The sequence below is a fragment of the Lygodium microphyllum genome, chromosome 1, assembly GCF_053477565.2.
Source record: "Lygodium microphyllum isolate KBCC chromosome 1, Lygodium_microphyllum_v1.1.10, whole genome shotgun sequence".
Classification (NCBI taxonomy): Eukaryota; Viridiplantae; Streptophyta; class Polypodiopsida; order Schizaeales; family Lygodiaceae; genus Lygodium; species Lygodium microphyllum.
The window spans coordinates 142,807,302-142,951,480 of record NC_141135.1 but is presented as its reverse complement, the minus strand read 5'-3'; the positions used below and the strand labels follow the sequence as shown (position 1 = coordinate 142,951,480).

Genomic DNA, 144,179 nt, shown 5'->3' with positions numbered 1-144,179 from the left:
AGGGTGACCTCATCGAACCTCAAGGGAAAGGCAAGGAAGGTGATGACATAACAGTCACGCCTACAAACGAGGGCAAGGACTTGTTGGAAGAGTTGATACAAGCACAGGTCGAACAACGAGAACCAGTGATGAGTGAGGCCATGCCGGAAACAAGAAGGTCAAGAGACAAGGCCAAGGACAGGGTTTGGACTCACAAATATCGTAGAAGACCATGAAAGAAGCCCAAGCCTTATAGACGGAGGCGTCGATGGAGGGCCAGCACAACGCCACGATGGATATCCAAGGCGTTGCTTCGGGCTCAAGGGTATTATGCAAGCAACCGATGGATTTGGGTACCAAAACCTCCTGTTAAACCTCCTTTGTCGACTGAAGGCCAGGACGTCTCAAGAGCAAAGAAGCGTAGGAGGAGATCTAAACGAAAAACCAAGCCCCAAGTCAAAAACAGTGAAGTGACCGAGCCCCTCATGGTCAAAATCAAGAAACCCAACGGGACCAATTGGAGGGTAGATCCTCAGCCTAGTGTGCTTGACAAGCGGACATCAGATGCAGCCACTGAGGGTGCACAAAAATCATTAGTGTCCAAGGAGCCTTTGATTCCCCAAGAGGATAGCAGGCATCATAGGCACAACATTGCTCATGGCAAAGTTAAATGCTCAACAAAGCAAATAGTAAAATCATCTAACAACCATGAGAAAATCTCCAAGCCAGTGTCAAAGCCACTTAGGAGTCCCAAGTCTCCTACACCCTCTTCCCCTAAACGGACACAAGAAGCACAGCACTCGTCAAGTGTGGCTACTCAATCCCAATCTCAACCTACATCAATGCTTCCAAATGTCCAAGAGGCAGGACACAACACCACCCTTAGCCCTCAACCTAAGGATGTGTCTGTGCAATCCACCGTGGCTAGATCAATGGATACTCGATCTACGCAAGTGAATGCTCTAAGGGCAACAAAAAACATGGCCACTTCCGATCGCCCTAGGGACTTGACACCGCAATCCACCAAGGGTGGCCAGCCCACTAAACTAGCTGCCACTACTTCTAATCAGGGATCACAGCAGTCACAGCCCTTGGCTGTGACAATGCCCCTTGTGGAACGTGTCCTTAGTAGTTTACTTGTGGAGGAGGTGTCGCAACCAAATCCCTCGACAACTCCAGCACTTTCAAAGTGCCTAAAGCCTAGGCTGGAGGAGTTAAACAAAAGGGAGTTGGCTGAAGGGCTAGACTCTCTGAAAAGGGAGGCAGTTGTGCTCTCACAACCTAGCGAGGCTATTCCGCAGACCACAACTAGGTCCCATGAGGACACACTAGAGAAGGGAAATGCTAAGGCTCAACCAAGCACATCAGCGGTCAACCTAGCCCAAGGTCCTGAGCCATTAGATGCACCTGCACTGACCAAGAAAAAGAGGAGAAAACAGCGAAGACAACAACAGTTGCAGGAGGTTGTGAACCCCAAGAACATTGAGACGAAGAGCGCCGAAGAGCTGATGAATAAAGCATCAAGTCCATCCACCAATGAACCCATTGATGCCTCTCCTAATAGCGATGAACCCTCAGACACATCCGTGTGCTCTGAAAAAACAAAGCAACCGTTGCCATCAACAGTTGCTTGCAACACTCTATCCACTGACAATAGAACTCACATTGATCAATCAAGAGTGGATACAACGCTGTCACAACAGGGTGACAAATCTATACCAGTCATATCCGAGGAGAACCATGACAAAATAGCAGCAAAACCTCAGGAGAACCGTGAGAACCCCAAGAGCATAAGAAATCCTAGTATTGACCAATCTTGCTCATCTAGGCCTGAGCCCCCAGCCATGCTAAAGCCTAAGGAAACTCTTAGAACTTTGCATGAGATAGCAACCGAGCAAGCCCTCGTTGAACATAGAAGTGTCGCAGAATGCTTAACTGAGTTGGAGGCTAAGCTCAAAGTGGTCGCACGTGTCTACGTCCTTGCGGACGTGGGCACGATCCCCAAGGAGCAGCTTGGAGAGTACTTGACCTTTCCTCTATCATGGGAAGAACAAGAACATCTTAACGGGCACTACGATAGGCTCCTGCATAAACAAATGCGACTCATCCCTGACGAGGAGGCTGACGAACTACGCTTAACCGTCACGTTCAATAAAGTGCTCTGTCGACCGAATCTCGTAGACATAGAGCTACTAAAGCGACTGTCAGCAGGCCAGAGTCAATTTGAGCGGTGTTGGTGCGAAAGCCGCGTCGTAATGGCCGAACTAGGGGCCCAGATCATGACGGTCTCAGAAGAGCGATTGGCCAAATGGCGATCCCAAAGGAACCCAACCTATGTGGCACCAACTTCCCTTCGAGTACTCACTGACATTCGGGGTACGGACTTAGCTAGGACTAGGCTACAGGGCCCTTTGATTGATAAGGTTCTCACCGAAGAGGAGTTACATATTGCCAGTAGACTCGGTCAAGGCTCCATGCTACTCGATGTGGCAAAATATCTATCAGTATTAACTCAGCTGCCACGAATACTAGATGCGTGTGCCATGCTCCGGTACAACCCCGAGTTCTACACTTGGTTCTTATCCTCGTGAAGTGACATGGATTCATAGATATGTATATAAATAAATACTAATTTTTGTGTCACCATGTATAAACAATATCAACACAAACAAGTAATGATAGTCAAGCGCAGGGAGAAGAGTTCGTTCTAACAGGCTAACCTCCTCAAGTCCTCTTCTCATCACACATTTAAAAGCCATGTGACCATTCCCACCTCCAAGCGAAGGGCATGCAACCCACGTTACCACCATAAGAAGCCTTGACCAACAACACTGATGGTGTAGACAGGGTGCAGCCCCTTTCTATACACCTTTTTCCCTTTTTGGTCTATCCTTCCGAGGAAGTGCCCCATCCCACTCCATGACAACCAGTCCACACAACTTACCAAAAGCCAATATTGGCTAATGGCTGGAGGCAAAACGAACATCATCATGGGGGCCATCCCGTTACGACAAAACACTGCATGCCTCACCCCTCCCCTTCTTGTCACATGCGCTTGATAAACCACACTAAAATCCCTTTTATACAAACAGTTGTATCTTATATCAAGGTCTGACCCTTGGAGTGCGTCTGGCAGGTTTCCTTTTTTGGCGGAACGCATGGAGAATCATGAAGAGTTGGCTTGCAAAGACGCTCTTCGCAGAAGGCGAGAGCATGTGGCATGCGTCCCTCCGCCGGAGCGCTATGTGCCCACCATCAAGAGGTATGCCAAGAAGCGAGGCCCTAAGCGACATTGCCCAGGGCAAAGGCCGAAGAATCCTCGAGTCAAGAAAGTCGAGACTCGAAGCGCGCAACAGGTGGCAGCACTAATGGTGCGCACTCCCAGCTCCTGCTCGGGCCCCAGACGCTCAAAGGCAGAAAGGGCAGCTCGGGAAAAAGAAGAATTTAATGAATTATTTAAAGAAATTCTGGAGACGGTAGCGAGCCGGGATTACACCATTCATATCCCGGCCGACATGTTCCCTGCTCGCCCCCACGGGAGCCCCACACCAGCAGATCCCCAATCACTCGGCCATCTAGACTCACCCCGCCTCGTACAAATCGAGTAGCCCATAATGCATAAAGGGCTTATCAAATGATAACTGGCCAGGACTTTTGGTTTTTAATGGTTAAGTGTTCCCGACTTGTTAAGTGTTGACATGTTCTTGACTTGGATGAACTTATTATATCTGCGTTTAATATATGCTACGTCTTTAGCAAAAGAAAAAGCTAATCAAGCGCAGGTGATAAATGTCTAGTCAACACCACAAAATTCAAATAAGTGATGTCTCCCTGCATTGCACTGGTTTATTATAGTTGCGGCATGCACAATGCATATACTCTCATGAAGTGACAAGTGGATGCAGGATAATACAGGTCCTTGTGCGAAAGTGTTCAATGCCCAAATCACCGCAACACCCACAACACCACAACGAGCCGCGGCAAAGCCACGCTGCCGAAGCACCCTTGCCAACCACCCCCATCGCATGGTCCAAAGCACATTCATGGGACACACCCCCTTTCTGGGTCAGGCTCTATAGTTGACTCACGGCAGTCGTTACCTCAATTGTATCAACATCGCATGCGCCGCAAGGAGGGTTGCAATATCTCAAGTGTATCTCCCCCTTTCGCCAACTGCTTCTCTAACAACGAGGCTAGGCCACCATCATCATGGTACTATTCATTTTCGAAGCCTTCGAAGCTTGACATTTTCCAACCCATGGAAAGGCTGATAGCCTCAACATATTGCAATGGTTGTACTCAGGCCAAAAAAAAAAAAAAAAAAAAAGAGAAAGAAAGAAAGAAAGAAAGAAAAAGAAACGAAAAGACACAAAAAGAAAAGAAAAAGAAATGAATGAAAAAATAAGAAGCACCCACGATCACAACACAGCACCTAGGGGTCCTCAAATTAGGTACATCTGGTGACCTTGGTCGACCGGCTTCGTCCCTAGTCCCCTAGCCCCCTACAATCACCCACAATTGTTCAGGGCACATCAAGGGCATGACATACATGGGGAGCTTGTCTCGCCTAGGGTTAGACTTGTCACCCTGACCCACTTGCACAATTTTCTTTTGCACTCTGCCTTAGTACCATTGCAATCAGTGATGATAAGCACCACACGATTGGCCATGAAAAGTACACCGTACTCATCAAGCAAGTCCAATAGTTTCCAGCTACTGAAAGTGCGATGTCCTGTATTCAATTATGCTCCATCGTGCAGTCACAATGCAAAGGATGTCTCATATACCTTCACGTGTACTTCTTCTCAACACGGACAACTTTGCTTCATCCACACATTGTTATGAGAAACTAGCCCACGATCTTCTAACTACGTAATATCTAACTATGCACAAGCACTTACATAATATCTGCACCAAAGTATATGCACAGTTTGGGTCCTCAAGTGCAGGGCAATACTCTCAGCTTGCTTAGAGTTCGACCTGTCTCCCAAACTAATCAAATATGTCTTGTACACGATGAGAAGATTAGCACTACCCCTTAAGGAGAGACCACATGTGAGGTTTTCCAATTGCAGGTATAAGGTGTTGTTCGCTCTTCATTAACAGTCAACTTTGAATGCTTGTCCCTTACCATCTGACAAGCCCGCAAAGAATCGTCATGTGCAGAATCCCTAACAAACCAACACTTGTGTTGGCCATCAATGCAATCCCCAACACAGCATAGCCCTACCACCAACTCCAACAACCTTCCACCAGCCACCTGAGCCACCAACAGGCCCCAGGACCTTCTACCACACCACCACCAACACCCTCCATGAAAACCACAGGCGTCCTTGTTACCCACGTCTTCGGTGCATGCTACAACCTGCTACCTACGACGGTGAGTGCCATGGGACTGGCACTCGTCTGGGAGGGAGGTAATGTTAACCCCAACACGAAGAAAGCAAAAAGAAATAGAAAAGACGCAGGGCAAAGGCGGAAAAAAGGTAGCCCGACTGAAGAAAGAAAAGGAGAAAAGGCCAAAAGCGCAAGGGCAACCTTAAAAGTCCAAGGCAAAGGCAAAAGGGGAAAGGCACATTTTAAAATAAAAAGGGGCACCCTGAAACCTTGTAAAAGAGCGCCGGGCTCTCACCCGTGCAATTTGTAAATGTAGACAGGCGGTGGAAAGGAAGATAGGAAGATAGAAGGACAATGGGAAAAAGGGCCAAGGCTACGGCCGGTCATGTAAAAAGGGGAAAAGGGGATGACCGCCCAAAAGGGATTTAGGGTTTTGTATATAAAGTTGAAAAGTGAATGAGAAGCTCATTCTTGTGTGTGGCCAAAAGTAGCTCTCCTCTTCTTCTTCTTCTTCTTCTTCTTCTTGCTTGCTTGAGCTTGTGCTTGAGAGAGGGAGTGTGAGAGTGTGAGGGAGTGAGTGTGTGAGGGTGAGGGACCGAGGAGGAGAAGCTCTCTATCGTCTCCTCTCTTCTTCTCTTCTCTTCTCTTCTCTTGCTCGCGGCAATGGAGCTTGGAGCTTGGAGCGAGAGGATTGAGCTTGCTTGAAGCTTGCACTTGGATCGTGGAGCTACCGGAGTGTGCGGGAGAGGAGGTAACTCCAACGGCATCAAGGTAAGCTCACTACACCCTTAGATATGGATGGCGCGTCGGCTATGTGAGAGGTAGCCATTAGTGCTCGGCTTGGAACGCTTGAAACAATAAGCGGTCCGTGGGTCTTGGCGGTTGAGTGAAACCTCCCACACCACCTGTCTACGCCATGCCGCCTGGCTGCTGCCACTGCCCCCATTGCCATCATCATTGTCATCATCATCATCATCTCCATCGTCATCCTCATCATCATCACTCCCATCATCTCCCCATCACGTCTCCATGTCATCTCCCTGTTTATCCAGAAGCTTGAGAAGCTTCTCTAGGCCAAGTTCACCCGTGCCTCCCAGTTTTTTATTAGACCGTGTCTTGCAAGGCCAATTTCCTGTGTAGGGAAGGAAATCTCAGGCGCAGTAGTGACTTCAAAACGCGTAAGAGAGCCAAGGGAGAGTTCGCTGAGTTGAAGTTTACTTCGTCAATGGCTCCTAAGCAAAAGTCGAGAGGAGCGCACGCGGGAGCTTCCACCCAAAGTGCGAGAGTGGACAACGCCCCGATTTTGAATGCCCAGATTCCGAAAAATATTCCTGCATGGAAAGGATGCACAAAGCATGTTTTAATTCACATAGGAAACTTAAATGCATTGGAAAATTTATATACTCTCTCGATTTACAAAGTGTGGTTGCACGACGAGTACTTGCATTTTCTTACACTTCCATGGTCAAGGGTAGTCGCATTTTTGAATGTAGGATGCATAAGTTAAAGGATGAAATTGTGCTAAGACCATGTCCTTGTTGCATCATGCAAAGGATAGGGCATATAACACATAACGCACTTATGTAATAAATTCCTGGTTGTGTCTCGTGTATAAGATAATCGTAAGGTCATTAAATGATGTCTAAATAGTTGCAATGAAAGGAAAAGATTTACGAACTTTGGCAATAAAGCATATAATGATAGTTACATTTTTGGATGAGATAAGCAATAAAAGAAGGGTTAAATCAATGATGTATTCATTGGCATCCGGTCAGGAAAGAATGATGCATCCATGCCTAGAGTTCTTTTATCAAAGTTCAAAATTGGGAAAGGATGTATCTTCATTAAAATACTAAAGCTTTGAATTCGATGCATCAACATAGGGTTTATAAGAATTAGCTCTAAATGTCAATCATTATAGTATAGGGAAAGGAAAAGAAGGATCATTGTAGATCCTATAGTTGCATAAAGGTAAAAGGTCTATGGTTTTGAAATTGCATATTCGCATGGAATGATACGTCTCATGCATCTTGCAGTTACTTCCATCTTTTAAGAAAAGTCTTGCGAACTTTAGAAGAAAGTATTTGCATCTTTAAAGGGAAGATCATCTTTAATCATGGGTTGGTTAGATCAACTAAGTAATTCACATGTAATTGAGTCGCTTACATGAAACTCATAAAGGTATGATCAGCTAGCATATGATGGTCACCTCAATGTGCTAGGTAGGGTTAAGCTACGATAAAATTCTGCTTAGTATCGCACTTGGAATGCTGATTTAATATTTTTTATCTTAAAATTTCTACCCACATTCACGAAATGTTAGGGTTATCAAATCGCCCATGTAAGATTGATCTAGGGTTCTCACCCTAAGGATTAGACGACCAAATGATGGACTTTCGCAAGGAATTTAGGGACCCTAGGCCCAAAACGTTTATCAGCCTAGTAGGGCTTGGTTTTGGATTGGGTCAATAGAACTCCCAAACCATATATCTTGTTCAAAGGTATTCTTGATCAAGAAATACCGTATGATGGGAGATATAATCCCACAAGTTGGGTATTGACACCTATCTCGTGCAACAAGCTGCAACATCATATGCTCTTGTGTCTAAATCATAAAACGGTACTGCTACACCTTAGACCAAGTTTGGCGAATTCTAATTGCAAGTCTAATTTTCTCTTAGTTGAGTAGTCATCATGCTACAACACTCTTCCTTGGGACCGATTTGCCAAGCTAGGGTAGTTATGAATTGCCAAGAAAGCAATTGACCAACCAAGTTAGGGCGACGAGGTTGTCCAGGATTTATTGACCATAATACAAGAAAACCTAAAGTAGTGACAATTTGGGTCAATAGGGTATAAACCCTAATCCAAGGAAAAAGGGTAAACAAGCAACTCAGCTTACGAAACCCTTGGGATCTTGCCAAGTTGCGATTGATCTAGGATCGAATGCTGGAAGTATTCGGGAAGAAGGAATCACACCTTAGCAATTGATCGTACGAACGACCATTGGAATGCTCATGATTGTACACTTAGGTGCATTGTTTGTACTTCTTTGCTCAAGGAACTAATTCAGGAAAAACAACTAATGCTTCAGGTTAAAATCCTAGAGGGAGAGGCAGTATCAGTTATCAGTTACCTCCGACTGTCTGCTTGACTCTATCCAAGGGGGTTGTTAGCCGCGCTGGATACGTGGACTGAACCCGCCTCGAGAGGTCTCTCCATGGGTGCTACTTGGAGCAGGAGGACGCTTGCCAGGGGAGGCTCTAATCATAAATTCCTTGCCTCCGAATCTTGCACAAGAGGTTGACGTGACTCGAGATGGAATCTCGAGGCCATATACTAGTCAACAGGCGGAACTTGGAATAAGTGATCCCTGAGGATTGCTAGGATAGCCTTCGGGTAGGTTATTTGATATATTCCAAAGACTATGATAAATAAAGATCAAATGTTGAAAAAGAAACTTGCTTGACATTGTTTTTCTGTGTCAGTGCCTAAGTTACGTGAAGGAACCAGTGATTAATTGGTTAATTAAGAAAGCTGTTTTTGCTTGTCAAACTAAATGTGGTAGGTAATCAGATAACTAAGCGACCCGAGGAAAGTGCGGTGGATGTGACTCTAGGTCCGTCCTACGGAAGGGTGGTCTCGGTTGGCCGGGAACTTTTCTCAAAGGATTTGATAGCGAGGTAACAATGACATAGAATTAAAAGAGCTAGAATCCTAATTTATGTTGTTTTAGGGGAACGGAATGGGACTATGCCTTACGGGCAGAGAGGTCGAGCTTCGCATCCCCCTCGTTTCCCATTCTCCTTGAACCAAGTGCAGTATAAATCCGCTTCGACCCTGATGTTCTACGCAAAGTGGTTCGTTTGGGGCTCGACGCTAGCTACCTCCTAGGAACTTAACTATTAGGAATTACCCTAATTCATGTCGATTCTAAGTGGGAATGGCCAGATGCTTCCACTTCGTGGGTGGCAGACTCGGGAAGACCTTGATCGCAAACCCCATGACATTCCTTGTGAGTGTTGGGTGGCGCTTTCTAGACTCTCTTCCCGATGGGCTGCTAAGATGTGTCCTACAAGGGACAAGGGGACACGTTACATCCTTACTTATATCTAGATCTATTGACCATATTTTGACTGTGACCAACATACCATATGTATATTTATGGCATCATCACCTTGGACACATGTCCTTGAAAGGAATGAAAATGCTTTCTCATTTGCAGGATCTTCCATCCCTTGACTACAAATGTTTCGATTCGTGTGATCATTGTCTTTGACAGATAGACACACAACATTTTTAGACTACGGCACTTATTACTACCGTATACTTGATAAACAGATCGCCATGTACTGCTATTGGTTGTTAGGTTATAGAGGAGGTATGGTCTCAGAAACCTCCATCATATGCTCATTTGCATGTCTTTAGATGTAAGGCTTTTTGCCCTATTCCCAAGGACAAATGCAATGACCTAGATCCTAAATTAGTGAAATTTATATTTCTTTGTTATGGGATTGTAGGTGAGATGGGCTATCACCTATGGGATCTCCGTAGGCTAGGAAGGTCATCCATAGCCATGATGTTATTTTCCATTAGGAGAAGACATATAAACAGCCTAAGCAGGTAATTGAGGTATACAGAGTGATATTTTAGGTGGAGCTTCTTGTTACCATATAGCCAACTAGACATCCTATAGCTAATATTCTATGGCCCATGATTATGATGTTGGACAAGATGTACATGCCTCGAGCCTATTTTATGATGGTCTGATCAGTTTTCATCCTCCATGGACTATGTTATGGTGATAGATGCTTATAAGCCTCTTACTTATGATGAGGCCATGCACAAAGATAATAGTCACTCTTAGGAGAGAGCTATATAGTCAGCGCATGACTCATTGCATAAAAATCAAACATGGGATTTGGTTCCCTTGCCTAGTGGAAAGCATGCTTTGCCATTCAAGTGGGTGTACAAGTTAAAGAGTACCCCTGAATACTCCAACTTAGTATATAAGTCTAGATTGGTTGCAAAGGGTTTAAGTAGGAGCACAATGTTGACTTTGATGGGGTCTTGTCTCCTACCATCAAGATGACTACCATGTGGTTGGTACCAGCTTTGGTTGTTCAATTAGATTTAAACATTTATTAGATGGATATAAAGATTGTTTTCCTACATGGGGACCTGCATGATGAGATTTATATACAGCAATCCAAGCGCTTTAAGGAAAAAGGCAAGGAACACCTCGTGTGCAAATTGAGAAAGAGTCTTTGTGGCCTTAAGTAGGTACCTAGGGAATGGTATCATAAGTTTGATGCTTTTATGTATTCACAAGGATATACATGTAGCGACATGGATTCCTATCTCTATACAAAGAAGGCTCGTGATGGTAACCTTATTATGTTTGTACTTTATACAAATGATATCTTGATTGCTAGGAGAGCTCATGATGAGATGGATACCTTGAAAGTTAGCTCGCATAGAGCTTTGAGATGAAGGACATGGGACAAGCCTCACATATTCTTGGCATGCACATCACACATTATTGCTATAAGGGGCTCCTTAGAGCAATCTCGACATTGGGACAACATGAAGGTTATCATGAGCCACTTGAAAGTCACTGTAGATATAGTATGAGCATTTTCTATGGTGGTTAGGATACTATAGTCGTGGGTTATATAGTAGGAAGTCCACCTCTCGATATGTCTTTACTTTTACTAGAGGTGTCATTTCTTGGATGTCTACTATGCAAAAATGCAGAGCCTTATCTACTACTACAGAAGAGTATGTTGTAGCCACCCACTGAGGCTTCCAAGGAGGCCCTATTGTTAGGCTATCCTAGTGACAGACCTTGATATTACTGCTAGGCTATCTTGGTGATATACCTTGGTATTACTATATCTCCTACATTTGCAAGGAGGCCCTATTGTTAGGCTATCTTGGTGATGACATACCTTGGTATTACTATTACTCCTACACTACATTCAAATTCTATGAGTGCTATTCAGTTGCTGGTATTCCATGATGTGGAGACAAAGCACATTGAGGTGCATTATCATTTCATCAAGAATATGGTAGAGAACAAGTCTGTTGAGCTTGTGAAGATCTCAACTAATGAGAATCCTATATATCTGTCACTAAAATTCTCTCAACGGGATGTTTTGCCTTACTTAGGAAGATGATAGGCATAGGATGAGGTGATATCTATTCCTCATCCTGTTGTACTTTCTGTACCTTTGTACTTTGTCACTTTTTCTTATCCTCTCCTCACTAGAGGCACATTTTCCTTTAAGTGGGAGAGTGTTGGGAATAAAGGCACATGTGCCTACACCATCTTGTATTTACTTTACACACTGTAATCGCACATCTATACACTACTGCAGGTAGTGGATGTCCATCAATGTCTCTTTATTCTTCGTTCTTTTAGTGACTATGGAATAAGGGAAGGCCGGTCACACAATGTGAATGTTGGAGTTCCCACATACAATATCTCTTCTCTCTTGCTCCATCCACTGCCATAGCTCTTGCTTTGCTCTTGCTTCTACTTGTTTGCTTCCACTCGAGCTCTACCTTCCAATGGATAAACTAGCTAATTTCTTATCTACAATAAAGGATAAGAATACTCAACTAAAGGCCATTGGATTTGTGTTATCTAATTTTGTCATATATTATGGAAAGTTCCTATTATGTTGCTCTAGAAATTCTGCACAAATCTTACAATATGTGACAATGCATCAACCACAACATTCTTTTTACCATCAATATGTACAATCTGAAAATGAAACATAGAGAGAAAATTTGCCCATCTCATATGCTTCTCTAACAACTTTGTCTGCGTCAAAAAGTATCTCAAAGTTTGATGGTCTGTCTGCACTGTAAAATCAGCCCCAAATAATATTTCCACGTAGACAGTGCATGAATTACAGCCAACAGCTCTTTCTCATAGACCTGCAAATTCATTTGGAGTATAGGAGTTATAACATGCATCTTGCTTTATGGAAGTCAACCATTTTGGGACCATATGGAATTAGGATTTTTTTAAATCTATTCTAAAGTTGTAACTTATCTTTGATGAGGCCCCATTTCCTTCAATCTCACAGAAGGCCAAGGACTTCATGAAGCAACTATTGGCCAAAGATTCTCATAGAAGGATGATTGCCACATACACTTTGACACATCCTTGGATTCATGAATATCAAAAGATCCCTTGACATTTTGATTGATTATAGTTCTTGATGCACTTTATTTCAAAAAAAATGGACTTCCAAGACTTTTGTGTTGGAGCTACAAGTACCCTTCCAAAAGGATTGTTGTTGTGCCCTTGCATGGTCAATCTCAATACCAACTATCGTTGCAAGGTTCAATTCCTCCTATATGAGATGTTGCACATGCAATAGCTCATATCCAGACAATCTTTCATGTGATGGAATCATGCCTAAAAACAAGCACCAATAACTTTTTTGTTTGTTCCATTCCTTGGCTTAAATGCTCCAAACTACAATGTTTGATCTATTGTTTATGATGCCAAGAGTTTGTTTAATGGTTGAGATGTCCATATGGTTAGTTTAATGACTAGAAATGAAGGAGAAGAAACACTAAACAACCCTTAGATTGGTGCAATTTGTGGTAGCAACCTACCTTACTTCACATAGCAATATAGCTCCTTTCCCGTCCATAATGGTTGTAAGAATGAAGCTTACCATACTTGGAGTACTTTTCAAAGGTCCTCTAATGCATGAAAAGAGTGGAGAAGAAGATAGAAGCTGAAATGTTTCATGGAAGCTTGCAAGGGTTTGAAATAAAGAGGAAAGGAAAGCTTGTCTTTCAAAGCTAGCTATGACTTGGGCCCTTTTTAGCTTCAGTAAGGCTCCTTTTCACCAACTACCAATCAAAATGGTTGGAAATTGATGCACAACCTACTAATTTAACCTTGAAACTATCATATCTAACCATACCTCTTGTGAATAGCTTCAAATATGGCCACTACTACTTGTAGAAAACATGCTAGTTATTGCCATATGGCCACTGCTACTTGTAGAAAACATGCTAGTTATTGCCATATGGCCACTGCTACTTGTAGAAAACATGCAAGTCATTGCCATTCACCATCAACTTTTACTTGTTATACCTATGCTAAAATAGGTTGTCTAAGAGAAAAATATGAAAAATAGATATGGAAATTTGCTAAACTTCAAGCTCTACTTCTCTATCTTTGGTATGACTATACCTGACACTATGTCCAGCTGTACACATGTTGGCATTGAATAAGTCGATGTTTAGCTTAGCTATCTTTGGTGTGAATGGTCCTATTGTGACCTTAGGTTGTAGTACTCTCTTTAGTTATGACTTATGGATAATGAAGATAAGTGGGTGAGCTCTCTGCTATGCATCTGTTGGCTTCAACTCTTCTCACACTTCCATCATGGTATCAGAGCGTGGTTTTGGCTGAGAACAAGCATAACCAGGAGCTGAATATGGACTGCAATCAATGGCAATCTCAAGTAAGTGGTATGTAACTAAGATATCTTATCATCAGGGCTTGTAAAGCCTTCAAGGGAGCCCACAGTTTTAAGTGTTGAGTAGTTAAGCACCAACCAGATCAAACACATGTACTTCTGGTTTTTTTGACCAACGTGGAACAGCGTGGACAACAACGTGGATCAGCATGAACAGTAGTGTGGATAGTAGAGATTGCGCCTGTTGTCCTAGTTGATAACATGGACTCAGAGTTTGCATTTTTTTCTCCTGGTTGATAGCGTGGACAAGATCTAAATATTGTGCTTATTTCTCATGGTTGACAGCATGGACAACATCTGAGCATTGTGATACTTGATTGAATCACTACAAGGTGTTACTCTTGTGTTGAGGATTTTTTATGAAGAGGAGCTAATGGCTAAAGATAAAGCACTTGTGTATGCTATTGAAGTCAAGGTCAAGCAAGGGAAAATCTGTAGTTTTTGGGTTGATTTGACACCTAGTTCGGAAGTAATCTAGATTTGTGATGCATGAGCTATTTGATTCTTAGTGAGTGGTGAAAGTACAATGCTTGTCAAGCAAGAATGCTTGAGTGGTATGTCACTTGCATTGACCAAGATTATGGAGTGAAATGTATATGTTTTCAAAGCTGAATCTAACTAGAGTATGAATGGTACTATGCCTTGGGAGCATAAGGCACTAGTTCATGGAGTTCTTGGGCATGAAATTGAGAGTCCATTTTTTTTACTGGAACGCTAAGTCAGTGATCAAGCCGTGAGTTGTAACAACATGCTTGCTTGAACTTTATTAATCATCCTAAGGGCTGAATACCTTCTGAGAATACACTGTTTGCATCATGGAGGTAGTACTTGTGTTGTCTCCAATGTATGGGCAGCACTACTATTGATAAATCAAGCTTCTCTTTGTCTACAATGGGTATATGTGTCAATAGTTGGTTGGCATCATTGCAAGCCTGTTAGAGCTTAATGGCTACAATTCAGGAGAGTGACATGATCAAAATCTGAAATGTCCATCCATATTCAGTGATTAATGCAAAAAGGAATAGAACTTGGAAGCTAAGCACAAATGTTGGCATTGAACTTGTCATGCAACTTATGTGGTTGAATATTTGAGCAAACAAATTGAAGGAATAGTGCATGTCATATGCTATAAGGAAGTCTGGCTCATCATCCACCGACACCACTATTACAGTGAGGGGGAGATATGGTGTATATGGTGTGGTGGACATCAAAGGAAAAGAAAAAGTCATTGAGGATGCACCCGGTTGGATGACACCTGACAGGATGACTGCAAGCTATGACTCAGCTGACAATCTAGACAGTGAGCTTGGTATTCCGATAATGTATATGACTGGCATTAGGCAAAACATATACATTTCGCCTCATGAGAGAGGGGAATCGAGCAATGCACCACAGCTTAGACGCTTGCAGAGAGTCACGTACCCTGTTGATAGGTGACTTACAGTGGTTACTCTGCGAAGCACTATGCTTATATGAAAAAGGTGATGGAGATTAAAGAACCATGTACATATGCTGAAGTAGTGAAAGATGGTGCATAGCTATGGATGAGGAAATTGATGCATTGGCTGAAAATGCAACATGGGATCTTGTGCCACTGCCTGCAGAAAAAAAGACCATTGGCTGCAAATGGGTCTACAAGATCAAATGCAAGTCGGATAGCAATGTTGAAAGGTAGAAAGCCATGCTAGTTGCTAAGGGGTATGCTCAACAGTATGGACTTGATTATGAGGAAACATTCAGTCATGTTGCCAAGATGGCAACCGTATGCATAATGATTGCATTGGCTACTGCTAAAGACTAGGAATTGCGGCAAATGGACATTAAGAATGCCTTTCTTAACGGTGACTTGGCAAAGGATGTCTACATGGATTAGCCCGAAGGGTATGCTCACCCTGATTTTCAGCATTATGTGTGCAAGCTTAAAAAAGCATTGTATGGGCTGAAGCAGGCTTCGAGAGCCTGGCATGCAAGGATCAGTAACTGCTTGCAAAGCTTGGGATTTACTGTTGGCAGGGCTGATCACAACCTATTTACGAAAAAGATCGGCAGTGGCTTGGTAGTGCTGGTCATATATGTTGATGATTTGATAATTACTAAGGATGATGACTTGGGCATACAACATGTTATGGAAATGCTGTCATCAAAATTTGACATAAAAGACTTAGGTGATTTGAAGTATTTCTTGGGCATTGAGGTGGTCAAAGCTGAAAATTGTTTATGGCTAATGCAGAAGTACTATGCCATGGAAATGCTAAAGAAGTATGGCATGGCTAAATGCAATCCATTGGATACACCTCTTGAGCAAAATGTCAAGCTAGACATGAGTACTAGAGCTGAAATTGAGGATGTGACTATGTATAGGCAGATGGTCGGAAGTCTAATCTACTTGACCATCACTAGGCCTAACTTGAGCTATGTTGTAGGGCTCATAAGCCAGTTCATGCAGAAGCCCAAGAAGCCACATTTGGATATTGTTAGGTGTATCATGAGATAAGTTAAGTCCACTATAGATTATGGGTTGTTCTATGTGAGAGATAAGCCCTTGAAACTAGTTGAATACAGGAATGCAGATTGGGCAGGATGCTCATATGACCGTAGATCTACAAGTGGCTATGCTTTTGGTCTGGTAAGCAGAATGATCAGTTGGAGTAGCAAGAGGCAACCTACAGTTTCTTTGTTGATTTACTAAGCCTAAGTACAGGGGTGCTGCATTGGAAGCATGTGAGATTGCATGGCTGCTCAAGCTTATGGCTGATTTGGACATACAGGATGTTGGGGATAAAGGCTCCTCCGCCTAGCCGCCCGTGTATTACTACACTGATAGCACCCACCAATGCATACTGCACGTGGCGAGCACCCATCATAGTCACTTATTCTTTATTTTTTTAGTGAAAATTTGAATAAAGGAAGGCCCGGCCACACATTGTGGTTGTTGGAGTTCCCCCTTTTGAGTCTCTCTCTCTCTCTTGGCTCTTGCTCTACATCCATCATAGCTCTCACCGCCAAGCTTCTTCCTCTTGGGTTCCACTTCCCTTTCAACTGGTATCAGAGCAAAGACATTGGAGCTTGCCCGACATTCTCTTCATACCGGATTTGAAGGGCCTCAACCCGAGCTTCAATGGCAGCCATGGCACCTTCATTTACAGGTATGTTTTGATCTCCTGCCTCCTCCCTAAGCTTTTGGACCTTCATCAGCTTCTTCCCGGGCTGCATTGGAGCCCCCTTGACATTGCCAAGTGCCCCCAAGGGCTATTGAAGACCCCCCAGCCCCCAGGAACAGCTAGCGTAATTTTTTGTGCATTTTTAGGGGGCTAGGCCGATCTGTTCCCCGGCATTTCCCTGCTCCTCCTCGGCTTCCCAGCACTCTTGGCAACCTTCTCGAGCATTGCTTGACTCCCTGACATTAGTGCTTGACTCTTGGTGATTGATTCGAGTGCTTCCCCCTTCAGTCCTTTGCTGTATACACAGTCCTAGGACTGTCAAAACAGGGCAGTACTTGACATTTACTGTTTGATGCTTCTTGGCATTGCCCGTTTGATGCCTATTGATGCCCAGTGATGCCCGGATGTTATAGGATGCTATGTCTATGCTTTGGGACTCATTTGGAGCATATTTGAGCACCATTTGAGCTTCATTTAACAATAAATTGCTTGATGTAATACTATGGGCTGAAGCTCATTTACTTGGTGTATTCATTGATTCATGGATATGAGGTGCTTACTAGAGGTTTAAATTATCATACCGATGTATTTGGAGGTTGTCAAATGCTTCTTCTTGGTTCCGGAGTGCATTTGAGCTTGGATTAGGCTTTGACTTGGTCGTCCTTCACTGGTATTTTGCTTCGGTTGGCATGCTTTGGACCGGTCTATGCCTATTGTCACTACTTGACATTTAGGCCTCTTGCATTTATGCTTTGGTCAGATATGGATGCCACTTGGTTTGCCCATGCTTGACAATTACTTGGAGCTTCATCTTCAGATATATTTGCACATTTTGGATCTACTAGGCATTACATTTGGTTGTCAGTTATATGCTCTTTAAATGCTTTCGGGCTTATGCTTTACGGGTCTAAGATAGCTTGGGATTTATGCTCCGGATGTACCCTGCTAGGATTTGGCATGTCTAATGCTATGTATTTGATGTATTAGAGTGTTACTTGCTCTCTTTGCATCTGACTTCACTTCTTGAGGGAGCCTCTTGGTATATTCAGATGTACTCAGAGTCTTATTTATAGATGAGCTTGAGCTTGTGCGGCAATTACATGCATTTGCTCTCTTGAGAGCTTTATGTGTGCAGTTTGTATGTAGTGGGCTGATTTGATATGCCTATTGGGGTAGGCAACTATCTCTATCCAGGTTTGTCAGTTTTGTATGCATCTTGGATGGTTATGTATTGAGCTTCTTGCTCTATTAGTTGTGCTTGTGCGTAGTCTCTTCTCTTACTCGAAGACCCATTACATGCATGACTTCTAGACCTATGAGATGTCTCTTGCCTGATAGGTGATTGGTTTAACAATTTTCGGTGCCTTCTTGCCCCTCGAAGCTCACTCTTGGATGTATCTTGCTACCTGGCAGTTGCAGTGGTATATGTATCAGTGATTGCTTTATTTTGGGACAGTTTTACATATTACTGTCATTTATTATAGCAAGCTAAAATCTGCAGATTTTGAGCACTTCTATGAGGTAATGCTTACTATTTGATGTTATCTTGGTCATATTTGGTGGGCATGTGCTTCTCTTGGTGAAATCCACCCTTTCAGTCAATTTTAACAATGGTTTTAATGCATTTTTTGCTAATTACAGCAACCTGCAATTTTGCTTTTTTGCTTTGATTTGGGACAATATGGCTGGTCATCTGAAAGATACAGCTCTCTTTAACATTGCCAAGTTGGATGGTACGAACTATGGGTATTGGAAGTCCCAAATATGGCGGGTTTTGGTGAAGAAGTTGCAGATTAAACCCTTGCATTTCAAGGGTGTTAAACCTGAAGATATGGATGATGATGTTTTGATGGAAGTTGATGAGCTATGCAAGTCACATTATTTTTTCACTCTCAGAAGAGGTCCATCATAATGTTGTTGAAGATGAGAATCAGAGTGCATGGGATTTATGGGAGAAGATTTAGGAGCTCTATGCGCAACAGAGTCTTGCGTCATAGATGTATTGGCTAAAGCAGTTAATGGACCTTCACATGAAGGAGGGGACCTCCCTTTCATCTCATTTTAGTCAGTTTCATGCTATCATGAAGAGTTTGTTGTCACAGGGTATTGAGTTCAAAGACAACTTGCACCCATTGATTCCGCTTGGCACCTTGCCTGAATCATGGGATGCCTTCTATACTGCCATATGCATGAACAAGCTTGATGGGCTGAAAATTTAAGATGTTGAGAGTGCTTTAATTGACTGAGGAAATCAACAGGAGAAACAATGATGCTTCCTGCTCTTCACATGCATTGACCGTTAGCGGTGGCAGACATGGCAGGCATGATAATGATCATAAGGGAAGGGACTCTCAGAAGTCCAGGTCCAAGTCACGTGGTTGCAGTAATTCCCTTGGACAGAAGTCTGATCTTACCTATCATTATTGTGGGAGAGCATGACATATTAGGCCGCAATGCCATAAAATGTGCGATGATAAGCGCAAGGAAAAGGGAAAAGAAAAAGTTCAGGAAAAGTCTTCTGAGTACAGTATTGCACATGCAAAGTTCAGTGTGAAGATAGAAGAGGTTAATGTCATGTAGGCCATTGATTCAGATGATGATTACATACTTGCAGCTTCTTCATGCAATGCCTTACAGACTTCTGAGATACATTCTATGTATGCACAATGCTAGCTCTTGGATTCGGGTGCGTTCTTTTATGTGACACCCTGTAGAGATTGGTTTCATACCTATCGTACCATGTCTGGTTCTATGCATCTTGGAGATGACAGGTCTTTTAACTTTGTGGGCATTGGAGATGTTAGGCTACAGTTTCCTTATGGCAATTCTTTTGTTTTGCATGATGTACGTCATGTACCTGTGTTGACTCGCAGCCTTATGTCAGCTGAACAGCTTGATGATGTAGGGTATTTTGTGTCTTTTGGAAACTCTGCATGGAAGATTACTCGTGGTATACTTGTACTTACAAGAGGTGCCAAGTCTGGCAGTCTCTATCCCTTACTTGTATCTAGAGCTACATTGGATCATGTTTTGTCTATGGATTCTATTTCCCATGTATCCCTTTGGCATGCTCGTTTGGGGCATATGTCTCTTAAAGGAATGAAAATGCTACGTGATTTGCAGTATCTTCCGCCTTTTGACTCTTTGCATTTTGATTCTTGCGATCATTATTTGTATGGCAGACAGACTAGAAATATGCATTAAAAGTTTGGTAAGAAATGAATGGGTGAGCCCTTGGCTCTTGTACACTCAGATGTATGTGGGCCCATGCCCTATCAGTTACTTGGTGGGGCAAAGTACTTTGTTACTTTCATAGATGACTACTCACGTAAGGTTTGGGCTTATCCCATAAAGAGAAAATCTGATATCTTAGACACATTTCAGCATTGACTTGCATTGGCAGAGAACATGTCTGGGAAAAGGCTAAAATGCTTAAGGTCAGATAATGGGGGTGAGTATGTATCACGTGCTTTTGAGAAGTTTGTGATGAGTAGAGTATTAAGCATTAGTTGACCACCCCTTACACCCCTCCCTAGAATGGTATGGCTAAATGCATGAATAGGGCCATTCAGGAAAGGTTCTGTAGCATGCTTAGCCAGGCTAGCTTACCGCAGTACTTTTGGGCTGAGGCAGTTACTACTGCAGTGCATCTCATTAACAGGTCACCTAGCAGTGGCATTGACTTTCAGGTTGTAGAGGAGGTATGGGCAGGCAAGCCCCCCTCTTATGATCATTTGTGTGTCTTTGGATATGAGGTGTTTTGCAATGTGCCCAAGGACAAACACAATAAGTTGGATCCTAAAAGTGTCAAATGCATTTTCATTAGCTATGGAGATGCAGGAGAGATGGGCTACCATCTATGGGATCCGCAGGCGCAAAAAGTGATCCGCAGCCATGATGTCATCTTTCATGAGGAAAAAATGCATATGCAGCCTGAGAAAGTGGTTGAGGTACGTAGAGTTATCTTTCAGGAGGAGCCACTTGCTCCAGTTCAACCCGCCGCTCCACGGCCAGCCTGATAGCGTGCAGCATCACCTGATGCTCATGGCCCAGGTGCTAGATATGCTGATGTTAGACCAGATGTTGGTCAGGTAGTAGAGCCTGGATTAAGACGTTCTACTAGAGTTAGACGACTTCCTGACTGTTTTGCGCTCTCTATGGATTATGTACTGGTTTTACAGATGCAGGAGATCCTCTCACTTATGATGAGGCTATGCGCAGGGGTGATTGTCACTCTTGAGAGAGGGCTATGCAGTCTGAGCTTGACTCAATGCATAAGAATTAGACTTGGGATTTGGTTTTCTTGCCTCAGGGTAAGAAGGATTTGCCATGCAAGTGGGTGTACAAGCTAAAAAGTACCCCTGGACACCCAAGGCTTGATTGGTTGCTAAGGGTTTTAAGCAGGAGCATGGTGTTGACTTTGATGAAGTCTTTTCTCCTATTGTCAAGATGACCACCCTATGCTTAGTATTAGCCTTGGTTGCATAGCTTGACCTGGACTTGTACCAGATGGATGTCAAGATGGCTTTTTTACATGGGGACTTGCATGATGAGATTTGCATGGAGCAGCCTAAGGGCTTTGCGGACCCTGGCAGGGAACACCTAGTGTGCAAGCTAAAGAAGAGTCTATATGGCTTGAAGCAAGCACCTAGGGAATGGTACCATAAGTCTGATGCATTCATGCAGTCACAAGATTACAACCACAGTGCTATGGATCCGTGCTTGTACACGAAGAAAGCCCGTGACGGTTCTTTACTGATTTTGGTACTCTATGTGGATGACATGCTTTTAGCAGGGATAGCTCATGAGGAGCTAGATACTCTTAAGGCTCGGTTCAAGAAGAGCTTTGAGATGAAATATGTGGAGCAGCCCTCTCATATACTTGGTATGCGCATTACACGCGATAGATCTCAGGGACTACTCTATGTGTCACAGAGGGAGTACATTCATAAAGTCCTTGTGCGCTTCCGCATGCAAGATGTTAAGCCTATTGGTTGTCCATTACCTTCTCATGTGAAGGTTTCACATGCCGATTGTCCGCAGACAGATGAGCAGAGGGCAGAGATGGTCAAGATCCCCTATGCATCAGTTGTGGGCAGTCTTATGTATGCCATGATAGCCACCTGTCCAAATATAGCTTTTGCAATTGGGGTTGTGGCATGTTATATGGCTACACCTGGTAAGAAACATTGGGATGCTGTAAAGGGTATCATGAGGTACCTAAAGGGCACAATATATATGTGCCTTTGCTATGGCAGCCATGATACAGGAGTCATGGGGTACACTGACTCTAATTATGTAGGACATGCAGATAGTAGGAAGTCCACTTCTGGCTATGTGTTCACTTATGCTGGAGGGGCTATCTCTTGGATGTCCAGGGCGCTGAAGTGTACAACTCTTTCTACTACAGAGACCGAGTATATTGCAGCCACAGAGGCTTGCAAGGAGGCTATCTTGTTAGGCCGTTTGATTGCAGACCTTGGTATGACAAATGCTATGCCTACTCTGTATTCGGATTCTATGAGTGCCATTCAATTGGCCAAGAATCCGCTCTTCCATGTGAAGACGAAACATATTGAGGTGAGGTATCACTTCATTCGTGAGGTCGTTGAGGACAGGCCTGGTGACCTTGTCAAGATTCAAAGTGAGCAAAATCCTGCAAACTTGCTCACGAAAAGCGTCACTACCGAGCACTTTGCCTTCCTCAAGAGATTGATGGGCATTGGATGAGATGACGTCTTTTTCCTCATCCTGTTGTACATGTGTACATGTTGTACTGTCTTTTCTTTTTCTCTCTCACTGGGGCAGATTCGCCTTTAACTAGGAGGTTGTTGGGAGTAAAGGCTCCTCCGCCTAGCCGCCTGTGTATTACTACACTGACAATACCCGCCACTGTACACTGCAGGTGGCAGGTGCCCATCACATTCACTTATTCTTTATTCTTTTAGTGATAGTTTGAATAAAGGAAGGCCCGACCACACATTGTGGTTGTTGGAGTTTCCACTTTTGAGTCTCTCTCTCTCTTGGCTCTTGCTCTCCATCTGCCATAGCTCTCACCGCCAAGCTTCTTCCTCTTGGGTTCTACTTCCCTTTCACAGGAGGATGCTTTAGTGACTTTGCTATGTGACAATCTTAGCAATGTACTCCTGGCTACAAATCCAGTATACCATGCTAGGACTAAACACATTGAGGTACACTACCACTTTATCAGAGAGATGGTTCTTGCATGGAGAGTTTATCTCATGCATGTGAAGATTGATGAACAGGTTGTGGATATCTTTACCAAGTCTTTGGCTAAAGATAAGTTAATTGTTTTCAGACAGCTGCTTGGTGTACAGATGTTGTCTTGAGCTTGAAGGGGAGTGTTAGACTTCAAGCTCTACTTCTTTGTCTTTGGTATGATTGTACCTGACACTTAGCATGTCCAGCTGTACACATGCTGACATTGAATAAGTCGGTGTTTAGCTTAGTTGTCTTTGGTGCGAATGGTCCTATTGTGACCTTAGGTTGTAGTACTCTCTTTAGTTATGACTTTTGGATAATGAAGATAAGTGGGTGAGCTCTCTGCTTTGCATCTGTTGGCTTCAACTCTTCTCACACTTCCATCAAAATTGACTAAAGGTGGATCAAAAGCTTGAAGGTTTGATACCACTTATAAGAGAGAGGCCTAGATGTGAGAGAGATAATAGAAAGAATAGAGATAAAGAGAGTGCATAGGGGAGAAAAAGACTAGAATAGGAAAGAAAAAGAGAGAAAGAAGAGGGAGAGAAGTTTGGAACCCAGAAAAACCTCAATAAAATAAAGGAAACTACTTGTATTATTGAATGATCAAAATGCTATATGTACAAATGAGTCCCTTACACATTATGTACTTGTGCCAATGTAGCACTAAGCATTATGTTCGATGTACAAATAAGTCCCCTAAACTATATATACTTGTGCCAATGTAGCACCAAGCATTATGCCCCATTTTTACTTTATTAAATTCCTTGTCCACCCAGATGTTTTTATCCTCAAAAACAAATGATTGAACTTATTACAAGGGATTACAAAGAGTGGAGTGGGCTAGGTACTCTATTTAGAGAGGATAAAAGATTCCTTAGTCTTCAAGAATGTACAAGGAAACTGAAGAATTAAAAGTTGAGGGCCAAGAACCATGTATAAACATCCATAGTGAACCATAAAGATGAGATCTTGGACAAAAAAAATTAGTTAGCAGCTCCTTTGATTAGCAATGACTATGTTTTCCACTATAGACCTTACTATAACAAATCTACCATAACTTTTCATCGGATGAACCAATCATGATGTATTATGGCCCTAAAGAAATATCATTCATGTACTTTCAATCTATGTGGATAGATCTGCATCAAAAAATAAAGCACCCACCCAACTTCGCACCCTTCAAGTTTACTTGCCGTTGACTAAGCACATTTTACTATTTGTAATCTTTATTAAAAAGGCTTACATATGTTTTAATAGTCAATTATATTTGTATTGGATTATGTTAAGAGCGAAATTGCAATAGGTATTGTGCTTACATATATGATCAAAGAGTATTGAATGCGTATTCTTCTCCTCCATTGGAAACATACCAATCAATGCAATACTTTACACACTCCTTTTCACACACAAATGTGTGGCAAAAAAAAATATTATCATTTTCTCTATACAATATGTATATGTGTGTTCTCTCTCTCTCTCTCTCTCTCTCTCTCTCTTTTTCCACATACATAAGCCTTGCAATCTCTCTCAAATATACTACAATCTCTTAAAATATATTTGAAATTCCATTCTCAATTATATCCCGCTTAGCATGGCCTTGTAATTAAGTTTATTTGGTCTAAAATGAACTATTTGCTGTTTGACAAGTTTGAGAAGGGTAGTAGTGACACTTAAAGGCCAATATACCTTTAAGGGGGGATACAAAATAATGAGAAAATGCATGAGATATAATACACGTGAGTTACCCTCACCCAATGCCCACCAATTCCCTGCAATGTGCAAACTTTTCAGAGGGTAGAGTCTTGGTGAGAAAGTTTGCAGTTATCATCAATATAAACTTTGATAAGCCTGACTCTCTTATTCTTATGCACCTGACAAATAAAGTGATACCTCACTTCTGTATGATTGATTTTCGCATTAAGAGCAAAATAGCAGTAGGTATTGTGCTTACATATGATCAAAGGGTATTGAACATACTCCTTTTCACACACAAGCGTGTGTGGCAAATAAATATAATATCATTTTCTCTATACAATATGTATATATGTGTTCTCTTTCTCTCTCTGCATACATAAGCCTTGCAATCTCTATCTCATGTATACTATAACTACTCTCTTAAATCGTGTTTGTAATCCCATTCTCAATTATATCCCGCATAACATAGCCTTGTGATTAATTTTGTTTGGTCTAAAAGAAATAATCTAGTGTTTAACAGGTCTCAAAAGGGTGAACCTGACTGTTGGATAGCTCGCTGTGTCAATAGGTTTTAGTAGTAGTTGGTGTGATGAAATCTTATCACTAGATCTTCAAACTTTTTGGCAAGAAGTTGAGTCTCAAGGCCTAAGCCTTACTACATCTTTCAAATGCTATGACCTTTTTACTTTTGATACAAATACTATGTTACAAAAAATAAAGAAGCTTACGTATCTTCTAAGAGTTGATTATATTGGTATTGGATTATGTTAAGAGCAAAATTGCAATATATATTGTGCTTACATACAATCAAAGAGTATTTTATGTGTGTTCTTCTCTTGCATTGGAAAGATACCTATCAATCCAATACTTTACACACTCCTTTTCACACACAAGAGTGTGTGCCAATAAGAAAAAAGCATTTTCTCTATACAATATGTGTATGTGTGTCCTCTCTCTCTCTCTCTCTCTCTCTCTCTATGTCTCTATGCATATATAAGCCTTGCAATCTCTCTCTCAACTATACTACAACTACTCTCTTAAATCATGTTTGCAATTCCATTCTCAATTATAGCCTGTATAACATAGCCTTGTAATCGAGTTTATTCAGCTTAAAATAAACAATTTGGTGTTTAACATGTCTGAGAAGGGTAAACCTGACTACTACGTAGCTCAACTACATCTACTGCGTAACAAGAGTAAAAATGCTTATGTATGTTGTAAGAGTTGATTATATTGTTATTGAATTATGTCAAGAGAGAAATTGCAATGTGTATTGTGCTTACATACAATCAAAGAGTATTGAATGTGTTTTCTTCTCCAGCATTGGAAAGATGCCAATCCATGCAATACTTTACACACTCCTTTTCACACACAAGCATGTGTGCCAAAAAAAGTATCATTTTCTCTATACAATGTGTATGTGTGTCCTCTCTCTCTCTCTCTCTCTCTATATATATATATATATATATATATATATATATATATATATATATATAAGCCTTGTAATTTCTCTCAAGTATACTACAACTACTCTCTTAAATCATGTGTGCAATTCCACTCTCAATTATAGGCCACATAACATAGCCTTGTAATTAAGTTCTATGCTTGTACTAAGACGTATTGTATGATACATGCTTGAGATGTAATACAATTAGTTAGTGCATCAAAAACTAATAGGTGTTTTACATTACTTTCGAGTTGAACCTATGCCCTAGAGCACAGAGAGCTGTTCGTTCAAGGTAATTTGCACCACACATGCTTTATAAGCTTTAATACATTTTTTAAAAAATTGTAAAAGTTGTAGATTGTATAGCTTAAAAGAGTAAGAAATATTACAATTTTGTAGATTGTGTGACAAACCATCACTGATTTTAGTGCAAATCAAATGAATAATTGCTTGCCATGTGCAACAAGAGTCCAATGGAGAGCTACTAGCACACCGTCTTTAAATAGGCACACGTATATCACAAAACAACGGGCCTTTTTTGCATCACTAATTTTCTTGTGCAGCACTACAAATGTCTCGCCATAGCTTCATCTTTGCATATATGTATATTTTGGGAAGCTCAATCCCTTGCAAAGAGGGGTGAAATATCATTTGGCCCAATTCTGCCATCCTGAGATTTTCCGATAGAGAGGCAGCTACCTGCCACTAAACTGGCCCTCTTACCCTAGAAAGCTTCAATACATTTTGCCGACGATTGAAGCTATTATTATCATGATCATCTTTATTATTATTTTGTTATGTATCAACGACTAATACTATCAACGCGAGTGAAGGGATGCTACCTAGCAAAAACGAAAACAAAAATTCAGCTTTGCAAAATACAGAGAGAGAGAGAGAGAGAGAGAGATCAAAACGTAGCCTTTTTATGGGGACTTCAGAAACGGGAAGGAGAGATGGCGGAAACTCACAGGTCAGTGCACTCTTTTGAGAGAGAGAGAGAGAGAGAGAGAGAGAGAGAGAGAGCGAGCGAGCGAGCGTGCGAGAGCGGTTAACCTTTTTGAATTGCAGCCTCTGTCATTGGAGGAGCTTTTAAAGAAGCAAAAGGAAGAAGCTCTGCAACAGGCTAAGGTAATAACTTCTAGTTGTACTTGCATCCTTTGTTGTTCCCAAATTTCATATCTACTGCTACATGGTTGAACGATGATAATTCTGGTGATTGATTTGGATTGCGATTTCCGTTCAATCTTCCTTGTTTAATTAGTAGCTACTCAGTTGATCAATGGTGATTGATTTGGATTGTACTTCCTTTCAATCTTCCATGTTTCGTTAGTTGATACGTTGTTTAACATCACGTGCAAAGATCATAATTCTTGCGCAGGATCTTATGTTATAAGAGGACTGGTTCAGATCAGTGCTGAACTTGGAAAAGACCAATGATGCACCAGTACTGCTGCTGCTTTGTGTCCTTTGTATGGCTTCTGAAAGAGGCAGAGCTTGCTCAGCCTCTAATTCACGCCGTCTCCTGAGCTTTCTCTTGGTGGTACTCGGATGAGCTGTAGTACAACCAGCTGCTCTATTCAAGCCTTTGTGTCAGTTGGAGGTCGTACGGTAAAGCACAGATTGATAAAAAAAACTCAGTAGGGATAGGATAACTCAAAGAGAATGCATATTGAAGATGAAAGAATAATAATGAATAAATACAATGCTCAATGCAGCAAACACACTATGCAAGGTGAATATTGAACCTTAAACTCTAGTGTCTCTAGGACCAAGCAGAGAGTGTGAGCTAAAGAGTGTGTTGTACCTTGCACGAACCTTGAAATGTAGCAGGTAGACTCTGAAAGTGTACGACAACAGCAAACACAGATTTGGAGAGTTTGGATTAGTGCTGAACAGATCTGGGATAGCTCGAATAGTAGACAGCATACTGCTTATTACCCACTATCAGTAAGATGCAAACAACTGTTCTAAACAACCAAAATATAGTCGTAATGATGACGTAGTAGGCTAGCAATAGCTGCTGGATTGAAAACCCAAGCAGCAAATGATGTACCAACTTCACATTGGCCATGAGCAGGGTGGTTTTGTACGTTTGGTACGATACATTTTGTATGTGAATATGTACAGTATGGAATGTATACAAACATTTTAAGAATAAATTACATTGTTTCGCATGCTCATTAAAAAAATACATATAAAATTATATATAAAATCAGCCTACATACACATAAACTGTGCAGCTTAAAGAGAGAGAGAGGGAGACAGAGAGTGATAGGGAGAGAAGAGGAAATTGGAAGAGAAGGTAGGGAAAGGGAGAGGAAGAGGGAGAGGGAGAGTAGGCTTATAAAGCTTGAATGGAGGATAGAGCTCAAGAGAGAGAGATTGAAGGTGAAGGCTGATTAGTGTGATGAGATGAGATGAGAGGAGAGGCTACTACCTGGCACTTCCAGAAGTCTCATCCGGCATCTTGAGAAATTATGAAAATTTCCCAACCGTTGCTCAGTGGGTCTTTAAAGCACTTTTGGTACTCATTGACTGCTTGCTGCTTAAAATCGACTCGATTGCCTATGCCGCCTTCGACAAAGTTTATTTTTCCCTTGAAATTCGAATTTTTTGGCTAATTTTAAGCACTTCAAGGATTCAAAAATCACCACTGATTGGCGACCAGGGAATATGGCGAATCAGCCTGTCAAATCCCACGAACAGATTTGCACATCAACACAACCACAAAGAGCATGCTAAGGTGAGAGAGAAGAGTCAAGACAAGAACTTAGAACGTTTGAACTTTGAAGTGAGAAAGAGTAGAGGAGATTTGAAAGAAGAGACAACTAACAAGTTTGAAGTTACAACAATAAAAAGAGGGGCATTTTTTTGGGGAAGAAAGTGACAACTGTTACTTCAAAACAATGTTTTTAAAAAAAGTTCGGATACATAGAACTTGTACAATATTGTATGTTTGGTATTGTACATTCGATATGGTATTGTATAAAACATATTGTATGTGAATGGAATGTAACCTTGACCACAAGAAAAAAAACTTGAAGAAAAAGAGGGAGAATGAAAACTTATAGAAGGATTCATTGATTTTTTCTTACATACATCTTTTCTTGTGTTTAGATACAAAAATTGGTTGTCTCTAGGACTTATTCCATAGTGAACAATGTTTCTCATAACCTATATGAGAATCTTACAGGGATGTAAAAGCAAAATAAGAAGGGTCAGAAGTAGAAACTTGTGTATCTTGCGTCGGAGTGGATGTATTAGGTTGAATGAATGAAGTATACTATGGATATTTTTCTCCAATAGTGGGGGTCCATTGATCCTGTAACATCTTTATGCCATATTAAAAGGGAAAATGTCATGTTTGAAGTGTTTGAAGTCATCTTTCCTCTAATAGTTATTGTTTTTGATGATAAGATTTTTGATTTAGGGCCTAGGTTTCTTTAGAGAGTACCTAGCTTTGATACCATGTAAATAAATACTTGTTTATAGATAACAAACACAATTGCATGACAAAGTACTAATTGATAAAGGAACTTAGTAGGGTTAGGATAACTCAGAGATAATGATTACTAAAGATGAAAGAATGATAATGAATAAATACAATGCTCAATGCAGCAAACACACTATGTAAGGTAAATACTGAACCTTGAATTTACATGTCTCTAGGACAAGGGCAGTGAGTGTGAGTTGGAGAGTGGGTCATACCTTGCATGGATTACAAAATGGAGCAAATAGCCTTTGAAAGTGTACGGTAGCAGCAAATGTAGATCTAGAGAGTCTAGATTAGTACCAAACAGGTTTGGGATAGCTCGGATAGTAGGCAGCATATTAGAAACTGTCAATAGGATGCACAGAACTGTTGTAAACAACAAAACACGTCAGAAGTGGATACAACAATGGAAGCATAAACAAGTGCTAAAATAAATTGTTGAACATAAGACAGAAGTAAAAGTAAGAGAGAACACAGTAAAGAAGAGAACTCAAAAGAGTGCTCAAGAAATGGAATCCATATGCTAAATATGAGGTAGTTGTATATGAAGCTCATAGGTGTAGATGATGTTTGCACCCTCAAAGCATTTGGTACTCCATCAAACTTCGGGGGGAGCTTGTAGAGTTTTGTCCCTACAAGATGTGCTTTTGGAAGGGTAGACTGAATGGTGTCCTTAGGCTCAAACTTCATCCGTTGAAGCTGTCTATAAAGGGTCACTACAGGTATGGTCGAAGGGGCCTCGTACAACATTTGAAGCTTTGACCATTTGTTTGGAGATGTCTTGTAGGAGGTAACCGCTGATAGAAATTCTTTAGAAATACATCAAAGAAGAGCAGAATAGGCATGGGCATCATTTGTATCCCACGTAAACACAACTTTCTTATGGTTGTCCTCATCAAAATCTTTAGGAACTGGAAAAGGACGCTGAGGACATGAACTAGCTCCAAAAACAATGTGCCATAATCGTTGTTGCACAAACCAAGCTTTCATGACAACACTCCATGCTAGATAGTCAGGTCCATGTAACTTATCATTAGTAGAGGTGCATGGAGGAGCCATGTGGAGAGGATAAGAAGAGAAGATAGAGGAGTGAAGGTATGGAGAGAGAGAGTACAGCCAACCAAACAGCAAAGACTGCACAAGAATAGAGTTCACATGTACTAATCACAAACTAATTACATAGAATCAATTGCAGGAAAGGAAAAACAGCCAACAAATAGTGTTAGAAAGCAACAATGCTTGCAAAGGCATTAAATGTAGTAAACACAGCAGTTGGACATCAAAATACAGGTTAATCAGCAATAAAATAATGCAGAAAATCAAAAGGCAGCCTATAGAAGGCTGGAAATAGGGTGATGGATAGCAGATAATAGTCGCCAGGCTGCAGACAATGTCCAAAAGGAGGAAAAGGCAATGATCAGTAGGGGCAGACCTGTAATTAGAAAAACAGTAGTAGGAGTAGAGATCCAAAGCTCTGATACCATGTTAGAAGTGGATGCAGCAATGGAAGCATAAACAAGGGCTGAAATAAACTGTTGAACACAAGATAGAAGATAAAGAAAGAAACACGAGACAGTCATGTACAACAGTGAGTCATTGGTTGCATGGGCACTGGCACTAGCTCCTCTCTCCACCAAGATATGCGCTGGATTTGCAAGTGATGAATGACTGAATGTGGAGGAGCCCAAATAAATAGGCCAAAAAGAATGCAAATAATGCATTAGGTTGGCTAGCAATAACTGCCCAAATATGCATCATATAGGCCACAATAAAATGCCTAAAATAGCTAGTAATACTAGGCATGGCCCAGACTCACTCATGAGCTGACAATACTGCTAACAAAACATAGTAGTAATGATGATGTGCCAAGATGCTGATAGTTGCTGGACTGAAAAGTTGAAAACTTAGGCTCCAGATGGCTGGTGAGTAGTAAACACAACAGCTTGGTGACTTTGAGGTAGTGCTTGATGGCTGGAAACTGCGGCCTGATGGCTACATGGCAACAAACAATTGCTAGCTAATAGAGGAGGGTTGGATGTAGGTGCTAGTTGATGGATAGCCACCTTGAACTAAGATATCTATCGGGAAGAGGTGTGGACAACAAAGGATAGGCACCAACAATTTGCAAAACAAGGATAAGCTAAGTGGTGGGCGGCTTGTCTATTCATAGATGAGTGGTTCCTCCTAAATTAGTGTTTGGCTTACAAGACATAGATACTCTCTAGACTATGCATTGTTTGATGAAACTTTGGTTAAATTTGTAATAAAGAGCTAATTAGTTTATAATGCAATTTTTAGCTCAACACCATCTACGACCCTCCCTTATATTTTGAGTGGCTTTTTAGAATTATTGCTCTCTTGTTCATTGTCCCCTAAGAGCCATGTTATGTATAGAAGCTGGAAGGAGAGTCTAGATCACCAATGAAGTTACCTAATTTAAGCTTCCAAAGCCATGCAAAGCTGGAAAGGGGCTAGAGAAGGCAGTTCTAAGGGAAGAGACAGCAACTAAAGGTCAATTTGCAGTAGGCAACCTGATATCTACACCCATTTGAAACAATTGATGGAAGCAAAACCCTACTTTGCAGTAGGTGACCTGATATGGAGACCAATTAGTAGGCAATAGCATTTGGAGACCAATGAGAGGTAGGCAACAACATATAGCCCTATAAGGGTAGACTTCAGCTGATGTATACTTTTTGGGTAAGAAAGTTAGAGATTTCTCAACTACTGCTTCTTGTTGCATACTTGATGCATGTTTAATTTATTGAAGAAAATTGATGTTTGGAGCCTCATTTTTTGTAATTTGAGTTTTTTATCTCCCATTGGTGAGATTGTGGAGAAATTGCACAGAATATTTGGTGTTCTTTGTGTATTAGAAGTTGATTTGGGCACATATGTATGCAGTATACATGTTAGGTAGCTCCTATTGAGTTGATGTATTGCTAAATATTCATGGTGCAGCAGTCTTAGAGATCATTTGCAGATTTGGGATTGTTGTAGATGTATTTTTGGTGATATTGCTGAAGTGGGAGTCACCTGGCAGTGATGATGCATGTAATATATGTTGAAATTTTCGTTATATCACTAAAAGTCGTCCTTTCTACTACTGTACATGTACCTGGGCAATGTCAATAATACAGTGACACTAAATCTTGCTCTTATTTCTTGAAAATTTGGGCTGAAATTAGCTGAATATTCAGCTTGTTGTTTGCTATCATAAATTAGCATTGGTTTTTGGTGCATTGTTGACAAATGGCCACTAATGCTTCTAGCAGCAGTGACACTAAATCCCTCCTTGAAATCAAGAGGTTTGATGGCATTGGCTTTGATTTGTGGAAGGACAAGATGGACTGTGATGATACTCTCTTGGAAACTAAGCCTATAGCTATGGTAGATGAGAATTGGGCTAGACTCAACAAGAAGGCCATTGCATACATTAAAATGGGTGTATTTAATGATGTACTCACAAACATTAAGCGTCTTGATACAACTTATGCTGTATGGAAAAAGTTAACGGATACTTATAAAAATACAACTCCAGTGAATTAAGTACATTTGATGTGCAAGCTTGTGAACATGGAGTTGGATGAGTCTAAGCCAATATCTGAGCATTTGAGTGCTTTCACAGGGATTTTGAGTCAGTTGTAAGACTCTTGTTTGTAGCCCTTCAGTGATAAATTGAAGACTATTTTCTTGTTGATGACTTCGCTTGATAGCTAGGAGGTTTTGGTTGTTTCACTTAGCAACACTACTTTAACCTTTGATGGTGTTAGGGGCTCTATCCTCAACAAGTAGATTAGAAGAAAGTCCAGTGGAGAAAACAGTGGTTCAGTCCATCATTTGAGAGGTAGGTCAAAGAAGAGAGGTAATGCAGTAAATAAAGGCAAAAGTAGGAGTAAAAGCAAGGGCAAACAATAGGATGTTAGTTGCTGTCAATGTGGGCATAAAGGTCATAAAAAGCTTGATTGCCAGTACTATAAGAAATAGCAAGAAAGAAAGAAACAATAGGGAAAGAAAAAGAAGGATGACAAGAAAAATGATGACTGCTCTTCCTCAAAAGAAGTTGCAAAGGCAAACGTTGCATCTAGTGTGGTCATTGAAAAACTTTCTGGCACTGGAGAGATACTCGTTGCAGCCTCATGCAATGATGTAGATGTTATGGTAATATCAGATGATATGCACATCACCAAAAAGGAGGTGATTGATGCCTTACTTTTAGCCCATGATGGGCTGTCCCAATCATGGATAGTGGACAATGGTTCCTCTTTTATTGTTACTTCCTCTTTGCAGTTGTGTTCTACATAGATTGTAGGTTGCCTGGGCAAGGTTTACTTGGGAAACAACTATGCAGATGAGATAGAGGGTGTAGGTACCATTCACTTGGTCCTTGAAAACGGCCAAGTGCTGATTTTACAGGATGTTAGATATGTACCTAGCATAAAGAAAAGTCTACTGTTAGTTGGGCAGTTTGATGCAAGAGGGTATTTTATACCTTTGGTGGTGGATCTTGGAAGGTTAACAAGGGCTCTATGCTGATTGTTAAAGGCAACGAAAAGGGGACTTTGTATTATTTGCATTGTAAAGCATTACCTGACAAGTTCTTGGCTGTGGTTGAAGTTCATTTACAGGTGGAACTTTGGTATAAAAGACTTGGCCATATGAGCCAAAAAGGCCTTCAGGTTCTCTCCTCTTTAGGGAGATTTGATGTAAAAGGCTTTGGTATTGAATTTTGTAATGATTGCATATATGGACAAGTTAAAACATGTGAAGTCTCCTTATTACTCTGGTGTCGTTAAGAAGTGCTCTTGATTTAGTACACTTTGATGTGTTTACTATGCTTGTTAATTCATATGGGGTTGCATGGTACTTTGTCACTTTTATTGATGATTTCAGTAGAAAGTCTTGGGTGTATGTGTTAAAGAGCAAAAAGGAAGTGTTGGATGTTTTTAAAAGGTTTCATGCTTTTGTTACCATATAAAAATGGCTTAAGTTAAAAGCTGTAAGAATGGATAATGTGGGAGAGTATGTTTCTAATGAATTCAAAAAGTTTTGTGAGATGCATGGCATTAAGAGGAAGTTGACAACCCCTTATAATCTTGCATCAAATGGCATGGCTGAAAGATATAATCATACAGTTTGTGAGAGAGTCAGATGCATATTGTCCACAACTAATCTCCCGCAACAGTTCTAGGAAGAGACTCTTAAAACTGCAGTTCATGTGTGCAATCGCTCTTCAAATCGTGCATTGGAAAATGGCATTACGTGTAGATTAGAGGACCAAACTAGACATGAAATCCATCAAGGGCATTTTCATGGGATATGGAGATGAGGGAGAGATGGGTTATAGAGTTTGGCTTCCTCAGGGTAGGAAGATAGTACATAGCCGAGACGTAGTATTTAATGAGGAAAAATTGTTGAAACATGCTACACAGGGTGACCTTGACAAAAGAAGGTCAAATTTCAGCATGAACAGCCAGCAATTTAGTAGGCATTAGGTGAAGATTTTGTTCCTTTTGATGCTGAAAATGAGTAGCAACCCATTGTGCTACAACCGGAAGATAATGGATAACAAATAGATGCATAGGATGGAATAGGACAGCAAGAAGAACATATTGAAAACAGGGTATAGCAGCAAGGAAATGCTGAAAATTAGCCACCTGCTGATGGTGTGCACATACTTGAGGACGTAGGCCCATTGCTTGACAATATAGATCATTGGGTAAGAAGATCTATACGTGCCAGAAGGCAGCCACAGAGGTTTCAAGCATCTTTGGATTGCATTTTATTGACTGATGAGGATGAGCCTTTGACATTTAGAGAGGCACAGTCATGTGAAAACAAGAGAAAGTGGGAGCCTGTTGTGTAGAAAGAGATGAAGTCTCTATATGCAAATAACACATGGGAGCTTGTACTTTTGCCCAAGGATAGGAAAGCTATTCCTAATAAATGCATTTACAAGGTGAAATGTATTGATGGGAAGCCCAAGTACAAGGCGCAGTTGATTGCTAAGGGCTATACATAGAAGGAAGGCATAGATTTCCAGGAGGTCTTTTCACCGGTGGTAAAGATGACTACCCTCCATGTTTTGTTTACTCTCACTGCATCCTTGGATTTGATGGATGTGAAGATTGCTTTTCTTCATGGTGACTTGGATAAAGAGTTGTATATGAAACAACCAGAAAGTTTTGCTATTCTAGGGAAATAGCATTTGGTTTGTAAGTTGAAATGCAGCTTATATGGGCTGAAGCAAGCTCCTAGACAGTGGTACAAAAAGTTTGATACCTTCATGCTGAACCATGGATTTAGATGCAGTCATGCAGATCACTGCTTATACACTTAAAAGGTTGACGATGGAAGTCTTATTGTGTTGGTCTTATATGTGGATGACATGCTGATATAGAAAAGCATGAGTACTTTGAATGATCTTAAAAGGTAGTTGAGTTAAGCTTTCTCATTGAAAGATTTGGGGGAAGCTGAACACATTTTGGGCATGTGCATTAAAAGAGATAAGAGAGCAGTACTTGTAGTTTCTCTCACAGGACAATAATATTAGCAAAGTAGTTGACAGGTTTAATATGACTGATGCTAAGCCTCTTGGTGTGCCTTTACTGCCACATACAAAGCTTAGCAAAGTTGATTGCCCAAAGGATGATGTAGTTGCTAGTGCTATGAAGGGCATATCTTATGCATCAACTTGTGGATCTTTGATGTATGCTATGGTTGCAACTCGCCCTGACATTACTCATGGAGTGGGATTTGTTAGTAGATTCATGTCTAACCTTGGAAAGCCACATTAGGAAGTAGTGAAATGTATCTTCAGATACTTAGAAGATACAAAAGAGAAGTGTGTATGCTATGGAAAGGGTACACTAGAGTTGCAGGGATTCCCGTGATTCGGACATGGCATGGGATCTTGACATTAGGAAATCTACTAGTGGGTATGCCTTTACTTCGGCTGGTAGGGCTATCTCTTGGTGTTCAAGGTTGTAGAAAATTGTGGTATCGAGTACTACTACTATTGAGGTTGAAATTTGAATATATTTTAACCACAAAAGCTTTTAAGGAAGCTATTTGGCTTGGTTGTTTGGTCAAGGGTTTTGGTCTTTCTTCACGTATTCCAATGCTTAGTTGTGATAGCTAGAGTGCAATATGTCTGGCTAAAAATGCTATGTTCCATGCACGTATCAAACACAGATATTTGGTATCACTTCATTCGATAGGTCTTGGATGATAGTCTTGTCACATTAACTAAGATCAAAACCCAAGATAACCTTGCAGATGTTTTTACTAAGAGCCTTGCAAAGGTTGAGTATGAGCATTGCATCCGATTAGTGGAACTTGGTTAGCTTAAAGGTACCACTTCGAGCCTTTAAGTGGGAGGTTGTTGGCTATAAAGTCTCTTCGTCCCAGGCGGGGGGCATGCAACCCTCATTACCACCATAGGAAGCCCTGACCAACGTCTCTGATGGTGTAGACAGGGTACCGTCCCTTTCTATACACCTTTCCCCCTTTCCGGTCTATCCTTTTGAGGATGAGCCTTGTCTCACTCCATGACCACCAGTCCGCGTAACTTAGCATGAGCCAAGATTTGCTAATGGCTGGATGAACATCATTATGGGGACCATCCCTCTACAACAAACACTGCATGCCTCACCCCTCCCCTTCTCGTCATATGCGCTTGATAACCCACACTATAATCCCTTCCATGCGAATTGTGTATCATCACAATCTGATACACCTATCTCTACGTTCGCTCTCTCATTCTCAACACTTCTACTTGCACTTCTGTCTCACACTTCCATTGCGCACTCCCCCCTTCAGCCACCACATCTCAAATTAACTTTCCAAAAAAAAAAAAAAAAAAGTTCAATGTGGTTCCATCTACCTTTGTAGGGCTTGGTAGCCCATTGGGCAGTTAATGAGCACCCTTTGTTCGATGCCCTATCTTGTCTGGGGTGACTAATTGGACTCCCTTAGTAAGATAACCATTGCCTCTGTAGTCTTGGTAGGCTGTTGGGCAGCCACCATGCACCCTTTGTCTGATGCCTTGGTTGCTTTTGGGGTGGGATGCCTTGGGTAAACACTCCGTTGCTTTGCCCTAGGGCATTTTATACACTCTTACATTCATTTACAACATTCATTCACTTCAAAGTTTCTTTCTCTATGTTTGTCTTTGTGTTTGTGTTTTGCATTTTGCGTTTTGCATTTAGGGTTTGGGTTTTACTTGTCACTGTTTGAGTCTTTGTGTTTCAGTCTTGGTCGTACATGCTGTGTTTTCTTAGTGCAAAACCTAGCATATCTTCATAGCCGGTTCCCCTCACATTGTGGAGTTGTCTCTCTTTCTCTGTCTCACACTTTTGCTATATTTCTCTCTTGTGTTCTCTATCTTTTAATTTCATGGTGATAATTGATCTAGTTGGCTAGTTCAGGATATTGTCGTTCTCACATCCTTCCCAATTGGCTGTGCTTTCATCTTGTGGTGGGTGTTCCTATTCTAGTGTTAATGCCACCTCCTATAGTTTTGGAACACTGCGTCATCACACCTGTGGTTGGACAATATAGCTTGGAGTTGTTGCTTAGTAAAAATATGCAAACATGTATGGGGGAGTTGGTTGATACTTTGGAGTGTGCACATGATAGAGGCATAGTAAACGGAGATATTCGGATGGCAAATATACCGATTGTTGGAGATCAATTTATCATTGTGGACTGGGGATATGCTATGCCTTTACATGAATCTGTCAGCTATGCAGGCACTACACATTTTGCATCTGCAAGGGTTCTCAAGATGCTAAAGGAAGGGCATCATGTTTTTTTTGTTGAAGTTTTTGATGATTTGGCTTCATTGGTACAGAGTTTGTATGCACTTTCACGGCTTGATTACATGCGTGTGCAAAAGGCCTTGATAGAACTTGACAATGTTTTAGGCAGGGGAAGCATTTTTGGGCTATCTGCACAATTTCCAGCTTGTCCAAAGTTGCATTTCAGTCTATAGCCCATATACACCTTGTATTTTTGTTGGAAAATGACAGCCAACTATGGAGGACAGAAAAGAGAGACAATGAGAGTGCGTTGAAGCAAAAGAGTAGGGTGTATTTGCTGAACTGAAGAATGAGAATGAAAGGTACAAGATCGGTCTAAGATAGACCTAGCTCTAACTCAACTAGAGCTAATTGACTCAAACATAACTCTAAAAGTGGTGACACAACTAATAACTTTAGTTGTATTCACACTAAGAACCGAAAAAGAACTAAAGACTTAAACATTGGGCATTGTCCATAGAATTGGAAAATTCTAACACCCCCTTGTAGTGTCAATTTGGTAAAGTATAGGAATGATCGATCAATCACCAAAGGGTAGCAAGTTTAAGGACTTGCGAAAAGTCTTAAACTTCTCACGAGGTAGTGCCTTGGTGAAAATGTATTGAACATTTTCTTGTGTAGGAACACATATCAAGCTAATCTTTCTTGCATAGCATCTCTCTTTGACATAATAGTAATGCACCTCAATATGTTTCGTGCGAGCATGAAACACAAGATTTCGTGCCATTGCAATAACATCTTGGTTGTTAGAAAGAATGGGTGTAGGACCCTCCAATGGTAAATGTATATTAGCCAACAATTTGCGCAACCATGCCCATTCCATTGTTGCCGTTAAGGCTGCCCTGTACTAAGCCTCACAGGATGAGGTAGCCGTTGTAGGTTGTTTCTTGCTTAGCCATGAAATGCACGAACAACCCAAAAAAAAACAATGTCCACTAGTAGACTGCCTAGTGTTTGCATCACGAGCCCAATCTGAATCATTGTAAGCCTATAATTGCAAGTCTTCCCCCTGGGAAATAATAATGCATGTGATCGAGTATCTTGCAAGTATCTGAAGTTCTACTTAATAGCTTGCCAATGTATAGTTCGTGGGCTATGCATATACCTGCTCACCTAAGATACTATATACTGAATATCAGGGCGCGTGTTGCAAAGATAAATAAGACAGTCAATAGGCTATAAATTGCAACATCAGACATCTCTTCATCATCATGCATAGACAGCTTTAAGCCTGGCTCCATAGGAGTGCACATAGGTTTGCAATCTTACATATTAAACCTATGTAACAACTTATCCACATACTGTGACAGTGACATCATGATATCAGGTTGATTTTGGGTGAACTGAATCCCCAAATAATTGTGCAGACAGCATGTATCTGAGATAGCAAATGTTTTAATTCAGCCTTGAAATGTGCAATTTTTGCTTATGAAGGTTCAGTGAGCAGCATGTCATCTACATAAAGAATGATAATCAGCAAGTCCCCCCCCATCATTCTTAATGTATAGAGTGGGAGTAGTTGGACTACTTTTGAACCCTTTGCTGGCCAAATATGTATCAATTTTAGAGTACCATGCACGAGGAACTTGTTTGAGACCATAAAGAGCTTTGTTTAACTTGCATACCATGTGCTCTTTCCCCTTAACCACAAACCTTGGATGTTGTGACACATAAACATCCTCATGCAAATCCCCATTCAAGAATGCTGTCTTAATGTCTAAGTGATGTGCCTTCCAACCATATTTTGTAGCCATAGCAATTACACATCTCACCGTACTCATATAGGATGTAGGAGCAAAAGTCTCTTCATAATCTATGCCCTTCTTATGTGCATGATCTTTTGATACCAACCGTGCTTTGTACTTGTCAATGGTACAATTAGCCTTGCGTTTGAGTTTAAAAACCTGGGTTGTGCCAATTGCCTTCTTGTCAAGTGGTAAATCCACAAGATCTCATGTAAAGTTAGTGGCAATAGAGTCTAGCTTATCTTACATGGCTTGTATCCGATGTACATCTTGTTGAGCTTCGTCCAAGGAAGTAGGCTCATCATCATCCAATAGTAATCTCATAAATACATGCTCATCACAATCATCTACTTTCGTAAAATCAGCCAAATGGGCTCCCCTTGTATCATGTGCTACATGTCTAGCAGCCCTTCTAGTGTGTTGAGCTAAAGGAGCATCCATTTTACTCTCTTGGAGAGTTTGTAACAGCCATGTCGGGACTGTTTTTGCTGCATTTACAGCAGCCCTTTCATGCTGTATTGCATCTTCCACTGCATGTGGCAAACCATCATTAATATCTTGCTGTTCAGGCGCGTATGGTGCAGCAACAGCTTGCTGTATTATGTCTGTCCGGCCATTTACACTAGGCACAGACTCCAAAGAAAGTGACAAGACATCCTCAAAGACATCACCAATGTCATGGGTGATTGACATTTGAAATTGATCATGTGAAAATGCAGCATTTGCAGCGAATATGACATCCCTATTGACAAAAACTTTCTTTGTGCGTGGGTTATACAAGCTATAGCCTTTGCTTTCTGAATTGTAGCTTGTAAATATGCATTTTACAGCCTTGCTATCATGCTTTCCATGAAGCTCTTGTGGAACATGTGCATAGGCTATGTAACCAAACACCTAAAACTAGTCAACCTTGGGTTTCTTGCCATGCCAAGCTTTGAACGGGGTGATCGTCTTTAGTGCCTTAGTGGGTGCACAATTCAACCCATGATTTGTACATTGAAGGCCTTCTAACCACAATTTATGAGGCATTCCCTTGCTTTTCAGCATACAACGAGTCATCTCCATAAGAGTGCAATTCTTCCTTTTAGCAACACCATTCTGCTGAGTCGTCATTCTAACAGTGGCTTGATGCGTAATGCCATGATCAAGCAAATATGTCTCAAAAGCACAAGACATGTATCCCCCCCACCCTCCAAAAAAAAAAATAAAAATAAAAAAATCCGTGCGAAGTGTGTGCACTTTTAAGTCAATTTCAGCCTCAAGCTTCGAACAAGATGTTTAAAATGCATAAACACATCAGATTTTGCTTTCAGGCCTTACACCCATGTATACCGAGAGTAGTCATCAATAAATGTAACAAAGTAAATATGACCTCCAAGTGCACGTGTCCTCATGGAACCACAAACATTAGAGTGAATAAGCTACAATTTTCGGACAGCATGCATTGCACTATCCTTTTTGAAGGAAAATATGTGCATCTTGCCCCAAATACATCCCTCGCATGCATGAGGAGGTGGAGTCTCCACTGGAGGCAATGCATTGACCGTTTGACATCTTTGAAGGGTCATCAAACTCCCAAAACTCATATGTCCATAGCGGGCATGCTATAGCTCTGCATTCTGCATAGCGGGCGATAGAGTAGTGACTGCTCGTGCATCATGAGATTGTGCATCATAGGTATCCAACAAAAACATACCCTTATACAAGGTTTGAGACAACTTGAGTACATAATCCATCTCCTTGTCTCTGACAATGCATTTTTCATCCTCAAAGATGATGTGAAAGCCAATCTTGTTAAAAGTAGAGATAGACAACAAGTTCTTCGAATGCCAGTCACAAACAAGATATCTAGAAGCATAAAGTCAGAACCATCTGTAGCAATAATAGCGATTGTTCCAATGCCACAAATATCATAAATGTTGTTGTTTCACATGTAACGCGCTTCCCAGTAAGGGTTGAATGCAAAGAGGAAAACAAACATTTCTTAGAAGTGATGTGCTCTGAAGCTCGATTGTCAAAATACCATGTTTGCTGTGTTTCAATAGCATTAAATACTGAATCAACCATTGAAGAACTATAAATGCAAGTAAAAAATGCACAATTCTTATTCACAAAGTTGGTTGAAGCATCACCATTGGTAGATTTATTGGCTGATGTCTCTTGGACAGTCAAATCGGAGTCATTTTCTTCTCTTTGGCTCTTACGACATTCATCAATATAGTGACCTGGCCTCTTGCAAGAATGACATTTCCCCTTCTTTTTAGACTTTCTATGTCTTTGACAGCCTTATTTGATGGCTGTCCAGCATCACCCTTTTGCTAATTTTTTGCATTTTGCTTGACTTTCCCTTTTCCTTTGAACTTGGAAAGCATAGTCATATCTCTTGAATGCAATGCAACATTTTTCCGAGTTTATTCCTCTTGCAACAAGGGCCTTCTAACTCTACAAATGTAAGGAGCTGTTGCTCCCCCCTCAAAGACAACATCAAAGAGGTATGGAAACCAAGATATGACTTTGGAAGAGAGTTCAGTGTGATGTTTACCAATTCAACACCTTGAATGATTTCATCCACATTGAGTAGCTACTCGCGTAGATCTTGTATGTGTGTAAGGTGATTTGTCATGCTATCACCCTCATCTATGTTTACATTGGCCAACTCTCTACGGGGATAAGAAATTCTAGCCTTGTTACATGTTGCAAACATATGCTCAAGTACATCCCATGCTGATTTTGAGGTCTTACAAGACGAGATGCATGGAATGATCGATCTTTTCATTGACAAGGCAATCAAAGAAAGTGCCTATGTATCTTTTGAAACCCATCTTCTTTGATCCTCGATAGGAGTGGGAGGAGGGGCAGCAGTACTAACAGCCTGTCCTCTAGTGTTATGCTAAGGTGCAAGACCTCCTAGTGGTTGCAAATCACTTGTAACATAGTCCTGCAAGTCCTTCGTTACAAGAAGGTTGCGGACCATAAAACTCCACAACGGGTGGTTTGATCCATCAAGTTTGTCTCCAAGTTAGGACACCAAGGATGTTGCTTTGATCATTAGTCCAGCCAAATACTTCTCTGTTGAAGTATAGATTGTACTCCTTAGAGTATCAAAAATCCCCTCAGGATTATGCAAGAAGTACCAAATTGTCACACAAATACCAAAGTGTGGCCAATTTGACCCAAGAAATAACAGCAATGCACTGCTGTACCACACTTACCTCATAATGCTTGTCCTCAAAAGTACAAATTACAGCAACTTAATACCGATTCTTACCAAAATTTATTGAAATTTTCAAAATTTTTTTGCTCAATCTGACTATAATAGCAATTAAATGTTGCTGTACTGCTTGTTTGCTGCCTTGGAATGTATATTAGGCAAAAGCTCCAAATTTATTCCTAAAGTTTCAAAGAAATTGGAGAAATTTGTACCTTACAGCTTGAATTTCTATAGTAATGTCACCTTGGGGTGGGTGCCAACAGCGAACAGCAGCTAGAATTTGCCTCATGATATGTGTTGGAGCCTCTAGGACAAAAAGCCCCAAATTTCTTGCACAAATATCGATGAAATAATGTAGTGTTGGTGTTTTCAATGAAAATTTGCATGTGGCATTGCAAATTAGGCCAAAGCCCCAAAATTTTTGGCGGGAATGTCAAAGAAATTGTGAAATTCCTTCGAATTGGTTGTCAATTTAAAGTCTGGGAGCGAAAATTGACAAAAGTCCCAAATATTGGGTAGTAGGAGCTGAGATTTAGAAAGAGATGGCCAAAATGGATAGGAAATTGTAGAAATTTTGAAAATACCCCAAATCAGAAAATTAGGGTTTCCACACTTTTTACGGTTTGCAGAAAATCACAGGCAAGATTGAGAATATGGCGGGCAGAGGTGATAAAATAAGGGGTAAGGCTAAAAACAGCAGCAGCTCCTCTAAAATGGTAGTTCCTCGGGTTGTGTATGGGACTGCGCATAGGGCTACACGCAGGCTGAAAACAGCAGTAGCTCGTCCTTCTCTTTCTCGGGCAGATAGTTGGCTGACAAGAATAGGACCTTAGGCGGGGCGGCACCGGTTGATGATGGCTGAATTGAATCCGCATGTAGAACTTTGCTCTGATACCAAATGTTGGAAGATGACAGCCAGCCATGGAGGAGAGAAAATGTTGGAAGATGACAACGAGCCATGGAGGAGAGAAAAGAGAGACAATGAGAGTGTGCTAAAGCAAAAGAGCAGAGTGTACTTGTTGAACTAAAAGAATGAGAATGAAAGGTACCAGATAGGTCTAAGACAGTCCTAGCTCTAACTCGTCTAGAGTTAATTGACTCTAACTCTAAGAGTGGTGACACAACTTATAACTTTAGTTGCGTTCACACTAAGAACTGAAAAAGGACCAAAGACTAAAACATTGGGCTTTTCCCATAGAATAGGCAAATTCTAACAATTTTGCAGTGCAGCCTCTATTTCCAGTAGTGTTTGGCCTTCTTGCCTCCCATTCTCTCCGCTCTTTATAGCTGACATCATCAACTCTATTGTACAATAGTTAGACGGGGCTGAAGACCTCATATTCGGATCACTTTCTCCATCTTATAGGTTTTTCAAAGGACATCTATGTAGACCATGATGATTGGTGGGATTGTGGGGATTGGGATCACGATGACCATTGAAGTTATGACCAAGACCGTGAAGATTGGTGTTCACCAAGCCGTGACCATGATGATCATTGTTTAGACTACCAAGATAGACACAGTGATAGTGTTACGGATTGTAGAATGGATTGTGACTAGGTTCCTTCGACCACCTTCATATCTTTCTCTCACTTCTCAATCTTTTGAGATCACCAGTCAAAGATTGGCCATTATGGCATCCCCTTTGCATGTGCTTGTTCTAGTTTCACTTCTCGCATCAGAAAAGATTAATGACATGAACTATCTTTGATGCTCGTGCAAAGTAGAGTGCATCCTTGACACGCCTGACCTTTGGGATTTCATGAGAGTCCTTGTTTTCCGACCTATTGTGGACTCTTACGTTGCAGACCGTAGACTTGATAGATTTATGGGATCAGCTAAATGCCAAAGCTTGCTTTTTTCTTTTTTTGAATTGTGTAGATTCTATGCTCCTGCACGTAAGATGCACCCGCATTGTCGCAGAGATCGAGAAGAGATTGGCATCTCTTTACCAGTTCAGTACATTTAGGCATCACATAACCCTTGAATTGAATCTTCAATAGCCCTATGTCACAGATTCCCCTACAATGAAGGACCGCATGCCTATGATGGAGGAGATTTAGGATGAGCTTGCATCCTTTAGTAAGATCGTGTCTTGGAGGACCTTGCTGTGATACTTCTTAGATCTTGCATCATTGAAGTATTATGTGTTCTACACTAGTCTTCTCACCTCTTGTATAAGAAATACTATCACTTGGAGGAGCTAGTCCCAATAGAGTAAAGAAATAACACAAAAACATAAATAAAAGTGTATGGCAAAGCATAAACTCAAGAGAATCAACTTGGGTTAGGGTAACTCAGAGACAATGAACACAGTGAAGATATGAATGAATGAATGAATGAATATTGAATATACAATGCTCATGCAGCAAACAAACCTTGTAGGGAATGAAAACTCTACTCGAAACTCTCATGTCTTAAGGACTGAGGTAGAGCTAATGAGCGGGAGATTGTGTTGTACTCTTGATGGATCCCGAGACGTAGCAAGTTAGACTCAAAGATGTCGGACATCAGCAAATGCAGTAAATGATGTGTTGGATCAGTGTTGGATGCACAGAGGATAGAGAATAACAGACAACGCAACAGTGGCTGACGATGTGGCAGCCTGCTATGTAAACAGAGATGGATATGGTGATGTGGCAGCTTGTATGGCAGCTTGCTGAGGCAAACACAAATTTTTTGCAGTCGTCGGGGGTAGGGCAACAACTAGTAGGTATAAATGCAACAGTAGAATGCCACAACTTACCCTCATCACTTCCCTCTTCTACATTGCATCATTGACATAGTTGCCTTGCTAGTGTTCTTTTATGGGGGATCAACTTTTAGTATCTCGGCTGTTCATATGTTGCCTTGAAAAGAAAAGAAAAGAAAATATAAGTCCCATTTGATTGGACTGCTCAAAAGAAGGTATTGATTGTCTTTGGAATCATGGTAGGCCCTTGGGCAGCCCATCAAGGCACCCTTGGTTTGATGCCTTGGTTTCTTTAGGGTGGAACCTTTTGGGTACAAAATAGTGTGGAGAAGTGGTTCTCTCTATCTTGGGGAGATTTTTGGGTCTAAGAAGTTGTTGAGCGATTGAATCAAGGCACACACTAATTTGAAATTACTGTGTGTTAATGCCAATATTACTTTCCTTATAGCAGCCTCAAACCAATTAAGCTGTTTACTAGAAAGAAATGGCTTTATTTTAAACAATGACAAATGCCCAAATCCTCTATAAATACAGCATATTGTGAGGATCCACATCAACCCTTGATCATTCACCATGCCTTCAGCCTACAACCACTTATCCTCTGCACTATTGGTCATGCCCCGTTGGAACTATTGCTGCCCTGTTTCCCATTGTCACCATCCTCACCCGGCTGCTGCCCTGCTGAAGGATATTGCCATCAACTGGAGGACTTCATCTGTCAGCCACCCAACTTGTTGTCATCACCCAGGAGCTGTTGTCATCACTGAGGAGCTGCTGCCAATCTGCTGGTCATCATCTCGACCTACTGCTGTTGCTGTGTTTTCAGTTGAATCTGCTGTGTTGCCTGGTTTGATAGGCCACCCTGCTGATGTCATCTGTGAGCTGCTGCATTCCCTGATCATCTGCATGCTCGTCTTCATCCTGGACATTAGACTGCTTGTGGAGGATTGTGTTTCGCTCCCTCTGTTGCTGCCCACATCATTATCATTAGCTTCAGTGGACTGCTGTTGTTGTGTTTTGGGATCCACCATGAGTACCACACATTCTCAAAGGTGTTCTTGGTGTCTCTGATGCCACATCAGCTCACTTCATCCTCCGGTCCTTGAGACATGGATGTTTGAGGCTCTTGTTGTATCGTATTCATTCATTCTTCATCAAAACATTTTACAGATTGTGTTTCATTCTTGTTGTACTTTTTGCATTTCGGTTTTCTCTTTGTGGGAAATAGCATCTTTTTACAAGTAGCAACAACAATAATCAATTTGCCTCTTCGATTGGAGATTGGGCACAAATTGATCCTTGGGCTCTTGCATGCGGCTGAAATTGAATGGGAATGGGATCATCCCTAAGACCAGCTGTAAATTCTCAATTCGCAGTTGCTACTTTGAGTGTGGGGTCTTCAATTATTTGGCATGGACTTGGTGGTGGCTGAGAAACCCTTATTGCTGTTGTGAATTAGGGTTTCAGTTGCTCTTCACCAATGGCTGGAATCTGCTGAGAATTGCTGAGGGAATGCCAGAGAATGAGAGAAAAAATCAACTAGAGAGAGTCTCTTTCAAATGGTATGGCAATTGTGATAGCTTGAACAACTTCAAAAGGAGGGTAAAAATTTAGTGTGACTGTGAGCCCTCCTCTTCTATTGTCACCTCTTATTGAGGTGAAGGAAACTTGCTGCCCTTATCCTGTTGCACTGCACAATCAACCGTTGCCTAATCAGCCAGGCTGTGCCAGCCTAGAGATGCTGTAGCATGCTGTTTTTGGCTCTTCTCTCCCAGCTTGTACAGCCCCCAATCTGCTCATGGCTGGCTTGAAACCTCTCACAGCAGTTCTCCACCTCTTCAACCTCCAGAATGGCTGTTTCTGCACTTAGCCAGCCCCAAACAGCCTTCTCTTAGCTTGCATGGGCAAGTTTGCGAAGTGGCAGCCTTTGAAAATCAATTTTCAGCATTTAATTTTTGAAAATTAATTAATTATCCATTTGATCCTGCCCAATAATTGGCTGATGTCCATCAACATCTAATGTGATATCACCACAGGACATTTTAAATGACAATTAATGCCGTAGGCCCAAATTGATACCAACCACCCACAAGTACCTATCTAGCATAACTCAATACAAGTTTTGCCAGTGTCAACCATTGATCACTTAGGGTACTTAGGTTGTCACCATGACTCAACTGACTTGCACTTCACATGTGCACCTCGCATGTGCATAACTTAATAATGCCAAATTTAAGCATAAAATATACATGTCCCCGTGACATGAAGCAGTAGGTAGAGTTTAAGTAGCATAAGGTATGATTGGCAACAACAAAATGAGTGTTGCCAGTCAGAGAATTGAGGCTGATTAAAACCCAATAGCTCAATGCCAAATTTGAAATTTGAGATAACATACTCAACAATGACAAAAATTGAATAGTTAAATGCAGACTAACCAGCCAGCACATTAATATATGATGACACATAGCGAAGGTGGAACAGATGTGCATTAATCACTTGAATATGTTCATTGGTCACTCTTAGCAATCCCATAGTCATCCAGTCATATTCCAGCCAGACAAAGGATGGTTTATTTATAAGCCATGCAGTTAGCTCCTCTTGTTTGGAGCGATAGGAGCATACATATTCTCACATTGCTTCTAAGAAGAAGAACTGACTTGGTGTGGAAAGGGCAAATGATTTGGTATTTGCCAGCTCAAGTAAATGGATCCTATGCAATGGTATGACTGTGAAAGCTGATCTTTGATGCTCAGAGTGATGTATCACTTGTTGGTAGTCATGACCATTACGCTGGTACTTCAGGAGCTGCTGAGGCACTTTCTAACCATGATGATTTTGAGCGATTAAGATTTGTTATCATGTTGTGACAGTTGGGCGGCTGGACCATGCTGCCATCAATGCTTGTAGTTGCCTTTTGGGCTTTTATGCTTGTAACCTCTGTAGCCTTCGTGGCATGCTACTTGCAACTTAGTTTACTGTTTGTGTTTGACTAGCTGGTAATTCTGCACATATTAGTCGAGTACTGACTCTTTAAGTCTGGAGTCTTTGGCCTATAGTTGTTAGTGCCTTTCTAACTCATTCTACTTTAGGCTTTTGTATTGGACCTCGTTGAATGTTAATTGTCTTTTTATGGCCACTTCAAAGTCAAAATGTTCTATCCTTGCATATTACATCTTCATTCTAATAACATATACGGATTGTGAGGAAAATAATTAAAAAGTTGCATTTTTACATGTCTTTTTAACAATGCCTCCATTCTCCTGTCTGTGTTCCCTAGGTTTGGCTTCCGCATCACTGCTCCGGTCCTTGTTCCCCATTCCTGTTTCTTGTCTCATGTTTTTATGCTTTTCATGGATTTACTTTATGTTCCTTATTTCAAGTTCCTTGCCACTTGCTAAATAGTGTATTTCAAAAACAAAATTGTGATTGTATTATGGCTACTTTGAATTGCCCCAGTGTTGATCACTTGAAACTGCACTTCTGACAAGTGTGCTCACAGTTATAGCCTATTTATACTATCAATTTCAATTTACGGTTAAAATACAGTGTTTGTGTTTTAAGACAGAGAGTCATTGTTTGATATGGTTTGATAGAACTTTTCTTATTTAAGATGCAGTATACTGCAATTGTTGGAACATTGCACTTATGAAAGTGCTGATGCATATGCAGCCAGTGTTCTTGACAAAAGCTCAAAGGCAGCAGCTAGCTCTTCAACGTCGTGAAGAAGAAGTTGCTGAACAAAAGAAAAGGTACCTTCTGTCACAAAAGAAGAAAAATATATCCTGTCAAATGTGTGGTTATCTTTGCTTGTCCTCCCCGTCCTCTTTTTGTCCTCTTCACATACACATATATGTTGCATACATTCATGCACACAGCCATGCATAATATGTACATACCAGCATTTAAGCATGCACACAACCATGCATAATATGTCCACACCAGCATGCCAGCATAGTGTGCATATATACCATGCATGTGTTTACATGCACACATATGTGCATGCATGCACATGGGACAGACATGCATGCACACACGACCATACTTCTATTTTGGGGGGGGGGGGGGGAAACCACTATTCATTAGTTCATTAGCACATTGCTGTACAAGAAGGAAATAGTTCTTGAAGCAAGTACCATTTTAAAAAAATATCAGTAACAATGGCAAAGCACCTTTATCCAGAAATATGCATTTCATGAAGACAGCAGCTAGTATATAATGATTACTGCAGGAATGAGTAAATAAACTATGGAGAGCAATTGCTGGGGCTCCAGGGGAAGCATTTCTTTCTTCATATTTGGATTGCCATGTCTGATCCACTTGCTCATCACCATCATCACTACATCAATATATTTGAGACTTAGTTTAGATAAATTGTAGGCATTTCTGGCTTTGGAACTACCAACAGATCTTATAAAATTGCACCTCAGAGGCTGCATTTGCTCTATGAAACCATTGAACATGGGACAAAGGCTTTCCCTGGTTGCGAATCAGCTTCCCACTAGCTAGTGCTCCTAACTTGAAATATTTCCAACTTAATTGATCAAGGTTGGTGTCAGGGGTCAAGAAAAAAGCTGACAGATTCGAATCACATAAACGAGGCACTTCTTTAGACACAACTTATTGTGCCCGAAACCATGATACTAAGTATTCATATGCTAAGGCTAGAGGAGTCTCTAGACACATCCTCTTTTGGTTACACGACTGAGCTAGGGAGAAAGATATAGACGAGTTCTAGGCTACATTACAAGACCAGCAGCTCCTCATTGGTATAGATAAAGGCTTAAAGCATTTGGCAGCTGTTTGCTACGGATTTTTGGAGGAGGTTAGATAACTTCCACTTGTAGAAGATTTCCATATTCTGTGGATGGTGGGAATTGGAGTTTGGCAATGTGATAGCAACTTGGGGTGCAGTTGCATGTGTCACTGATAGAGGACCAGCTTAGGCAATGAGGATGGAAAATGGGAGCTCGTTTCCAACACGTAAGCAAAGGGTGCATAGAAGTGATGAATGATACAAAAGGGCCTTGAATCTTTCTCTCTCAAGGACTGGAGTAGATGTGAGATGAGAGTGGTATCAGAGACATCAAGAACAGCTTTGAGAGTGTGCCGTACGTGTGATGGATCCCAAAACACAGCAGCAGCAGTCCACCTTGAGTGATGATGATGTAGGCAGCAATAGAGGCCGCGAAACATTGTCCTCTGGGCAGTAGAATGTCAGTGTAGACTCTAGGCAGTAAAAATGCAAGCAGAGCAGGCCGAAAACATAGGGCTGGCTGATGATGATGATGATGCTGCAGGGCAGTGTGGCAGTGAAATACAGCTTACTCCTTTTTGCTATGAAGATGATGTAGGCGATAGCCACAACAGAAAAATGCCACTATCCTCAAGTAGGGCAGCAGGCTTTGGTTGAGGGCATCAGCTCCCAAGTAGTAGTAGGATAACAGCCTCCTAATGATGTGTCAGCTCTTGGACTCGGCGTAGCAGCAAGGAAGAATGTTGGTGGCTAAAGTCAAGGAGTGGGAAGATCATAATGGTGAGGGATGCCCACAACATATCCTCTCATAGGAGGTTTTTGTGCATTTGTCTTGTTATCTAATTAAAATATTTCATAAATAATTCTTTTTGGGGCTGTTTTTGTGAAATTCAATTTGGCAAAATGGATGGTAATTGTCCATTAATTGAGACCTTTTAATTTTACTAACACCTCCTCTCAGGCCCAAAGGGTATCCAAAGGGAGGGAGAGGATAACCCTACCCTTATATACCTGAAAGGTCCCCTCCTAAAGAGATTAAGGCATCGGACCATTTTGTCATGATGAACTGCCCAAGGGCCTACCAAGATGATAGAGGCCATGGATATCTTCTTTTATGTAGCCCTAGTGGATGAGTCTTTTGATTAACTGATAGGGTCTCCCATAAAGAATATTCATGTGGCAAGAGACCAATGATGAATATCAAATGAGGAATAGAAGAGGGTAAGCTGCCAATGTTGGGAATGTGATTGCTACGCATGGAAATCCCATTTGGCTACTCGTTGAGGAGCTAAAAAGGGAGAAATGCTTACACATATTTCAAGGATTTTCATTTGGAGAGAAGCCTACTCTCGTAGGGTTTTATCCATTTGAAATGTCTATTTTATAGAAACACAATTAAATGTGGGGGGTAATGCAAGGTGTAATGCAAAATGAGAAGTATGAATGTAGTAGGGGTCACTTGAGCAATGCCTTGGTAGGGACATTGTTTATATATTCAAGCATCCTTGCACAATGATGATCATTCTAATACAAACTATTTCCTTGGACATCGAGAATGGGTGTTTGCAGCATCTGTCACAATGTTGGGTCATGAGTCACTCGGTGTGATTGCCCTAAGAAACTTTAGGATTAGAGTAGTAGAGTCCTAATAAAGGACTCAAGGCCCATGTGTGCATATTCATTGTGTGATAATGCATGATGGCCATATAATGGCATATGAGTGTCATGTTCTACATGGTGCATAGAGGAATTTGCAGGTTTATGAAGAAGAAATGCTTGCTATAATACATGTACTTTTGACATGGAAGGTTTGATTTTGCAATGTAGACAGATCATCAGACATTGTGCTACTTTTTGACACAGACCAAGTGGTCTAAGAAGCACATTAGATGGGCAAATTTCTTATCTATGTTTCACTTTCAAATTGTGTACATAGATGGAAAAAAGAATGTAGTGGCTAGTGCACTTTCTTGTAAGCCTTAAGTTTCAAGTGTCAGTACGGTATATCACGCTGAGTTGGATGCTATGAAAGATCAATATGGTGCTGTTTGGGATTTTTGCAAAATGTATATGATCGGATTTACAATGGGAGAGATATGAGCACTTTGTGCTTAGAGATGGTTTTTTGATGATGCATGGACGATTGTGTCACAAAGCAATCGAGGTCTAAGGTGATGACTAAGAGTCATGCTCCTTGTGTAGGGCATAGAGGCATAGATGCCACAATTAGGATAGTGGAGCACTTCTTTTATTGGCCTACTTCGAGACATGATGTAGAGCAGTTTGTTAGGACATGTATCGTGTGTTAGAAGGTGAAGTATGATGGGCAAAGGATACTTGGTTTATTGTAGCCCTTGCCTATTCGTGATAGGCCCTGACAAAGCATTGCTATGGACTTTATCTTTGAGCTTCCTAAGACACCTACGAGGAATGATGGAATATGGACTATTATTTGCAGGTTTAGTAAGTAGGTCCATTTCATTCCAGTGAGGATGAAGATAAAGGTTGATCATATGATACACTTATTTTTGGAGCATGTGTTTATATGTCATGGCATGCTAGAGTCCATCATCAATGATCAAGACCCTTGAATAACCGGTTTGTTTTGGAAGGGGCTGTTTGAAAACATGGGTACCACAGTGAAATTTTCTTTGTCCTTCCATCCATAGATTGATGGTCAGTCCAAAGAGGCGAATTCCATGGTGCTAGATCTCTTGAGATGTTACCTATCTCAGCATAAGACACAGTGAGAGTAGTAGTTTCCCTTGGTAGAGTTTACACACGACAATACAATGTATAGTTCCACTAGCAAGGCTCTATTTGAGGTTGTGGAGAGTAGCAAGAAAATGCCACCTATCTTATAGACAAATGATAAGATCTTTGAGGTTGATCGATATATAGAGAACATGGATGCGGCTTGTGAAAAAGGTTAAGTATGCGCTTTAGAGGTCTCAAGAGAAGCAAAATAGGGCAATTGATTGTCATAGACGTGCTTGTAGTTTGCAGAGGACGATTATATATTACTGCATTTTGAAAGGCAAGGTTGAAAAAGATGGAAGGTAGAAAGAGATTGTATCGAAAGTTGAGGATTAGATATTATAGGCTCTTCCAAGTGTTAGAGAGGATCGATGATGTTGCTTATAGGCTGAAATTGCCTCCATAGTGGTAAATATATAACATCTTTCATACGAGCTTGTTGAGGCATTTTCATGGTGATGTGCCAGAGGATGTATCTATTGAAATTCAGCCAGTGGCCAAGGACCTAGATGAGATATTGGTACCAGAGTAGACTTTGACACATAAAGAGAGAAAAATTAGAGATAAAGTTTCGAGAAGATAATTGATGAAGTTTTAGAATTACTCACCAATGGGTGCTAAATGGATGGAAGAGAGTGACTTGGTAGACTACTCTTAGTTGTTGCAATTTTATCTCGAGGCTTTTCAATTAAAGCCCACTTTGGCTTTCTTTCCCTCCATTTACTCCAGTGCCAAGTACGTATTCTTTTACTTATGTTTCAATAGCTTTTGTTTCTACTTTCATACACGATATTGGTAATGGTCAAGTAGAAGGAAATCTTCAAAATGTTCATTCAATTCTAAGTTTTGAAGAGGAAATATTTTTGTATGCAAATGGAAGAAGAGGTGCATATAAGGGAGGGGGAAAAAAAGGTAATCCCCATTCTTTCGATTTTTCTTCAATTTTAGTTTCTCAAAGTTAGTCTGAAGTTGATGCATCCTCATTTCTATCATCATTATCATTTCAATCTAAATAGACCCATTCATCCCCATTCACATTTATCTCCTCTACACCTCAATTTTCAATCCCACCCATTCCATCTTTCTCTTTTGTTGCACCCACATCTACATTTATACAATATTCTTATACCACCCTTCACTGTTTCACCTGTCCCAACCACATACCACACCAGGGGGATCTTCAAACATATGCACATGCTTTCCCTTTAGGTCCTCTGCTTTTGCTCAACCAAGTGGTGGAGATGCATCACTGGTGGGGGTTTATCCCTCAACCCAACTATCCATGGGAACCTATATGCAAGGGTATTTCACCCATACATCTCAAGCCCCACCCTACTCTCCCATCTCCCAGATGACCACATAGTTTGCCAACATGTCAATGCCAAGTACTTTTACCTTGCATTTGAGCATTGGATATATCTAGTGGATTGCTACATGGCTCGTGATCGTACGTGATGTATCAACCTTAACCATGAGTTTCAAAAGTTCAAAATCATTGAGAGGGATGATTTGACTATCAAGTTGGCTGAGTATCGACAATTGCTGGCTAAATTCACCACAATTGGCTTACCCAAGTCAGTTGATGATCAAATCACTTTGTTCATGAACAAATTGTCACAAAAATATTTCAATTTCATCCAACAAGTTATCTCATAGCCTGAGTTCCGAGTTATCCACCTTCTATGGGTTTGAATGTCAACTCTTGCGTTTGCAAGGTGGTTTGATCAATTTCATGAGAAACCCCAATTTTCCTATTCAAAGAGCACCTTTACCTTCTAGAAGGTGAAGCGAGGTGATGGAAAGAACACCACCAAGGCTGAATCAGGTAGTGAGGTGCAAAGTAACTCCCCTTCATGATTGAAAGTGGGTTGGGAAGAAGTTCCCAAGAAGAATAGGTTTTGTCAACATTGTCAAAAGGCTAGGCATTCTGATGAGGAGTATTGTTTGAAGACCAAGGGTAGTCTCCCCAAGACTAGACTCTCTCCCCCATCTAGGAACTCGGCCACATAAGAGGCGAGGATACTTCAACCCTACCTCCACAGCTAAGAGGGGGTCGTCCTCCCATCGAACAAGGTTGATCTACTACTCACATGGTGGTAGGATTGTCTGCCCTCGTTATACTTGAGGGGCTATTTGATTGGTCTGCCAATGCCACTATGATGGACTTCGGTTGTCATGCACTTGTCTCCCTCGAGGATAGACTTGATGAATCCGCTTCATTTTCTAAGTTGCATTTCCTATTGAGTGCACAATTGGAAGTAGTTGAGCCCACTTTCCCCAGAGATCCTCCGATTCAATGGATCATGGCGCCTTTCTCAGGCTTAGATGTTGGTGACACTGATTGCACCACACCTACCACCTTCATAATTGTGGATTCTTGTAGGGCATGCTCTAACCTATCTTCTCTCTTCTGTTGCACATTCCTACTCTCACTTTCCTACCTCTTTAGTAGGCCTACCTTTTGGTAGTGGAAATAGCTTTACGTCCAACATACCGCACTCAGAAGCACTTTTCATTGAAGTTGAGGTATGTGTGTTTTATGGTTTTATGTGATATTTTTTACTCCTAATTTGTCTTTTCAGGTTGGCACTAATCCCTACAGGATCTACCTATTGGTTGGAACAGAGACTTGGATCATTTGATGCTCCTTATCTTGGTTGCCCTTCTTTGATGGGGCTTCACACTTTGGATCAGCATGGGGTTTTCGCCTCTTGGAGGTGGAGCTCTTGCCTTCCTCGATGCGACCTTTCATTTCATAGGTTTTGAGCTGGACATGCATCTCACTCTTCTTCTTTGGGTTATTTTCTTTTTCCTCACCGACATCGACATCTTGGGGAGACAAGGGGTTCTTACTTCTCCTTTCACCATCTAGTGGTGAGAGGGTTGGTATTCTTCTCTTGGTGTTTATAGGATCTTGGTTCTTCATACCATTTCATCATCATCCATTGCATCTTGATGATCATGAGAGTAAAAGGGTGCTTGGGCAAGTGAACAATTCCCTTGCGAGGGGATTTTTTATGTGGCACCACTGCATTGTTCTAATTACAGCTGGCAACTACCCATCAGCATGTAGGTGGTAATTTTCAACCTTCTCAATCTACCTAAGAGTCATTTGCTGATTGTGTTTGCTGTAGTCAATCATCCATAGCTTGTGTTTGCACTTTAGGTGCTGCCGCCAGCCTTCTAAGAGCACTTTTACTACTGTGTTTGTTGTTTAGAGCGATCTGTGCATCATCCGGTTGTCTTCAGTTTTTTGCCCATTGTTCATGCTGCTCTAGTTGTTTTCAGCTTGGTCAGACCCTATAGATCTGCGTTTGCTTCTATTGGTCACATCCGGAGGCTATCTACTGCGTTTTGGAATCCCTACAGAGTATGACACTCTCTCCAGTTCATACCCTTTGCCTCAGTCCTTCAAAGACACGAGAGTTCAAGGTTTTGTATTCACTCTGCATTTACTGCATTGAGCATTGTACCTATTCATTCATTATGCTTTCATCTTTTGCATTCATTGTCTTTGAGTTACCCTAACCCTATTGAGTTTGTCGATCAGTGTGCTTTGTTGTATGTTTGTGTTTGTACTTTACACCTTTTTGCAGCTGCTTCTTTTTGTGTTCTTCAAGCCATCCTTCATTTCTGCTAGCATCCCCATCCTGTGCTATTACCTCTTTGATGCCTTTATTTGATAGGAGTGCTCTATGGCGCTATCGATAGCTCCTTGCTATTGTGTTCTGGTTGGATCAGGGACTTGGCTCATCCATTCCCTGCTGGATACATGTTGTGTGACTTGTTGAGGTCTCTCCAGTCCCATTAGCTTGACTTAGCTGGCTCTAGCAATGGGTCCTGGGTTTGGACCAGACGATGACTTAGGAATCTTTATTACTGTGTTTGTCCGTCATTCCTTACCGTGTGTCAATCCTGCTTATCATAGGCACATCAGGTGGTGGAGGTTAGTGTGCATTTGCACCAGTCCACTGCAGCCTATTCGCCCTAGTTCAGTTTCAGCCAGATTTAGCTCCAGATTTAGGTGAATTTACTGCAGTTCCATGTGGCAGTCCCAGGCAGTAGTTTTCAGACCTGGGGTTTAGTTCCATGTGGCAGTCTGAGGCAGCAGGTTTGAGACCTGGGGGGCAGCATTAAAGCTGGTTGGATAGCGTTTATGGCTTATTTACTACTAGGCCTCAAGACCCACATTTCTCCCTATTTTTGGGCAGCTGTCACAACTCTATAGAAACAGAATTTGTATCCTTTTTCATTAATTTGTCTATATAATGATTTATTAAATTTATTTCCTTTGCACTAATTAGATATAAAGAAAAGTGCATTGGAGCTAGCCATTGATGAGTGGTCACATGTTATGGTGGACCCACGCGGTGGGTCAGAGAAATGATAGTTCACACTTCCACCTATATGGCCCGATTGGGCACCTGTGACCAGAACTCATGCATATCAGGGTTAGACTCGCACACAGAAAGGATTGATGCCTTGAAGTGTGAGCTAAATTTGCCAGAATAGACAGTTACAATCAACAAGATGGCATGATCATGAAATGCTTGTACAATGTGCATGTATGGGCTGAAAGTTTGAAATGCATATTTCTTTACATAGGAAAGTCACACGAAGATTCTGATACTGTTTTTGCGATGTACACGGAAAAAGCTTTCATATGACGCCCATATTGGGGGGGTCCCTAAATTTTAGGAGCCTCGAATTAGCCTAAAAATGCTAGTCTTAAAAAATAGGGATGTCATTCTAAAAATATTAAATTTTGTACTCTGACTATGCTTACTAAATTTGGTTGTTTCTATTCTTGACAGTATTCAGCTCAAAAAGGAAGGCCATAGAGAAGAGACAAGTGTCAAGACACTTGTCACACAAGTTTCCAAGTGTCCCACCACTTGTCACATTTCATGACATGTGGCTGGACACTTGTCTTGTGCTACTCCACTTTCCCCTTTTGTACTAGCTCTTCCCTCTCCTATAACTAAGAGCTCGTTTTTCTTCATTCAGCATTATTTTTCTTTGCTGTAAACTCATGTACAGCACCCACAGATAGCCAGAAATTGGCTCCATCCATCCCCATCATCATCCCCCACTTTTTCATTATCAAATTCCTCCATATTCCCTCTTCTATCACTGCTGTTTTACAGGACAACAAGCCTGTAAATTCATTACAGTACCTTCTTCTCGAGTTCTTTCTTCCATTTTAGCAACAAGAAGCAAGCCCTATCCATGTACTGCTGATCAACGATGGAGAAAGGCTGATTTCCCCTCTTTCTTCTATCAGATTGTAAAGAAATCAGTTCTTATCATTGCATAATAGATAATGCACGTGTGTTTGTACATCTTTGCATGATCTTGTGAGAGTGAGAATTACTTCTCCTCACTCTCAGGTTGATTGTAATTGAGCTCTTCCCTAAGGGACTTGGGTTGAGCAGAAATACATTCCTTCGGGGGAGGGGGGAGGGGGGTTGCCCATCTTCAACCCTCAATCTTGTCTCCATTACTTTTACATTTTCATGGCTGTAATTTTGTGAGTAATTTTCATTTTTCAGCTTTAAGTGTTCATTCTCTTTTATATTAAATCTCGAAAACAAGCGAATATCATAATTCTTAAGCATACTACGTTGTTCGGGGCGTTTACAGTGGTATTAGAGCTTTGGCTCGGTCCTCACCCCAACACTGGTAGTGCTTACAATTATAAGTTTGTTTGTTTTTAGCCCTTGCATTGAGTGCTTAAGCATATTTTTCTTAGAGTCTCAATGGATCAGTCGAGTGCTATCCTTCAAGCCATTCAAAGTCTTATAGAGGAGAATCAGCAAATTCGTGAGTAACTTCCCAAACTAGAAAAAGTTGAGAATCCCAAAGAATTCAAGGAAAAAAGCCCATCTGTTTCAAGGAGACAAAGTCATACCAATGAAAGGAGCCGATCAAGAAGTCCAACTACTTCTAACAGGCAGTCCCATTCTACTTCAAGACAAAGAAAGAGATCGCGTCGAAGCTCATCCTCTTCTTCAAAGTCATCTGGCGCCTACTCTGATGGACCCTCTTTTAGTGACGAAGAATCACACCCTTCTCGTGGAAGACCTCATCATCGTCAAAGGCGTCGACATTCTTCACCCTTGTCTCCATCTTCATTTCCATCAAGCACTTCATCATCTTCAATCTCAAGATCCAGGCATGGACGAAGGCATAAGAAGAAGAAGAAGACTAAGTTACTATCTCAACTTGAAAAGAAGATCAAGTTCAATATGTATGATGGTTCCCGAAATCCTGATCTTCTTATGAAGTTTATTCGTCAATTTCAAATTTTGTATGGTCGTGACAAGTATAAAGAAAAAGAAAAGATTAAGTTTGCAGCTTCACATTTGATCGACTTAGCCCATACTTGGTGGACGGGGTTGGAATATGATCATGCTGCCCTAAAATCATGGCGGTCCTTTGTTCGCATGATATAAAATCAATTTCTTCGTGTTCATTTCAAAAGAGATGTAAAAATGGAATGGGATCGGTTTTGGCAAAGGAAAAATGAGTCACTTGGTGACTATACCAAGAGATTTTGGGAGCTACTTTTGAAGGTTCAACATTTCAAGAAGATTAGCAGTTCAGAAAAGCTTAGGAAGTTTCAAGGAGGTTTGCATTTTAAACTTCGTACTGCTCTTAATCATTATCATTGTTCTAGTCTCAGGGAACTCATTGACTATGCTGAGACATGGGAAATGGAGCACAATGGCAACATATCATTCCAAAATAATGATAACAAGAGAGTAGCTGATGATGAGGAGTATTCAGCCCCAAATGAAGGACAAAAACAGCGGCAAAAGCAGCCATCAAATCAAAAGAAGATGAAGCCCTATGCACCTCCTAATGCTCCTCAATTTCGCTCCAATCTATATCCACAAGCAAAGCAACTTTCCGAAGAAGAAAAGCAGCGCTTCATGAAAGAAGGGAAGTGCTTTAAATGTGGACAAACAGGCCACATAGCGAAGCAATGTCCAAACAAATGATAAAGCAAGGTTTCTGACAACAAGTCTAAGTCGCCATTGAAAATCAATGCTATCAATGATGTAGTTGGAAACACAACTCACACTCCAGAGATGCGCAAATTATTAAAAGCTTGGGGACAGTTGCAAGGTAAGCAAGCACTATTCTTGATAGATCTTGGGGCGAATGAAAATGTCATTTCCTTGCAATTAGCTAAAGAGCTTGGATTAAAGAATGAAGAGATGGACACTCCGGCAGAAGTTTGCCAAGCTTTAAATGCCGATGAAGGTGACACAGTGAAAACTGTGACACCCTACATTGGCAAGCTTAAGTTTCAAATTCAAGGCTACAGTGACAAAGATACCTTCTGTATCGGAGACCTTGATGGTTGCGATGTGATTCTTGGCATGCCCTGGAATCATAGAGTAGATTCAACCATCTTCTCTCAGAAAAAGAAGGTAGAACTCACCAACAAAGGTAAGAAGTACGAGATCCAAGCTGGAGTTTCTGGAGACACTATACCTATGGTAAGCCATATGCAAGTCTCTAGAGCAATTAAGGATTGTGTTCAATGTTGTTTGCTTTATGTCACTGATGTAAAAGATAATATGAATGCTGAAAACCAAGAGCGACTTCAGCTCTTGGAAAAGTATAAAGATTGTTTTTCGGAAGATCTTCCTTATCAGCTTCCCCCAGAAAGGCTAGAAGACCATCATATTGATATTATTCCAGGCAGTTCTCCTCCTAATATAGCACCATACTGTGTGAGCCGTCCTCAACAAGAAGAAATCAGAAAGCAAGTCAAAGACCTACTCAACTGTGGGCTAATTAGGCCAAGTAGCTCACCATTTTGTTCACCAGTTCTTCTTGTTCAAAAGAAAGATGGCACATTCAGGATGTGCATTGATTATCGAGCCCTCAACAAAATCACTGTGAAGAATCGGTTTCCTATTCCCAGAATTGACGACATTTTGGATCGTCTAGGAGGCTCAAAGGTTTTCAGCCGCATTGATCTAAAGAGTGGTTATCATCAAATTAGGGTAATACCACAAGATGTACACAAAACTGCTTTCCGCAGTTCATACGGTCTTTATGAATTCTTGGTGGTTCCTTTCAGATTAACCAATGCACTAGCCACCTTTAATCGAATGATGGAGCGCATCTTCAGAGAGCATCGACAATATGTCGGTACTTTCTTTGATGATATTATTGTCTTTAGTAAGAATGAAGAGGAGCATCATCAACACTTGGAGATTGTTCTACAATTACTTCAACAAAATCAACTCTTGGTAAATGGCAAAAAAAGTGAAATTTTCATGCATAAAATAAATTACCTTGGGCATGTCATCTCTTCTGAAGGGATTCAGATGGATCCTGAAAAGATCAAGATAATCCAAGAATGGCCTCATCTTCATGATGTACATGAGGTGCGATCGTTTCTTGGCTTATGCTCTTATTATCGCCACTTCATCAAGCATTTTGCACATATGGCTTCTCCACTTCATGACCTTACAAAGAAGAAGACCTCTTTCCAATGGAAGGAAAAAGAGAAGGCAGCCTTCACAAGGCTGAAAACAGATCTTACTTCTGGACCTGTTCTTTATCATTCCAGATTTGGTAAAACCATTTGTGGTGGAAGCAGATACTTGCGGTGATTGTATTGGTGCAGTGCTAAATCAAGAAGGCCATGCCGTAGCCTTTGAAAGCCACCGTCTAAATGATGTGGAGAAAAGGTATGACATTTATGAAAAGGAGCTCTTAGCAGTGGTTCATGCTTTGAAGATATGGAAACATTATCTTTTAGGCAATGAATTCCTTATTAAAACTGATCATCAGAGCTTGAAGTATTTCAAGACTCAAAAGCATTTGCAAGAGAAACATGCAAGATGGGAAAATTTCTTGTCTATGTTTCATTTTCAAATTATGTATACTCCAGGGAAAAAAAATGTAGTTGCTGATGCACTTTCTAGAGTGCCTCGCATTGCAACTATTATAGTGGCTCATCATGAAGATTTTCAAATGATGAATAATACTTATGATGAAGATACTGATTTTGCAGCTATTTGGTCAAATTTATAGCAAGGAGGTTCTCGTCCAGATTATTCTATCAAAGACGGTTACCTTCTCATGAACAATCACCTTTGTGTCACTCTTCCTGTTCGACAAAAGGTGCTTAAAGAAAGTCATGAACCCCCTTATGCAGGGTATAGAGGGAGGGCAGCCACTCTAAGTGCAATTGAGCGCTACTTTTATTGGCCAACATTACGAAGAGATACACATAACTTCATTGAGGCTTGTCTAGTATGCCAAAAATCCAAGTATGATAGGCAGAAGACTCCAGGATTGTTGCAACCTCTTCTAGTGCCCAAAGATTCATGGGAATCTATCACAATGGATTTTATCTCAGGTATTCCAAGAACACCTCAAGGTCATGATATGATTTGGGTTATAATTGATCGATTCAACAAGCAATCACATTTTATTCCATGTCATAAAACATTGAAATCCGCACAAGTTGCAAGACTTTTCATTCAACATATCTTCAGATTACATGGTATGCCTTTTGAGATCATTTCAGATAGAGATTCCAAATTCACAAGTAACTTTTGGCGTGCTTTATTTGAGAATTTGGGAACCACTTTAAAGTTCTCCTCAGCTTTTCATCCTCAAACTGATGGCCAAACAGAGGTGATGAATCTCACTCTTTTGGATATGTTGAAAGCTTATGTTAGTGAACATAAGTCACAATGGGAGAAATATCTTCCATTATTGGAGTTTGCTTACAACAATACAGTGCACTCATCCACAGGAAAAGCTCCAAATGAAATAGTACAGGGTAAAGTGATTTCTCCTCCAATTATTCGCACTAAAGATAAGATTTTTGCTACTGATGAGTTTGCTTCAGATTTAAAAACAACAATGGATTAAGTTCAAGCCACTATCAAAGTTATCCAAGAGCGACAAAAGAAGCAAGCAGATAAACGAAAAAGACCTTTGGCTTTTGATAAAGGTCAATATGTCTTGCTAAAGTTTGATAAAAGCAGGCTCAAACAAGGTTCTGGTCAAAATTCATCTTTTCCAAAGCTCTCCAGTAGATATTGTGGACCCTTCAAAGTGATTGAGAAAATAAATGAAGTTTCTTATTGACTTGAGCTTCCTGCTCATTGGAAAATACACAATGCTTTTCATGTAAGTTTGCTAAAACCTTACATAGGACCAGAACCAAAGGAACCCATTACTGAAGATCCCCCAGAAGTTGAAGAAACAGAGCAACTCTTGGAACCTGAACAGATTTTGTTTCACGAGGATCGAACCACGAGAAGTGGTCTTGTGACACGAAAATTCTTACTAAAATTCAAGAATCTACCCACAACAGATGCACAGTGGGTAGATGAAAAATTCATGAAGGATTACCCAGACATTCTTCAGCCATATCAAGAAGCTTTTCAGCTGAGGACAGCTGAATAAAAGCCAAAGGGCTGTCACAACTCTATAGAAACAGAATTTGTATCCTTTTTCATTAATTTGTCTATATAATGATTTATTAAATTTGTTTTCTTTGTACTAATTAGATATAAAGAAAAGTGCATTGGAGCTAGCCACTGATGAGCGGTCACATGTTATGGTGGACCCACGTGGTGGGTCAGAGAAAAGATAGTTCACACTTCCACCTATATGGCCCGATTGGGCGCCTGTGACGAGAACTCACGCATATCAAGGTTAGACTCGCACACAGAAAGGATTGATGCCTTGAAGTGTGGGCTAAATCCGCTAGAACAGACAGTTACAATCAACAAGATGGCATGATCATGAAATGCTTGTACAATGTGCATGTATGGGCTGAAAGTTTGAAATGCATATTTCTTTGCATAGGAAAGTCACACGAAGATTCTGATACTGTTTTTGCGATGTACACGAAAAAAGCTTTCATATAACACCCATATTGGGGGGGTCCCTAAAATTTAGGAGGTCCCTAAATTTTAGGAGCCTCGAATTAGCCTAAAAATGCTAGTCCTAAAAAATAGGGATGTCATTCTAAAAATAGTAAATTCTGTACTTTGACTGTGCTTACTAAATTTGGTTGTTTCTATTCTTGACAGTATTCAGCCCAAAAAGGAAGGCCATAGAGAAGAGACAAGTGTCAAGACACTTGTGACACAAGTTTCCAAGTGTCCCACCACTTGTCACATCTCATGACATGTGGCTGGACACTTGTCTTGTGCTACTCCACTTTTCCCTTTTGTACTAGCTCTTCCCTCTCTTATAAATAAGAGCTCGTTTTTCTTCATTCAGCATTATTTTTCTTTGCTGTAAACTCATGTACAGCACCCACAGATAGCCAGAAACTGGCCCCATTCATCCCCATCATCATCCCCCACTTCTCCATTATCAAATTTCTCCATATTCCCTCTTCTATCACTGCTGTTTTACAAGACAGCAAGCCTGTAAATTCATTACAGCACCTCCTTCTCGAGTTCTTTCTTCCATTTTAGCAACAAGAAGCAAGCCCTATCCATGTACTGCTGATCAACGATGGAGAAAGGCTGATTTCCCCTCTTTCTTCTCTCATACTGTAAAGAAATCAGTTCTTATCATTGCATAATAGATAATGCACGTGTGTTTGTACAAATTACTTCTCCTCACTCTCAGGTTGATTGTAACTGAGCTCTTCCCTAAGGGACTTGGGTTGAGCAGAAATACATTCCTTCGGGGGAGAGGGGGGGGGGGGGGGGGTTGCCCATCTTCAACCCTCAATCTTGTCTCCATTACTTTTACATTTTCATGGCTGTAATTTTGTGAGTAATTTTCATTTTTCAGCTTTAAGTGTTCATTCTCTTTTATATTAAATCTCGAAAACAAGCGAATATCATAATTCTTAAGCATACTACGTTGTTCGGGGCGTTTACAGCATCTCCTCTCTATTTATAGCTGCCTCTTTTCAGTCTGCCATCGTCCAGAGCATCAGTGTCTCCATTCTCCTCATCTCAGGGTGCCATTTTGGTTGTCTTCTGCCATATTGTGGTGCTCTTACTGATGTAGACCAGCACTGTGTAAGTGCTGTTTGTGGCAGCCTTGTATTCAGCATTCTTTTTGACTTCAGTGCAGATTTGTTCCTTCTCTTTCTGCATTCACTTTGTCTCTTTGTGTTCGTGATCTTCCATTATGCAGTCTCTCAGTTTTAAGGAGAAAAAAATTGGCACCCATGCATAGTACTTTTTAAATTGTGCTTGCCTTAATTTTAGTGGCTCAATAGGCCACTTGCTGGCTGGGCAGGCGGGGCTTGTAGAAGAGGGGCGGTAGCTGGATGAGTGAGGGCAGCAGGTGGTGAGAAGGAAGATGATGATGAAGGTGATGGAGAGGTAGCACAATGTGAGGCAATGGTGATGAATGTAGGAGGCACATTGAGTTCCTATTAATGGAACCTTTTGAGCCAGCTCATGTGGTATCTAAAATGCAAAAATGAGCTCCAACAAAATGCCTGAAAATGTGATAATTTGAAATGCAAATTTAGGCTGTTTGAATAGATCTCTCTTGCTCAAGAGCAGTCAGTTTGGGATACAGTCATTTTCTGCTACTGTTCATGGTATTTTCGATTGGGTTCTTTTATGTATTTTTTGACTATGGCTTTTTGTTGAGGTAGATTTCATAGAAATTTCTGTACTTGGAAAAAAAAGAATGTCAAATGAAATTGGACGTATACTGTAATGATGGATTGACTATCCTAAGCCTTGAATGTAAAGGCTAGGCAAAGAGCTTTAGGTGTTCCAATTTTTGGTTCAATTCCTGCATTACCCAACTTGTCATTTGGTCTATAGTTGCTTTATAGCTTATTGGACAACCCTAATGAATTGACTTGCCCAATTTGCATTGTGCATTCACATTCAAATATAACCAGTAAATTACATGGCTGAGTTTGTAGCCAAGCCAAGTTTCATCAGAAGTTCAGATGCAATCTTCTATGCTTTGCCACTTCAATTTGAATCATGCTGTGCGTATTTGGGACACTTAATTGCAATTTTCGATCATTGTTTGTTCAGTAAAGTAATTTATGGTAGAATGGTGATTCTTTGTGGTCATTTAATGACCTTTGTTGGCTTCTTCTAGCCATTGATATTAACTTTTGGCCCAAAAACCTTTCTGCCTGTTTTCAGCCAAAAACCATTTACTGTACTCTTGTAGCCTTTCTTCCTGTCATTGAGATTGACTTTTGGTTCATGAAGTTTTCTACCTACTTTTGTCAAGACAAGCACTGTTGAGTCTTGTATTACAGCCTCTGATGTGCAAGGTGCTGGTTGTTCAGTTGCATGTCACCTATCCAAAGTGTCACATGATCTGATAGCTCTAGAGAATTAGCTACCTACATTTTATAAGTGAAAGTCATACAAGTCTGCATGCAACATATACCTCATGCAATCTGAGCAGGAGCAGTTGCATTTTCATCAAACAAGCTGCATTGACAATGTATATTCAGGCGACATCGGCAGGAGCTAGGTTGTTCATCAACTTGGCTGCCTCAACACTGAGAGTTGCAACTCTAATAGAGATTGCAAATGACTTTGCTCAGCCTCACAATCAGTCTGCAAACAAGCCTCAAACATTAGATGATTAGATTAGTCTTGCTATCACAACTTTGGCATCAGCTATTTTAGCGTTTGATGGTTCGCCAATAAAAGGCTTTCGGAGTTTAGGAATGTAGCTCAGTATAAGACTATAAAACACTTGCATGCTGAGCAAGAGTCCCTTGCTTGACGATGCTTTGTTGCCCTACACAGCACAAGAAGATAAAAAAGAGAAATTTCACCAAGATAGCCTAATAGTCAATAAATGTGCTAATTTAACTTTTAAGAGCATAAAATGCTTACGATAAAAATATTTCAGGTCGCATCATGTTGTACTTTCTTGCATCATGCAATAGTTTGACTTATCAACTTAGACTTGTGCTCTCTAAATCCATGTTCGATATTTTAAATATGGCTACAGGCTTGAAGATCAAAGGAAGCAGCTCTTTGGGGTCGCTGAAAGTAGCCGTAAGCAGCAAGAAGGTGAATCTTCTGAATAGCATCTATATGTCTGATTTTTTCTCACATATATCTAATCAACAAGATGATATACTTTATGCTAGGGTGAACCTAGATATTGTGATTTTGTACACAAGTTAATTCTGTCATTTTACTTGCTAGAGCGAGAACGACAGCGGGAAAGAGATCGCGAGCATGACCGTGAAAGGGATCGTGAGCGTGAGCGAGAACGTGAACGTGAGCGAGAGCGAGAAAGAGATCGAGAGCGTCGGGAGCGAGAGAGAGAACGTGATGAAGAGTTAAAGCACAGAGAACGTGAACGGGCAGAGAAGCAAGCACAAAGAGAAAGGGAGAAAGAGCTTGAGGCCATAAAGGAACAGGTACCGGCTAACCTGACTCTTTGTCCCTGAGATATAAGTTTCCTTGTCAGAGATTGGTGATGGGGTTCCCCTCTTCTCAAGTATTATAAGTATTGTTAGGGGTTTGCCTTCTTTTGGCCTTCTTTTGATCAACATTTAGGCATTGTGGTTTTTAAGTTGCAAGGGTTTTAATTCAACATAAACTAAAAGCAAGATATAAAAAAGGTGCCAAGGGTATCCACCCTACTTGAAACGTAAAAGACAGAAACTTTGAATCTTGAATTTTGCAGGAAATGAGTTTTTGATTTGGAGTTTTCATTCACAAAAATGGTTACTTGATGAAGATAAATTCTCACTAAAACAGGAACGTTTAGAGTTAATGTATGATTAAGATGTTTGAGAATGTGGCACTTGTTGAATTGATGTACGATGAAAATGTTAAATAATGTAGCACTTGTGGACCTGATGTGTAGATGCTTTTTTGTGAAGGCAACTTAGCAACTGTTGAATGCTCAATTTTATGGTTTCTAATCAATTGTATCTTCTTAACTACAGTATCTTGGAGCAAAGAAGCCCAAGAAACGTGTGGTGAAGCCAAGTGAGAAATTTAGGTTCTCATTCGATTGGGAAAATACTGAAGATACCTCACGTGACATGAACATCTTGTAAGTTTGCATCACCAATTGCCTTTTAAGTCCTAAAACTTCTTGTACATGTTTGTGAGTAATTTGGGCTTGCTTTGTCTATTTATAGATATCAGAATCCTCATGAAGCGCAGCTGCTCTTTGGACGAGGCTTTCGAGCAGGGATGGACAGGCGTGAACAAAAGAAGGTACAAAGTACAATGTTGAAAGTGGGTCCTTATTTCATTGGATGTTTCAAATGGCACCAGGAGTAGGGGAAATAAATCTAGTTGCTGACCTGTTTTCTTATCACATACAGTGGCTCCAGAATATTAGTTGTGTTTAGAATCTAGTCATGTCTGGTCATCCATGTATAGCCCAGTGATAACTGAGCAGTTGTTACTGCCTCATTAGACTAGACCAAGAAGCCTAAGACTTGCAACTTGACAAGCAGCATACTGATACTCTGTGGGAAGCAAGAACAGGCAGCACAAAAGACTCTTATGCAACCCTAACCCCTAGTGGAGAGTGTGACTTGTTCACCCCTTTTACCTCCTCCACCAATAATACATCAAGTGCATTGTGAACCTCCTCAAGAATCTCAAACTAAAACCTAAGGAATTTCCCTTTCATCACAAACTAGACATTTAGGTCCACACTACTCTTTGGTTTTCACATTGTTCTTACATCACTTTCCCAAAGTTGGTTCTTGTTAGGTAATGTTCATGAATCAATAAGTTATTGCCCAAATTATATAGAAATATAATTATGTAATTAAGTCCTAGTATTGATTTAATAGACTAGAAAAGATTAGTCAACTTTATGATTCTATAAACAATTGTGCTAAGTAGAATTTGTATTTACTACAATGTTTTCAAAGTATTGTTTTGATTAGGTGGCTTAGCCAGTATTTTTTATAATTGTGATTTCTTGCATACATATATTGATTGTGTTTTTTATATTTAGCAGTCTCTCCATAGGAGTGCCCACTATGTTGAGGGTTGTGTTAACCGACTAGTTAGTAACTACTATAACATCGATGAAGTAGATAGCGTCCTACAATCCCAGTGGACTCTACAAGACCCCCATAATAGTTACATGATGGTTAAGTGGCTATTGGCATGGCATGCTATAGTTTTATTGCCCCATCTAGAACGATAGAGGTTTGCAATCTCAAGGACCAGATGTTTTATACTTCCTAATTTGGAATAAATATTACTCGTTTGAAAAATATTATTTTGTAATGCTTTTGTATTAGTCCTTAAGTTGCATAAAGAAAGTAGTGCTCAGTAGGAATTCTAGCATCCAAAGTAAACATACGTCCAATTCTACTTCCCTTTGCAACCAACCTGCGCTTGTCATTGAAGTCTTCTACAAAGTAGCCCTTTGCATTAAATCTGACTTGCAGCCCTTGCTCTACCATTTGACCGAGTGACACCAAGTTCTTTGTAATAGATGGCACATGTAATATATTTGAAAGACTCTTTGTCTTACCATCATGCAAGGACAAGGGAACTTTTCTAATGTATGAAATTGGGTGGCATGATATGAGGGCTGATAAAGAAGTGCATGTTAAAATCTTCAGACTAGACTAAGCAATTTTAGATAATTACAACTTTGCAAACAACATATTGATAGTGTCTGGACAAGAAGAGGCATTGCAGAGCGAGTTTTATATTTTGTTGAGTGCATTGTGTCTGAGTGCTGCTAAAATAAGCAACATCAAACAGCATAATGGTCTATGCGCAATATGAAAGAATTGTAATAACCACATTCAGAATAGAGGGGAACCCCAACCTGGTTCTAGGCCACCTTTGCCAAGGTAGCTTCTTACAAGGATCTGAAAGCTCAAAAAATTAAAAATGGCCATCCACAATTGAATTGGCTAGGCCATTTTGACTCCCAAGCGGTCCTGAATATTAATTAGCCCTTGAACTAGCATTAATTAATTAATGCCTAGTTCCTAATGTCATTGGTGACATTTAATGGCTAATTAAATACTCTAGACCCAAATTGTCACCAGGTGCACCACCTAATACTTGACCAGTATAACTTATTACAACTTTGCCTTTGACATCCACCAACTGCTTAGGGACTTGGGCGTGCCATTGTGACTTAATTGACCTATATATCACATGTGCATCTTACATGCGCACATTTAATAAATGTGTAAGCCAAATGCTAAGCAAAGCATTAGAAATTCATGTCCCCGTGACAGCCAGCCCTCTCCCCAAAAATCCTTGCAACTTGCTGAAAATTTCTAGTGGGCATAATCGAAACATAATACACAAAAAAGGAACCATAAGTTTTGTGAGAAGCTCATAGATGTTGAGCTGAAAACTCCTTACCCATTGATTAGCTCTATAAAACAGCCCCAAAGTAGTAAATTACCAAAAAGCTTCATTAAACAGGGAGCGGTTCTAGATAGTTTTTGTGTCCCACATACAAAATCCTAATTTGGGAGGATCCTTCCGCATCTATAAATAGATAGGCTGCTCACCATTCAACCCCATCCTTGTGTGCAGGTTTCTCACTCCCACATGCAGATTTCAGCCATTAGCCACCTTCCTTTTGCTGTCCAGCCCTTGTTGACTACAACATCATCCTCTCTAGCACCTGGCATCTCCATCCCTGCTATGTCCTTGCTGCCTGGAGGCCTCACATTGCTGCATTTTCTGCTGCCATCTCTTGCATGTAGTTTTCTCATCATCAACACCTTGATTAGCTTGCATGTACAACTCCAAACTTGGTGACAGGCTGATCTCCATCTGGTGACTGAATCAGCCTGCGTTTTTGCAGCTTGTGGGGCCACCTGCATCATCCTTCACTTGCTTTGTTGTCGCATGGGGCTCCTACTGCCTTGGTGATCAACATTCTGCAATTCCTCACTCTCTGACACCTCCGATTGGTGGTTATAGCAGTCTGGATCCGTCTTTGGTGGATGTCACACTTTAACATTCTTCAGCTATGTCCTTGAGCATTCTGTACACACTTACATTCATTTACAACATTCATTCACTTCAGAGTTCTTCTTCTCTCTCTCTCTAATTTGTGTTTGTTTCTATGTTTGAGTTTTGAGTTTTGCATTTAGGTTTTGAGTTTAGCACATCACTTTTGAGTTTTTGTGTTTTAATTGTGGTCGTACTTTGTGTGTTTTCTCAGTGCAAAAACTAGCATATCTTCACATGGTACGAGAGTCCATGCTCTTGTAAAGAGTATCATGTGAATATTGTGGAGGGTTGGTTTTATGCGAGGTACATGAACACGTAATTGATTCATAATGTCTTAGACTTCTTCTCGGATCCCCATGATGTCTAATCAAGCTTCTCCATCATTGGAGGCCATGAGGAGACATTATGGATTTTGTAAGTAAGACAACACTCTACCTTCGGCTTTACCTTCTTTTTCTTCTCTTATTCTAGATTTTAGTCACATGATAGAGGAGTTTTAAGTTACTTGCCCATCATGTATGGTCGAGTTTTACCCTTCTACCAGCTTTGCCACTACATTTAGATTGGTTGGTGAGACGGGTTCTCTCTCAATCATGGAGGACATATGATATTTGGGACGATTGGCGACCCATCTTCTTAATCTCAGCATCACTGTACAACCCCTTTGAGTCATGAGTCAAAACCCTCTCGTGTTTCTCCTTTTGGTGTTTAGGATCCGGATGATTTTCAGTATGTAAACTTTAATAGAGGGGAACTCTCAAAGCAAACATCCTTCATCAGGTATATCTACATCCTCTATTTTATTTGAGCATGTAAATTGATCTTCTCAAATTCCTCCCACCCCACCCTCTTTTGATTCACACTTCAATTTCCTCTCTTGAAATTTCGGATTGTACTCTACTTCCGCATCCAACACTATAGGAGTTAGATCCTCCATCTTTGCTTCTAGCGAATTCTATTTCTTCATAACATATTTTGCCCACCATCACTTCACTACCCCTTTGCACCATGGTACATTGTTAGGGGGAATGCTACCCTTTAACTAACGATGTGCCTTCCACATATCCACAAGTGAGCACTTCTTTTCACCCTGGGATGGCTATGATGGTCATCCCCCTGACTACCCTCAATCATTCACCTCCCTATTCATCAATCTTCTAGACGCATTGATTCCCATCCTGTTTATGGTGTGTTGTCACACACTATGAAGGCAAGCCAAAATGAGGAGATATCCCTTTCTTCGACAAAATCAAAGAAACAAAACCCATCTGGTAACAAGTGCCTAAGAAAAATAGGTTTTGGACACACTACCAGAGATCGGGCCATGTGGGTGAGGAGTGTTATACCAAGGCCTAAGGTCTTCCTCCTAAGAAACCTCAACAGGCTGTTGTGACTACCTCCAATCGTGCTAGACAATCCAGTGGGGCCACATGTCCCTCTGTTGTTCCATTTGCTCCTTTTGCCCTTGTGGCTATTGCATATGTGGTATGTGGATAGCCTCAAGCTTCTGTATCTTTTAGTACTCCTAAAGAATTAGTTGATTGGTCTACTAGCTCCTCACCAATTGCACTTTGCATCCATTCCTAGATCATCCTCTACACCTCCATCTAGGGCCACTTCATCTTGTCAAGTATTTCATCGATGGCAAAATACTGATGAACGTACGTGATGATGGCCACATCCTTAGGTTTTCCTTCTTCAATCTTTTGCTACATACACCTCATACACATACATACTCATTGCATTGAGAAAACATAGCATGTACGACCAAGACTGAAACACAAAGACTTAGATAGAGACTAAGCAAAACTCCAACACTAAATGGAAAACAAAAAACACAAAAACTCAAAACTCAAACATAGAGACAACCATAGAGAGAAGAAATTCTGAAGTGAATGAATGCTGTAAATAAATGTAAGAGTGTATAGAATTCCCTAAGAGTGTATAGAATTCCCAAGGGTAGAGCAATGCAGTGTTGGAGAGTGATGTCTACCGGAGATGGATCCCAAGTGCTGTGACCACTAGTTGGAAATGAGAGAGTGCTGAATAATGAAAGGAAGCAGGCTGGTCTCCAAAACATAGTAGTTGGAGGCTGAAATTTGGTAAATGCAAGAGTGTATCACTAGAGGAAGGCTAAAAACTGATCACTCGAGGTAGAGAACTGTCAGGCGAGAGAAAGGGCGCTCATTGGCTCCTCAGTGGCCCAGCAAGCTCTACAAAGGCAAATGGAACAACATTGAAATTTTTTTTTTGGAGTGGTGGCCGATTAAGTAACAGTGACTCAAAAGATGAGAGTAGTGATGGTACACCCAATACATCACAAAATAGTACAAGCTTACCCAAGCACTCCAGGATATCGATGATGAGGAAAATGGTGATGAAGTATCATGGGAAGAAGGATGGTGATGTAGTCTGCCGATGGAAACAGCTTAGGATCTATTCAAAGGTGCTTTGCACAAGGGGATGCATAGTATGTTATATGCTCAAGAATGCTCATGCAGCAAGTGCCACTGGGAGAATGTTCCTCGTGGGGAAATTGTCCACTTTCCCAAACACCCTAGTACAAAGATGATAAAATCATGCGATATATAAGGGAAGGTACAACAAGGGGGAAGGCGGATGTCAAAGACAAGTGCCGAAACATGTAGAATACCAAGAAGGTTAGGAATCCCCTCTCAACCTGGAGGTCGATGCTAAAGAAGTAAGAGGAGCTTGATTATGTCGATCTTCGTATGGTGCCGAGAACCATGTGGATGAAGATGATGAAGTGTTCCTACTGGAAGAGCAAGGATAGAAGGCACCGCCATGATAGCATGAAGAGAGATGTTGCATGATCCATCACGGGAGGGGAAGCCTCCATGCTTGTAAAAGAGCAAAACATCAAGTAGATGGAACCATGAAAGGAATGGCGTGTAGCTCTTGTCTCTAGTTCAGGAAGGACTAGTGCAAACCTACATGTGAGCCCTGCATTGAAAGCGAAACCCTGTAAAAGAGATCAAAATCTGCAAGCACTGAGGTGAGTAGTAAGATGCTTCAAAAACAAAACTGAAAATAGAAGAAAGAAAAGTGAAGTGCAATGCAATATGTAAGTATGTAGTGGAAGTCTAAAAAGGGAAAGGCTTAGTTTGTGGCCACCATTGTGTACGACGAGGTGGGGAAGGGGTCCAAGAAGGTGAATGACATAGAAATGGATGTGTAAAGTGCAATAGGCAAGCCACTAGTAGACCAATCAGCCAATCCTTCAGAAGTAGTGAAGGAGATAGGTTGTTAAGATTGTCCATGTGCCACATATCTAGTAGCTGCTAGGATAGATAGAGTAGATGGTGTAGCAACAATAGGAGTAGTCCCACTGTATTAGCTAGGCAGAGTGGAGGTAGTCCCAGTAGTTTGTGGTGGTTTTCTAGAAGGAAGACCTTGGGGCGTAGTACGACACTCCTCATTTTCATGGCTTGACCTTTGGCAATGTGTGTAAAACCTATTTTTCTTAGGAATTTATTGCCAAAGGAATTGTGATTCTTTGGTTTTGTTGGAGGAACTAGTGTCACCCTTGTTTGGGCTTGCCTTCGCATCTTGCGAGTTCTTGCCATTGTTGGTTTTCCCTCCCGAAGAAGAGGCAACTAACCCTTGTGCCTTTGAATGGGTGTGTGTGGAGGACTTCTTATGGACTTGATCGCGTAGCCTCATGTAACGCAAAAACTGGCATATGAAAAGTGTGCATAGTGGATCTAGGGCATGGTAACCGGCTGTGGAGCCCAAGGTGGAGGGATAGGGACACATTGAGCAGAGGATGGAAATCCGTGCATAGGAGTGAGCCAAGGATGTGTGACGATAGTCCATAAGCAGAAGATGTATATCCTTGCATTTGAAAGGTCATGTGGGGGGGGGGGGGGGGTTGTGAGTGTCTGAGGGTAGTGAGGGATACCTATCATAGCCGTCCTAGAGTGAAGGGATGTGGTAAAGTGAGGGTAGGTAGAAGATAAAGTGTTAAAAGATGGCATTCCCTCTAATAATGTACCAAGAGGTGGAGTAAATGGAGGGTAGGTAGATGGTGGCATAGAGAAAGAGAGAGTGCTAAGAGTGGAAATGGGAGATCCAACCCCCAGTGTGCTTTGAGTGAAAGTGGAGTGTAATCCTAGGTTTTGGAATGAAGATGTGAGTAGATCAGAATATGGAGAAGATAGTGGTGGGATGGGAGGGAGTTGAGAAGTATGGCTTAATTTCTCAAATGAAATAGAAGGTAAATATATACGTGATAAAGAATATCTGCTTTGAGAGTCTCCTCTATAAAAGTTAACTTATTGAAAATCATCAAGATCTAGCACCACAAAAGGAGAAACAGGAGAGGGTTTTGGCTCATATAACTCAAAAGGGTTACGCAAACTTGACATAAGGCCTGGTTGAGATAAAGGAGATGGATCACTAGATGCACTGAGTGTTGTGGTCCCTTCAACATCAAAGAGATGGCCAGTCTCATGAATTGGTCGAGATGGAGTAGTAGCACTCATTGGAGGAGTGTAAACTGAATTGTACGTGCTGTGTAAGTACTCCTCAAACTCTTTATCTGTAAGGTGATCAAAATGAGAAGAAGAAGACGGTAAAGGTAAAGGTGTGTTTGTGAAGAAAATTGGTCGGAAGCCTTGGATACCTCACCCCACCCCCTTTTCCAGCCATGCAATCCCCTCCCCAGCCCTCTTTGGATTCCTTCCAGTTGGCAGGCCTCTCTTTGACCATCGACCCCCCTTTGATTGTTTGAACTTTGACCCTTCTCTCATCTACAAAAGGTGCTGCTCTCCTCCATGCTTCCACACCAATTCAGCAGGCACTTGTGACTTACCATTCTCATCTTCCTCTCTTGGATCTTGATTCTTGAATGGACTTGTGATTTGTCATTCTCGAATTTCATCTCCCATCCCCTCTTTCCCACACCCTATCGAAGCATTTGCCATTCTCAAATCTCATCTCCCATCCCCTCTCTCTCACTCTTGCTCTTTCAACTTTACCCCAACCCTCGGGCCTCTCAAGTCTTCCTCTCAACTTTCAAAATTCGAGACTCAAGCATCTCTCTCTCTCTCTCTCTCTCGGGCCTCTTTATTTGTCATCGGTACCATGACTCGTGAGAAGCATGAGGCCTTCAATTTGCATGTGATCCATGTGGAGAGAGACACAAAGAAGTTCAACTTCCACCATTGGACATGCAAGTATTGCGGGAAACGCTATACGAGTGGTGCAACTCGGCTTCTCCAACATCTTTTCAAGACGGGGAGGCAAGTTGGTCCATGCAAGGAGATCCCTCAAAACATTGTGGAGGAGATTCTCGCCAAGATGAGAGGGGGATCCGCAAGAGAAGCAGGAAGTGGCTTATCGGCACCAACTCCTATGCCTACTAATGAGGAAGCATCCAATGTGGGCGTATCTTCAACCGATGTGGGAGAGGCCTCTACCATTGGTGGTGGGGGACTCCACATCCGCATCCGGCTCGGGTAAAAGACAAAGAGTAGAGGCTCATACGGTGCTAGAGAGACAATCATCTTTCTCTCAAGCTCCTGGTCATGTGCGTGGATCGGTTGCCTTTCTTACGACTTGCGGACATTCAAATTGCACACATAATGATCGAGTACAATCTTGCATTCAATGTCCTAAAGCAAGAGCAATGGAAGAAGATGGTAAAAGCCATTGCCAATGTGGGTCCATGTGAAGGATGGACCGGTGGCACATAGAATGACATGAGGACGAGAAAGATTGATGAAGAGGAGAGGATTGATAGATCCTTTGATCCTATTTGGGCCGCATGGATAAAATATGGTTGCTCCATTCTCACGGACAGATGGAGTGATTGTAAGAAATGGGGTATCATCAACATAATCGTCTCATGTCCACTCGGCACTTACTTTTTGCGGGCCGTAGATACTGGCAAGAGGGGAAGAGAAATGATGGGCGCATTCATCTACTGCCACATTCGACAAGCTATCATTGTGAGGTATACATTGCAATTTGCGTTTTAAATTTGTTTCACTTTCTTTTATTATGATAATAATAAATATCATGATTCATAATTGAAATTTGATTTATACGTAACTTGTAATTTGTAAACTGTAGTTGTAGGTAGGTCCCTTAAATGTGGTGCAAGTTGTTATCGACAATGCATCTAATTGTCGGCGCATAGGCCGTTTGCTTGAGGTCGAGTTTCCTATGATTGTGTGGACTCCATGTGCAAGTCATTGTTTGGACTTGCTCATGAAGGACATTGGGAAGCTCAAGTGGGTGAAGAGGGTGGTCCACAAAGCTACATCAATTGTCATATTCTTCACGATAAAGGTAAGGTGCTTGTGATGTATCGTGAGCATAGCACACTAACTCACTTTGCTTACATGTGGTTATTGCTACACAAAGCTACATCAATTGTCATATTCTTCACGATAAAGGTAAGGTGCTTGTGATGTATCGTGAGCATAGCACACTAACTCACTTTGCTTACATGTGGTTATTGCTAGAGCGCCTTTATGAGGTGCGGTCCACCTTGCGCCAGACAATCGTGTCCACTCTATGGAATGAGTAGGATGAGCATGAGATAGAGGAGGCCAAAGCCATGCATCGCTTGTGCCTTAATGAGCAGTTTTAGTAAAAAGTATGTGCCGTTGTTATTGTCGTGACTCCCTTTTATAGGGTGTTACGTATGAGTGATTGCGAGGGGTCCACTATGGGCCTTCTCGTTCACTTCTTTAGAGCAGCATTGGCAGAGGCACGTGCTTGTACAGTGATCACAGATACACAATGTGCACATGTTTTAGAGATAGCGGAGAGGAGATGGATGTGGATGCATAAGCCCATCCATGGTTTTGCCGCATTGGTACATCTCGCCTACAAGTCATCGGTGGTCATGGATGATAGAGAGTTCCATTCAGAACAGCTTGCTTATTTGACTCGTGTTGTCCCTGTGGATGACCACAATGCAATGCTAGAGGAGCTAGGATGCTATGCAGATCAGAGAGGGCATGTGGCTTTTGCTTCTCCCACTTGTTGGAGGAGAGAGTCACTTGTGAAGCCTTTATTTTGGTGGCAAAACTTTGGATACGCACTGGAGACCCTTCAGCCCTTAGCCATGAGGTAAAATTTGTTGTTTAAACTTTTAAACCTTGAACTTTGAGGCTTAAACTTTATACTTTATAATTTAGACATTCCCATTTACAATGATCAATCTTACGTGCATCACTACATTGTGTAGGTGAATGTTGATACATTCAAGTTGACGGGCGACACTTTTGCGAGTATACATAAGGAGGTGGACGAGGAGGAGGAGATGATTTTTGCAGAGCTCTATAGAGAGCTTATAGCAGTAGATACTCGTGACATACATAGTCAGTGTGCTTGTGGGCGAGGAGTTCGAGTAGGTGGTAGCAAGGGCATGGTCATTCGACGCCCTCCATCATCGAGGAGGGGTGGTTCGAGTGGCTTGCAGACATATGTAAGGCAGGGCTGTAGTGGCTCACATCCTGTGCCTCATGATGACATCCCCCCCTTGCTTACATAGCCACTGCTTAGGGAGCCATCATTTGATGATGATGGTAACCTCATCAGTGAGGATAAGTATGAGTGTGTCTCATCATAAGATGCCAAGGAGTCATCTTTAGATTCTCTTGATAAGCACTCAGATGGTTCTGATGATGATGATGATAGTGATACCTCATCATTGATTCATATGACATAGGTCTCTCTTTTTTTTGTATCGAATATACTAGACTGTAGTTGTATCGCATGTTTTGCGTAGCCCATGCGACCATGATGGTCACCCTCATGTATTCATCTTATTCTATAATGAAATGGCTATTTCCACTTTAAACAAGTATTCTATGATCTATCATTTAATGATTTATGATTTTTGTTATTAAAAAAAACATCTTAATTTTTTTCATACTAATATCCTACCGTACCTTATAAAATCATAAGGTACCAATTAGTACCGTATTTTATCGTACCGTACCGTATCATACTTGACAACTATGACTGTCCGATGCCTTTTGTGTTGTTGATCTCTGGGGAAGTGGTTGAGCTGGAGTAAGCTGAATAGGCTGAGTTGTCTGTTGTCCATGTCCTTCTAGAGGATGAGTAGCAAGAGCCACAATTTTGGGCCTAACTTCTTCACGGTTGACATAATCCCAAAGATTCTTTGCAATCAGCATATTCTTCATCATAAAGGACTAGAGGGAATAGTTGTTGCCATCCAACCTATCCTCCTTGGACACATATGCAAACACATCACCTCCTTGATTTGCCATGATTAAATGTCATTGATTAGAGAGCAAAAGAGCAATATCTCAAGCTGGACCAACTTGGAAATCTCAGAATTTCCAGAAATTACAGCAAGTACTTTGCTGTAATTAGCAAATTTAATCACACTCCATAAAAAACTGTCTGAAATGCACACTGTCCAAGGTGCAATAAGTGCTCAGCAGCACTGAAAATGCAAAAGCCCCAAAATTTCTTGTCCCAAAATGCACGAAATCAGTCTATTTCAGACTGTCACAAATGTACATTTGCCAATCTTTGAGCTGACTGCAAAAGCCCCAAATGTCTGACCCAAAATTCACAAATCTCTGCCTATAAATGTGTCCCTGACACGTGTCGGAATAGAGATTGCCTGCCCAGGCAAAAGCCCCTTCCAGCGAATTAATTCTGAATAAAACTTGAGAAAAAAAATTTCTTTTTACCTTTGATTCTTGGTGGCTGAGTGGACCTGTGGTAGACAGACTTGGCTTGTGGTGGCAATTCAGGACCAGGTGGCTGGTGGCACAGATGGCTCAGCAGGGGGACTGGACTGTACAGGCGGGTGGTGGCTCACTGCAAGCGGCACCAAGCTGGAGTGGCACCTAAGAGTGTTGGTGGACCAGGCAGACTTGTGGCGCCTGGCTGGAGATGAATGGGTGGTGGGTGTGACGCAGGCGGCTCAGTTGGAACAGGGCGCAATGAGCAGAGACAAAAGAGGCAAGGGGCGCTTAGGCGAAGCTGCTGCCTGTTGAGGAGGCGCTTTAGGGGCGGGTGCGCCAGATGTGGAGTGACTCTAAGGCGGCGTAGGGCACTGCTGGTGAGCGCAGGTAGCGGAGAGGACAGGCATGTGCTGCAAGTTGTGCCAGGCAGCTGCCAACTGTTGGCGGCTTTGGTGGTGGTGGTGAAGCTGCTAATGATGACCAAGGAGCTGTTGACGATGGCCGAGAGGTCAGCTGAGATGAAGCTCAGCTGTGATACCAAATGTGAGATGGACAGGTCGAAACTTAGTTGAGAGTACAGTTGATAGTGTGGAGTGTGAGAGCATGACACCCAATGCAATAGTCTAAAGTGTAAGGTGCAAGTACAAAGTACAACCCTTAAACCTTAGGTTTGTAAGAGGATGTTCACACCCAAAGAGTGTAAAATACGATAAGTGCCCAAATTGTGTAACATAGGCACATAAAATATAAGAAATTAATGGGGGGGGGGGGGACCTCTCATACGGAGAGTAAAAAGTGCCCCAGTGACCTATTGAGGATCACTGACACTCTCGTGTGAGTGTAGGCGTGAGTCAAACCCAACAACACAGACATGCAAGTCATGTGGAGTAGGTAGGCGATTGCAGGATAGGAGGTGGTGCCAGGCTGGGCGGCGCAACCTGGTGGACAGCACTGGATAGTGCTGTGCAGATGGGCAGATTGGGCAGCGCGTAGAGCGTGTAGGGTAGGAGCTAGCGGGTCGAGTAGAGCTGAGGCGGTTGCCTAGCCTGGTGGAGTTGAGATAGCACTGAGTAGAGGGTGCAGGTGGTTGCATGTGGGGCAGTATGCAGAATGGCGGATATTGGACAACTCCTCTTCCTCTTGCTTACTGGCTAAGTTGGTAGATTCAAGACCTCGGGCAGAGCAACACTTGTTGACGGTGTCTATTTGGCATCCAGGTGATTTGTCCTACTTTGATACCAAATGTTGAAAACTACACGATCCATGGAGGAGAGAGAAAGGAGAGAGTGAGAGTAGACATCGTGAGTTGAAACGATAGATTGTACTTGTTGAACTAAAAGTGATAGAGTGAAAGTATGACCTTAGGTCTAAGGTAGACCAAACCCCTAACTTAGCTGAAGTTAGCTAACTCTAGAACTAACTCTAAATGTGGTGACACAATTTGCTAACATAGTTGTGTTCACACTACAAACCAATTGACTAAACATTGGGCACTGCCCATAGAATTGGCAAATTTTAACAATAATTAGTATATCCTATGAGATGGATTTACCTTCGGAAATCGGAGTTCACCCTCTGTTCCATGTGAGTCATTTGAAAGAACAATTTGGACAAGGTGAACCGATTATTTTAATTGAGGAAGTCTCATGACTCGAGGATACCGCTCAATATATTCCACTTGAAGCCGAATTGGTTCTTGACCTTAGGACTAAATGATCTTGTTGGATCGTTTATCCTAAGGATTTGGTCAAGTGGAAAAGCCACCTGGAGGCCGAGGCTACTTGGAAGTTGGTACGTTCATTGAAGAGTTGTTTTCCTCACTTCATGCGTGAGGATATTGTTGAGGACAACAATCTTTCATAAGGTGGGAAGTGTTACATCGCTGAACATTCAGATGGACGCTAGGAGCATTTGTCATAGTGGTCATGAAGTCACTTAGTGCGAATGCACTTTGGGGATAGGGCATCCAAGTCCTATTTATAGGTTTCAATGCCCTATTGTGCACATTATTGTGTGATAATCACTCTTTGTCTCATGGCCTGTTGGCCAATGCATCCGTACATTGGGATGGTGTGGGCTAGTGGTATGGGATGCCAACCCTTGGGATGTGGTGGTGACCCGGAGTGCTGCTAGCTCCTAAGCTTGAGGGTGATCGTGTTTGGCTCTTGGGCTGGGAGGTGAGTCCGACGTCCAATCCCTTTTATTTGTGGATATGGCTTGTGTGGTTGGGCAACCTCCTATTTATGAATGTGGATCCTTCTAAAGTTGTGTGTTTGCTTATGGGACACAAAATTTTTGGTAATTTACAGGTTCATTCCGTTGTTTTAATACCAATTTAGGGCAAGTTTTAGGGCTGTTTTAATGAGCTAATTAAGGTTTAATGAGAAATGCTCCTTTTTTAGCTTAATAGATATGTCCATCAACTTATCTCTATGAAATCTCAATGAGTTATTGCTTGAAATAAGTATTCATTGTAACTGTCTCACTAGCCTTTAATTTTCTTTTTGAAAGCTTGCCTATTTTTCATTGGGGAATGTTTTCCCTTTCTCTTAGTGTAGAAGTTTTTTATTTAGGAAAAAGAAAAATCTTAATTCTTCTATCAGTCATAATGCAACAAGTAGATTTAATCTTTTCTTTGTGGCGTGCTAATTTTTCTTGAAATTACAATAAAGGTTTGTCCAGTGTCACTTTAATGCCCATTACCCGTAAGGTAGATACATCATAAACCTCTTGCTTAAGGTTTCCAAGATCCCTGAGGCTCAGATGAGACTCAATGCATTTGTTTAGCACTTTGGTATCTCAAACTCCAATGTATATTTTGTAAAACCTTTGACGATTAGTGATGTGCATTTGGCATAGGGTGAAGATTCATAGGTTTTGGGTGCAGACTAATTGAAAGTAAGAGTAGTGCCCTTCAGTAGAGATTGTGTCACTGGAAGCTCTTGTATTGATGTGAGACCCTGCAAGTTTGTGTACATAGAAAAAGAAAAGGAAACATGTAAGCATACCTCATAATATGTAAATGACCATGAATGTTTATGGGTGGTGAATTTGCAGCTTGCTGCTAAGAATGAGAAAGAACTTCGTGCTCAAATACGGGTACTGTATTTTGGTCCAGCATTATTAAAAATTGACTATTGAGGCCTGAGGGTACCATTTTTAGTATTTGATTCTACTGGCTCTATGCATAGGCTAGAGAAGGAGTAGAAGAAAAGCCAGAAGAAGCAGAAGCTCAAAAACAAAAGGATGCTGCAGCCAACGTGTATGACACATTTGACATGCGAGTGGATCGTCATTGGTCTGAGAAAAAGGTGACCCGATTGTCAAATCTGATGTGCATAGCAGATTGAAGTTGAATTTTCTGTAGCCTTTTCAATTGGCTGTACTAGGCTTTATATATCTCGTCTGAAGGCTAATCAGTAGAGCATTACACTGTGTGATTTAGCTTGAAGAAATGACTGAAAGAGATTGGCGAATCTTCCGAGAGGACTTCAATATTTCTTACAAGGTGATGAATGACATCAGCATTTGCAGACATCCTGTAGGTTTGTGAAGTGTTCTTATGAACTGTTTTATCATTATTTTCAGGGTTCCAAGGCTCCTCGGCCTATGCGCAACTGGGAAGAAGGCAACCTGAGTTCAGAGCTACTTAAAGCAGTTTACAAGGCGGGGTACAAGAAACCATCTCCAATCCAGATGGCTGCTATACCGATTGGTCTTCAGCAACGAGATGTCATTGGCATAGCAGAAACAGGTCTACATAGTTTTTAAGGCCGTATGTTCTTTGGTCTCTGTTTGACTGTGTGCAAGAATAATTTGTTGAGGGAGTATGTATATTTGTGAAGTGTTTTGCAATGTGGCTGGCTATGGGCCGCTGAAAACTAGGGTCTGCTCATAGATCACCTTGGTCTTAGAAGGCAGTAGTATACATTCAACATTCATATCACATTAATCAGATGCTGTGCTGTGTTGATCTGCCACTAGGCATCTACTTCTCAGTCTTCAGATACAACTTTGCAGTGTAGCCTTTTCAAATCCAAGTGGTGTTAACATAGTAGCCAGAATTTCGGAAATGGTAAGGTAGGAAATAAGTTTCGAACAAGTTTCCTACAGTATTAAGTTTTAGGAAACATAAAAAAACGTTTCTTACATATCTATGACAAAGTATGGTTCATGGAGGTCGTATACATGACATATTCAGAGAATAAGACCTGTTTATTCAGGATGTACATTACCAATGATTAAATTCTACAATATAAACCTCCAAACATTGTCACCTCTTCAAGATTGTGTTACTTGTCATTTCTCAACCACATTATTATTTACAATGATCAAGGAAACAATATTTGAAAGGAAGGTCATAAATATTAAAGACCACCTTAAAGCAAAGATATGTCACATATGTAATGAAAATGAAAAACGGAATACATCTAGTAAAAGTGTCGAGGAAGATCCACAGACCTTGCCAAACATTGTCACCTCATCAAGAAGATAGGTGTTACTTGTCATTGCTCAACCACGATATTATTTATAATGTGGTTAAAAGGAAAGGAACCACATTATTATTTACAATGATCAAGGAAATAATATTTAAAAGGAAGGTCATAAATATTAAAGATCAAGTTAAAGCAAAGATATGTTACATATGTGAAAACATGACAAACCAAATATATATAGTAAAAGTGTTGAGCAAGATCCATATACCTTGCCAAAATGTTCATTACATAAATCGAAAGTACTAAAAAGTCACTCTTGAATCCTAGAGAATATATCATGACTCACCCTCCTCATCCTTCTCAATCTCCTTATTCTCACACTACTAGAAGTGGAATATAGCAATTTGTTTATTGAGAGAGAGAGGGGTGAATATTTTGATTGTTGTGTAGAGTGTACAATAGTAAACTGAATGCACTAAATTGTATACTAATACAATTTGTATCTATACTCTACAAAGCAATAGACTATACCACTAATGCATTAAATATGTGTGTGTGTGAGAGAGAGAGAGAGAGAGAGAGAGAGAGAGAGAGAGAGAGAGAGAGAGAGAGAGAGAGAGAGAGAGAGAGAGAAATGGCAATGACTGGGTAGAGGTACGTCCAAAAAAAGGTAAAAAGTTTGACGCTGGCCTGGCGGATACTGGCTGGCGGATACTGGGCCTAATGTTTCACAAGATTCCATGCGCACCTATATGCGCAGGAAAGAAATGTTGTCCTCAGAGCACGCTGTGCGTACTATGGTTCCTTTTGCTCCCAGTAATCAGTCTACTAGGAAAGCATATACAGACGGTCCCAAGGGCCCACCCGCTAAGCTGGCGTTTGATACTAGAGGGAATGTGATTACACCATGGGATCATCGTTATCCCCGTTCCATCCCCAAGACAGTGGATATTCCGTCTACCTCCAAAGCTGGCCGTCAGAACTCTTTTGCTGTGTTAGCTGATTTTTTGGATGAGGGTGTCCTTGACATTCTAGTAGAAAAGGTTAAATCGAGGCAAGCGGTGCCTCGCTCCTGATTTTCTTTTTGAATATACATGAAGATAGCCACATGGAATGTGCGTGGCATTTGTTCTCGCCATAAGCAACATGCTATGTGGACCGTATTGCATGAGAATCAATGGGATGTCTGTGTGCGGTTGAGTACAAGAGTCATGGTGAAGCAGGAAAAGTTGTGGATTGCCATGGGTTTCGCTTATTTTATGCAGGGACATACGCAAGGCATTATTTTGGTGTGCTTATGATTGTACATTAGAAATATCAGCCTGTTCTTATTAAAAATGATGTACATGGCCGCTTTGTGGTAGTTGAAGTTTTATTTAAAGGAGAGATCTTATGGTTGCTGGGCCTCTATCCTCCGAATGACCCTTTATCCCGCAGGGATCTTTTGTATTCTTTGAAGACCTCCTTGTCACTTGGCAAACCGGGTTTTTTGATGGGGGATTTTAATATGTGTGTTGATTCTTCACAGTCCACTTTAGAGTATTCGGTGATGGACGCGCCGGAAAGTGGGGTGTGGAATGTGTTTGCGCGTGCGGTACTTAAGCAAGATCTATGGTCTTGGCTACACCCTTCTTCTACAGGGTTTACTTTCCATTCGGCGCAATATGCAACTACATGGTCGCGGTTGGACCGAATGTACATTATGTAGGATGATGATTTTCTTCCTGAGATGCTGGAAATGACAGTCTTGCAGCAATATGCCTTGTCGGACCATTTCCCTCTCCAGCTTGAGATGCTTGCACAACGCATTGCACCTTTTAAGCAATTGCTGGATAGACTCCCTTTACGTTTCAACTCGTCATATTTGAAGCACTCAATCTTTTAGGGCTGTATGCTTCAATTGATTGATAGATTTTTATTGGACTTCGCCACTGAGGGCTTTCTTTGAACGATTGCTCTCAAATGTGCAGCGGGTTGCTCGGCAGTATGGGATTCACCATACCTCTCTTTGTCGGTGGCGTCGACACGCAACAGAGGACGTACTGGATTTGGTTCGTTCTCTGCTGGTGGACACTCCAGATGATGAATTTCTGCTGTCACTAGCGATGCATTTGGTTGATCTTATTAAAGAGTTTCAGTTGAAATCTTATCAGCATACCAAATTGCAAAATTTGACTGAGAATTTGCAAGATAGTGCTTGTCAAGCTCATAAGTTCTTTTGCGCTCTGCATGCCTCTCCTGCTCGAGAAAATATGACTAGACTCCAGAATTCAGAAGGTCGAATGGTCACTGACCCTCAGACTATTGTCAATACGTGCCGGAATTATTTTCTAGATCTTCTTGGTTCTTCTCAGTCACCTTCTGACCAGGTTACGCATGCATGTTCAGTCTTCTATGATCTGGTCCAACATCAAGTTCCACTTGATATGCAAACTGCTTTGGAGACAGATATTTGTGAGGAGGAGGTTATGGAGGTTTTGTTACGCCTGCCTAAGGATAAAAGTCTTGGTTGGGATGGTCTCACCAATGAATTTTTTGAGAGTTCTGCTACCTAACTGGTGAAGCCATTGACGGCTATGTTTCAACAGGTTTGGGAAACATGGTCCATGCCTTCCTCTTGGAAAGAAGGTCTTATCAAACTGCTTCCAAAGGTTCCTTTGCCGTTGATGTTGCAGCATCGGAGACCAATTTCTTTGATGGGTTCGATGTATAAAATCTTTTCCAAAGTGCTGGCGAATCGGCTCCATAAGCATCTTCCGGCCATTGTGCATCCTCTTCAATATGGTTCCATTAAGGGTCGCAATATTCTGCATAATATCTTAAATGTGCAGATGGCTATTGACTATGCAAGGCACTCTAGTCAGGAAGTGGTCTTGATTCAATTGGATCTGGAAAAGGCTTTTGACTATTTAGATTGGTCTTTCATTGTAGAACTTATGTCTACTACGGGCTTTGGTACTCGGATGTCCCGCTTGATCTACACCATTAGTGCTGCGGCTTCTTCGCAAGTGATGCTAAATGGTGGTGTTACAGAGCCCTTTGTCCTTGCACGCTCTGTGAGACAGGGTTGCCCTTTGAGTCCTCTCTTCTTTGCCCTGGCGACTCATCCGGTTCTTTCGATGTTATCTTCCATGGCAGCTTCTACTCAGTTGACCGGATTGTCTCTTCCTTTTGGTTAGCACTTCATTAGTCAATCTTTGGCTGATGATAGCTTTATGATTTTGCGTGCGGACAAGGACAATATTCGCAAGGCATTAGATATTTGAATTTTGGACGCTCTTTGGCCATGCTTCTGGTCTTCGTATCAATGCTTTCAAATCAGCCATTCTCAATTGCACGAAGTCCGATTTACAGTCATTGGGCTGGCAGGGACAGGTGGTTCCCCGTGGTTCCCATTGTCAAGCATCTTGGGTACTCCTTGGGTGTTGATGTTCGGCCAAAACAACTAGTACAGTGGATTTCACAGAAACTAGCAGCTAAGTTTTTGTATTGGAAGTCGCAAGCTTGGCTCTTCCATGTTCGCCTCGAAGTGGCTCAGACAATTATGCTGCCAATGCTCACATATTTCTTACCATTGCTGCATTGGACTCCTACTACTTTGAATGCTCTCACTCGGCCCATTCGTTTCATGTTATGGAAGAAGGATTCACTGCATGTAGGTATTTCATGGATTTCGTGGTCACATACATGTACCCCCAAACGCCTAGGTGGTGGGGCTATGTTGGATGTCGAAACTCATATGCTGGCACTTCGTTGGTCTCTTTTTTGTGCCATGTGTGTGGAGCATCACATGTGGGCCGTTATAGTCCATTATTTTCTTGAGGACCATGGGCTTCTGTATGGTAATACACAAATTCGAAGCTCTTGGTGGTATATTCTTAATGCAGACTCTCGGTTTTCGAGTTCTTCCTCATCCCTGCTTGTTCATTTGGTTGGCTCCTGGCAATTGGTTCGCCAGAAGGTGCGTTAGCATCTAGCGGAGGAACGCTTATATACTAACTCTTTTCAACTGGAATTGTTGGCAGCCTCGAGATTACTTTCATGGGACGGCAAACATGAGCTCAGACCAAAATTTAACCGTATGGCCCGTTTGGGTTTGACTTCAGTTGCAGATGCCACCCTTGCCAGTCGTAATGTCTTCATATCGTTTCGTACGGCCAGGAGGCTTTTCAGAATCCCTCGTGGATACCGTGATTTGTGGGAACAACTTTTGTTAGTGCTCCAGAGCAGGCAACCCTTTCCTGCCCTTGGCAGGACTGGGTCCTTGCAGGTCGGTTGAATTTGGAAAAGGCCTCAGCTAACCAGGTGTATCATCTTCTAATTAAAGATCATTAATGACTGGTTACTAAAGCTAATACTGTATGGGGGTTGCGGAAATCTTAGTCATGGTGGAAGGCAACTGTGATGGAGGGCTGGTTGAACAAGATACCTTTCAAATGCAAGGTCTTTCTTTGGAGGGTAATGATTTGTGGTCTTCTTCTTGTCTCGGCCCTTTCCAAGTGTTGAATCTCTAACGGCAATTGTTTCTTCTGCACCACTACTGTGGAATCGGCCCATCATGGATTTATTTCTTGCCCTCTCGCAAAGAAGATCTGGTCGCTTTTGTCAGCGGTTTGGCGAGCTGTGGTTGGTTTCTCACTAAGCCCTTTCGATTGGGTTTTTGACATTTGTACTCCCAAAATACCCCACACCGGCTCAGTTGCATATGAAGATCTTGTTCCACTTTCTTAGATATTGGGGATGCTGGCACAATTGGACCACTCGGAATGCCTTTCTTTTTGATTCGGTCTCTAATGTTCTGGGTCACATTGCCATGCTTAAAGGCCTCTTGCTTTGGCAGATAGATCTCATTCGGCACTCTGACTTGCTCCCTGGGGAAGACTTACTTCCCTGGCATATGGCAATTTCCTCTGCGTCTTTGCCATGATTTTTGTAACTCTTTCCTGGTTTTGTACTGACAGTTTACACATGTTGGCTTAGAGCCATCGTGCATCTTGTACTCATGTAAACTTGTACCTTTTTTTTTCGTAATTAATACAATTACCTTTTACGAAGAGAGAGAGAGAGAGAGAGAGAGAGAGAGAGAGAGAGAGAGAGAGAGAGAGAGAGAGAGAGAGAGAGAGAGAGAGAGAGAGAGAGAGAGAGAGAGAGAGAGAGAGAGAGAGAGAGAGAGAGAGAGAGAGAGAAGAGAGAGAGTCTTTTTACGAAAAAAAGAGAGAGAGAGTCTTGTTGCAGCGCTTCTACCCTTCGACCTATAGTCTCGCCCTCCTACAATTACTTCTATCCTCACAAATTTGGGATCTAGACCAGATTCTGAGTAGGGAGTTTATACAATGATGGTGCTTTGCTCTTCTTTTGCTGTGTACAGCGAAAGCAACATGTTTCTGATCTAGGACGTGTGTATAGACAAGGTGTTACTCACAGTTTGACCTTCAAATTTGATCTCCAATCCAGTGCAGATTTGTAGTTATTACCTCATATTGTCATGAGGACATGTATTTTTGAAACCTCACTTAATATGTGGATTAATTTTTAATCACATGATTAAGTAAATATTACACATGTGAGGTGCAACTGGGATTAAAGTAAATTTACGAGTCTGGGACCTGAAGAAATCATGGGATGTCAAAGGCAAAAGTTGCTATAAGTTATGTTGCTGTCGAAGGGGTTTTTATCGAAAGGTTGTATCCACCAGGGATCATAGGTGGAAGGAAGTAGAGATAGGAGATGGAAGAGAAGAAAAAGAATAGACGAGAGGTAAACACAATAAAGGCAAAGCACAATGAATCGAATCAATATGTATTGACAGAACTTGAAATTTCCTATCTGGCACTATTGAGAATCAATCTCCAAGTATTAGATCTCTTGGAGCTCCCTCGTACACAAAAAACGTACATCAAAACAACAGCTTCCTCTGTGTTGCTCGTAACCCAAATCTGATGGCTCTGTTGGCTTTGAAAGGGGGGTAAAACTTCTGGACACTTGATTAGGGATCTCCTAGATCACTTCTTCTTCTTCTTCCAGTTCAAAGTGTTGTTTTCTACTTGTCAACTGCCTTGCTTTTTGCATGCCACCCTATGCCACCCTAATCTAGAAGTTTTTCCTAGCTTTTTTTGATATTACAACAAATAATATCAAATATATCTAAAATAGACTAAAATTGTCTAGAAATCTAGTATTTTTGGACCATCCATGCCACTTACACTAGCACTAATGACTTAGATGCCATTGACTCTCTTGATCAATAAGAAAGTCGAATGATGATGCACTCTAGAGTTTTTCACACGGTGTCCGCGTAGTGGCATGACACCGCACGAGTACTTGGTGGTATCTGGTGCTAGTTGTTGGCCTAGGTCATTCATTTGGCCATAAGTGTTAGTTGGTGACATTAGAGAAGTGTTGTTTAATGGTACCTAACGCCAATTTGATGGTCAAAGATGACGCAAAGACACTCGGGAATGGAAGTTGCCTAGTCAATTTAATTATTGGCCTGTGGGATTATTTTTCAGGGCACCGAAATAATTATTAGATTAATTTTCAGTATTTAAAGATTGAAAATTAATATTGAATTATGGATAGTCTTGGAAAAACCATTTGGGAAGGCTGCTACTTGTCAAAAATGCCCATGTAAGTAAAAAAAACGTCTTTAGAGGTTGGAGAGGCATTTTTAGTGTATTCAGCCTATAAGAGAGAGGAAGGAGATGTTGGTCTGATTTGCAGCCATTGGAGGACCTTCTGAGGCAGCCAAGGGTAGGAGAAGATCAATCAACAGCAGGTGATAGCATCTACAGGCTGTTGAGACAAGGCAACAGCAGTAAATGACTGATTTTCTTCAGTTCTTTGCATCTACAAGCTGTTGTGGCAAGGCACCAGTTGCATTTGACTGATTTTCAATCATTCTTCACGACAAACTCTGAATTTTCTTTCTCTACATTTTTCTCTCTCATCTTCGAGATATTTCACAGGCTTGCTCCAAAGATCTCGGTATTTGGAACCTTGGAGGCTGAGAAATTGCAAATTTCTATGCTACAAACCCTAATTTACAGCATAAATTAGGGTTTACTAGTAGCCTCGGGAAGTGTGCCAGAAATTGGAAGCTCCAAGACTTGGATTCAGCAAGTTTGAAGGTGAATTTCACCTAAATTCAGGTGGAGGACTAGTCAACCATTGAATTTGAGGCATTCCCATCGTCTATGAAGTGGGTGAAGGCCAATTAAGTGCTCAAATCAAGGGGCAAAATAGATTGAAGACTTGCTGGTCACTTTGGACAGCAAGGGGAGTTTGGATTGCGAAGGGGATCGGGAGAATCCCAGTGTAAATCAACCAAGGTTGTCTCCGTACGTAGTATGGACTAATCTGTACTGTACGGTACGGTACGTATCCGTACGATTTAGTATGAAAAAATGGGTACTTTTTGGCCACTCTACTTTAAGTCTACAACTTTCTTTTTTTTTTCTTCTTTCTTTCTTATTTCTCCCCCAAGCCTTTCTCTCTCTCTCTCTCTCTCTCTCTCTCTCTCTAGCCTCTTCCTCTCTCTAGTTGCACTAGTACCATGTACGAAAGGTTTGATACTATACCATACTTTAGGTACCGTACCTTACGTATTAGTACCATAAGGTACCAACTTAATGGATACATCTTTCCCATTTGAATTGCACTTTGGGACGAGCTAAATGCTCCTTATATTAATATGATTCTCCCATGAGATTAGGTTATTTGAGATTCAAACAATTTCTCTCAACCTTCTCTCTCTCAAGTCCACACTTCTCTTATTTTTATGATCATGTTTGTATGATGTATCCACTCCCATCTATGTAGTTATAAGTTGTAGGTAGCAGTAGTGTATGTTGCGCATTCCACATTAGATTTTGGCATGTTACCCTCAAGTGCTCATCTTATATACTCTAATAGCATTGCAATTTAGACTTGAAATATCTATTGTTTTATCTTTAGTCCAAAATAATCAAGTTATTTTTTTTCTCGTACTAATATCGTATCGTACCTTATAAAATCTTAAGGTACCATTTAGTACTGTATTTTATCGTACCGTACCGTATCGTATCTTTCGTACCTAACAACTATGAAATCAACTTTTTCTTTAATAAAGCGAAAGAAATACCGAAAGGGGCACCAATTTTGGGGCCAATCGGGTGTGCATTGTTCAAGATCAGTAGGTAAATTTGTATTTTCAGATTTACATTAATTGTTTTCTGCTGCAATTAAGTTGTAATTAGGGATTTACCACCCATCCACAGAAGGAAGGCTGGTTACATCAGATAGTGCTTGTCACATTTGCTATTCTGTGCAACACTCACAAAGGTTGGGCTTTTATTATGGCTGATATATAGGCCTCAAGTGGTATTGATGTGGCTTTTCTTGATCAACATATTGGGCATGGGGATGAGAAAGAATCTGTTGAGTCGGATGGTGACTCTTTGGCTGAGGATTCTGGTTAGTCGATGGAAGGGGACGAGATGGAAAAACGTCGTAAAATGACGGTTGATGAACCAGTTTTATATGCTCTAGATTTGCCTTAGCAAGGTGTTCGTGTTTCTTGCTCATAGGCTGATGAGTCTTTCCAGTTCATGCTTACCACTGCTAACAATCTTATGTTTGATTATGTTCATGCTAATGAGGGTAAAGCAAGCTCTTTACCGGAAGGGAATCATCATGTGGTTGTTGTCATGGGAATTGATCTAGTTTTACAACAGATTGCTGGCTTTCATGAGAGGGTAGCCATCCTTTATTTTATGGGTGGGACTTCTTTCGCTTAGATTTGCGCTTGGTTGTGGTCCATGCTTGTGAGTGATGATGCGCGTCATGATGATATTCTTGGGCAAGTGCAGGTTTCTCTCGGGGAAGAGATTTATGATGGATTGAAGGGGTTTTTTGAGGTCCTTTTTCGTACTCCGGATGTGCATGCTCGCATTATGCAATGTATTCCTTTGTTTTTGGATGGTCAGTTGGTCCATGTGGTCCCATGGAGGCCTATGGCTGAGTTTCAGGAGGTTCTTAGGCAAGCATGCCCAATCTCGGTGGAGGTAGTTAATTTTCCTACATATCTTTGGAGACTTCTTTCTTTGGTTTTGAGATTCCTTGTGAGGTGTTGGTGGAGCCCTGTTTGGCCTCCTGTAATAGGAATAGGGCTTGTATGCTTTGGGACATTGGGAAACCTCGGTCTACTAAAATTCGTTTTGAGGTCCCTGGGTTATAGATGTTGATTTTTAAGCTCAAACGGGGGACACTTGCTAGACATTGCTTTTGATGTGGCCAATTGGGCCATTTAATTTTTGAATGTGATAGTAGGCTTGAGGTTTTGCAACGTTCTTTAGACCCTAGAATTGATATGCAAGAGCGTGATTCCGAGACGTTGACTCAGCAACAAGATGCTGCTCCTCCTATGCCTCTTGCCCTGCATAGGCATAATAATGGAAATAAGGATGTTTCCTAGGTGGGTATTGAGTATGAATCACATTCAGCTAGTTGGGATTTGCCTTCTTAGGATGGTTCTTAGATCATTGTGGTTAGATGCAATGCTCAGGAGGAATCTCGTTCGACTCCTGCTCACCCAGCTCCTCATTCTGTTACTTAGACTTTTCAATGTAAAGGTAGGGGTTTTTACATCAAACCTCAATCTTTGCGTGTACTTGTAGTTGGTGTGGTTGATAAAAGTGCTTCTAATTCTGCTTTGCGCTTTGATGCATGTGGGAGGCTTTTGCCTCCTCAGGATATTTTGTATTCTTACGAACAACAGTTCTCTTCTTGTGCTTTGATTGCTAGTTTACAGAGGGCAGATCTTGTGGATGTGATCCATAGTGAGATGGAGAGATTTCAGGCTGCTAAAGCTACGGATATTAAAGGGAAACTGGTGATTTAATAGTTCTCTCTCGTTTTGTTTATCATGAGACTTGCTTTATGGAATGTTAAAGGCATTTTTTTTGGCAGTAAGCAGTATCGGTTGTGGAGAATTGTTTTTGCTGGTAATTGAGATGTTTTTTATGCCATGGAGCACAAACAACATGCTTTGGCAGGTTCTGTTTATGTACGTAAGGATCATACAGTATCTTTTAGTGGACAGGTTTCACATAAATCTGGAGTTATGTTGGTTGTTCGATCTTCCTTGCAACCATCCTTGGTTTCTTGGGATGCTCGTGGCTGGTTTCTGATGTTGGAAATCATATATGAGGGTGAGGTTTTGTGGCTAGTGGACGTGTATGCTCCTTCTATTGCTTGGGAACGCCATCAGCTTTGGGATGACTTGCATTGCCTTTCCATGGCTTGTCAAGGTTTTGTTATGGGTGACTTTAATGCATGCGTATCTATGGATCAGGTGACTTCACCTCACTTGGTCATGGGTGGTCCTGAGCATTAGGCTTGGGATGCACTGGCAACTGTGTCTTTGAAACAAGACATGTGGTCTTGGATGCATCCTTCACAGTCTGGATATACTTATCGCTCTCTTCAGTATCCAAATACTTCGGCTAGACTTGATAGGATATACATTTGTCAGAGCGATTCTTTTTTTCCAGCAGTGATTGATGTGTGGGTGGAGCGACAATATGTCTTTTCAAATCACTATCCCTTGGTTTTGGAATTGACACATAGGCCGGTTTATGCCCTTAAGGCTCTGCTTGCTCATTTGCCTCTGCGTTACAATATGGTTTTCAACATGCTTCTTCTTTTCAAGCTGAATGTCAACATTCACAAACTTTCTTGGCTTATTTGTTGTCTCTGCATTAGTCAGGGGATACTACTGATGACTTGGTTACATGCATTGAATGGATGAAATGTAGAGTTGAATCTCTTCAAGAGGAGGAATTTGCTAAATACAAATTGTTGGCTTGAGTGGAAGCTTTGCACGATAACAGTTGTCAATCTCATCAATTCTTTACTCGTTTACGCTAGAAATACGCTCAGGAAAATATAGTGTGTTTGTTGGATGAGCAAGGTGATATGGTTATTGAACTTATCTTCATCATTCAAATGTGTATGGACTATTATAAATCTTTGTTAGGTCTGCAAGAGATTCTTTCTAATGCTATTCTCTTTGCTCGTCGATACATTTGTGACTTGGTTAGTAATCAGGTTAAGTCTGAATGGGTTGATTTGATGGAGACTGATATCTTAGAGGTTGAAGTGGAGGATGTGTTGTCCCATTTATGTAGGAAAAGACTTGGTTGGGATGGGCTTCCTAATGAGTTGTTTTCAATCCATGTTGAGCAGCTTAAGGATCCATTAACTCGCTTGTGTCAACAAGTTTGGAATTCTAGTTTGATGCCTTTAGATTGGAAGATTGCAGTGATTCAGTTATTGCCCAAGGTTCCTTCTCCGACTTCCTGCAACAAGGGAGATCCATTTTCGTTATGGATTCTTTGTATAAAATCTTTTCTAAAATTGTAGAAAGTATTTCGGCCCTTTGTTCATCCACGTCAATATGGTTTCATTAAGGAATGAAATGTTATGTATAACATTTTGAATGTTCAACTAGGGATTGATTATGCAAAAACCTCTGGCTAACAAGTTGTTATGCTTCAGCTTGATCTTGAAAAGGCATTTGATCATGTCAGTTGGTCTTACTTGTGGCAGCCGATGTCTACTATGGGCTTTGGTTCTTACATGACTTCTCTTGTTGATACCATTAGTAAGGGTGATGTGGCACGTATTGTACTTAATGGGGGGATCACTGATGAAACTGCCTTGTCTTGTTCTCTTCGGCAAGGCTGCTCTCTCAGTCATTTTCTATTTGCCTTAGTCACTCACCCAATACTCTCTTTGTTGGGCAAGTTGGCTGATCAAGGTGAGATTGCTAGTTTGTCTCTTCCCAATGGTGCCCAACTTTTGGGTCAATCTTTGGCTAATGATTCCTTTATGTTTCTCAAGTCTGATCGGTCTAATGTGAATCGGGCAATGGTTATGTGGAATCTCTTTGCTTTAGCTTTGGGGCTTCATATTAATGCTCAGAAATCTACACTAATTTCTTGTACGGAGAGTGATTTGCAAGCTTTGGGTTGGCAAGGAGATGCGATTTCTAAAGGAGATATTTCCTGACACTTGGGTTATCCTATTGGTGTGGATGTATCTCCTCGCTCCTTGCTTGATTGGGTGTTATGTCGTATACATGATCGGTTTATGTACTGGAAATCTCAAGGCTGGCCTCTTCATGTGAGACTTAAAGTTGCTTAATGCATCATGATTAGTATGGTCTCGTTTTTTCTGCCCTTACTTCCTTGGACTAAGAAGTTTCTTTTGGAATTGGTTCAGTCTATCTGCTTCATGTTGTGCAAAAAGAAAGGAAATCATTTGGGCTAGGTGTGGATTTCTTTGCAGCACGTAACTACTAAAAGGATGGGGGGAAACAACTTTATTGAATGTCAATTTCCATATGGTTGCTTTGAGATTGGCACATTTGCAGGCTTTGTGTGTGTAGAGTCATCCCTGGATAGATATTGCAAGTACTCCTAAAAGGATGGGAGGAAGCAACTTTATTGGATGTTAGTTTCCATATGGTTGCTTTGAGATTGACACTTTTGCAAGCTTTATGTGTGCGGAGTCATCCCTGGACAGATGTTGCAAAATTTTTCAGTGAAAAGACTAATATCTCGCATGGTCACACGGTTATTCAAGTTTCTTATTAGTGGCATGTGTTGAATTCCATGAGGCCTATTAAGATCTCCTAGTCTTTTCTTCTTTCTCATTTGATTGTATCTTGGCAATAGATTTTGTGTTTCCCAGTTTGGCGCCCTCTTGATCTTCGTAAGGAGGAGAATTTGTTGCAAGGAGAAGTGCTGGCTACCTCCAAGTTGTTGGACTAAGGCTATTGTAGAGAAGCACAGGGCAGCAACCAATACACAATAGTTTCTACCTGCTTTGGTGTCATTCCTAGGCAACCCCGTGTTTATTCTTTTTGGCACATTCATCAATACTTTCGGGTGCCTCATGGCTATCATGACATTTGGTCGTCCTTACAGGAGCAGCTTCTGAGGTACTCTCCATTGCCTGCTTTATAGCCCTCGTCTCCTTGGCGGGGTTGGATGTTTGTGCTACATGATGATTTTAGGAACAGGTCAGCTAATCAAATCTATCATTAGATAGTCGAGGTTAAGAGATGGGTCACTGGAAAGGCCAATAAAATATGGCATATTCGGGACAGCAAAAAGAAGTAGCAGGAAAGATTTCTCCAACTCTAGAAGTCTAAGATTCCTTATTAGGGTAAAGTTTTCATATGGAGGTTGCTTATTGGGGGTCTTCCAATTGGGGATGTGTTGCATGCTTGCAAGATCTCCCATGGTCATTGTGTATTTTGCACTACATGTGATGAGACATTGCTTCATCTCTTCATCTCTTGCCCTGTTGCTCGACAGATTTGGAGTTTTGTTTCCCTTGTGTGGTCCTCAGTGACGCAGCAGGAGATATTAGCTCGTTCATGGATTATGGGAAGGATGCCTTCTATGTCCGCCTTGCAATCAGATCATTCCTGCCTTCTCCATTTCCTTAGTTGGATAGCTCTATGGCATATTTGGCATACTCGGAATGCCTTCATTTTTGATTCTGCCTCGGGTATCCATGGTCATGTGGCCCTTGTTGGTGGTTTATTGTTATGGCAGATCTCCTCTATGGTTTCAGTTGGCATGGTTCTTCTTGACATTGCTGCTCCTTGGTTGGATATTGTTCGCTCCACTCTGGCTGTCCTTTCTGTGTGATGTTTGTGTGTTATGGTCTTAGAGGCCTTTTGGCTTGATTTGTGTTTGTTCTGTTTTTCTTAGCTGACTTGGTGGCCTGATGTAAATATTGCCAATCAATTCAATTATCTTCATGAATGAGAGAGAGAGAGAGAGAGAGAGAGAGAGAGAGAGAGATGACCCTTTTACAAAAAAAAAAGAGAGAGAGATGACCAAATGCGTGTAGCTCAGTTGGTTAAGTTGAATGTGTGATGACCAAAAGGCCTTTGGTTCAATTCCTACATTCCGCACGGTCATTTAGTATAGGTATAGAAAACAGGAGATTTGAACCTGGGTTAGTGGGTTACTAAAATAAGTGGCTTACCACTAGGGTAGCCACTAGATCACCAAGAGAGGTCATGAGATATCACGATCACAAAGGTGCTATATAATCAACACGATTTCCAAGGCAAAAGGTGAGAAATACTTTTTCATGCTTTTTGTAATCACAGTTTTTTTGGATGATAAGAAATGTTTTTTATTTGTAAGAAATGTTTCTTTCAAGTTTTATATTTTTAGAAAGGAGTTTTAATGCTACTATGGGTGTAAATCTGTCTGATGTTCTCGTTTGCTTTCCAGTTTGCTTGTTGAGATTATTAAAGAGCCAGTTTAAGTGCAGAAAATAGCTCATCTTTTTTGTCATGGTGATTGCAGGATCTGGGAAAACAGCAGCCTTTGTCTTGCCAATGTTAACATACATCTCAAGATTACCACCGATGACAGAGGAGAATGAGGCCGAAGGTGATTGTTTTGAGTTTGTCAGAATGTGAAATGATGAATAAGCAAGTAATGAACCTGTCTCTTCAAACGTTGTTCTGTGTAGGGCCTTACGCTGTTGTCATGGCTCCAACCCGAGAGTTAGCTCAGCAAATTGAAGAAGAAACCGTAAAATTTGCGCATTACTTGGTAAATCCTCTCCCTCCTTTACATTTCTGATATGTGTCTAAATATATTTTATCAAGAATGTTTATATCTGAGATGTGTTTTGGCCTTGCTGGGACATCTTTATATGTTATCATTTTGGCATGTTTCCTATTGAGTGAAGCATGTGGTAACATCCTTCTCAAGGTGTTCTCCAAAGGATGACTGAGCTGCAATTGATGGAGGCCTTAAATAGTTTCTGCTAAGGCTTCTTAAGCTGGGGATATAGGAACTGTAATCCTATGAATGCATCTTTCTTTCTGCTCTGACGATGGCATTTGATTTTTTTTGTAGAAAATAATGTGGCTAGTTATATTACTCAGAAGACTTCTACAATGAACAGTCTAGCTGGAGCAGTTACAAAATCAAAAAACAATCATATATACGAGCCTCTCAAGGTAGTTTGGGGGGAATGGGGAAAAGAAGCCATGGAGAGGGAATGTAATACCACCTAGGTTTACCCACCCGCATCATGAAAACAGGCAGTGGCCACCCCAAGTGAGTGAAAACTGCTATCAGAGCTCCTGAAAGGCCATGTAGCCGGTCCCAACAGCTGCGGAGTGTGGGCGATGGATACCTAGAGTTCTGCCAAGTTTGCATATATTGAGAGGCCCTCACCACCAAATGTCATCTAGCAGCGTGCCTTGATATACTACTTTGGGAGGCTCCCAATGGTCTCCCAAACCTTTGATCATGACATTGTGGGCTCTAGTACTTGGTGGATGGGCAATGCATCTAGACCAACCACAACACCTCCCTTGATGATGAAGATTGTATTATGCATCTTTGCTTCATACAATAGGTGGCCACCCTAGCTGACTGACTGTAAGTAGTGCTCACATACTCCATCCTACTGCATTTGGGCCAGCCAACAGCCAAGCCCCCATGTGCAAGAAGCCAAGAATTAGGATACTCTCCTTGGCCAGTGTCGCCAGAAGGTCTAACAAAAAACATCCTTGATGTTGTGGTCTGCCCAATATTTGTTGTGAGAATACCCAATCCATATCCTCCTATATAATAAATGTTCGGAAATCCTAGTTGTGTAGGACAAGGAGCTGTAATGCTGTGGTCTGCCAAAGCCACACTTTTGGATCTCACTCTAGTTCAGTTAGCGGCCAACTCTCTCAAATCTAGAGGCACAACTCCTAGATCTAAGACTAGTGTATGTATGGGTCCAACCGTTAGGTCTTTCCTTGGAGGTCAATGGCGGAGATCCTTCTCTAAGGGGTGGCACACAGCATCATACCTTGCTGTCCTCTATAGATAACTGGTCAGCCACCCTCCTAAATTGTGAAGAACCTAGGGGCATGATCAAGGTTTGACTACCACTTGCAAGGGGATGCCCATACTTGTTGCACTAGCTCCCTGAGAGGAGATGTCACCAGGTGGTGATACTTTTTACAGTTGCTTTTCTTATTTACTTATATAAATATTTTATTTTTCTTTTCTTTTGTTGGTGTTGCTTCTTACCCCCAGAGTTTTCTTGGAATAAGCCGGGATCTTTGATGGCCAGAAGAGGCAACCATTGGGACAAATTGGACTAATGGTTTGTTTGAGCCTTAGGACCAGTTCCATATTGAATGTGCACTGAAGAATAGAATGTCAGTGGTTTGGGACTGTGTGCTTAGCCACTGGAGATGGTGCAAGACAATGAGATTGGCCACGACAGAAGATGCACATATGAGAATGCTTACGGAATAAAAGTCACCGTAACTGAGCCACATTACACTTTTTGATGTGGTCACAATGATAAAAGTTGCTCAGAACAACTTGAGGAATGTAGGGGTCACTATCCCTAAAATTTAGGGAGTTACTATTTTTGGATCCTAGAATTTGTTCGCGTCATTATCTTTGTTTTTGCACGAGGATTAATTCTCTGGTCTGTGTCGAGGTCAAATTTTGCACCAATCATGGAGAATTTTAGACCAGAAGGTTTAAACGGGAAAATTGTTACATGTATGCCATGTGGCACAAATTCCCAAAAGAGAGGGAGAGAGAGCATTAAAAAAAACGTAATAGGTATAAGAGGCAGATGGGAGAATGACGTTTTGAGGAGTTGAGGGCAAATTGCTGCAAGAAAATCAGCCATGGAGAGTACTTCTACGTCTCTGACTCAAGTACAGAGGTAGAGCTTGCTCCCTCTGATCAACTCTCTCTCTATTCTCAGAGGAAATGCTTCCCATGATGGGCTGATTCCATCGAAGGTACAATTCTTTGTTTTCTCTGAAATTTTGCACATGGATCATTGAGTATTGGTCACAGAAAATGCAAGATATTCTGGACAGTAAGAACAGTGAATTCAAAGGTCTGCAGACTTTAATTCTGCACATGAATCATTGAGTTTTGGTCACATGCTGAACAGTAAGAACAGTGAATTCTGCACATTTTGGACAGTAAGAACAGTATGCTGGACAGTAAGAACAATGAATTCTGCACATGTGGACAGTAAGAACAGTGAACTTTGGACATGCTGGGCAGTAAGAATAGTGAATTTAGAGATCTGCAGATTGCAATTCTGCACAGGAATCATTGAGTTTTGGTCACAGAAAATGTTTTCCTAAAAGGGATGTTGATTTGGACATGTTGTATTGTTCTTATGCAGCTGGGATTTACTCAGAAGAGATGAAAACCAAGTGTTTAGAGATTATGTATTTTGGAACATTATCATTATTGTAATTTTCCATCTTTTAATTGATAAAGAAATACCGAGAGGGGCGCCGGTCTTCGGGGCCAATCTGGTGTTGAGTGAGGGAGTGAGGTCTCTGCTTATGTGTGTGTATGTAAAGACCAGGTGTTAATTGAAGGAACTAGCGCTTTATGTGAGTCATAGACTGGTTTCAGGAGGAGCTAGCTACTCTTATATGATTGTTGCATAGATCTCCCTCCAGCTAACCTCTACCCCTCTCTGGCACCTTGTGGCCTCTTTGTAGCATCTCTCGATCTACCATCCTATAGACATCCCTCCAAACCTTGATAGAGTGGGCATGGCTAGGCTCCCAACCATCCCATTGAATATGAGAGCACTCTCTTGGTTGTAACTTATCTGGATGTGAATTTGTGGGTTCTAGATGATTGACTACAGGTCAATCTCCTCTTGGTATTTTGGGGGTTACTGCTCTAGGTCCTTACGTAGACACTACTAGAATTTGGGTTTGTAAGATAATCGACTAACTTCCACTAGTTGATTTTCATACTTGCTGCTATACACCTCTAGTGCTAGTCTCACTCTCTCCAGCATCACCTCATCATCCATCACATAGAGGGCCGTGTCATTTGCATACTCCGAGTCTAATAGATCTATCTTAGCCCTCATTGGAAGTCTGAGAACCTACAGACCACTCACTCTTGAGCATAGGAAATAGGACACCGCCTCTGCAAAGAGTTGGAAGAGGTAGGGGCCTAGAGAGCACCCTTCACGAACAAACCGCTCCAACTATAGGAAAATCGATGACTTCTACTAGTTGATTTCCATCCTTTTTGCCTTGGGGAACACCTCTAGTGCCAGTCTCTCTCTCTCTCCAGCATCACCTTAGCATCCTCCATATAGAGGGCCATGTCATTTGCATACACCGAGTCCAATAGCTCTGTCTGAGCCCTCACTTGTAGCTCAAGGCCTTGCAGAGTACTCCCTCTTGAGTGCATGAAATAGGACATCCCCTCCACAAAGAGTGACAAGAGGTAGGGGGCTAGAGGACATCCTGACAAACAAAACACTCCAAAGGTCTACCTCATCCTCCACCCCCAACAAACAGCAGCCCCCCCTCCCCCCCCTCCCTTTCCAAAAACACTTTCCCTTTGCGCGAGTTGACCCGTGTGTAGAACACCTCTAGTGCTGGTCTCACTCTCTCTCCAGCATAGGAAATAGGACATAACGCCCTCAAAGATTGAGAAAAGATAGGGGGCCAGCGAGCAGCCCTGATGAACAAACCCCTGCTCCCCCCCTCTTGCCACCCAACCCTGATGATCACTGTGGTGGTGGTTGACTTGTATATAGGATTGTCTCCATACATCGTTTGGACTGGGTCGTACGGTATGATCCCTATGGTATCGTAGCATACCAGCTTGTACAATCCCATACAATAAAACTGTTGGATTTTTTCCATTGTGTGACACCGCACATATAAGGGTTCACAACTAGGTATAGGGAATCACATGTAGAGTGGAAACCAAGCAGGGCTTAGAGTCACTACTACTCCCTATATAGGTGTTTCCGGTAGCAACGCCATGGTATAGCTACAAAGCCCTTACACTCACCCCCACTTACTGGATTGCTATCCTTAGCAATCTAAGGGTAGAGGTTATTTGACTCATCTGGGGTCTCAACACAACTTCTTCTAATAAGCTGGCCAGTGTCTACCGGTCCAGGACTTGACACATTAGTAGGGTCTTAACACAGCCTTTACTATCAGATTGGTCAGTGTCTACCGCACTACGACTTGGGGGTCTTAACATAGCTTTTCCTATGAAGTTGGTCAGTGTCTGCCCATCTAGATTGCTTTGGTGCTTTGGTTTATTCTAGCTACCATGCGGATCTACCTTGGACTCAAGCGGTACTAGGCCTATGATAAGTCAAGTGATGACTGAAGGGGCATTGGAAGAAGTGTTGGGATTCTCCTTGACCCAAGTAGCGAAGGTGTCATTACCCCGTTCACGAGTCTCCACTTTCGAAATCCAAGTGGCTTCTTTGAGGGGGCGCCCATTTCACTTGGTGAGGTACTTAGGATACCCTTTGTGTTCCTGGCGCCGAAGGAATGCTTCTACTTCAAAGGAGCCATTGGAGTGAAGCAGTGAAATGTGCCACTCCCATTGGTTGTTAGGATAGAACCTACATAGAAGGGGGGCATGAAATGTATTATGGAAGCAGACGCTTTCTGGCAGGCCGAGCTTATATGCTACTTCATTTAGAACTTGAGTGATGCGGTAGAGTTGATAGTAGTGGTGATTGAATTTGAGGCTCATATGCTTTGGGATAAAAGTCTTTGAGTTTCTCTTGGAGTTCTATCCATTAAAAGATAGCGTATCCTTGCTCCTATTCTAATAGGTATAAACTAGCAACCTCTTCCTCTAGGTAGATGGTTGCCACTTCTCCCTTCTTGTCTCAAGTGATCCTAGCATACTTCAAGTATCTGTCTACTTCTGTGATCCACTTCTTGAAAACCAACTTGTCTCTCTCTTCTTTATACTTGGTGGGTTGGGGTATTTTGAACTTGCCATAGTCGTCTTCTGAATTGTCACTCTTCTCCTCTTCCCTATGGTTGTGTCTTTTGTCTTTCTTCTTGTCCTTTTTCTTGTTGCGTGCTTCAACTACCTTCTCCTTGTCTTTCCTTCTATCCTGAGCTCTCCTAGAAGTCTCCTCTCTCCCTAACCTATCCATCTCCTCTTGCAATTTGTGTCTTTTCTCCTCTTCCTGTTGCTGTATCACCCACTCTCTATAATCCTACTCCACTTCTAGTTTTCTTCTCCTTTGTTCTTCTTCCTCCTTCATTTACACGTTCCTTCAGATTGAGTCCAATAGACCTGACATGCCCTCCAACTGTCTCTCTAGTTTGACTACTTTCTCCTCTTGAGCCACTCTCCATTCTTGATCTCAGCTCTTCTTCATTTCTTCCATCATTGGGATGGGTGCATTCTCTCTATTGTCCTCCATGTGGTCATGGGAAGCCACACCTCGGCTTTTGATGTTGTCGACGTGGGGAAGCCGTGGTTCGCCTTTGGATGGTGGTCGTGTTGTGAGGAAGTCGTGTCACGTCTTCAGATGTTGGCTGGTGTTGGGGTTGCCATACCGAGGCTCGTCATGACAGGGGCTGACACGGTAAGGATCGATGCAATGTGGGGCGACATGTCGTGGGCCATCTCGACACGATTTCTTTGGGGCACTAAATCTTCTTTCCTGCTTCTGTGAGCATTCCTTCACTCTGAGCAAGATTTGCTTTGATACCAAGTGTGATGCACTTGCACTTGTTCACTCACTCAACATGGCACAAAAAGTAACACGATATGTGAGAGCAAGGTATACTCTTGTATTATTCAATGAAAGAAACATTACAATATAGACACATCCTAGGACTACACCCTCGTGATGTCGCACATATGAGGGTTCACCATTGGGTACAGGGAATTACACGTAGAGTGAAAACCAAGCAGGGCTCAGAGTCACTACTACTCCCTATATAGGTGTTTCTAGTAACAATGCCATGGTATAGCTACAAAGCCCTTAAACCACGCTCCCCCCCCCCCCCCCCCCCCCCCCTTTTTTTTCCCCTTCTTTTGGGGGGCCCACGAAAAAAAGAAACCCCTTCTCGGCTGCTCTTGATGAAGGCTTGAATGTAGGCTTATCTTCGACCGATGCCTCCACCATTGGTGGTGCCGACTTCAAATTCGGGTTCAACTCCAATAAAGCACAAAGAATGGAGGCTCGTGGGCCAACGAAGAAGCAATCCACTCTCTCTTAATCCCCTTGATCATATGCATGGGTTAGGCAACGACTCATGGACATTGAGATTGCATGCACCATCATGGAGTGGGATCTCGCATCTAATGTCCTAAAGCAAGAGCAATGGAAGAAGATGGTAAAAGCCATTGCCAATGTGGGTCCATGCAAAGGATGAACCCATGTCACCATGATAGGTGCGGACCAAGAAAATTGATGAAGAGAAGGAGAGGATTGATAGAACCCTTGATCCTAGTCAAGCCGCATGGATGAAGTGTAGTTGCTCCATTCTCATTGATAGATGGAGTGGAGGTAGAAGATGGGCATCATCAACATACTCGTGTCTTGTCCACTTGGCATATACTTTTTATGGGCCATAGACACTGGCAAGAGGAGGAGGAAAACCATAGACGCGCTCATCTACCTTCATGTTCGACAATCTATTATTGAGGAATTGTTGAGCTACATTATCATTAGCTTTCATTAAACAACCCTAAAACTCAAGTTAGTTAATGAATTTTAACAATTTATTTTAAATGGGAACCGTTTTAGAGAGTTTCAATGTTCCACATATAAACCCTAATTTGGGTGGCCCTAAACTTTTTATAAACAGATAGCTTGCCCTCCCACTCAACCCAATCTTGTTTTGTAAGTTTCAAGTGCTACAACTTTGTTGTCCACACCCCGTTCATGGAGGATATCTCAGTCAAAGTTGCCCCAGCATACTCCTGGCATTTGTTTCAAACCTGCAACTCATTGTCGGCACCTTGTGCCATTGTTGCCAGCTTTCACTTGCGTGTAGAAGGCTGTGTTTACATTTGGTGACTTGATCTAAGGTTGTGTTTGTTGCATCTACTTCCTTACCTAGCTGTTGGTGGCCACGCATAGCCACATTGTCAGTTTGGAGATTATGCATGATCTACACTAGGTGTCGCCATCTACGTACTTGCGTTTTGATCTTCTTGGTATCTTTCTGTCCGTCGCCTACACTCTGCTAGCTATGTCTACAAATTTCTCTCTGATTGTCTTACATAGATCCGGCATCTACATTGTTGTGTTTGCTGTTGCTAGACATCTTCAGAGATTGCCTTGCTATGTTTTGGGATCGATTGGAGTATGACACATTCTCCAACTCATAACTTTACCTTGCTTCTCAAGACACAAGAGTTCTAGGTACAATATTCATTCATTGCATAGTATGTTTACTACATTATCATTGGATTATTAAGATTCATTCGAGATTATTCATGGTATTCATTGACTCTGAGTTACCCTAACCCTAACTATGTTTTGTTATCAGTTTGTGCTTTGTTATGCGATTATATTTATGTTTTCTATGTTAGGGCGTTTTTTTGCAAGTGTACATTGTCATTTTAAAGAAGTTACTTTCTTAAGCTTTGAAGTCTCGTATTATTAAATGATCATGAAGCCTCTCTCTCTCTCTCCATATATATATGAGGCCAAGTTTCCATGATTATATGGATTCCATGTGCAAGCCATTGTATTTACTTGCTCATGAAGGATATCAAGAAGCTCAAGTGGGTGAAGAGGATGATGCTTAAAGCTACATCAATTTTCATCTTCTCCACGGTAAAGGTAAAGGTGCTTGCAATGTATCGCAAGCATAGCATGTTCGAGCTGAAGAAGCCTTGTTCGATTCGATTTGCTTTCATGTGGTTGTTTTTGAAGCGTCTTTATGAGGTCCAATCTACTTTTAGTAGAGAGTGGTGTCCACTCTATGGAGTGAGTGGGATATACATGAGATAGTGGAGACAAAAGCCATGTAACACTTTTGCGTCAATGAACAGTTTTGATAGAAGATTCATGCTATTTTGATTGCAGTGACTCCCTTTTGTAGGGTGTTATGCATGGCGATTGTTAGGAGTCGACCATGGACCTTCTTGTTCACTTCTTCAGAGCAACATTGGTGGAGATACAGGCTTGTATAGTGATTAGTTTTGGGGCATCCAATCTACAAGTCCTTGGCTGCCATCATGGATGATAGAGAGCTCTGATTAGAGAAGCTTGCCTAGTTGACTTGTGTGGTGCATGTGGATGACCGCAATGTAGTGCTAGAGAAGTGGCACTATGTAGATCAGAGAGGGCATGTGGGACATAGTTACCTTTGTATGTGTTATGGAGAAGATTGTACCGTATGGTATGTATCCATACAGATTTGTATGTTAAAACATAGTTGTTTATGTTGCCTCATCTTGGCGCATTCTCGCGGTTGTTTCATGGCCACCAACTTTATGTTTTCCACCCGTTTAAGCTAGTGTGGCACTTTGAGTGCGCTTATGCCTTGGATGCCACATTTCTACCCCAGCCCACTTTTGATTTTTTGATTTGGCCCTTGGATTCCAATTATACTCCGGGGCCTCTTTCTTCGACACTTTTCTCTCTTCCACCTTGGATCCCTCTCCTTCCACACTCTTCCTAGTGTATAAAAGGTGCTTCTTCCCTTCATTCTTCCTTGCCAAATGAAGAAGCATTCTCATCTCCAATTGTAAGCATCAGTTCAATCTAGGCGGTCAAGCTTTGTCACGGGAATGTGACATTTTGAGATGCTTTAATCTAGCCAATAACATTTGATTAATTTATTAATCAAATATTCAATGTTGTTTAATACATGTGATGTACATGGCAATTATTTCATGGTAACAGATCAAGGACCCCGAGGATGCAGTGGAGTGTCAAAGGCAAAAGTTGTAATAAGTTATACTTGACAGGTACTAGGTGGTACTGTTTTTGAGATTTTAGCCTAGACCAATTTAGTGGCTACTAATATCAGTGGTGACATTAGAGACTAGGTATTAATTAACTAATGCTAATCTACGGGTCAAAAACTGCTCAAGGATACTTGGAAGATAAATTGACTGGTGAAATTAATTTTTTGAGTACTAGAATAATTGTTACATTAATTTTCAAAATTAGTAATTTGAAAATTAATTTAATAAGTTGAATAATGTTGGAAAATGAGATTAGAAAGCTACCACTTGGCAAAACTTGCCCATGCAAGTGGCAGAAACGTTTTTTGGGGTGGGTGAAGGGCTATTCTAGCCATTGTGAGAGAGGAGGCTATTAGACATCAATAAGGAAGGAGATGTTGCTGATGTGATTTGTGGCCAACATGGATCAATCCTACAGCAAGTGATAGCAATTTGGAGCCCTCAAGCAGCACGTGACAGTAGTCCAAGGTCCTTTCGGTGGAGGTGACAGCATACACGAGGGGGTAGCAATCTTTGTGGTGGTCCTAAGCTGTAGGTGACAGCTTCCATGGTTGTTTGAGCATGGCAGTTATAGTTTTTCAGTATTTCTCGCAATGAAACTCTGAAATTTCTCTCTCTACAACATTCTCTTGTATCCCTCAGCCATCTCTCAAGTTACCTCAACATTTTCTAGTAGTTTAAGCCTTTAGAGAAAGAGGTTTTAGTTAATCTCTATTGTTGTAAATCCTAATTTACAGCAGAAATTAGGGTTTTGAGAGTTGCCTCGGGATGCATATTTAGAATCGACGGCCTAGGGCTTGAATTCTTGCAGTTGAAATTGAGGAATTTCAAGGACATCCAAGAGGCCAGCCAGCCAATATTAGATTTGGGGCTAAATTTGTCTTTTAAAGAGCAAGGTGAATACCAAGGGAAAAATTGTTTTGGAGGCTTGCTAGTCTGTTTAGACAGCAAGACGTACTTGGATTAGTGGAGGGGATGAGAATATCTCAATTCTAGTTTTTCCATTTGCAATATAAGATAAAGAAATACCACAAGGGGCGCTAGTTTTGGGGCCAACAGGGTGTCCAATGGCCAAGATTAAAGTGGTTAAGTGTATATTTTAAGTCTACAAGAATTTTATGTTGTTGTAATTAGTGCTTAATCAGGTTATTTACCACCCTATCCGAGAAGGAAGGTTGGTTTTAAGCTTCCATTCCTCTTCGCCCACCCCCTTTATCTTCAAGCAAGCTATCTATCAAGCCTATTCTCCCCTCCCTTTCCCACCACCACACCACACCACACCACCTCCCCCCCCCCCTCCCCTTCTCTCTCTCTCTCTCTCTCCAACTTTCAAGGCTCTCACTCTTCCTCTCTTTCACTCCTTTTCCTCACTTGCACCTCGAACTTCCAACCTTGAAGCCTTGGCGCTCCATCGACATCATGATTCATGAGAAGCACGAGGCCTTCAATTTACATGGATTGACACAAGGAAGTCCGACTTCCACCATTGGACATGCAAGTATTGTTGGAAGCACTACATAAGTGGTGTGGCTTGATGTCTCCAACATCCCTCCAAGACCGGGGGACAAGTTGCTCCTCCATGCAAGGAAATTTCTCAAACTATCATGGATGAGATTCTTGCTAAGATCAAAGGAGAATCTACTAGAGGAGAAGGAGAAAGTGGCACATTGACACCAACATGTATGGCTACTTATGAGGAAGCCTTGAATGTAGCCTTTATCTTTGATCGATGCCTCCACTACTAGTGGTGCTGAGTCCACATTTGTGTTCAGCTTTGGCAAAAGCCAAAGAGAGGATACTCATGCAGCACTGGAGGGACAATCCTCTCTCTCTCAAGCCCCCGGTCATGTACTTGGGTCAGTGATCTTTCTTAGAAAAAGGGACATTGAGATTGCGTACACAATGATTTTGTGCATTCAATGTCCTAAAGTAAGAGCAATGAAAGAAGATGGTGAAAGCCATTGCCAATGTGGGTCGATACGACGGATGGACAAGTGTCACCTACAATGACATGAGGATAAAGAAGATTGATAAAGCGAAGGAGAGGATTGATAGAGCCCTTGATCGAATCCAAGCTGCATGGAGAAAATTTGATTGCTCCATTGTCATCAACGATTGGAGTGATTGTAAGAAGTGGGGCATCATCAACATATTAGTTTCATGTCTACTTGGCATCTACCTTTTGTGGGTTGTAGAAACCAACAAGAGGGGGAGAAAAATAATAGGCACATTTATCTACCATCACATTCGGCAAGATATCATTGAAGTACAAATTTGTTATTATCTTTTTAAATTAGTTTATTTCATAATTTTGAGTTTTTTATGATAATTTAATGATCATGATTCATAAAGCCTCAACCCTCTCTCTCTACCTTTCATTCTCTTGAAAGTGGATATGGATGCATAAACCTATCCATGGTTTTGTAGCATTGGTACATCTGTCCTATAAGTCATTGGCGGTCATGGATGATAGAGAGCTCCATTCGGACTAGCTTGCATATTTGACTCATGTGAACCCCGTGTACAACCACAATGTAGTGCTAGAGGAGCTAGGATGCTACGCAGATTAGAGAGGGCATGTGGCATTTGCTTCTCTCACTTATTGGAGGAGAAAGTCACTTGTGAAGTCTTTCTTTTGGTGGCAAAATTTTGGATAGCGTTGGAGCTCTTCAGTCCTTGGCCATGAGAGTCCTCGCTCAGGATTGCTCTTTGGGTGCATGCAAGAGAAACTAGAGTGCCTATTCTCTCATTCACATTAAGATTCATAATGAGCTTAGTACACAACAGTCTGAGCGGCTAGTTTATTGCCGCACTAACTTATGCATGATGAGGGCTAGGATGAGCATGGGTAGTCTAAAGTTGGTAAACACTTAACCATAAAATTTAAATCATGATACATAAATTTAAAATGATAAGTCAAGTTTTAATTTGTTGTTTTGATCTTTATACTTCACAATTTAGAATTTACAATTTTATATATTGATACATTCAAGTTGACCCAAAACACTCTTCAAGTGTATATCAAGAGGTTGATGATGAGGAGAAGATGATCTTTGCAAAGCTCTAAAGAGAGCTTATAGTAGTAGACACTTGCAATTAGCGTACTTGTGGGTTAGGAGTTCGAGTAGGTGGCAGCAAGAGTGTGGTCATTCAGCACCCATGCATATCGAGAAGGGGTGGTTCGAGTGGCTTGTAGACATATGTGAGGTGGGGCTATAGTAGCTCTCATTCCGTGTCTCATGATGACGTCCCCTTCTTGCCTACATAGCCATTGTCTAAGAAGCCATCATTTGATGTTGATGGTAACCTCATTATGAGGATGAGTATAAGTGTCTCACCATACAATGCTGAGAAGTCATCTTTTGACTCTCTTGATGAGCACTCAGATAGTTTTGATGATGATGATACTGATGCCTTATCATAGGCCTCTCTCTTTTTTGTATCATCGCATCCACTATGATCCATGTATGTTCTAGTTGTATTGCATGTTGCGTATGCAATCAGGAGGGCCTAGCATATGTCAATTTTGGCATTTAACCTCATGTATTGATCTTATTTGTAATGGCATTGCTATTTTCACTTTGAACATGTGTTTTACCATTTATAGTTAAAAAAAATTAATTAAAAAAAAACAAATATTGTACCATACAATGATGTGGGATTTGCTTCTTCCACTTGTTGAAGGACAAATTCACTTGTAAAGTCTCTCTTTTGGTTGTAGAATTTTGATAATGCATTGGAGACTCTTCAGCTCTTGGTCACAAGAGTCCTTGCCCAAGAGCTCTCTCTGGGTGTATACAAGAGAAATTGGAGTGTCTATTCTCTCATACACAAAGATTCACAATCAACTTAACACACAACAACTAGAGTGGGTAGTCTATTGTCGCACTAACTTGTGCATGACGAGGGCTGTGCTTAGTATGGGTAGTTTCAAGCAAGTGAACACTTAACCATAAACAATAAGCCAAGTGGTTGTTTTCTACTTTCCGCTTTATGATTTAGTATTTATTCTCTTTATGTATATTGTGTAGGTGAATATTAATACTTTCAAGTTGATGGGTGTTAATCTTGTAAGTTTATATCAAGAGGTTGGTGAAGAGGAAGAATTGATCTTTGTAAAGTTGTATAGAGAGCTAATAGCAATTGATACTTGTGATACTTGCAGTGAATGTCCTCATGGGCAATCATCGACATTGACAAGGATGGGTTTGAGTGGTTTGCAAACTCATGTAAGGTAGGATTGTAGTAGCTCCAATTCCGCGCCGCATGATGACATTCCACCCTTGTCTAGACAACCATTGCTTAGGGAGCTATCATTTGATCAATGATGTTAACCTCACCAGTGAGGATAAGTACGAGAGTGTCTTAGCATCCGATCTCGAGGAGTCATTCTCAGGCTCTCTTGATAAGCACTCTAATGCAGATGGTCTTGATGATGATGATGATAATAGTGATACCTCATTCTAGGACTCGCTCGTTTTTGTATGTGCTCCTATGATCTATGATCTATCTTGTGGAGATGGCAGGCTCAATACATGGTGACATTGATGAACCATCTAGTTAGATGGGTCCGTACGTCTACACTTAGCGCATCGTTGGTTAGTACGATCCTCGCATGGCCATTGGCTTATCGCTTATTATATTTGGTTTGTTGCACCTACCTACAATTGATATAGTTATAGCGCTAGTCGATTAGTATAGGCTGTTATGCAGTGTTTGACTTAGTAGACCACTTTTCTTTATGTTGTATCTTATCTATAATTTGTGTACACTATATTGTGTGTGAAAGAAGAAAAAGAAACCAACAAGAAAATATTTTGGCCTCCATCTTTCTCGTGTTATTAAGTGAGCTTTCTCTTGTGTATATGGTGTGTGCTTGGTGCAACAGCTTAAGCAAGTCCCCCAACCATGCGATTTGTGATATGCTATCTAGCCACACCATTGAAAGATTTGGTTTTGAAGGTTGAAATGAAGGAGAAGAAGCAAGGATTCGAGTAAGCAATCAATGGGTAATAAGCTCTCTTATTCTTCTACTCTTTCTCTTGGATGGTACCTATGGAGGCATTAGAAGCAAGGTAGAGCAAAAATCTCGGATTGCTGTGAGATTTGGTATACGAGTAAAGCACTGTATATTTTTCTTTTTTTACCATCCAAGAGCATTTTGGGCTCAATTTTAGACTCGCAAGGTTGCGGACAACAATTTTAGGGTGTATTGCAATTTCAGTAATGTTGATCAAAAGTGGGTTTATAGGTTACAAATTTCGAATCTGTAAGTTTCAAGTTGTTTGCCTAGAAGCAAACACAAGTTTTATCTACTAACAAGTTGGAGATTACATGTATTATTGAGTAATTAGTGAAAAAAGTTGCTTAGTATGTTGTTGTGTACTTGTTGTGAAAGATTGTGAAAGACTCGATAATGATAGAGAATAGTGGAAACCCCATCATTGAGAAGTTAGACAAGAATAACTATCCATCATTCAAGTGAAAAATAGGAGCCAGAGCTAAGTAATCTTACGACTGCAGAAGAATTAAGGGCATAAAATAATGGAATGCAAAAGACAAAAAGTTGATGTATTGGCTATCTGTAGTCATTGATAATACTAGACTAGGACATATTAGAAATGCAGAAACTTTACATACAACTTGGATAATTTTGAAGAACATGTTTTCAGTAAATACAAAGAGATGGAAGATTCAACTTAAGCAAGAGTTGTATACTTTGAAGAAAGAGAAGATGTCTGCAAATGAGTGTTTTGAAAATGAGAAGCATTGGAGATGTCTTAGCAGTTATTATTGCAATTCTTGATGATGATGATTTGGTTTCATCTACTTTAGATAGCCTCAATAATGAGAAGGCTTGAAAATCATTTGTCACTTCTGCATATGTACAAAAGTTATTTTGAGGTTTTGATGAGTTGGTCTCTCTCATGATCACAGAAGGGATCAACATGCACGGTGAATCATTTGAAAGAATTAGTAAACAGGTTCAAGCATTTTACTTAAGCTCACAAAGAGGGTCTCTCTCATGATCACTGAAGGGATCAACATGCACAGTGAATCATTTGAAAGAAGTGGTAAACAAGTTCAAGCATTTTACTTAAACTCACAAAGAGGACGTGACAGATCCTTCTCAAGAGGCTGTAGTATAGGACATATTGGTGATAACCAACGAAATAGGTTAAATCAACAATTCGGTAAAATATAGGTTTTAGGAGGCCATGGAAACTTTAGAGATAGGGGGAGCTCTAGAGGAAGAGGTTGATGGCAGAACAGAGGTTCTAGTAATTTTGGTATTGTTCATTATTATTGTGGAAAAATAGGTCATATTACAGCCCAATGTCATGTTAAGAAGAATGATATCCACAGTAGTAAATTACAGCAAGGAAATTATGTATTGTCTTCATGACAAAATGAAGATAAAAATGGGTGTTTGTTTGTTATGTAACATATCATGAATACTGTTACAGAAAAGGGAACACATGATAATGTATGGTATGTTGATTTATGCGTATTTAATCATATGATCAGCCATGTTGAATGGTTTAGAGAGATGTAATATCTATAAAATCCAGATTATGTACAAATGGGTGATAATTCATGCCACCCAATTTCACACATTGAAAAAGTTTCCTTGTACTTGTATAATGATCGGACAAAGAGTTTGTTTGTTTGTTGGCCAGATAGTAGAGTAAGGATTGTAGGTATAGCTTTCTTGCTCTTAGACAATTGTACTAAACCCTAAGTCTTACTGGCTTCTAATTCAGCTATCTTCTCATCCATTGCTGTATCCCAATGAGCATGACCAACAACATCCTCAGAGAAAGTGGTCTTAATATCCTCAACCAACTTTACCATATAAGCTTAATGGTGAGTTGCATAACTTTCGAAACCAAATCTTTTAACAGGGTATCTGACCTTGCTAGACTTGCATACCACTGGAGCACTTAGTGGAGCTTTTACATTACCATTTACTCTTTGTACACTTGGTGTCCTAACTAAAGGAATATCAACCTCATTATCCAAACTCTTTGAACTATTGGAATCTCCATCAAACCCCAAATGACTAGCGGATGCATCACTAATATTTGATATTTTCTTCTTCCCTTTGTCTTTACATGCAATACTAGTAGATACACCTAAGGATGTGGAACTGCTCCTTAGTTTTCCAAACCAAGGACTAACTATAGATGTAGTACCATATGATTTTCCTAGTCCACTAAGGCTTCGTGATTTTTTCTTTTCTTTCTGCACATAACTATCATGATCATCATCATCATTCATTGCATCACCACTAGATGCATATCAACTCCTTATCTCATAAAAAATAACATTCATGCTCACTCTCAACTCACGTGTGACAAAGTTATAACAACAGTACTCTTTTTACTCTAAAGAGTATCCAATGAAAATACATTTTTCAGTCGTTGAATCTAGCTTCCTTCGTAGCTCATTTGGCACATGAATATAAACAATTCTTCTAAACACTTTTAAGTGTGACACATCGAGCTTCTTGGCTATAAAGCATTCTTTAGGGGTCATTCCATGAACTATAACTATGGGAGTTTTGTTCATAATATAGACAACAATACGAACAACTTCAGACCAAAAATGTTTTTGCAAATTCTTTTTAGCTATCAATGCTCCTTTAACTTCTGCAATATGCTTATTTTTCCTTTTGGCAATCCCATTTTATTGTGCGATGTACCTATAAGTAAATTGTCTCTTTATCCCATGAGATCTCAAAAAGTCATTAAATTCATTAGAGATATACTTTTTCCCTCTATTTGACCTGAAGTACTTAACTTTCAAGCTTGTTTTTGTTTCAACAATAATCTTAAAAGTTTTGAAGTACTCAAAGACATCGCTCTTTTCTTCAAGAAATACACCCACAACTTTCTGGAGCAATCATCAATACACTTGACTGTTGTGCTAATAAATGTACTTAGCCACTTAAATAGCCCGAAAATATGCTTATTTTAGGCTTATTTTAGCCAAAACCCTAAAACAGGGAGCGGATCGAGAAAGTTAAGTGGGAGAGGATCTAGAACCCTAATTTTCTATAAATTGGCAGCCAGCCCTCCACTCTTTCACAATCTCGTTTTTGCAGGTTTCAGGTGTTACCAACTTGTTGTCCACATCCCGGTCACGGAGGACATCTCAGCCCTTGCTGTCCATCACTGTTCCCTACAGTCTGGTGCCTGTTTCCAGCCCTCTACACGTTGATTGCTGCTGTTTCTACTTGGCGACTGACTGCTGTTCATCTGCACTGCTGTGATACAGGCTGCCACGCCAGCAAACTGCTGTGTTTATAGGCTCCAGTTGCCGCCCTGAGAGTTTTCTCTCTCCTGTTGCAGTCGCTGCAGTCTTTCTCTCACCTGCCTACAATCGTATTTAGTCTTTCTCTTTCCTGTAGGCTGTCCTGCTTGCGTTTTCAGTCTTTCTCTCTCCTATAGGCTCTGTTTTTAGTCTTTCTCTCTCCTGCATGCTGTCCTGCTTGCGTTTTTAGTCTTTCTCTCTCCTGTAGGCTCCGTTTATAGTATTTCTCTCTTCTCATTGCTGTCTGCATTAGATCCAGCTTCTCACTGCTGCGTTTGCTGGTGATCGACATCCAGAGGTTGCCTTGTTGCGATTCGAGGTCCGTTCGGAGTACGACACACTCTCCAGCTCATTACCCCTACCTTGATCCTAGAGATACAGGAGTTTGAGCTTCAGTATTCATTCACTGCATAGTGTGTCTGCTACATAGCATCGTATTATTAGTAGTCATATCATTTCATTTATTCACTGTGTTCATTGTCTCTGAGTTACTCTAACTCTAACCCTAACTGTGTTCTTTTTATCAGTCTATGCTTTGTCTTACGGTTTCTGTTTATGTTTCTGTGTTAGGGTATTTTTCTTTACAGTGACAAGATATATGTTGCCACAAAGAAATATATCTTGTTTAGGCTCCCAAACATCTATATGTACAACATCAAGTATATCCCTACTCACATATCTATCATGCGAACTAAGCTGACAGATGCAACTAAGTAAAGAAGTACGATGTTCCATATGTAATTCTTGCATGTTTGTTATGTAGCAATTTTACTGATGGTGTTTAGACATGTGTCGTGTTTTATAGCGAAGTACGTTTGTAGATAAGTTTTAGCGTTGTTTAAATACATGGAGAATCTCGAAATGAGAATATGTATACATATGTAGCTCAAGTCAATGATCATGAGTTCGAACATTGACCTTATTTTTGCTTTGTTAAATGAGGTTTCTTCTCTTCAAAAAATAGTACTTTTTACAACTTGTTGGGTGTCAATATAGGTGGTTGTACGCTGTCATGGTTGCATTTTACTTACAGATAGTAGCTTGCTCTAAATTCCTAGCTTTGTCTACGCTATAAACTATTCCTTCTATGTTAACCTCAAAGTCATCCTAGAACGGTTGGAATGTTTCTACGTCTTTTTTCATTTTCTTGACAGGATTTTTTCGATGTTGTTGGATTCTTTTCTTGATATTGTTCGTCTTTCCTACATACTCCTTGTTGGTTTTCTTACATCTTATGCTGTAGATTAAGTACTTGCGCTGGCAAAAGTTTGGTTTCTTCTTGGTTTGCTTCTGCTTGCATTTCTGCGAGAAAAGTTGATATTGTTATTTAAAAAAAAAAAAAAGTTTGAGAAGAAGTTATGTTTGAGAACTTGCCTGTTACGTAGATTATGTTGCTAATGGATCAGAGTTGGAATTGTGTTTTTGGGTATAGACCTCTCTGCTCAGTAGGTATGCGACCTTATCGATTGCTATTGTAGGATTGTTACGACCATGATTGTAGTGGTTTTTGTTAATGTAAACTTCTAGTGTGTCCATGCCTTCTTTTTTTGTGACTTCTATCAAGTGATTGAGTGAGATGTTAAATTTGTAGTGTAGCAGCTCAATTGGGTACGTTCTGATGCCGTATATTCTTGTATCCAGAAGCACTTGTTCGTAGTGGATTGTCAATTGAGTCTTCATGCTCAAGTTTAAGTCTGTTGAGCATGTCTTTGAGGAATCCTACATCGTAAGTGCATATGAGTTAGTATGCTTGTTTCAAGTAAAAATGAAGGTTGCAAACTTTGTAGGAGGTTGAGTACCAGTTGCGAGCTTGTCATCCGATGCAAGGTGCCGTTCGTTGTGGAGAATTTGAGTGCATGTGGCTATTAGTTTTTGGAGATCGGTATACGTTGCGAAGCCATTGACATATGTTGATGGCTTTTGCCCAACGACATTTGCCATTCTCATTTGGTTTGTCGTTACGTACCTGCGATTTTGTGTATTTGCAAGTCGGTTCTCAATCCCGTGTTGGGTGTTCCTGTGGTTTTGAATGTAAAGTTGAAACATCGCATGCATAGGTAAATGTGGTCAGGTGAAGTAATATATTTGTATTTTTATACATACTAGGTACATATGGATTATGCATATCTCATCTGGAGTCATCTTTGCCTTGACGGGTGTTGTGTATTTGTAAAGTATAAAATGAGGAAAGCACATTAGTATCTTAATAAATCTATTTGTAGGAGAAGAAATTTGGGATAGCACATTAGTTTTTTAGCTAACAATGTTTGGAAGAAGGTTTAGAAGATTGAATTATTGCTTACTACAAGAAGCGTAGACTAGGCCAATGATACGAAAATTTCCTTTTTCAGTTACACGGGAGAGCATTATGTAGACTAGGTCGGGTGCGAACACGCTTCTAATGTGTAGAAGTGCTTTTTGGTTAATTGTGGCTCCCCGATTTGATTGGGGATCGTGTATGCGAGTGTCAAAGATAACAATGGATTTATGGTGCCACTTGCTATTCATGCCGTGTTAAGCCGTGTTTGAGTGTATTCCTTCTGTCCCGTAAATCCTAATGGCTTCCTCAAAGGTTGGTGGTAGTGTGTTTAGCTCTGCTTTTAAAACTCCGTCTGAGCAATATAAATCTCTTGCGAATTCTACAATCATTATTGATAAGGTACATCGAAGCTCTAAATGGATCTTACGAGAGATAGTTGGAGCCCATATTTATGGAGAAAATCAGCTCTTTAAATTCAAGGCTTCAACTGTTTATATTGAAGATCAGGAAATACTTACGGTAGGAGATACTTTGGCTGAAGATCAGCATGTGAATTTGTTGTCCTTAGTTCTTCCAAAAATACAAAAACACCAACAAAAGAAAGAATACCCATATTTGTATTTAGGTTATATAGCTATAGGGAGAATTCCCCTCTTTTGCCAAGGTCTAAATGTTTCTTACATAGCAACCATTTTAGATACCAGACATGTAGAACTAATGGATATGATTTTAGGAGTTGCAATATCCCCTCTGTGCAATGGTCCAATCTTCTTTGAATTAAGGCCTAATTATTTAATTTCTATGGATGATCCCAATCTTCCGGAATTGCTCATGTTACACATTAGAACCATGGGGTTACAGACAAGGTTGTCCACGTCTGACCGATGAGTCAACTCATTCAACCCATCCTGTCGTGTCCGTTGCGTTCGGTCCCGAGCGGAACCATTCGACTGCGCCCCGCCGTGACCCATCCAGTTCCCTGTGACCCACCGTCTGTTGACTGTGCCCCGCCATGACCATTATGCCACACGTGAGTCCTTACTCCCATATGCCTGGGCCTTGCGGCCAATAGAGTCGTAAACAATCACTTTTTTTACCGTTTTTCTTATCTTTCATACCTTTCTTTTCTTCTTTCTTTCTTAGCTTTTTTTCTTACGTTTCTTTTTTTATTTTCTTTCTAACCTTTCTTTTTTTTTTCTCTTTCTTGAATCTTCTCTATTCTTTTTTTTCTCTCTCTATTTTTTTTTAATTTCTTTTCTTTTTCTCTATCTTTTATTTCTTTCTCACAAAGACTCAAGAGAAAAGATTAAAGATTAAAGTTTTAAACTAACAAGTTTAAAAACTCTTCCTCCTTTCCTCTCCCTCTCTCTCTCCCCCTCCCCCTGCTCCCCAAAAGGCGAACCCTAAACCCCAAAGCACTTTCCCTTTCTATAAAATCTCCCCTCCCCCACCATCTCATTTATCCTTCAAGTTCTCTACCCCTCCTACTCCTCTCAAGCTCTCCATCCTTCCTACTCTCTCAAGCTCTCTGCTCGAGTCCTCCCTTAACCTCTCAACCCTTCCAACCTCCTCCTCCATCAAGCTATAGCCTCTCTCCTCTCCATGAGGCTTTTCGCTTGCATTGTGCCTACTTCGGGGAGTGAAGGAGAATTCCAACACTTGCAAGTGGCAATGCAAGTATTGCCCAAAGGTCCAAATCTCATCCGTCACTCGCCTTCTCATCCACCTTTGCAAATTAGGAGGGTCCCGGTATTCCCGACGATGTCTATGAAGATTGTCGTTGGAAATACTTGCCATTGAAGCGATGCAAAGGCCTTTCAAGGGCAAGTGAGGAGGTGATCTCTCCTGATCATGAGGTCTCGGATGCGGAAGACGATCCCTCTCCAACTGTCTCGGTTTCCTCCGTTGGAGGGGCCTCTTCTATCCCATCTAGAAAAAGCCATTCAAGTGGTACACCTATGCTCAAGAGACAAGCCACTCTTGCCCAAGCAACGGGGCAAGTTTCCGGTCTTCTCTCCTTTCTTAAGGAGAGGCAAAGGCAAGCGGAAATAGAGATTGCACGCACCATAATTGAGTGCAATCTCTCTTTTCATATTCTCAATGGAAGCAGTTGGTGAAAGCTACTGCCGCTGTTGGTCAATGCAAGGGATGGTATGGTGTCACATACAATGACATGCGTACCAAGAAACTCGATGAGGAGAGAGAGAGGATTGATAAGTCTCTTGAGCCCCTGCATGCCGGTTGGGCGAAATATGGATGCTCTATCCGATCCGATAGATGGAGTGACAGAAAAAAAAGGGGAATTATCAACATCCTCGTCTCTTGTCCACTTGGCACATACTTCCTACGAGCAGTGGATACGGGCACAAAGGGAAGGAGAACCACGGGCTTGTTCATGTATCGGCACATACGGCAAGCTATCATTGAGGTAATGCTTCTAAATCCATTATTTTGTAATCTCTTCTTTTAAAATTTCAAATTTATTTTAATTTCATCGTGTATAATCTTGTAGGCTGGGCCGTAAAATTTGGTGCAAGTTGCCACAGACAATGCCTTGAATTGTGCATCTATGGGGCGGAAACTTGAGGCTGAGTTTCTGTCCATAGTATGGACACCATGCGCTACGCATCGTCTAGATCTTCTTATGGAAGATATAGGCAAGTTGGAATGGGTGGCGAGGATTGTCAACGATACTTGCATAATCGTTGGCTTTGTCATATCCAAGGTCCGAGTTCTTGCGATATATCGATCGTACTCGGACTTGGAGTTGAAGAAGCCCTTGAAGACTCGGGTTGCGGCCATGTGGCTTCTCCTCGAGCGTCTCTATGACATTCGCAATAAACTACAAAAAACGGTTGTGTCAGGTGAGTTTAAGGAATGGCTTGAAAGGGAGTCCACATCAAGCCAAGTGGAAACAAATGCCGTTTAAAGGCTTTGCTTAAAGGAGGAATTTTGAATGGATGTGAGGGACATTATCATTGCCATCACTCCCATCTACAAGGTGTTTCGCATGATGGATATGAAGGGGGCTACTATTGGCCTCCTCTATCATCTTATGGCGGATGCGATGGAGGAGATACAATCATCGACCATCTTGGATGGGAAGGTCTCTTTTTCATTGTATTGTTGTTTTTAAAAAAAAATGATTCATGCTTCTTTTTAGTTTTAGAATCTATATTTCATATTGTCTCACATTTTCTTTTCAAATTTCACCTCTAAATCTTCTTCTCTAAATCTTTATTATCTTACATCTACTATAGTGATATCTTGGATACAATTCCTAAAAGAGATGACATTCTCTTTTTGACAAAGAAAAGATGGGAGTGGATGAAGCGACCCATACATGTGTTTGCGGCACTCTTGCATCCTGCCTTCAAAAAACCCTCTCTTTGTGGATGCCAATGTCCTTGTCGATCGTGATACCTTTCTTCCAAAGGCTTGGGCGGAAGAGCACCATGGTGCCTTCCTCCAAGAGCTCATTAATTATAGCGATCAAGGGGGCACCTCTTTCGCATCTACCATTTGTTGGAAGCGGGAATCGTTGGTGAAGCCTCTTTTTTTGTGGGAGTCATTTGGCTATCAATTGCCTCACCTCCAAAGAGTGGCCTTGCGCATTCTTGGATAGGTTTGAAAATCTATTCTCTTTTTTCATTTAATTCTAGCTACTTTAAACTTAATTTTTCTTCACATGGTTTAGGATTGTTCGTCAGGTGCATGTGAGAGGAATTGGTCCGCCTATTCCCTCGTGTACACCAAAATTTGTAACAAGCTTAGCACACGACAATTGGAGTGACTAATTTATTGTCGCTGCAATTTACGTATGCTACGCAATATGCATGAGATGTCTATGGTAAGACAGGTATCGTATATTTAATTTTTATACTTTTTAGTTCATAACTTTATTCAAAGATTATGAAATATATTTAAAGAAGTTTCATTTGTTTAATCTAAGTTTTTCATTCTTTAAATGTATAGATAAATGTGGATTCACTCAAGCTCTCCGCTAGTACACTTAAAAGTGTGATTCGCGAGAGAGACTTGGAAAAGGAGCAAATCTTTAGGGAACTTTACTTGGATCTCAAGGAGATAGACCGGCGGGTCTCTCGCACTCGTGCATGGCGTGTCCGTGTTGTTATTCGCCCTTGCGCCAGTAGCAATGGAATTTTTACTTTGGCATCCACATTGGCTGCCCGTGATGCTTGTGGGGCCCTTGGATGCTACACGAGGCGTGAGAGTGGCTTGATAAGTACTCCTAGTTCGGCCCAGGAGGACATACCTATCACTGCCTCTCACCTAGAGCTTAGAGAGCCCGAGTATGATGACGAGGGCAATGTCATTAGTAAAGGTGATTTTGTTGAGGAGGGTGATGGCTCCTCAAGCGGTGACAAGGATGCTTCCACCTTCGATGCCGAGAGTGATATGAGCACCTAAAGTAATCATGTATCTTGATTCGGATTGAGCCATGGATGATGGCTTTTATCTCAATCCATTTTTGTACACTTTTTGTATGAGATTGCACATCTGGCTCATAACAAAGTTATTGGTTTCATTATTCATGCTACATAGTACACTCTCGAGTCTTGTTTCAACTCTCTTTTGCACTTTTGACTTGAATCTCTAAGTTTATGTTTTAATTTGTAAGTCCAAACATTAAGTATAGACTTAATATTATATGTATTTTTTCTTTCATCAGACGTAGGTCCAAGATTTATTAGTCCGATTAGTACCGTACTTCCACTGCTTTCGCAAACTGATAGAGGTGGTCAATATGATCCTTGATTGGTTCAGAAAAAACCAAGATGTCATCAATGTAAACCAAACAAAAAGCAAACTTAGCCAGAACTGAGACAGTCCATCCTTGGAAATATATGGGAGCGGTTTTGATCCCAAAGAGAAGAACAATCCATTGATAATGGCCATGTACTACATAGAAACCTGTCTTCTGGTTTCGAGGGGAGTTGCCAAAAACCTGATTTAAGATCAAACTTACTAAAAATGTGAGTTTTCTTAAGCTTGTTGATCAATAGATCCTTTAAGGGTATAGGATGTCCATTGCCAATTAAATATTTATTAAGGCTTATGGTTAATGACCATTCGCTTTTTCCCCCTTTTCTGCTCTGAGTGTTTATTTACATAGAAAGCATGACATGCCCAAGGAGAATTATTAGGTTCAATTAGTCCTTTGTCACAAGAAGAAGTGTTAATTTCTTCCTTGCATAAGAGCAAGTCTTCTTCCTTCATACCTGAATGTACTGCATTAGGTTGTAATAGAAGTGGAATGGCATGTGACACTCTTTTCTCCTTAAACATAAGGGGATCTTCATGCATAAAAGTCTTCAAATGATCCATTACCTGTTGGATAGCTTGGGCATATTTCTGTTTTTCCTCATAGAGCCATTTCTCTGTAGCAGCTTCTTTGGTGTTTGGAGGAGCCTCAACTATAGAATACACATTGTGACCTAATTTAGGTAGTAAAGGCATATCTGCCTTTTTTCCCAAGTAAGAAACTGTAAAATGATCGAGCCAAAAAGTATTGGGAACCAAATGCTATAATATATTTGTGCCAATAAGCAGATCATACCACATTTGTTTCATCAACTGAATTTCAATGGGCACTTTGATAGAGCTCAGCTGCAAATAAGCTTGAGTTACATGTATAAGAGTCACCTTTTTGTTATTGGACAGCTCTACTATAATAGGAGATGTGAATTTTAAGTTGGTGGAAAAAGCTCATAAGGGGCGATCGTAAGACTAGAGCCTGTATCTAATAGTGCATCCACGTAGAGAGAAAACTGAGGTATATTCTTTAAATGTACACCTATCATAGGGATAAACCCACCTGTATTCAAAGCATTTACCTTGTGTATTGTGTGCTTTGTCAGCCTGATTTGATTGACTAGTTTTACTGGAATGTCTGGGGCTGTAGCAGAACTTTGTAATTCCTGTAAGATTGCTGTGTTGCCATGAGCCAATTGTTTTTGACTCCTAAGAAGTCTCTTAAACACTTTACAAAGAGAGTGTACTTCTTGTTGCATCTCGGCAAAAGTATGAATCATATCACCTCCTTCCTATTGAATAGAGGAAGTCATGTGGCTGACAAGGATTGTAGTAATTGGGCAGCTGTGCGAGGATGATGCATTTGTTCCAGTGTGTGGAACAAACATATTGGCCTTGTCCTTGGTCTCTGAACTGAGAGTTCCTAGTTTAGGTAAGTCATAAGGATTAGCAAAAAATTCTGGCTGTACCTTATCTTTAGCCTTTTTATCTGACGAAAGTATCATCATTAGTGTCAGATTCGGATTTTTGTTTGTGTTTTCCCTTGTGTCTCCTAAAAGAATTGCCAGCACCATTAGAGGAAGTTACACCCAGAAATAGTTTGTCTTTTCTTCCAGAAAAGTGTACTGAATGGGCATTGATTGGTACAAAGTTATCCAAATGGATAGCATAATCTGTTTCTGAATCTGAATGATCAAATACAAATTGCTCAGTATCCACAGTATGCCAAGAGTCAGTGTCACTGACGTCTGTATCACTTGTTTCAGTTTCAGACTCAGAGTAGGAATCATCATAAGAATCATCAGAGTAAGAAGAAATACTTTCACTGTCAGAGATCGAGGATGCATCACTAAGTGTAGGTTTATTTTAGCAGCAGGAGCAGGAGTACCTTGTTGTTTGGTCTTTTTGGGGCATTTGTTAGCAAGATGTGACTTGCTGCTGATCTTGGCCATTGTTTTGGGATTTATGGAAATTATGTCGGTGTGAGGAAGATCTATGTTGACCATGTTTGTGTGAGTGTCTTGAAGATCTTTTCCTGGAATAACTGTCATCATGCCTATCTTGGTGGTTAAAATAAGACCTGTGACTTTTGGACAAATACCACAGAGGGCGGCTGGAATAGTTACCACCACCATAAGAAGTAGAACAGGCACATTGCTTACAGCCAAAGTCCAGATCATACTTGCTAGCAGATTTACATACAGATTGTGGAAACTTCTGATTTAATTGCACCATTGATTGTTTGTTCAATTGTTTGTAAAATCTGACCCACACTGTCAGTGAAATCCCTATTTTCAGCTTTCATCTTTTGCTTACAATAAAAATGAATGGGCTCAGAAAGTGAACATACTAAATGTTCTTTCATGCTGTTATCATGAGCTCCTAATCCCTCATATCGCAAGTCTCTCATGTAGATAAGATATTCTTTGTATTGCCTAGGGTCACACAATTTGGATTTGAAATAAGCTTCTCTGGCTTCTGAGACATCATCAAGTTTATTACCTACTAGCTCACCAAGGAGTAATTCAAAGAAAAGTTGAACATGGTCTGCTTGCTGTACAATTGCTAATTTTACTTGTGGATGTATTGAAATCCACCGTTGTTTTAGGCCACCAACAAAGCCATGAGTCATTACATTGAGAATGCCAATTCTACTTGTTTGGGGCTTATCAAGTATTTTTTGTCCTATATATGCATACATCATATATATTAGGAGTTTAATCTCTTCTAGAGATTTTCCATCTATTGACCAAATAGGAAATGATCCTACATTTTCTGGTACTCCTATTTTCTTATAGAAGTTTGTATAAGAAGGTTTAGTATATGAAGTGGTTGCATTGATAGGAGTAGTGGTTTTGGTTGTATTTACTACAAGAGAGGGAGTAGACTTACAATAGTATTTGTATGAGCATTCAATAATTCATGAAGGAGTGTGTTTGCAGGGGCTTTTGGTCCTTGTGTGGATTGATAGGAACAAACTCATCATTGATGACACTGTCTCCGTCTTCATGTGAGGGCGAAAGTGTGCAAGCCACTTGTCTTTGAAAAGCAACTTGATCATGAAAATACCACACAGGTAATTCATGGGTTGGCATATTTGGAGGATGTTTGATCAATGCCTTCCACCATTAGGCAAGAATCAAGCCGAGCATCTAGACTACGATGAGTCTAACTTTTCTGTTGGTCCATAGGTGAAATACGTAAGGACATTTGATCAAGCACCTGATTTGCTTCTCTTTGCCAGCGAAGCCTGACAAACATAGCTTCATCAATTTGCAAAAAGCTAAGAGGGATCTTGTGCCATGTATCCATAGATGCAAGGAAAAAATATCTTCAGGAGCATCCATAGCCAAAATCCTAATAATTAGCTGTTGCAGCTAAAGACAAACAAGAGTTCTACACGTTTCGTCATAGCACGCAGCAAGAAGACTGAAGATGATGTTATACAATCTAGGCTACATAGCTTTATGAGCTTAGGATGAACCATTAGATCCGAATGCCGAAGCAAAGAGCTCTTGGAAGATGAAGGGAAGCCAGTGCGGTAACTCTGATACCAAGTGTGATGGTCCAACCCTCAGAGACCCTTCCGGGACCCTTTCGGGACCCCGTCTAGGCCCCGGGGCGGCACTAGACTCTTTCTGGAACTTTTGCATTTTGACCCCTGAACGCGTCACGGGGCACCTCAACACGTCACGGAACGCGACACGGAATAGAACACGATGCGAGATTTGCCAAAGGGCCCATCTTGGGGGCTACAAGTCATATTCATAGATAGAAAGCATTTACAAGCTTGCACGGGCTCAGTAAGGGACCATGTCACGGAGGGTGGGTGGAGCTATCAACGCGCTTCAACACGACGCGACAACTGTGGGTTTAGGGTTTAGGGTGCGGTAACTAATAGCCATGGCTACCATAGCTCGTTCGCTCCAATCTCGGCACATTGTGCAGCTTCAGACAAGTCATGTATCGGTAACCGCGAGAGTATGAACGGAAGCACATCATCTAGAATGAAGCTCATCTAACTGGCATCCAACTTCCTCAGGCAAGTCGTAGCTCTCCTGCTTGATGTGCACTTATTAAGATGTAGCCATCTTCTTCTTCTCTTAATCTAGATCTGTTGTACAAGGAGACCGTGAGCTATTGATCACGAGTAGTATTGGGGCTGCGAGCTCTTTCGCGATCTGTATTGCTTATTAGCTTCTCATGATCTCTTGATTCGCTCTCCGACTCCTTCTGCAAGTCACGAGCTAATTTGGATCTGCTACGGGCGGAGAGACTCCTTTGATCATCATCATTATTGATTCTGTGCTCTGTGATCTCTTTGGTTTTTTTCATGGCTCCTTCTCTAGCTGTCTTCATGGTTTCGTTACGATTTTGCAGACCAGAAGAAAGGTCATTAAGGGCTCGTGCATGAAACCTGAAATATGAGTATGATGACCTGGCCCAAAGCTAAGTATTTGCTGAAGTTGATTCTCTCAAGCACGCTAGCTGTCGTCCTTTCTTTACAGATCTCTTAGAATAGCTTCCTCTCCATAAAGCTTGTGTCCTTTTTATCAATTGAATTTTCAACGGGTTTGCGATTAACGCCATAAAAGAAATTCAAAAACGTTTTTTCATCTGATTAACGCGATAAAAGATAATTCAAAAACGTAATATAGTTGTATTTGTAAAAAGGTTGTCTTGCTTGCTTACCAAACTGACATGTGTGATACACTTTATGAAATTCTACAACTTTTAAAGCAATCAACCCGTTGGACTGCATTAATTTCAGCCTTTGCACATTTGCATGTCCAATACATTTGTGCCATATTTCAATGTCCACAACCACTCCTTTTCCTTTAGCATACATAACAACATTCATAGTAGGAATTCCAACATCTAAAGTGAACATGCGGCCAACTCTAATTCCTTTCGCAACCAATCGGCACTTATCATTAAAATCTTTCACAAAGCAACCTTTTGCATTAAATTAACTATTGGCTGTAAGTAAGTTTACAAAATCAAGCATAATGCAGATGGCTCTATTAGTAGGTATAAGGCTAGGCTAGTTGCAAAAGGCTATGCTTAAACATATGGTATAGATTATGAAAAGCCATTCAGTCCAGTCGCTAGGATGGTAACTTTAAACTATCAGATGTGTGATTGCTTTGGCATGAGCCAAAGGTTGGAATTTGCAGAAAATGGATGTCAAAAATGCATTCTTGCTTGGTGAATTGCAAGAAGAGGTGTATATTGAGCAACTAGCAGGCTATGAGGATTTAGAGCATCTCACATATATGTGAAGGTTAAAGAAGGTGCTCTATGGGTTGAAGCAAGCGCCTAGAGCATGGTCTCACAAGATCGGAGAGTATCTTGTCAACATTGGCTTTTATGTTTTTGTTGTTGATCACTCACTTTATGTGAGAAAGGGAGATGTAGGCTTGGTCATTATAGTCATCTATGTGGATGACTTGATTATTACAAGTAACAGTGACAGTGGGATTACTGAAGTCAAGGCAGAGTTGGCTGCCAATCATCTTGGCCAAAGCCTTATAGGCTACGAATAGCAAGGTGATCAGCCAACACTGGGACACCTCCAAGCGGTCTCCCCCTTTGGGGAGGAAACTAACTAGGCTTGTTGACATGCTGTCTGGCATCCATTCAGAATTGAAGATCTCTGGAAATGCTTGTAGTAGGGGGTCCTTCACCTCCTCCCACTAGGCAAAGAAGCCCCTAGACAGCCTGTCTTCTCTAGGGCATTTGTGGCAAGTTGAAATTTGTGCCCATCTTGTGACTTGAAAGCTTGGAAAAGGTCATCCTCAGTGAATGGGGAAAGGAGGGATCATCCCATCTCAAATGGCACTAGGAATGGGGTGCAGTCCCACACTTGCTGCTTGCATCAAATCACCTGAGCTAAAACCATCTCCTGCTGAAAAAGTTGTCTGTAGAAGTTGGTGGCTAGTCCCATCAGCTCCTTAGAACATGATCCCCGGCTCTCCGACAGCCCATCCTTCCTCTCCAGGGAATTTGTGCCCATCCTGTGTGACTGGAAATCCTGGAGAAGCTCCTCGTCAGTGAATGGGAAAAGGAGGGACTGTCCCATCTCAATTGTCACTGGAAATGGGATGCAGTCCCACATGTGCTGATTGCATTGAATCACCCGACCTGAAACCATCTCGTAGTAAGTTGGTGGTTAGTCCCATGATCCATCACCTCCTCAAGACATGATCCAGTCCTCCCATACTGGTTGTGAAGGCTGTTGATTTGGTCCACGGAGGTCGACAGCTGGTGCACCTGGAAGAACTCTCTATATGATGGCATTTGATTGCTTGATTCTTTTCTACATTTTGTGACAGTGTACTACTTGGTGGTGTGTTACATATATACATGCAATGGCACTTGGTTTGGCTCTGATGTGTGTTCCTTGCAAGTTACTGTATCAGTTTTGGACCATGAATCATTAGATGTACTCTCTGCTGCAACAGTGTAGAAAAGAACCTTTAAGATTGTTTTTTGTTGAATTGTATTGCCTGCTACAATAGTGCTAGAGACTCCAGAAATATTTTGTCAGCTGACGGCACTACTTTGCATGGGTACCATCTTGATGTTGCCAGTATTTTCAAATTGATCCACTTCTCACAAGTACCTTTGCTATGTCGCAACAGGATATACGAGTTGTTTCGGTCGTTGGTGGTCAATCAATTGAAGAACAGGGCTTCAAGCTTCGGCAGGTGGGTTGCATTATTCTCTCATTGCTTTATTCTAGACTTTTGTACTCTTTCAGTAACAGTAGCTAAGGTAGCCTGAAATCATCTTTGCAGAATTGGTAAAAGTTTCGATTAGCTGAATTTGAAAGCATTTCTTATCACTTCCATTGTTTGAAGGTAGGCTGGGGATTGCTATTTGCTAGAGGTTAGGTTTAGGAGATGATAATGATTTCAGCAGGAATAACCCATTAAATCTGTCATGTTGCTACTCTTTCAGGGTTGTGAGATTGTGATAGCAACACCTGGCCGATTACTTGACTGTTTGGAAAGGAGGTATGCAGTCATCACTTGCAATTTCTATAATTGACATTGGCAATTGATGTAGAAAGTAGCAGCAGCTTAACTTGTGGTCCTTTATTAGCGTATAGTGGACTTCAGCTAGTTTATTGTTAAGTTGTTTCCTTTAATCTAGCTGCTGAATTTACAAGTAGGTGGCATGGGAATTCCTTTAACATTAGGAGATACGATTGAACTATAGTTTAAAATTTCTGGCCTTGCAGACATTTTGCTCATCAGGGCTTTGGCTTTTGGGGTATAACAATCTTTCTTTTGGTCAATAATGGATTTTGCAGGTATGCTGTTTTGAATCAATGCAATTATGTAGTCCTAGATGAAGCAGATAGGATGATTGATATGGGCTTTGAGCCACAGGTAATGGCCAAAGATCATACGCTTCAACTTGTGATGGATGTTTTGCACGCATAATTGATCATCTTTGTTCCCTTCATGTGACTAACCAATGGCTGCTGGAGTCCCTCAGCATTTGATACTGCTTTTGACAATCATGTGTCAGGCCTAATTAGCGTTGACCTTTCCTTACAGGTGGTTGGGGTTCTTGATGCCATGCCTTCAAGCAATCTAAAACCTGAGAACGAGGATGAGGCAAGTAATATATATGGATGGGCTAGCATCATGCTTGTTCAATGCAAACTACTTCTAATGTGCACCATTGTCAAACATGACAGGAACTTGATGAAAGGAAAATTTACCGGACAACATACATGTTTAGTGCAACCATGCCTCCTGCTGTTGAACGCCTGGCGCGGAAGTACTTGAGAAACCCAGTTGTGGTAAACATCTTTGCAGCTTTTAATCTATCTATATTCGAGGCATGCATAAAACATGCAACTTGCTTAATTGAAATGCCACTGAAGTTGAATTTTCTTCCAGGTGACGATTGGTACAGCAGGGAAAGCAACTGATCTTATTACACAGCATGTCATCATGATTAAAGAATCTGAAAAACTAGACAGGTCAGTATGCTCTGGGTTTCTCTCTGTCACTTGTTTATGTATTGGTAAAATGAAAGCAATTTTAGGGATCCATGAGCCAGGCCTTTTTCCTCTCACACATGCTATCATCTTTAAAGAATCTGAAAAGCTAGACAGGTCAGTATACTTTGGGTTTCTCTGTCACTCGCTTATATATTGGCAAAACAAAAATATTTGGAGAGACTTATGAGCAACCAGGCCTTTTCCTCTCTCCCAAGACATCTTTCAACATCGATGAATTCTTTTCAATGAGATGTATCTCTTGTCGATGATACTAGTTTATCCTTCCAAGATCATTTAATGGGCTTTACCCTTACCATTGCAAAAACAGATCTGTGCCAATGAGCATAACAAAGATTAGACTCATGAATCATCTCTCAAGCATCAGTACTAATTCTGACAAAATATGAAGCACAATGGATACACGGTTGTTGCCAAGAAACCTGTTCCATAAGGTTAGGAAACTCATTTCAAACCTGGGTGTTGCATGAACCCATGAAACACCTATTTTAAAGTTTCAAAGAAATCCCTACCTACAAAATGCATTTGGAGCTTTTGTAATCAACATTTGTCACGGATTCACTTGGCGTACTGACATGGATATTGACATTCATTCCATTAATTTTGCTCAAGTTGTCCATAATGCATGTACATGTTGATGGCTGCTTCTATAATTGAAGTTAAGATTGTCATGGATAGTGGACCATGATGCATGTAAATAGTGATGCTATGTCAAATGTCCATTCGCATTGTATAAATTCGTAAATCATGATGAATGTGTATTTGCTACATTATAATGAGCCATACTTTATAGGTACCAAGCGTCATAGTTTGTTTCCATCTTGAATGAAACCCATTTCTAAAGTTCCACAAAACTTGTATGAAACCTGTTTCATACCTCCTGTTTTAGAAACCCCTGGCATCTTTGATACACCCAGGAGAAGCCCAACAAGAAGCACTCCTGTAGATGTGTCTCTGATATTTTTGTTGAGGGTAACTAGTTGCCCCCTTTGAAATGCCACTTTCTGCAGTCACGCTCTGACCTGGTAAAGCAGGAAAACTTCATGTTGTTGGGCGAGTCCCTTGGTGCAAAAGAGCTCAATGCACCCCTTCATCATGTGGGAACCCTCCTTTGAATGCATGGCCAAGATGGGATTCTGTTATTGCTTCTTCTTTGTGAAGGGGTACACTCTTACACCACCTCACACACCTACAACTTTCCTTCACCCTCAAGAAGACCATCAAAGAATGCTGCTCTAGTATGCCCGCTTCAATATGTGAGAGAAAAAATCTGGATGCCCCCCATGAGTTACCCCATGTGTGCCTACTGTACTGAGACTAAATACCCCACTGAAACAACCCCTTTTGCCCTTTCTCCCCTTCTTGCCCGAAGGAGTGCCTTTCTTTACTTGCTGGAGAACTGGATACGATTAAGGGAGCAGCTTGTCAACTGTAATGGACAGCAGGCATGTTGAACTCTTAATCTTCAGCTCAAGAAGTGCTACGCACAACTAGCACCTAACTTAGGACTCTGCCTGAGACAGCTGATCATGCAATCATACAGTGCAAACAAGACCGGCTGTGAGAAAATGCAACAGTGGCGGCAATGTTGGCAAAAGCTCTGGTGGGATCTTGCAGAGAAACACACACCAAATGGGGTGGAATGGATTGCACTAACTGGTTTTGAATGCTGGCCGAAAATGTAGTAGGAGACAGAAACATGTCATGATGGCAAGAAGGGGTTGGATTACTCCAGACAGGCTGAAAATAGATTAGCGAGTGCTGCACACAACTGGAAAACTAACCTGGTTCTCTTTCGAGAGACAAGCTAATTGTGCAATCATGCACAGTGCAAACAAGGCTGGATGCTAGTGGTGAGAATTTCCATAGAAACACACACACCAAAATGAACCGAAGGGACTGCACTACTGACTGTGAATGTTGGCTGAAAATGCAGGCAGCAGGCAACAAGAAGATGACAGACTTGTCATAACAGGAGGAAAGAGTAGCTGCAAATCCAGTAGTTGAAGTGCCTGGTCTGAGTGCTGAACTGGGGGAAAATTGATCAGCAATAATGAGGATGCAGGGTGAGACAAAAACACAGCAATTAGGCAATGGGCCGAGTTGAAAATGCAAGTGATGAGGCTGGTGGATGTAGTGCAAATGCAAGGCAACCTATGCCTGGCTATCATGAGATTGCCCTTGCATTGCAGGAATTTGCAGCAGCCTTCTGTGCTCTCTAGGAGTTCAGTGGCATGATTGCAATCACGATGTTTTCCTGATAACTGATTTTTCTTGACTGGTGATGAAGCGACTGAGCTCACACTTGCCGCAACACCTAATGTTGCTTCACAGTTGTACCTTTGGATTCACAATCTTGACTGGTGGTGAAGCGACTGAGCTCACACTTGCTGCAACACCTAACGTTGCTTCACAGTTGTACCTTTGGATTCACAATCTTCATTTGGCTCTCATCGAAATAGCATTTGTGACTCTAAACTTGTGAATCATGGACAACATGTATGAACAACACCACACAATCACATGATCAATTTGTGCTTGACTAGATGAGAAACTGTTCTTTTGAATTCTAAATACTGAGAAATCACTTGTCCAGGATTGGCAACTTCTGTGCCAACTGATTGACTGGAAGACTTTTGTGCCAACTGACCACTTGCAAGTCACAACTTTTGTTACTAGTTAAACATACATTAAGCCAAAGTCCTAAATGACTTCAAAAGACCCTTGGCCTTAGATCCCTACTCGAAGGAAAGTGTAATAAGGCCTAACTTTGGGTCATCCTAACTAGGTGACAAGGGACTCACTCACCTCGGCAATGGCTAGCTTAGCCGAGGTGCACCAGATGCCTATTGTGCATATTGTACCTAAGTGTATCTCAAGCTGTGATACTTAACAGCCAATCATTCTGGAATGGTTGCTACCCCCCCCCCCCCCCCCCCCCCCCCCCCCCCGGTTATAAACCTACACTCGTTACGCACTCAATACGCATAGAAAGGTAACACGATATATGAGCTCAAGGTATACTCTTGTATTATTCAATCCAAAAAGCGGGACAACATAGATACATCCCAGGACTACACCCTCGTGACGCCGCAGAGTGGAAACAAGGCAGGGCTTTGAGTCACTACTACTCCCTATATAGGTGCATTCGGTAGCAATGGCATGGTATAGCTACAAAGCCCTTACACTCACCCCCGCTTATTGGATTGCTGTCCTCAGCAATCTAAGGGTAGCGTTTTGTTATTTTGACTCATCCGGGGTCTTAAGACAGCTTTTCCTAGCAAGTTGGTCAGTGTTTGCCGGTCTAAGGGGACCACGGGATCTTAACACAGTCTATACTATCAAACTGGCCAGTGTCTACCGCACTAGGACTTGGGGGTCTTAACATAGCCTTTTCTAGCAAGCTGGTCAGTGTCTACCCATCTAGACTGGAAAGTTGGGGCTTTGTTTTTGGAGTCATTTGTTGATTGTTACCATGCGGGTCCACCCTCGACTCGATTACATTTGAGGAGTGGAGGCACGTTTGGGGTCTATGATTGAGAACCGCATTATTTTTGGGTTTTTTGCAGAGGCTCAAGGGTCGTTGGAAGGGGCAGGGGGGTTCTCCTCGAGCCAAAGGGCGAAGGCATCCTTTCCGCGTTCGCAGGTCTCCGCTTCTGGGATCCAAGTTGCCTCCCTGAGTGGACGCCCGCGCCACTTGGTAAGGTATTCGGGGAAGCCTCTTTGTTTCGGGTGTCGGAGGAATGCTTCTACTTCGAAGGGACCGTTGGAATGGAGCATTGGTACGCGCCGTCCCCATTGGTTGTCGGGATAGAACCTGTGCAGAAGATGAGTATGAAATGCATTGTGAACACAAACACTGTCTGGCAGGTCCAATTTGTAGGTGACTTCGTTCAGCACTTGAGTGATTCGGTAAGGTCCATAGTATCGGTGATTGAACTTGGAGGTCATGTTTTTGGGAAGGGACATGTTCTTGGAGCTAACTAGGACCATGTCTCCTTTGGCGAATAGTACAGCCTTTCTCTTCTTGTTTGCTTGCTCTGTCATGGTGATCTTGCTCTGCTCGAGGCTTTGTTTAGCTACTGCATTTCGGTCTCTCCATTTCTTCAAGAATTCTTCTCCATCTTGATCTTCCGCTTTGGCCGCTCTGGATGCTAAGGCGAGTGGAGTGATGACTTATTTTCCTGTGGCTAACTCGAAGGGGGTATACCCCGTTGCCGAGTGGATGGAGCTATTATAGTGGAATTCCAATACATCAAGGTACAAGGCCCAATCTTTCTGGTCCACTCGGGCATAACTCTGGAGATAATCTTCGATGCCTTGGTTGACTCGTTCTGTCTGTCCATTTGTCTCCGGGTGGAAGGATGATGAGAATCTCAATTGTGTTTCCAGGGTCTTGAAAAGTTCCTTCCACATATCGCTCATGAATCTTCCATCTCTATTTGATACAATGGCCAGCGGTAAGCCATGAAGTTTGAATACATGTGTGAAGAAGAGGCGTGCTACTCCCGCACTTCTCTTACAGTTTTCAGTACAGGCCATCTTTGGACGGCTTCCACTTTCTTAGGGTCCACTTTGATTCCATCTGCTTCTACAATAAAGCCTAAGAACTCCAACTCTTTCACTGCGAACTCACATTTTTCCAGCTTGGCATATAATTGATGCTGCCGCAGTTTCTCAAAAACTCGGCGTAAGTGCTGCTTGTGCTCTTCTAGGGTCTTGCTGTAGACTAGGAGGTCATCTATGTAGATAATGACAAAGATATCTATCTCCAGTCTAAAGATTCCATCCATGAGGCCACAAAATGTGCCTAGCCCATTGCTTAGGCCGAATCCTAATACTAACCACTCAAACCTACCATATCGGGTGTGGAATGCTGTTTTTGGGATATCTTCTTTGACGATGCGGATTTGGTGGTATCCTGATCTAAGATCAATACGGCTGAAGTACTTGGCCCCGTGCAGTCTATCTAAGAGGTCTTCCACTAGGGGCATGGGGTATTTGTTTTTTATGGTGATTTTGTTAAGGGCCCTATTATCTACACAGTGTCTAAGTCCCCCATCCTTCTTTTTTACAAATAACACTGGGACACCAAAGGGGGATTTGCTAGGGCGAATGAATCCTTGTTCTTCTACTTCATGTAGTTGCTTCTTCAATTCCATGAGCTCAGTGTGGTTCATGCGATAGGGAGCTCGGGCTGATGGGGCAGACCCTGGGATCAGCTCAATTTTGTGATTCACATCTCGCCTGGGTGGTAGACCCTTGGGTAGCTCGGCTGGCATTACATCTTTGAATTCTTCAAGTATTTCTGTCACCTCTGTGTTTCTATTCTGTTGTTTGGGTTTCTTGCCATTTTCTTCTTCTTCAATTGGTCGGATCATACACAGATAGACCATATCTCCTTGTTTGACTGATTTTTCGACCTGCTTGGCACTGCATGTCATGATACGTGGCCTGATAACGGTTCCTTAGACCGGTGCATTTTGGGTCTGGCCCCTTGGTTGGGTTGTAGTTGGTTTCATTGTTTGGCATGATACTCCTGGCTTATTCTCCTTCATTTGCACTTTGATTGGGGTCCTGCCAGGCAGTTACATTCTTTCACATGGTACTTTGACGCTTTCTCCTTGCATATCTAGCATCATTTCATTTACACCTTTACCAAACATTGCAATGACATACTTGTCATAGAATTCCAAGCCCAATATCACTTCAAAATCATCCATGGGGACTACTAAGAAGTTGAGTTTTGCTTTCCACTTGTCGGCTTCCACTTGGACTGCAAAGACTTGTTTTACTTCCTTGGCTTCTCCTTGTGCGAATGTTACTGTTAATCCTTCTGGGGCCTTCGATAGTTTTAATCCATGTTTTGCTGCACACCCTGGTGTCATGAAGTTGTGTGTTGCTCCTGTGTCCACCATGATAGGTTGGTTTCCTTCACCCACTCGGCCTTTGATGTATAGATGGTGAACTGCCGCTACTCTGGCTGCTAAACTTATATCAATACATATATTTAAGCTCCTAAACTTATCAATTTATGAGCAGAATGATTGATTCTGTAATGAATATCAATACATATATTTATGAGCAGAATGATTGAAAACCCAAAAAAATTTATGAGCAGAATGATTGATTCTGTAATGAATATCAATACATATCTTTAAGCTCCTAAACTTATGGATGTCCGGCCAGTATAATATCATCTCACGATGTCACCTAGAAATAAGAAAAACAAAACATGGGGAATTCTCTTCTGTGGGCAGTGAGCGTTTACAAGGATGCTGTAGTCAAACTAAATACATGTATCTGAGCTCCTAACTTATGGATGTCTGTCCAGTCATAATATTATCTCATGGTGTCCCCTGGAACTTTTAGAAAATTTAGGGAAACTCTCTTTCATGGCCATTAAACCATGTTAAGTGGCATGCTTGTGCTAAATATGATTGATGAGCCCGATTTGTGTACTTCTTCTTGATATTTTGGCTGCATGGTTCCTTAGGTTGCAGCGTCTATTAAATGATCTTGGGGACAAAACTGCAATGGTCTTTGTCAACACAAAGAAATCAGCTGATTCCCTAGCAAGACAACTTGATAAGCTCGGTTACCGAGTGACAACTCTTCATGGTGGAAAGACTCAAGATCAGCGGGAGGTCCGTCTTGTGCAGTCTTCCTTTAAAAATGCGATCATCTTTAAAAGAAAAAAAGAATCCCTTTTCTGAGAATATTTATATGGTGCATCTACAACAGATTAGTCTGGAGGGGTTTCGGAACAAGCGTTTCAACTGTCTAGTGGCCACTGATGTTGCTGGTCGTGGGATTGACATTCCTGTAAGATCCTGAATTATTTCCAAGCTAGCGTTTATTCTTGTTTTAATTATTGTGCTGTAAAGATTCACACTTGGTTAGTAAAGACATTCGTGGTGATAGGTGTCGCTATGTTTGTAAAATATGCATTTTAGTGTTGTTATATTCTGGAAAAGAGCACCTGTGTACATGTGCTCATTCGTGTGTAAGTCATACATATATGTAGCATTTGCAGCTACTTGCTAAACACGAGGACAATGATAGGTGCAAGGTCCTTATGACCGTGTTTGTAGTGTTCCCCTTGTATGTTTCTTGATCCCTAGGCATTAAGCGTGGAGGAGATGGGTGGTGTCAAGCAAAGGATGATACATATTTCGCGAGGTCTCGGCTGGGGACGTTATTGTGTCCTAACTTTAACATAAAACGGATTCTATTTGCCATGTATCTGAATTCAAAACCCTGTTATTCATTCTAGCCATTGTAGCTAATTGAATGTCTCTCTCTCAAGTACTTCTAGGTACTCTGTCATTGTTTGTCGCAAGCATCTCAAGTTTGAAACATGGATATCATGAAGAGTCGCTCTCAATTTGCTGATTTGGCAGGATGTTGCACATGTTATCAATTTCGATATGCCATCGAATATTGAGATGTACACCCATCGGATAGGTAACGTGTTCTATTCGCATGCGGTGGTGGATGTTGGGGGGAATGTGCTGTGTGACATGCTTCTAATGTGGCTTATATTTGTTGCGTTTCGTAAGGTCGGACGGGGCGAGCTGGAAAAACTGGTATCGCTACAACTTTCTTGACACTCCATGATACAGAGGTCTTCTATGACTTGAAACAGGTAATTTTTATTTTCGGGGAGAAGTTGTCTTTCCAGATGAGACCTTTTCAAGAGGGAGTGCTGCCCTAGACGTGTGGGTGCATGAGAGAGATGGAGAGAGAGAGAGAGAGAGTACTTGGTTCCCTTCTGTTTCTTTGCTGTGACTTTGGCATTCCGCATGTGATTTGACATAAGATAGCTACTCAGAGAGAGCGAACGTCTGTCGTTACAGATGCTGATACAAAACAATAGCCCTGTGCCCCCTGAATTGGCTCGACATGAAGCTTCTAAATTCAAACCAGGTAAAAAGTCAAGTCGCCAAGGGACGTAGAGATTCGCAGTTTGCAATTCATGTGATGATGAACTGGTATTGTAGAGATTCGTAGACAAAGAGATTTGTTCTTGATTTGCAGGGACCATCCCAGATCGGCCGCCACGCAGGAACGATATGGTGTATGCACACTGAGTTATTCTGGGTCTCTGAGCATTATACGATGAGATGATGAGAGCAAACCCTGCTGTACGTATGCATGATTCTATACCATATTGATGTAGCACAGCACTCCGGATTCTGGATTTTCTCCTCACAACAACATTCATTTGTCATGTCATGCCCTACACGCATCTTCTTTCTAGATGGCCTTCCAAAGTGGTTGAATTCTTGAGGGGAGTTGCGTTACTCATATGAATGAGCGCAAGAATTTGTGTGTCTGTCTGTCTGTCTGTCTGTCTGTCTGTAGAGTATGACCTAAAGAACACAAGTTCTTCGAACTGATATTGTATACACGCGGGTCTCTCTCTTGTTAATACGATCGCAAATCTTGTTGTTGTGCATGTTTGTGAGGTTTCAGAACATTTTTAATAGCTTAGCATAACCACATCTTGAATCTCTCTTGTTATAAATAGTTGGTAGATGATTTCACTACTGTTCCTTGTAAGCATCGATTCGATCATCTCAAATCTATCACATGCTTTCTATTTTCTACATTGATATATTGTTATTGCCAACAAAAAAATGAGTTTTGAAACTAACTCAACATATTTACAATAAATGAAACTTTTTTAAATAAAAAATAAGCATAGCAATGTTTTTAATCACTATTTTACAAACAAGCCAATAAGCATTGCTTTTGATTGCATGTGTAGATTCAACTCATTTGAAATCCTATTACATAGTCTTTCACTCATGTTTCTATTTACAAGATACATAGTTTGTGGATTACTTGCTATAATGCTTTGAAATATCAAAAGTAATATTTTACAAATAAAATTATGTGGGTTTTGAATTTTCTTAACTAGCTCTTATTTTTAATGTTTGTATCATTGTTTTACATATAAAACCAAGTTGGAAATAGTTTAATGTAACAATCACACGTCCAAAAATCACCAGGCTAAGGGCTAATTGTACAAATTTTGATTGGTGTCAATGAAATGTGAAATATATATTCAAATGAGTTGGAAACAATTGCTTTAAAAATGCTCGCAATTGAATAAAACACCAATATGGAGAGCCATATATACAACAACAAAGTGGTGTAGCTAAAAGAATAGATGTGTCATGGTGATGGCATGATGCATGATTATGTTGAATAATAGTTGCAATTATTTGATTATTATATTCATATATTGATTATTCACATATACATAATATATATGTAATGATTTGATGAAGTGTTATATTTAGATTTTCAAAGAAAATAACATTAATAATGTGTCTTTTGAAAGATAATGATTAGGAATATAAAAAAACTCCATGACCAAGGATGGAACAATAATTTGAAGTTATTGTTGCGAAGTACTTTTGCATAAAATATGTATGGCTCTTAGCTAGAGTGGGCTTACCACATGCTAGATTTTAAATCATTGAGGAAAAGGCATTTTAAAGCACCATATTTTGCAAAAGGTAGGAAATCTTACATTGTACAAATAGTTGGGAGTAAGTTATGGAAAGTAGCAGCTTTCACATCTTATGAAAGAGTAGGAGTTATTCACTTTCCCAAATTTGACTATCTCAAACAATATTTTTAGGCCAATGTTAATGCTTGAAACTCTAGAAGAGGCTAAATTTGTCTATAGTTGATAGAAACATTATTTTTCTAGGATTAGAGAATAAGATTCTTACATATTTTTTAAACCTAAATTTTAATTTCATTGCTTAAAGGAGTTGCATTTATAAGGAAAATCGAATGTATTAGAGATGAAGCATTGCAGTATACAGATAGCTAGTTGGGAGCTCATTTCTTATATATTTGAGAAATAATTTCCTAAATATTTCAACCTTTTATACATTGTTTTTTTCATTGGTTTGCTTCTTGCAAACTTTTTCGAATACTATTCTTAAAGTATTATCAATTTTTGTCAAATAAGAAGAGTAATAATGACCAAGATTATATGGATTTAGAGTGTATTGCATATCTATGTTTTCACACCAAAACAAGACTTAATTTTTTATTTTAAAATTATAACTTTTATTGAAACAATTGTCCATATCTTTTAGTTGTTTAGACATTCTTTTTTGCATTTGTGTCTTTTAGTTGTTTAGACATTCTTTTTTGCATTTGTGTCTTTCTTGTAAAATTTAAAAAACATTATGTTTAATGTAGTATTGACTTTTGTGGAAAAACAAGAGTAATAATAAATAACATGATATGGATTTAGAATGTATTGCATGTCTATATTTGCACACCAAAGTTGGATTTTCTTTTGATTGAATGGATTAATATTGTGGGAACCCTAGTTAACATAATGTTATCTCATGTAAGAATTATGGTGACCGGTTACTTCTAGAGCAATTGAATGAGAGCCAATAGTGTAATGTGTAGGAAATGAAATAGATAAATGCACAACAAGATATTACCAATACCAACTATCTACAATGCCAAGTCATTCCCCAAATCGACAACTCCAGTCATACTATCATAGGAGTAGAACCACTCTCTATGAAGGGTCATTGTTCTAAGAGACTTGTCTCTTCCACTTGTTGCTTATTTTAGGCATCTCACATTTGGTGGAGATGACAATATCTCCTCTCAGTTCCAACAGTACAACATGATGAACCAATGTATCAATAGCAAGAATAGACATGATACATGTATTAGATGACGAGTTCAATAAGTTTAATGCTCCATTAGATGAAGGCCATAAACCCCACCTTATCGGCCTCTATGGAATGTCAATAGCAATTCCCTACTTGCATGTTCAATCCAAGAGTTTGATAGTGCTTGTTTCGTTGCCAACTACTAAAGATGTCTTATCTTATTGTGGTTAGATTAGTTTGATCATTTGGACAATTATCATGCATGGGCAGATGATCAAAGGCATTGGAAATTCACACATTTTTGAAAGGCATTGCTCCTACATGGTATATGTAACAATAAGAGCATATCAAAGTCAATTGGCAATAACTTAGGCAATCCTTGATAAAAACACATTGCTAATCAAAATATTACTTAGTCATCATCACTAAGAAATTAAGGAACTGTGAATAGTGACCAAAGAGAGACTATTGCTCAATTTTCCATTAAATTCAATCAAATCTTTACAAGGGTTAATCCCACTATGTTTGAGTCCATGAAGCTCTTTTTTCTATGGCCACGATTGTGCTCACATGTAGCCAGATGAGTGTAGGATCATGATCCACAAACCATTCATGATGCAATCCAAATTACACAAAGAATTGAAGGGACTATGGAAGGTGTTGAGATGTTGAAAAACAAGATGAAAACAAAAATAACTTTGGATGATCCAATACCTATGGAAATTGATGTACAAAATGCATAATGGGCTAAAAAGAGAGCCTTATTGGTTCAAGATGCACAAGGATGTCCCAAGTGTTTTCACTGCAATAAATATGGCCATGTAAAAAAATATTGCCAATGACTCAAAGGTAAACAATCGCAAGTTCAAAAGGTACAACTCACCAACAACAATGCAACAACATTAGCAAGTGTAGTAGAAAACCTCTAAGTAAATGGCTATTGAGGCATGGCCATTTGCATGTGCAAGCCTTTACAATACAACAAAAAACAAATAGTTTAGTAGCATTAATCATACTTAGCATAGGACAAACATTAGTTAGTGTTTTTTCAACTCAGGTGCATCATTCTCATCAATCAAGCAAAGCAAAAACTTTAGCTTTGGACACAATAAGCACACCCAATCTTAATATTTTTTGGAGACACACAACATGTACATCACACTCAGCAATAAGCAATAGTGCCATTAGGAGGCCAAGTCATGTATCATGCAACCTAGTTATTGCCACAAGAATTGTTTTTATTAACATTAGGGTGTGACTAACTTAGACAACATTCGACATAATTAAACTTTGGAGATGAAGTATTGAGACTCCCTAATTCTGCACCAATACCATTCACTACATTGCCAAGAACTGATTATTTTCAACAAGTGTAAATTGGAGAAGTTTTCAAACAATAGCAATTGCAAGATATTCAAAGACTTCT

The 144,179-nt window shown here is 41.1% G+C and overlaps 1 protein-coding gene and 1 pseudogene across 2 annotated transcripts; both read left to right on the top strand.

The window, feature by feature from the left end:
• Window positions 1-26,921: 26,921 nt before the first annotated feature.
• On the top strand, window positions 26,922-140,548 carry LOC148041760 (P-loop containing nucleoside triphosphate hydrolases superfamily protein). Of its 2 annotated transcripts, none has more exons than XM_087682225.1 (25): window positions 26,922-27,327; window positions 27,426-27,485; window positions 49,937-50,069; window positions 67,793-67,854; window positions 67,993-68,210; window positions 68,745-68,854; window positions 68,943-69,021; window positions 83,523-83,564; window positions 83,657-83,776; window positions 83,911-83,973; window positions 84,054-84,219; window positions 99,274-99,360; window positions 99,443-99,525; window positions 130,696-130,761; window positions 131,015-131,070; window positions 131,370-131,448; window positions 131,620-131,679; window positions 131,763-131,867; window positions 131,968-132,050; window positions 138,586-138,736; window positions 138,834-138,914; window positions 139,493-139,556; window positions 139,652-139,737; window positions 139,949-140,018; window positions 140,130-140,548. In XM_087682225.1, exons 3-25 carry the CDS (start codon window positions 49,966-49,968, stop codon window positions 140,180-140,182), a joined length of 2,088 nt encoding a protein of 695 aa, XP_087538351.1. In that variant the 5' UTR covers window positions 26,922-27,327; window positions 27,426-27,485; window positions 49,937-49,965; the 3' UTR covers window positions 140,183-140,548. The 2 variants fall into 2 exon arrangements, with proteins under 2 accessions (XP_087538351.1, XP_087538346.1); XM_087682220.1 differs by having other exon boundaries at window positions 26,923-27,327; window positions 49,990-50,069.
• LOC148041761 (uncharacterized) lies at window positions 105,194-123,706 on the top strand (annotated as a pseudogene).
• Window positions 140,549-144,179: the final 3,631 nt, after the last annotated feature.

Excerpts from the sequence above, each read along its gene's own strand:
- LOC148041760 (XM_087682220.1), top strand. The coding sequence starts at position 27,193 with ATGCTACCTAGCAAAAACGAAAACAAAAATTCAGCTTTGCAAAATACA. Across the intron at positions 50,070-67,792 it reads GTTGCTGAACAAAAGAAAAG|GCTTGAAGATCAAAGGAAGC; the intron begins GTACCTTCTGTC and ends ATATGGCTACAG. Across the intron at positions 138,915-139,492 it reads GTCGTGGGATTGACATTCCT|GATGTTGCACATGTTATCAA; the intron begins GTAAGATCCTGA and ends CTGATTTGGCAG.